The 136,585-nt window shown below is 40.8% G+C and overlaps 3 protein-coding genes across 3 annotated transcripts; 2 read left to right on the top strand and 1 right to left on the bottom strand.

Moving 5' to 3' along the window:
* The first annotated feature begins 254 nt into the window (after positions 1-254).
* On the top strand, positions 255-7,163 carry LOC103062840 (la-related protein 6-like). Its single transcript, XM_007421757.3, has 3 exons — positions 255-1,699; positions 2,843-3,056; positions 5,568-7,163. Exons 1-3 carry the CDS (start codon positions 1,557-1,559, stop codon positions 6,642-6,644), a joined length of 1,434 nt encoding a protein of 477 aa, XP_007421819.1. The 5' UTR covers positions 255-1,556; the 3' UTR covers positions 6,645-7,163.
* A 44,452-nt stretch (positions 7,164-51,615) lies between these two features.
* Positions 51,616-52,599, bottom strand: RPRML (reprimo like). The gene has a single exon (XM_088143252.1). It carries the CDS (start codon positions 52,067-52,069, stop codon positions 51,734-51,736), a length of 336 nt encoding a protein of 111 aa, XP_087999378.1. The 5' UTR covers positions 52,070-52,599; the 3' UTR covers positions 51,616-51,733.
* A 4,084-nt stretch (positions 52,600-56,683) lies between these two features.
* Positions 56,684-117,364, top strand: ITGB3 (integrin subunit beta 3). Its single transcript, XM_007421746.3, has 15 exons — positions 56,684-57,336; positions 68,878-68,963; positions 83,019-83,208; positions 84,226-84,478; positions 86,245-86,416; positions 87,202-87,363; positions 89,080-89,175; positions 89,489-89,578; positions 92,501-92,635; positions 95,329-95,755; positions 99,603-99,831; positions 106,793-106,893; positions 110,855-110,974; positions 113,612-113,778; positions 114,468-117,364. The coding sequence occupies exons 1-15, from the start codon at positions 57,270-57,272 to the stop codon at positions 114,534-114,536; spliced, it is 2,364 nt and encodes a 787-aa protein (XP_007421808.1). The 5' UTR covers positions 56,684-57,269; the 3' UTR covers positions 114,537-117,364.
* The last annotated feature ends 19,221 nt before the right edge of the window (positions 117,365-136,585 follow it).

The following is a 136,585-nucleotide window of genomic DNA, read 5'->3' on the forward strand; positions in this document are numbered from 1 at the left end:
TCTGATAAGGGCATGCCGAACACAAACACCAGACTTTTATCATATGATCACTTGAACTGCAGACTTAGTGCAGTTAACTCAGTAGCTTCACCTGATGCTAACTCCTATTCAAAGACAAAAAGGGATATGTAGGACAGAGTTTGATGTGTGGTCTCTTTCGGCATGGGTATCTAAGTCCTGCATGCAATGTGTAAACAAAGCAAAAATCAAAATTTGTCTTTTCAAATATCTTGGGGGCAGGCAGAGTTAAGAAACTGTCCTGTGCTTAAAGGAAAACAAGTTAATCTAGTTTCTAAAGATACTGAGTTTACACATCATCCTGAAACACTTTGCTTAATCAGGGTTGTTGAATAAAATATTATTGGCTAGATGCCCAGCACACATTAAGCTCAGAACTATGCTAAAGAAACCCCAACAGTTATGGCCAGTTCATGAAACACACTAAACACATCAAGCAATCTCCATGATGTGTGAACCAAAACAAGATTGTTTTCTAGTCACAATGTTTTTGTATAATATGCTCAGTTAATTCAGAATATATATTCAGAAAATCACAGTGACTAAGCCTCAATCAACCACATTTTATTAGCTTTGTTGACACCTCCCATTCTGTATTCTCTGATGCAGCTTTAACCCTTATGATGGAGATGGAGTTCAGCTGCAGGATTTTCTTTGCTCCTTCCTTTTCTTCTCCGGTGCTTTAATTTTCAAACAGCACCACCTGATGTTTCTTTTCTGAAACCTTTTCTTCTCTTAAGACCTGTCCTCCAACAGCTTAGTATCTTCTCCTCTGTCTTTGCTTTCTTTCTCCATTTTTTTTTCAAGCTTAGTTTTGTAAAAGGCCAACAAGCATTATGTGGAGTGAATAGTGAGTGGGCATTTTTCAAGCCCAGGTGAGCTAATGGAGCCTGGTTACAACTATTGTAGCTGCAACAGTGAGATCAGGTGATGGGGTTGGTTGGAAAATGTTCTTCAGATAGCCCGTTTCCTTCTAGAATTTATTTCTTGAGAACTAGATTAGAAGATGTTCATTATTTCTATTTTTCCTGTGATAAAATGACTTATATTTTTCCCCTCGCCAGTTTTTTGGTATGGATAGGGCAGAGGGATATGCTGAAAAAAGAATGCTTGTTGTTCTACTCCAACCTTGATTGGGGAAACAGGCAGAAGTATGAAGTTGCAACAAGGGAACCTTGAACGGATAATCTGTCTCTGTACCTGGGTGCAAAAGAACAGAAATACAAGTTCTAAACATGTTGGATATTGCTGCAATAATTCCTTAATGAAAAGCTAATTTGGCTTGATACTTGTTTATTTGTGGATTTCTTCTAAGTCTTGCTACCCATTGAATCTTAAGAGGCTGTTTCACTAGGTGCTCCTTTTAAGCTTCCTAGGGTGTCTGTAGCTGGGTTAATTCATATGCTAAGCCATAATGTGCTTTGTCTGGACTAGGCTTAGTTTGCAACAAAGGGTGGTCAAAGAAACCTTGGCTTTCTATAAGGCTTCTCTTGTGTTCTCTTCACAGATGAAGCAGTCTGTCTTAGTGCAGTCCTACTATGGCGTTGAGGTTCGATTCCCAGCTGAAGTGCAGCATTCCAGTTCCAGTCCAGGGCCCCCCGTTTTCTCCTCTCCCTTTCTTTTCCCAAGATCCAAGCAGGTCTTTCCTGAACCAAGAGGAGCTAGTGGATGCTTTGGATGGGTGAGCAATACTTCCAGCTTATTTCTGTGGATGCAATCTTCTCTGACCATATTGAATTGCTAGCCATAAATAGGTGGCTGTTTTATTTAAGAAAAAAAGAAAAGGATGGGAGTAGATGGGTTGGACTTATCAAGTGGTGAAGTATCCTCCATATGGCAAGAGAAGCATTCCCAGTTGAGGAAACCAGCCCTTTATTTCAATCTTCCCCAGCCTGGCATCCTTCAAAAGTTTTGGGACTACAGCTCCCGAAATTCCTAGTCAATGTCCAACAGATATAAACTGTTTTCTTGGGTTTTGGCTGAGTCTGTATGATTCTAGCCATTGTGTATAAACCATGATTTATGGTTTGTGTCAATACAATCAATTATGGTTTAACCATTGTTAAGCAAATAAAAGTTTAGCATGATATCTGAATCTAATCTTACTATGTTTATCACTGATGCTGGATAGCCTTCACTTCATCACTAAGGAAGGACAAGTTTTAATTATGTATTTTGTTACATAGCTTCAGTAACATAATCCAGGTTTTTCTGACCAGAGTGTTCTCAATAAATTGTAATCATAAATAGCTGAATTCAATTTCAAGGAGAATGCTTTAGTACCATCTTAAAATGCTATTTAAATTTAAAGGCGTTTTTCATAGCAAATGCGTATTTGCTGGACCCTTTCCTGAGTATTCAGTTTATGTGTGTGCATGAAGAAGAGAAGGTCTGAAGATGGTATAGGATAGTACCCCCTTTTCCAGTCTTTTAACCTGATTCTAGCCACAGCTTGCAAATGTTGGTCAATTTTGTCAGGGTATGGTCAGTGCTGTATATTGTCAGCCAGTAGAAGATCACAGAGCTTTGCTGGTCTTTCAGAAACTCCCTGCATTTCTGTGCTCAGTTCAGATGAAGAACACAACATACTATGCCATAAGCTATGGTTTGCAAGCCACAATGACTACATTTGCACAGCATTAAACTGAAGCAAGTCAGATCAAATTATGGCACGGTTCCATGTGTTAACCTAGCCATACTGTACAAAAGGAGCAAGTAGCAGACAAGCAATAAAATTCTGTCCACATTTGACCTAAGTTACTGTATTTTTAGGACACTGGCTTTAATTTTTTGCATGTCGTTTTTTTTCCTTATCTTTGGGTAGGAGTCCGTATGACCTGAATGATCTTCTCAGCCCAGAACTCTTTGAGAGCAGCAATTGCTCTATGCCAGATTCATTACTGGTCCGAAGAATCGTGTCACAAGTTGAGTTCTACCTTTCAGATGAGAATTTGTCCAAAGATGCTTTCCTCCTGAAGCATGTGCAAAAGAACAAGCTGGGATTTGTGAGCATTAAACTTCTGACATCTTTCAAAAAGGTGGGCAAAAGCTTTTTAAAAAATGATTCTTTATGCTTGTCTATAAAGAGATGTCAAGTCTGTTCTTGGATCCAAGGATCTGAACGTCTTTGCTTTCTGGCCATGCTTCTCCAACCTGATGCCCTGCCATATCTGGAATGACAACTCCCAGAATCGGGGGAAAAAATAAGAAGATAAGGTGTCTTTTAGAAGATAGATAACAATTGTTATAGTTTAAATGAAAGAAAGGTGGTCACTCTTTTTAAAGCTCTGAAATAGCCTACTTTTCCAAATGTACTTAGATGAATGATTCTAAATGTTAGAGCTTCTGAGAGCTAATAGTCCCCCCCCCGCTCTTCTCCTTACCTTTTGTATAATTTCTTTCAAATTGAATAAATAAAAATCAACAATTCAAGTTCAGTTAATGCAATTGGTAATTTGGTATGTTTTCTTGATCTTTATTCTAGAAATGCAGCAGCCATTGCCTAGTGCATTTGCTGTCTAGAATAGACAATATAATTACAATTTGGAACTAAAAAGCCACAAGATGTGTCACTAGCCTAGCTGGCTTCAGAAGAAGACTTTGTTAGCAAATTTATGGAAGAAGATGATCTAGCAGTTGCTTTGGGGGTATAATTGCTAAATGGAATCTCCACGTTCAAGGCATTGTACCTCTAAGTCCTTGTTCCTGGTGAGCAAATAGCCAGGAGGGGGCAACTATATCTGTGCTATGCTTGTATGCCTCCTAAATGCATCAATTTGTTGACTGCTGGCAGTGATATGGTAGATTAATTGGACCTTGAAGGCCATTCTTCTTAACTTTTTAGCTGCAGCTTCACACGGCTGTCCTGTTGAATTAGGAGCAACTATTAATGTTTCTATTATATTCTATATAATAAATTCATATAATTTATAAAACCACTTCCTGATGAACTGCAGTCGCATCCCTGATCTGGCTTTCACCAGGTATGTTGGGTTACATGCCCCATCATCTCCAACTCAGAATTATTTCATGGTGGTAGTTGGGGAGGATGGTGGAGGTTGTACTTCAACATATCTGGGTGGCACAGGATATGAAAAGGCTGAAATAAAGTATGAAATTTTCAGTGTTTTTTAAAAATCATCTATATAAGGAATTCATGATCTTGCTTTCCTGTATCTTTTAGAAACAACATCCAAGCCATCATGATGGTTTTGCAAAGCTTGATATGACCCAAGGTCCGACCAGTGAAATAAAATAAATGGTTCTTTTGAGTGTCATTCATACACCATTGAATATCTGCAGCTTGTTTTCACAAGTTTCTTTTCTAGTACGTGTAGAGTTGGGAGATCCAGTTAGGATGTGTCCCTAGATTTGCATAATTACTCCTTATTTGAGATGTAACCTTAAAGTGTGATGTTGATATCCGAGACATCAAGGGTTTTTTTTTAATCAAAAGGCTTGTTTTTAAAAAAATGTCAGCTCCACTAGGTAGAGCAGACCAAGAAATCAGTTCCACAGGAAGATTAAAACTACTTTTATTGAGATTGGCTATAATAACCAACTTTATATTCCTTCCTTTTACTTCTAACAGTCTTAATCTTGAGTTCATTTAAATAAAGTTGCAGGATTTGATTTCTCTTCATTTCTTCTTTGTCCCATCACACAGATTTCTTCAAGGCTTTAACAAGCCTCTTTTGTAAATCCAGTAGGAAAAAATTATCCAGGTCTTTCCTTGGTTTGTCATTTGTATTTAACTTTTACATTTTAAAACTTTAGCCAGTTTCCTTTGTAGATCCAGTGAAACATTCTTTTCTAAGTCATTCTCTTGGCCTGTCAGTTGTACATCCACTTTCGATACCATCTTTATCTTGTCAGATAAGATTTGTTCTACATCTGTCATTTCTTCAAGAACATCTTTTGGATATAGTCTATCCATCGAAGCAGACATTATTACTGACATTGTTGATATTGTGGCTGCTATTTTCTGATTCCATTCTTTAAAGTTGGTTTATTTGATCAAGGTTAAAACAAGATGTGTTGTTACTTCTGGTAATCCTTTATGGACTTTCTGCTGATACCAGGACTAAAAAGATGATGTTTTATGGATTTGTTTATAGATTTGTTTATAGATAAGATATGGGATGAAAAATGTAACCTTAGAGGGGGTGAAGAGTCACTAAATTTGTTTATACTTGTTTTTATATGTTTCTTTCCTCTTTCTTTTTTATGTTCTTTTCTTTTTCTTCTCTTTTTTCTTGCACTTTTTACTCTATTCTCTTTAAGTTTGTATTAGATTTTACTATTATAATAAAAATTCTGAAATATATATATTGGCTACAGTAACAGAATCTTACAAGTCTGATTGTGCTATATCTCCTCCTCCCTATTATAATTCAGTGAATTAGGGAGATCTGAACTACTTCTGAATGTTATCTGGATGTTCTGAACTTAAAAAATGTTTTATCCCTTGTCAAGAGAGCTTGCATATCTCTGTCAAGGTCATCTTCTTACTCTCTACTGATATTTCCCTTTTTTAAAAAAATAACTAGGTGAAATATTTAACCAGGGATTGGCGAGTGACCCTTTATGCTCTGCAGTTCTCGGAGTTGTTGGAAGTCAATGAGGAAGGGACCAAGGTGAGGAGGAGGAACCCTATCCCAGAGTATTTGGTGAACATCCCTCCAAGCAAGATGCTCCTGGCCTGGAATGTCCTTCCATATGAAGAAACCAGCCCTACTTCACTCCTATTCCAAGCAACCTTTCTGGATACAATCACAAAGCTGTTTGGGCCTTTTGGTGACATTACCTCCATACGCATTCTCAGGCCTGGCAAAAAGCTCCCCTCAGACATGAAGAAGTATTCCTCTTGGTATCCTGAGCTTTTGACCAGGTGTTGTGCATTGGTGGAATATGAGAGCCTAGAGAGTGCCCGAAGGGCTTTTGAAGAGCTTGGCCGCAACCAGGTCTCTTCTCCTGGGGAAGCCATCAAAGTGGTCAGCCTCTGTAGACGAGGTTCCAAAAAGAAGAATGTGGCCAGTCAAGAAGATAGTGAGGAGATTGAAGAGATACCAAAACCTTTTAGAAAGTGGACCAACATGTTGTCAGAAGGCCTTCAGCACACCCTTGAAGATTCCTTCTTCTACAGTTCATCCACAGAGTCAGACAGTACCCCAGTTTCTACTCCTATCCTCCCTCGGAATTTCTTCTCTGCTCCAGTCTGGCCTACGACTAAGCTCTGCAACTCAGCAGGCCAGGCCTTCAAACCAAATTTCTTCAGCATACCATATGCAGGCCCTCTTCAACTGCACAAACCATTGGCGTGGCCACTGTGCCCCTCACCTCTTTCTGCACCAAAGTTGGGCACATCAGAATTACAGAAGCCCTCTGACTCCTGCTGGGGCAACGGAGTAGGTCCAGAAACCTTGTGGACACCAAAGAGGCGTGGGCCAGCCTGTAATCAACTGCTCTCACAGAAACCAGAGCCCTTGATCTCACTGGCTACTTCCAAGAGGATCTGTGAATCTCTAGGGGTCCGTCCTAAAGTGATTCGCCTTCCTCAAGGGCCTGATGGCACCAGGGGTTTCTACAATACCATAGGGAGAGGGAAATTTCTCTTACGACACTGAACTGTGATCTCTTGGGAGGGGGAGCAATCTTTAGACATGGTAATTGGGCACCTGGAACATTTCTGGGATGGGTTCAACTCCAAGGAATCCAGAAGCCTAGCCTCTTGGAATATGAAGGCTCTGGAGAATAATGGGAGAAAGATAGCTTACACGGTGTAAAACTGCCTTGTATGAATTGGCATGCAGATTTTTTTCATCTCCCTGATTTGCCTTTCTAGGCTTTCTCTTTTTCCCTTCCTCATCTCCTCCAAAGATACTTCCAACTTACACTGCTTGCAATATTTACCTGCCTTTCCAACCAAATCGCAAGATTTCGTTGGTCTCTTGTCTGTCCTCCCCCGCTTTCTTTTTTCCGTTCCTTTTTGGAACTTGACCTTTTGCATTGATGTATTACCAATGGATAAGGTGTCTGAATGAAAATTACAGTAAAGTTGTGCATAAATTAGACGTTGAATGCTTGCCTTGTAATGCTGTGAGAAACTGATAAAGGGCCTGCTGTTTAAGAGCAGTCAATAAAAAGTGGTGACATTTCAAAGATCTTTTACCTGTCCGGCTCCTTTGCTATTCCTGTCTTTTCTGCACAAAGCTGTGGACGAGGACAAAGAACCAAGAGCAGCCGGGGTCACAAGCTGCCTCCCTGCTCCTTGGACCACCATCTGGTCAAGCAAAGGCAGCCTGCGCACATGCAGCTGGACAGGTTCGCCAAACAGCTGTGGGCTTCGGGATCATTCGCATTCAGGGCGTTGGGCACCGCAGCATATCCCATGGCGGCGGCGGCGGCTCCTCTGGCCCGTGTCTCAGTTTCTAGTGTTCATTTTAAAATAAAGCGAAATCCCATTGTTTTGACACGATGTACAATTCAACACAGCAAAGAGGAAATGCTGCTTTGTGCAGGGCATAGTTTAGCCCATGGAATTTGCTCCCTTCAGTTTAGACAACATTCAGAGGGTGTTAGAATGAAAACCATCGGTGGTTGTTACCTGACAGTTATTGGTTAAACTACAAGTATGGGAGGAAACGTGCTACTCGGTACCTGTTTCTTGGAAGGGAGAGTGCTGTGCGTGCCCGACTTGTGGGCTTGTCATTGCATCTCATTGACCATGTATGAACAGGCCCTTAGACTATATGGGCTTTTGACCTCCTCCAGTGAGGCCCCTTTTTTATGGTGGGCAAGAGAGGGTGCAGGGATTTAATTTCTCACAAAGTATCCTTGTCAGCACAAAAATGTTAAATTGGGTGACACAGTCCTTTCTGATACTTAACGTTAGTAGGAAAGTGGAGTGAAAAAGTTACATGTTTATCCCACGGCGTTCAGCTTACTCAGATGGCTCTTCCCATTTCTCCGAGAATGAGAAGTTGAAGGATACAGGCCTTTCCTTGGCTGTGGTCGTTTCATTGGAAGGAGGTTTTTGGAGGTTCATTGGCTTTTTCGGATACTCTGTTTGCCTACAAACGTACAGATGGAACATACACACAGGCCAATAACTTGGTAACTCCAAGAGACCCCCGAATTCAGGGCCCCACATCACAGTTTGCAGGAATGTGGAATTTAGGTCTCTACGGTGGGCATAAGCATTGTACTAAGCTATCATGGAGATTTAACTTTGTAGTTTAGTGCAATGTGTGGATTCAGGCACTAGAGTTTGGTCAACAGAACTTAGTTAATTGTGGCTTAAAGTCTGAATCTCCAGTGTTGTGCACCCACACTATCTCAAAATCGTCTCCTTGAAAAAGGCTCATATCGGTTTCCTGATTGCAGCCAATTTTGCTCAATCACTTGAGGTGGCAGTGTGAATCTTCCCCAACCACCACCTGGCCATTATATGCAAATTCCACAATAGATAAATCCACCCTTTTTGCTGTGAATTATTAAATAACATGTCCCTAATATTGAATATGCAATCTTAGAAATACAAAAGAATTCTTTGGGGAAAGGGGCCTAGTGAACAGGACAGAGAAGAAAGCTTTTAACCTTTCAGTTCCCTGCTATTGTCAGAAAGAAAGGCCTTCCTCTGGAGTTCGAACCGCATTGGGAGAAAAGCTTGATGTTTTATGGGGGGGAAAAGACCGAGAAGAGTGATATATTTGGGGATTTGCTGCCTCCCTCTCCTGAAGTGAAATTTTATTCCTCCAAATAACAGCAGTTGCATGCTTGCAACTGCCTGTGTGTTACTTGATTTCACTTATAGTCTGTCTTTCCTTCCTTTGCTCCAAACAGTGTAGGTTGTACTCCTCCTTTTCCCCACAGCAACCCCCCCCCCGCCCCAGTAAGGTTAGGTGGACACAGAGACTGCTCCAAATCACCCAGTACATTTCCATGGCTGAAGGAGGACTAGAACCTGGGTCTCCTCACTCCTATTCCAACACCTTAACTGCACTAGTCTAAATCCTTGCAACAAACATACCTGTTATAGTAGCTGAATCCAAAGAAGTGTAATAACCTTTTGCTGGTATTATGGACTGTAGCACTTCTTTCTTCCTTCCTCACAGTATGTGAGGCACTTCCTTCTGCTCTGTTGTGTCCTCAAATATAGCAGAATAATACTGGTATACCATCTCCAGGCATGTGGGTATTAATTCATCCAAACTGCAGTTAGTATGTGTTTTTAAAAAAATGTTTATTTAATAATGAGGCAGCAACTTTTGATACTCGAAGCTAAGTAAGTGATTGTAGTGCATCAGATGAGGTCCATTTCTTTCTCCTTCCAACCTCAGCTTCCCACTTGTATCTCTGCGACTCACAAAACCAACTGATCTCCTTGAAGGAAGGGTGTCATAGACACAGTTGAATTTTAATCAGCATTTGCATGCCATAGCTTATTTTACATCTTTCATATCAAGCTAGGAAATGTTTTATATTTACACACATACATACAGGTAGTCCTTGTTTAGCGAGTGCCTCAGATAATGATGGTTCACAATTATGATGATGAAAAAGTAACTGTGCCTATGCCTGCATTTACCACAACAAAAGCCTTCAGTGTGCAACTGATTAAGGTCTGGTCAGTTTCAGGCAGCAGTTGTAGCTGGCCAGAGGACTCTAATCAACTAATGTCACAGAGCTCAGCTGATTAATTTGCAGTTAGCACTTTTTAGGGACAGCTTGTTTAAGCAATCTCTCCGCCCTGTGAGGGGGCAAAAAAAAAAGGGGGGGTCAGACACAGGACACTGTACAGAGAACTTCATCTGAATGAGACAGCAGCAGCCAGCAATCTTCACAGCATCTCTCGCTATCAGTTATGTAGTTTGCTTAGGGACCACATTGCTGGAACCAACTGCAGTCACTCAATGAGGTCTGCCTGTACACACACAAATGCTTGTATTGACATTTAAGACAGTTGAGCAAAAGGACAGCCATTCTTGATATGCCATATTTTCTCACCTCCTTTTCAAGGGTGATACAACCAATAGTGACTGAAGATATCAAGTGAGTTATTTTGTCTTGTTTCCTGTAGTATTTCTTGTAACCTGTAATTTTATCATACATAAACCCTGAATTTAGGGCCCAAACCCCAGCACAGAATTTCTTTCATATTGCCAGTTTGGTCCTAACATAGCATATGACCCAAAGGCAGTATCTGCACGAAACCCCCCAGTCTTAAATTAGCCAACCATAGTTTAGGGTGAACTCAACTCCTGAGTTCGTTTATAGCTCAGTAGGTTATGTGAACCTTGACTGGGTTATTTCTGTTAACAGAGCAGTATGTTGTGTGAACACAGCCAAGTCTGTTCCAGTCGCTGTATAGAAGTATCCTTTGTCATCTAGAGCATTAGTTTGCTTATTTAAGCAAACATACAATGTACAGTTCTTGACCCCAGCAGACAAAGGCGTCCTGGCACATCTTGAGCAACATGTGGTTGGGTTGTTTTGGTACACCTGTAAAGGAGGTTCTATATCCCCAGATTATGGTGTAAATCTGCAGTAATATCCCCGCCATCCATCAGAAAGCTCTAATTATTATTTGCAGCTAAGCTGAAGCCAATAATTAATTGCTTCCACTGCCCACCGTCCAGTGTTGTTATTCCTGCTTCATAGAGTGCCTCTCCATAAAGTTGCTCAGAGGCTGCTTCCTCCTCCAAGCTTCACAGGTCTAGTTTTATTTAATCACATCTTGAGCTATTTTGAGCTAATCAGTTCTCAACAACCTCCTACATGTTCTTCCCCTTTCCTAGATGCCCGGCATAGGCCGGCTGTGCATTAATCTTACCAACTACCAACTTACCAACATTAAACTTACCAGTATTCCAGAGGAATATTTTCTGGAGCGATGAACAACTTATAAAGTATCCATGGCATGGCTTCACTTGCAGAAAACGAAAGCCTGTACTGTAATACCTCACGTCCATAAGTTTCCCTAGCCTAAGAGCAGTTAGGTTGAAGGCAAGTAGCTCAAAGTATGCCTTTGAATGGTCATTTCATTTATAGGAGCTGGATCAGCACCTGTTAGTAAGCCGCAAGTTCTGTGCTCCTCTGTTATGATCTTCTCTGGTTGAGTGCTGAAGCTATGGGCTGAGATCTTCTTAATTTTCTACTTAGCTGTAAATGGCAAAAATGGGTGTAGAACCTTAAATTGGCTTCACAGTAGGCCATGAAATAGGCAACTTGGTGCCTTCCGTACAATGTGAATTGCAGCTCTCATAATACTTTGCTATTGGAAATACTGGCTAAAGCTCTACTACAAAGGTATCAGGGTTTCTATTCTAGTGCTAAGTACACTAGTAGTAAACTTGATCATGCTAACTCTAAAATCATTACAAGTTAGAGCCAGAGGTCAGGTCAAAAGAGCTAAAACATCTGTGCATCCATTTCCAGCCTTGGCTTTAAAAATGTTACGTTTTATAGATTATATATCATCCCCATCCACCAAATTATTTCCTTCATGGTGTAGAATAGAGGAAGGATCATCTGGTGTCCTACTTTTCCATCTCTGTTCCACTGCCGTTATGTAGAAAAAAAGGGTTAAAAATGGAATAATCAAAGGCTACTCCCTTTAGGACTATCCATGCTAATTAAACTGCAGGATTGTTTCCAGTGGCTCTGAAAATTTCTCTGCTCTTTTGAGATAGCTATATAGTTAATGGAAATTCTTGCCTGTTGCTCCTGTTCCTCTTTCTCCCTGCCTTTTCTGCCCCATTTTTACCAGTTAACTTGATATTTGCTGACATTTAATATATAAACACCAAACACTGTTCTTGCTAGCTGTTCTGAGCAGTATGCATGCTTGCTCTGATTTAAATAGAGGGATTGACTGAGAGTATGCTGGAGGCAAACTAAATTGGAAATTACCCACAGTAATTTCCCAATAATTCCACCAGCTGACATCAGGCGTTGATGCTAGAATGGGAACTCATATTCTGAGTATGGCTACTATATTATTCTACTTACACGCTGCTATAGTTTACAGACTGTGTGACATAATTAAACAAAACACAAAATAAGATATACTTTATGGCTTAGCGCAATGTGCAAATACAGCCCACTGTGATTTATTCAACAAATAATACTAAAGAAGCCACAAGTTAGGCAGTGTTTCTCAACCTTGGCAACTTTAAGATGTGTGGACTTCAACTCCCAGAATTCCCCAGCTGGCTGGGGAATTCTGGGGGTTGAAGACCACATATCTTAAAATTGCCAAGGTTGAGAAACACTGAGTTAGAGTGATGTTTGAACTGGATCATTTGCTACAGTATATAGAGTCATTATGCTCTCTCTTCGGTCATGAAGGATGTCTTCATTTACTATCAACTTTTCATACTCTTAATCCTGGAATGCTCATGTTTTCAGTTTGAGCTCCTGTTGCTATAGACCAGTGATTCTCAACCTTTTTGAAGCTGCCGCCCCCCTAAGGAGCGGAACATTTTTCAGCGCCATCCTTTGTGAAAATCCTGTAATTTAGGGTATGGGGAGGGGAGGGGGAGTTACTGAATTATAAAAGGCAAAAATTTTAAGTAATTTTTTTCAGTAGACTCACACACCAAATTTGTTCGATTTAACTCGATACTTTTGCCCTGGAAGGTAATTGCATTTCTTTTATTAAAATTGAAATGACTAATGCAAAAAAAATGCTTAAATGCTCTTTCTCAAAATTAATAATTCACGACCGCGATAAAGAACTAATAAGCGCACTTACCTAGCCGACTGGCCAAATAAACAATGAAAGTAAATCGAAACTGAGGGGAAAAAACAGAAATGAAGCAAACGAAAAGCAACTCAAGAAACACGGGTCAAATCAAACATTCATATTGAAAGGACGCTCAACGCACGCACTGCGATTAATCGCGCGGGAAGACAGCTGACGCATGCGCTGTGCTGGTTGGGATCGGAGAAGAATCGTAGTGTCAAGTTCTTCAAGATCAGCCTACCTAGAATACAAATTCGTCTCACCATTCTTAGAAGTGCGTGAGGGCAGCCGTCGCGTAAGTTCGTTTTATTGCTGGTACAAATGGTGTAAACCGGATAATTGATTTAATAATTTTTGGGGGGAGTTTTAAAATTAAGTTCGAATGCCAAAACATGCTCATCGCCCCTCTACCGCCCAAAACATGCCCACCGCCCCCCTACCGCCCAAAACAAGTTCACCGCCCCTCAGCATCCTCCCACCGCCCCCTGGGGGGTGGTACCACCCCCGTTGAGAACCAATGCTATAGACTTTCTGTAAGTTGATATAGTCTTCTCCGTAACTGCTGTTGATCTATTCTGAAACAGTCCAGGAGAATGCCCCTGTTTGTGCCTTTATGTGGTTGAGCACTGAAGCTCAGATCCATCCAACTCCATCAGAAATTTTAGGATTTAGAGAAAGAAGCTCCAGTGTGAAAGATAACAAACTTAAAATTTCCATTAGGAAAAAGAAGTGCTCTCAAAAATCTATGTGAGACATGATTTAGCCAAGCGGAGGCAATTTATTATATTCTCTCTGAGCTTAGATAATGTGGATCAGATCTCAACCTCTCTGAAATAAAGATGAGGAAACGTATAGGGGAGGAAGAGGAAAACACTGTTCCAAGATGATAAATCTGAGGCAGGCTTCGCTATTTTTAGAATGCCGCACACTTGAAATGAAATTATAGCAATTAAAATCACGATTTCCTATTTCCAACTTGCAGTCATGCATGATGACAGGTAGAGGATGTACATGAGACAGGGAGGGGGCGCATATGCACATCCCCCCCCTTCTCTCTTGCCCCATGATTGCGAAACCTCCTCTTTGATGACTGGCCTATTCTGAAAAAGAAGGCTAAAAATAAGGAGCGACAGTTATAATTAGTATTTTCCTTTTTTTGAAAAAGGTATCATTTGTGTTTGTGCAAATAAATGTCTTTGAAAAATCTAAGGGAGTTGGCTGAAAATATGGGAGATCTGATGTCAGATCTATGCATGGATGGAAACGTTTGGCTTATTGCATTTCAGAGCCCACCCCACCATTAGGCAGAGTGAAGCAGTGATGAGCATAGAACAGCCCTCAAGTGTTGGTGGGTGGCCTCTCTCTTTGCCAGGATTGAAAGAAGTTGAGCTGCCTGTCCAGCTGAAATAGGATTCAGCTGCTGCTATACATGGATGAAAGGGGTGGGGAATAATTTTGGATGTATGCTGTGGGCTGGCATGGTAGCTTTGCATACATTGGCTCTTCCAGGAAAAAGGTGCCAATGCAGCCACTGGCATCTCTATTTTAAAAAGCACCAGGTGGTAGGAGTGTGACAGTTTTGAGCCCTTGGAAACTGCTGCCAATAAGTCCGCCAGTCTGGCCCAGAGGGGTCAATATCATGCCCCGATTCAGGATCAGGCAGGATCTGATGCTCAGATGAGATCATGCACTAAAAAAGTCAAGCCCTGCATGGAAAAGCTTCCGCTTGATTGTTTATATATTTTGCCAAAGAGTTTCCTATTTGGCAACATTAACACGCATCATCAAAATAAGATTTCTAGCTCAGATATTATTGCAAAGCTTGTGGTATAAATTGGGAAGGGGAATAATTTAGAACATTACTGCTAGAATTTTATAAGGGTTCCCTAGTAACAGATGTTTATGATAGACTGACACAATGAGGCCCAACCTTCTAATCTGTGTGGCTGGGGCATTTTAGCCCTCCTACAAAGGGCTTCTGCATTCAGCCCAGCCTTAGGAAAACTGGAATGGGAAAGTGCTTTGGCTCCTGGCCAAAGCACAGAATTACAGAATTTAACAAACTTTGTGCCAGTTCTGAAACACAACCAATAGCTGTAATTATATAGTCTTGCCTGCAGGTAAAATTTAGATGAGATGTGCTTTTATGAACCAATAAAGTTCTATCTGTAGATATAAAAAAATATTAGGAAAAGGATCTATAGGAAAATTAAGGAAAGGAAACTGTACCCCTGGGATCCATGATCTGCAATTTGGCTTTCTGAGTAGCAAACCTTCTTCTTCTTTTAGCACAACTCCAGTATGCAGGAAACAGTTACTGTTCATTGAATGATACCAAAGAACAAGCTAAATGAACAAGAATATACACATATATCTAACATTACAAATATTCTGTAATGCCCATCCCTTCCTTTCCTGTTGTTTAGAACCACCAGGGTGAATCTGAAGCTTGTACTCTCAGATTTGCTGTGATGCCAAATTTTGGGGAGTTTTGAAATCTATATCCAGCAGTGTGATACAGAACAGGTTTCAGCTGCAAAAATGTGGGGTGCACTTTTTTGCAAACAGGAGTAGGGGGATTGCAGAGCTTTCTCTTTGTCGATCCTAGGTCATAGGTGGGCTATTCAGATACAGCTACTTCAAAGATATCTTGTATTGAGCAGAACAGAAACACTACTTATTTATTCATTTATATTTCAAATTTAGTCACCACCCATCTCACTCAAGGAGCAACACTGGGCAGTTTACAATAAAACAAGAATAAAATACAATAAAAACAATGTACATAAATAAATAATGTATTCCAAGGAATTGATGGTAGATGAAAGTTATTAACTTACAGGAGCGTCTTCAGGATGCCAGCCACCTCCAGGGTTGGTTACCCCTCCTCAATCCCCATGCAAGTTGGCAAAGCCAGGTCTTCACCCCTTTCCGGAAGGCCAGGAGAGTGGGGGCCTGCTTCACCTTTGAGGGGAGAACGTTCCATAGGGCAGGGGCAATGGCAGAGAAAGCTCTCCTCCTGGGCCCTGCCAATTGACATTCTTTCATAGTCGGGGTCCGTAACATACCTTCTCTACCTGACTGGGTGGGACAGGTCAATGTAATGGGGATGAGATGGTCCCTTGGGTAACCTGGTCCAGGTATTAGTATTCTGTTCCACCAAAGTCATGGTCCACAATGAGGCAACAGGATCAGTTAGAGTGCTTAAGTGAAAAAAGTACAAGTGGGACATTACACCCTATCGTCTGTTTCCCTAGTTCATGGCCATGCCCTGTCAAAAACAAAAATTCTCCCTAGCCCTACATCTGGTACAAAGTTTTTCCTGCCATTTATCTTTAGGAGACAGCTAAAATAATACATTAAAAACAGCTCCTCTCATATCAACAAACCCATACCCTACCCCCATCACCATAGACATCAAGTGCATACCATATTACATGAAAAATCTTCATGTAGTGCACCCAACCCTTCTTTTCCTTCATGGGCAACCATGATTCCTTCAGAGTTCTACACAGAGTTTCTCTCCAATAACTGTATACATGATGGCCCACTATCCACCCCTCCCACCAGGATATATTTTTTATTAGATTCACACAACAATTGCAAATATTTCCAGAGAACAACAATACACTCCGCTTAACCAAGGTACTTACTGATGACGTCCAGGGATAAGATCTTTGTTTTCAGCACAAATAAAAAATAGTTGCAGTGAGAATGGTTGGAGAGAGGTTATCTGGGCTTCTTATGGGATATTACTAGGCAGACCTCCTTGCTCCTTCTGCTTCCCTCCCCCATTCTGAACGTTATCCTCAGTTTCATAGAATGTGAAGAATAATTGAAAGCTACCTTGTTGGGAAAGGTTTATTCATTCATTCATTCATTTATCTATATCGATTTATATGGCTGCCCAATTCACCAGTGCAACTCTGCTTGGCCTGATCTAAAATTTCCTAGAGGTTAAATGTAACTAATTACTCTTACTAGAATGATAGACACAGTCTAATTTTCTCAGTTGTACCTCTGTATAAATGGGATTACACAGGACGGACATTTTGGGGGAGGGAGGGAGAAGCTGAATTCCCTTTATTCGGGCCTCTGAACATGGGATCATTGTAGTAGACGCTTCAGGGGGCACTCTTGTGCCATACCACAAACTAGAAGTTTGTCACATTCTACTGAGTACCACTTCAAACTGATCTTTGTAAGCCTGAGAATTAAAATCCTCTTCTTCCTCCTTCTTGGTTGAACTTGAAAGGAGGCAGCCTATCTCCACTTATCTAGGAATAAGCTTTGCTGAACTCAATAGGGCTTAGTTCTGAATAGATACGTATAGGACTGTGCTGCCTATTATCATTTTTCTCAGAGCTCTGCAAGCTATGTAGTTTCTTTTAATGATAAGGACCAGAAAGCAAGAAACAGACTGCATTTTTCTCAAAGCTCCATCCCAATGCTTTTTCCTGTGATAAGGATTACATGTAGGTTGCCCGTTGCTCAAGGGAAGGAGGAGGAGGTTATTTTCTTTACGGGCAGTTGCCACAGATTTTTTGTTCATAGAACGCCAGACAATTGGCCTGGATGTAAGTACATTTATTGATCTATCTGTCTCTTGGTGGAACTAGCATTTAATTTTTCTGCAGACAGGGATGTCTGCAGGATGAGGTAAAAAAAGCAGACTGCTGATTACATCATTGTGACGGCCATTTTGACTTTTTTGAACATAACCTGCCAATACCATGCAGACTAAAAGTGCATCCCATGCATGTTTCTGAATTCAGTTCCAGCACCTTAGGATCTGCTGGTGGATGGGGCAACCCAGAAGTGATTAAAAACAAAATTATTTTTATATAATGAACTCGAAGTTGAGAGAAGAGTTCATTTATTCTTTCACTCTTTGCCCCATTCTGTTAACAACACGGGAACATGATTCATATGACTGCAGATAATTTAGTAGGTATGTGCAGGATAGGTCTGTTAGTAACTGAATTTTATATTTTGATGTGTTTTAGTAATTTAGTAAGCCACTTTACACTTATTTGTAAAGAAAAACACTTAAGTAACAGCTTTGTTCTACTCATTCTACTAGACTTACCATCAGGTTGGTGACTCTAGGTTTGCTCCCCAGCTTGTTTTGAATATACATATATAAATGCACACATACCTTAAAAATAGTGATTTAAGATGCCCTCCTCGCTGGGCATTTGCTCCCTGATGACTTATGCCATCTCCATAGCATCACCCAGCCAATGGTGAAAAAAATGACAAAATGTGCATTGTGACATCACAGTCAAAATCTGGCTTCTCATTCTAGCATCCCAACTCCGAACACAACTATGTAAGTCACATGGTCTGCGTCATGATGCCACAATGCACTTTCCACCACTTTTCCCCCACTTTCCCTCTTGCAGATGCTGAAGCATGGAGACAATACAAAGTTGTTATTATTTTGGCAGAGGGCTGGTGAGATGATTTGAGAAGATGCTGTAAATTGCCACCGGGACAATGACCCCTGCTTTAATGCTAGTGCTAGCAATACATACTGTCTGTTCTGAATCATGGAAGAATGCACTAAATCATTCAAACCATATATTTATTACTGGGACTAATAAAAGAGCAAATGGAGAAGGTGGAAGGGTTGAAATTGTATTTTTTTCTGTTTTTAGTTACTGTAAGATAGCTAGCTAGCTAGATTAGATAGATAGATGTAGATGATAGATGGATGATAGAGATGGATGGATGGATGGATGGATGGATGGATGGATAGATAGATAGATAGATAGATAGATAGATAGATAGATAGATAGATAGATAGAGGATGCTTATATGCCCATACTTATACGTACCAAATACCAAACACAAAATGCACCTCAAACATTCTGAATACTTGAATGTAACATTATTGACGATGATATATGAAATAATTTTATAACCTGATCTTAAAGAATGTAAGCTTGTAATTTTTTTCCTCTTTTGTTTTTTGCCTTATTTTAATTTATGCCCTAACGGCTGGATCGAGTTCATCTTGAGCATCTATAGCTGTTTGTGTTCTACAAAATGCCTGCTGTTTGCCAAAAATAAGAAAAAAATTGCATAGTGTTGTGACTATTGCAATTTTTTTTTTCAGGTTTCCAAAGCAGGCTGTCTGAGCTGCAATGGTATTATCGCAAATGAATGTACAGTGCCACCCACAAGCCTCTCACATCTGTAACAATCTTGTCCATATTTTGTGAGGATGTGGGAAGAAGAGAAAGCCTAAATACAATGCCCTTGCCTGTGTGCTCTGTGGTTTCTCCCCTTCCCAAAAGGGATGTGAATTTATTTAGTAGTTACTTCAACAATGTAAGTATTCAAGGTTAGAGATGGTAGAGATTTTTTTTAAGGGACATTTTGAAGTGAAACTGAACTAATTCATACTTCCCAACTTACTATGTGGAACAGAATAGTTATGTTTCTAGCTGTGCTCTGAATTGCATGATACAGTTCTCATTTCCAAAGTGCACACCAAAATAGGTATATTTGGAAAAATGGTATATGAAAATAAATGCAAATATACTTCCTTTTTTCACTTGCAGAACTATACAAAATTTGATGCAGCTACGTACAGTCTGGACTGATTGATTCATTGATTGCTACTGAACAGGAAATAAGTCTCCTGAATAGCATGTTATAGTAAGAACTACTATATACATACTGTACCTAAAACAATCTAATAGTATTGGCAAAAACCTGCATATAACAATAAACATGTTTTAATTACTCTTGGAAAGTGACTTCTTAAAAATCTCTATCATCTCTATCTCTATCTCTATCTCTATCTCTATCTCTATCTCTATCTCTATCTCTATCTCTATTATTTTTATCTTTTTCTTCACCCAAAAAAGGCCCTCAGCTCAGTTTTCATACAGTCAGTAAAGAGACAGCCCCTGCCTAAAGCTTATACTATAAAAGACATGGCACAGAAAGAAAAAGGGAATAAAGAGAAATAAGGAAAAGGGAAATCCTTGCACACTTCTTCAGGTGAAACTCCAGTTCCAAAATAATGTTAGCTGGACTTTTCAAGGAGAGTTGAGCCTCACAGGGCTGATCTTTCAACAAGACTGATGAACTGACTCTGTTTCTTACTTTCTTTTAATAAGCCTGATAGTTGAAGGAGAAGGAGTTGGTATTTTAGTTGAAAGGGAACATGACTGAGTTCTTGGGTTTTCAACAAAAAATCAGAGATCACAACAGACATGATAAGAGGAGTTGACTATGTTAGTTGATAAGTTAGTTATAAGCCAATAATCAGAAGGAATCTGGTAGCTCGCCATCCATGGTAGCTAAAATGGTGTCAAAGGGAGGTTGCCAGTGGATTTCAGTCTTCCTAGGAAGTCTGTGGCATCTCTTATGTAGTTAGAAGTGCATGTGGCATAAAATCTGAGTATAGAGTCCATGAAACCTGTTATTCCAAATGTGATGGTTCCAACACTTGAGACAATGGGAATTTGTGTATTTTGGGAATTAGGTAGAAGATGCCTGGTTGGGACTCTTGGGTGTCTCTATGTAAATATGGTCTTGCATGCCCTTGGGAAATTCTTTCACCAGATTTTGTAGTCCTTTAGGATATGTTGCTGTGAGATTTGAGATAGATGTTAGTAGAATGTAGCATTGCTTCTTAGCCTCCTTGACATAATCCACCTTATTCATAATGACAACTGTTCCTCCTTTATCACCATATTAGATCATTGTGTTGTTGTTCTTGAGGCCTTGGATGGCATCTCATTCTGCCCTGAGCTTGTTGCATAAGGGAAGCTTTTAAATTGATGATTGTGGGTGATATGAGGGTGTCCATGTGGTATTTTAAATTGTATTTGGGGTGTGGTGTGATCTGTAATTGTGTGTTGTCCTAAGATGTGTTGGGTTGATGATGGCTACATGTCTGTGTCCTGTTTGTTGTCTTGGAAGTATTCTTTAAGTCACAAGTTGTAAAAAAAATGTTTCATGATCCCCATAGAATCGTATATTTTGTCTGAGTTTAGTGGGGCAAAAGGATAATCCTTGCATGAGAATGGACTTTTCTGCTTGGCTAAGTATGTGGCTGGATAGGTTCACAATATTGTGAGGGGTCTATGGAGCCCTCCCATTATGGTGAGTGGATGTTTGTGGAAGTTTGGACAAATTTCTTTTACTTCAAGGAGATAAATTCTGTAGCGTAGGTTTGTTGTCGTGTCTTGGTGAAGTCCTGTTGCTGTTTGGGTTATAAGGTAGAATGGCACTGATGATTAGCTTTTGTTTGTTTAAAAGATGCTTAGATAGTTAGGAGTTTCTTGGAGAGAGTTTAGCATGCGCTTTGGCTGCACTGTAATCTGCGCAATATGTAGACTATAGTGGGTTCTTCACTTTCAATGCTTTAGGAGTGATGTTGTTTGCATTTGGGTTGAAGGAGGATGTCTGTTTGTATCTGTGCCAGTTTCATAGCAAGTTTAATGGATTTACACTCCATCTGGCTGAACTTGGAGCTTCTCATTTTAAGCAAACATTGTAGAAAAAGAGCCTTGTTAGTCTATGGTAGCTGAAAATTAGAAGGAGTCTGGTAACAGTTTTTGAGACTAACAAACTTTATCAAAAGGCATACAGCACATCACAATAGAGAAACTCTTGTTGTATATCTTGATTCATTGTAAAATTTCAGGAGTGAGAAACCTGTAATCTCTAGATGTTGCTAGACTCCAGTTTCTATCATCTCCAGCTAACATAGACAATGATTAGAAATTATATGAGTTATAACTAAGCTACAACTATATGGGTTATAACTGTGAAATGCTAGAGTGTATGGTCTCTCCCATTATAGAACTAGTAATTTTGCCCAGTTTTGACAGACCAGAGATTGCAGCACCCTGGAGAGCTCTCCATTAGCCTGGGAGTAGGGAAACCTATATGTGCCACTTCCTCCAAGACTTCACAGTTAACTAGTAAAAGAGAAAACCTTAAAGGGGAACACCAGCTGTGCTGCTTGTGCATGGTGCACAAGATTTAAGTAGTCAGTATAATCATGGGAGAACTGGAGTGATATGGCCTATTGCTCTATTTCAGCCTGCAACTCCACAATTGCATTCTGAACCAACTGAAGCTTTCATGATGTCTTCAAGGACATTAAAGTAATTATCTCTGGAGGTTAATGATGCATGATGAATAGTGGGAAGAGAAGAGGGCAGGCCACATCTGGTTTATCCAGTGAACTTGGCAAAAAATATTCCTGGCCGTTGGCATCAGTAGAGAATCAAGCACCAAATCCAGATCAGAAGCAACTCCTACATTACATACTTGATCAGCAGAAATAAGGAACCCCTCTCTAGAACTGCCAATATTCCCAGTTCTGTTGCCAGATTCGCTAATTGTCAACAGCTCTGAGCAAAACTGGATATGACATTAAAATACATGACTGCATGGAATGCATCTCCATTACTTTTTTCCATTTAAATAACCATTTGAGAAGGACCTGATCAGAACTGTGCCATGTGGGAAAGGGGTGTTCAGAGTTTCTGCTTCTCCATAGGCCAGATGAAAAATGTCCCAAAGCTGTGATTAGTCCCTACGGGACTAAGCTGGTAGCATGAGCAGACCGAGTATCCAGGAGCAATTTTCATCAGAACCACACTGGGATGGAAAGAATCAACCCCCCACCTCTGCATCATTGTCTCAGTCCTTTCCCCATGATGATTATTTTAAACAATCAGGATTTCTTGTTAACTTATGGGCTCTCACTCTGCCCACTAAAGAAATCGTGCACAGAAACATTATAGTTCCTACTCTAAACTGGATATAAGCGGAATATTATTAGTGAACTGAAGATAAACAGATTGCTCTGGTAATATGTGAGAGGCTAAACCAAGTATAAAATGAGAAATGTAAAACTGAGAGAGTGTACCATAACCTTCTTTAAAGAAGCTCACATGTTTTTCACTGTTGTAAGACGCTATTTATGATGATTAACAGCGGTCACTGTGGCCCCATCATTTCCCTTCATTAATGCATCAGGCATTCAGGAACAGATAAGAGAAGAAGGCTGGCAATCAATCAATCTTTGTAACACTATTTCATTAGCCTATGGCTTTAGTAAACAGAGGGAGTTAATTAACAATGGTAACACTGAATGAATAAGAACACAAATGGACCAGATTCCAAATCACTTTTGATTTTATGACAAAGACATCAGGTAGCCATCATGTGACAAGTTCCTGTCCTAGAAATTCTGCTTAGACTGCAGTTTTATTACATCCAGCACATCTTCCTGCCATTTCCTGAATTCTGTTTACTTTTGCCTTTTTTTTGCCTTCCCCCCTTCTTGACACCTTTCCTCAGTTTCTCCCCTGCTGATACACCTGCTGATGTTTTACAAAAATTCCTTAGCTGTTGCCTGTAATGTTGATGGAAAACAGTACAGTTTTGCTCTCAATGGTCTGGCTATTATCTTCATAACACCAGACTAGTTTGGATGGACCATTATTCTGGGGTTCTTGGAGACAGGAAAAAAAGTCAGCTGTAACAAAAGCATGGTGGGATGATCTCTACCCCACCTCCAGTGCTTATAGGATGCTGGATTCTGAATAATTTTGAGGTTCAGAAAATGACAGCTGAGTCACCAAGCCTGGAGTTCCTTCACTGCAACTGTTATTCTCTTCAGAGGCTATGGTGACATAAAGTTTAGGAAAAAACAGAAGTTATTTCTGAGACGCCACTGATAAAGCTTTGATCCTGCTATTAGGTTTGTATAAATCCATCTAAATCCAATCCATGTCAAGATTCCAGTTAGGAATGGATTCCATTCCTCCCATTTTTAACTCTTCTTGTCATGAGTGCATGGCCTCTTCCTGTACCTTTTAGAAATGCAACAATCCAACATGCTTTTCTAACATGATTCCAGAATTGGTCCTAATAGACTTTTATTCCCAAATATATTTACCCAGGCACTTCAGTCATTTTTAGAGGTCCTCCTGTCTGGTGAAGTCAGGCAAGTGGCAACAAGGGAACTCGTCTTCTCCACTGGGTGTGTATGTGTGAGGTATTTGTAGAATATCCTCACCAGGAAAGCCCACCTTCTGCCCAAGTTAATGGGTGGTGGTGGTAGGTTTTTCTCTTCTCCCATGTATGTTCATCATTGTATTGGGATAGTGGCTTTCCTATATTTTAATCCTGTGTAGTCCATTCTAATCCTTTGCTGTTTTAAATCACCTTTTCATTTAAATTGTCTTCAATTACCCAGAGAACTATGAATGTTAAACTTATACAGGTAGTTCTCGAGTTACGACCACTCATTCAGTGACTGTTCAAAATTACAATGGTGCTGAATGAGGGGGACTTATGACCAGTCCACGAAGTTGTGGCCATCACAGCATCCCCACAGTCACGTGATCATGATCTGAGTGCTTGGGCTCCCACCTTGTGGTTATAACATTGCAGCAAGCTGTGGCCCCTGATTGTCATTTGCAACCTTCCCTGCCAGCTTCCCACAAGCAAAGTCAATGGGGAAGCTGTCAGGGAAGGTTGCAAATTGTTTCCATAAGTCATTCCCACTGCTCTTTCTCCTGAGGAGCCTGCTATGGAGTAGCCGACCTGCAGCACCTCCCTGCCCACCCTCCTTGGTGCCCGCCCACCTGGCTGCACCCCTGCCATGCTGCAGCACCCCCCTTCCCTGTCTGCCTGCACTTGCGCAGTGCCGGAGCACCTCACCAGTCTGCCCGCACTCCCCAGCTCCCATCCACAGCCCCTGCTGGTCCCCCTAGCAGTCCCTAGCACCCTCCATGGCACCTGCACACATCCCCGCTCTCCTTACCTGGGACTCCTGCCTCTTCCCGCTTAACAACCCGCATGGTCCTGGGGTTATGAGGGCAACTGAGACTGCCAGGATTGCTGTTGCTAAGTGATGCAGTCACATGATGGCGCACTTTACAACCACATTGCTTAGCGACAGCAATCCTGGTCCCAGTTGCCGTCATAACCCAAGACTATCTGTAATTAAATATAATGTCAATGTATTCAATAAGTAATGTGGCATACAGCTTTCTCTAATGCACATTTTAAAAACATTTTTGAGTAGGCAGCAAGGAATGCTAGTGGATCAATTCTTGGCCATCCATGACATGACAAAGTCTGTATGGATAGATCATGCCATTTTGCTCTCAGATAAATCCCTGGTGGTTTTCTTTTACATCCTTATGTCTAATGAGAAACTGAAAATCCATCACTATATAAGACCTTGAATTCACTCATAATTCTGAAAGAAATTGGAATAGATGCAACTTTTTCCAGACTTGAATTTTGATGTGAAAAGAAACTAGTAGCTGCTTATTGGGGGACGGGGGAGGGGGTCAAAGATAGTTAACCTGAAAGAAAAGATGAAAAGACTATTTTCAGCTAAAAATATTTTCATGTCAACTATCTTTCTTTTGGCTGTTAAGTTCACTGTGTTCTTTAATACAACCTTCTCCAATGCAATGCCCTCCAGATGTTGGATTCCCCAAATTTCCAGCCAGCACATCCTTTGGAAGGTATCATGGTGGGGAAGGTATCAGCATAGTCTTTCCACTTTAGCCATGTGGTTAAACAGCTGTCTACTGAGTGGGTGAAGGAACAAGAATCAGCTCAGGACATGAGGATATCCCTCCCATTCCATGGACTGGGGCTTCATCTTTCCTTAATCCTCTGATTCAGATATTGTCCTCCAGTACACCTGGATGGCCAGTTAGCTTAGTGGGTACAGTATATACTTTACGACATACAGCCCTCTCTCTTCAGCATCTTTCTGCCACATCTATCCTGCCTGAGGCATCTGGCTCACTCTGCCTAATGATAAGGATAGTTCTGCTGGAATGTTGGCTGGAAAAATATTTCATCAATTTGCAGAAAAGTTGTCTTTTAAGGAACAGCTTGTCTTTCCTATTTTTAATTTGTGGGTTTGCAGAAGTCACAACACTGAGTGTTATTCATCTTGGAAAGATTAAAATGCTTCAGCTTTTATTACTAGTTTCATGTTTAGACTGCTTCAAAGATTTTGCTTTGTTGTTTTTTGTTCAAGAAACTATAGAGTGATAGCTTTTAAATCAATCTCAACTTTTTGTTGTACAATGAAGTTGGGTGGGCATCTTGATTCAGTGTGGAAAGGGAAACTTCTGGGTTGAAGGGTTGATGGTAATTGCTCTGGCATCATTTTCACCCACTTTGCACAATCATGCACATATGTGCACAGAGCAAAAGCACCTCTACCCAAAAAGCAAACATTTAATCGAATAAAGATTTTTTAAAAATACATATACATTTTGAAAAGCAAATGGTGCAAGAAGTACAGTGATCAATGTGACAATTTCCAAGGCTTTTAGACCAGAATAAACCAGCCTTTCCAACCTGGAGAATGTCCAGGGACTTTGGGAGCTGAAGATCAATCCATTTGGAGAGAGCACAAGGCTGGGGAAAGCTGGAATAACCCCTCAGTTTTTGTAAACAAAGAAACTAGGAAACAGTGACCAACAGCAGTGCAAAAAATTGACTCTTCCTTCACCTTTTCTCTTCCTGTTTTGGATGAGAATGCCCTAGATTGTGAAAAACAGGTTTGTTTCATTAAAACGGAAAACAAAAACCAAAAAACTCTGTCCTCTTCCTCCAGAAAGACCAGATTCATTTTTTAAACAACTTTGTCCTGCCCTCTTAAAGTGAGAGGCCTCTGAAGTCACACGCTTTGGAAGTGAGAGTACTTTTCGGCTGAGTCCAAAGTGTAGGAAGGAGGAATGTTTGGGTGGGAAGATCATTAGTTTCAAGCTCAGCTAGAAACAACACATGACAGATCCTCCCTGAAGAGATGTCGAAAACTGAGAGTCAATTGTGAAAGTAGTCATTTGGCAAGCAAGCAAGTCCACAGATTTGACGTCTTTAAGGTTCCAAGAACAGCCACAAACAAAGATGACATATGCCTGCTTAGAAAGTCGCCCACAGTGCAGTAGGCAGCTGAATTAAACATGAAGAAGATATCAAAAGTCTTTTTTAAAACACCCCCACCCCCATCTGTTGAGCCGACAGTACTATTTCTGCAAATAGATTAAAGCTGGGGAGTGAATATTTTAATGTTTAGAGGACCACTTGAGTTATTCTGGGCTGACTTCAGTTCTGTTGCTTGAAGACAATTGTTCTTTCAAGCTGCAATCCTCTAGAAGTCAGTCTTTGGGGATTCAGTGGAAGTTACTGCAAAATGGAAATGTGGAGGAAAGTGCTTTAGGTTCTCAAAGTGCTTTGCGTGATTGTTGTATGTTTAAAAAGCCAACTGGATAAGTTGCAAATCAATCCATACTGACTGTAATATAATTTTCTCACAATTTTTGGAGCAGGAGGAGAACGAGGGTGACATTTAGTCCTGGTTCAGTAAGTCACTTACAGGCCTACATATTCTATGCACTATTGCTGTTATGACTTTTCTCTTATTTTCATATTACGCTTTCCATTGCTACCTGCATATTCACAAGTGTGCAAATCTGTTGTGATGGTTTGGAAAATTGGTCAAGCACTTTAAAAGGGGAGTAGGGAACCCATCTATCTTGATAAAAGGACTAACATACAGACTGAGGGAGTCTAGCAGAAGACAATAGTGAATCAACCCCAAAAAAAGGTCAGAAAGAAAAGGTCAGGTGTATGAATACACCCTGATTTCCAGAAACAGACTGATTCCTAGGCTCAGCAAGAAGAATGACCCCAATGAAAGCGGGAGAACCAGTCAGAAGAAAGAAAGAGTGCCTGTGTAAATATGTTGTGCCTGAAAAAGGGATGTTCCTTTTGGAAGATTTAGGAAAGGAGGAAGCCCAAAGACTACAAAAGTCATGGAACAGGGGAGAAGGATCTGTCTGCAACGCGCATTCAACCTAGGTTGCCAATCTCTAGTCCTCTAGCCCAGATGAGAACTTAAGGATGCTTTCAAGCTTTCTAAGGTCACCCTTATCAGATGGACTGATAGCTATAGACTGAGGTCAAGAGGGATAGGGAACACATAAATAGTTGCTAATATAATACCTACTACATATAACCCTTTCCTATTAATATTCTTCTTTGCTTTCTTTTCTGCTATTAACCAGCAATTAAGGAATGTTACAGAAATATGATAAAACTCAAACCTGGTTTCCAAGAATACCATTCTCTATAAAGCTCACAAATAACTTGCTGAAGGAAACCGCTCAGGAGTTTTCCAAATGGGGTTAGATCTTGCTGTTCTGTCCACACTGGTGGCTTGAAAAAGCCATGTAAGTGAAGAAGAGGAAGGTAAATTTGGTAATCATTTTACATTTCTGAGCAATAATTCTTTTTATCATCAACCTTAAAAAAATTGACTTGTGCTATTGGTATTATGCTAAGTAAAAATAAACTATTAAAATGTTTGGGGTATTTTATATTAGCGGTACTTTAGATCCAAAGACTTTAATCAGTCAGTGCTCAGCCTCAGTAGAGATTCAAAGAGCTTAGGACAGCCTTCCTGAACACAGGGCAGGGGTGTCCATGGGGGAAGGGGAGTTAAAAAAGTCAAAATGATGGCCACAAAGCCCTGCCACTTTTTCAGTGGACATCACCACATTAAAAAAAAAGGGTGTATGTGCTTTGATTGTGTGGTTGTGGCTGCCATTCTGACTTTTACCCCCACTGTAGATGCCTCTGATCCAGGGCCTCCTAGATACATTGCATTATAACTCCTATATTTCCCAGAAAGCATAGTTGTTAGCCACATTGATTGGGAATGATGGCAGTTGTAGTTAACCCATGTGGAGAGTACAACCTTGCAGAACACCAGCTTAGAGGTTTCTGGAAGCAGGGAAATGGGAATTTAAACTGTATGTTTGATGATGTTCATCCTGGCCCTCATTGTTCTCTGCTTGGTCAGAATATGAGTAGAGCAATGAATGAATCTTACTTTGCAGCTATATTGTTTGGAATAGCACCACCTATTCCACCAGTACAAGTGTTGGTAGTAATGATGCGTGAGCACCAGAAAAGGAAGAGACAGACACCAGGGCATGTGGGTAAGAGATCATCTTTAAGAGATCATCTTTGGATGCCCAAAAAAGCCCCCATTCAAAATAAAGGGACAATTAACTCCTCTGTGCTTTTACTTTTTTTGTCTGTTTTGAATTTTGGTTTGGTTTGGTTACAAAGGAAGAGTGAGGTGGATGCTATTTACCTCATCAAGGTGTGGAGAAGACACAACTTGCCTCAAAAAAGACTTTGATATTGGGAATTTATGCCCCAACTGAGGATAAAGTACTATTCTATAAAGGACTTATGGAGAGACTAATAGGTCTCTTATGAAAATTGGTGTTTGATGGGGGATTGGAATGGAGTGGTCTCCCCACAATTGAATAGAACTTCTGAGAAAAACATTAAAATTATTCAATATCAAATTTACATTATGTTATAATCTTAAAGATAAGTTTTATTAAACGATGTACTGTTGGTATATGTCACCAGAGAAATTGTCTAGAATGTATAAAGGCACTTCAAATTTATGTTGAAAATGTGAACAACAAGAAGGGACATGCTATCATTCTTGGTGGACATGTAAGAAAGCTAGAAAATTTTGGATTCAAATACACACACTGATTCACAGGATTTTAAAGATTATGTACAATTGAGACCAGAAGTATTTCTTTTGGGACTGATGGACAAACAGTTGGAAAAAAGTCATGCAACTCTGTTTTTGTATATGATAACTGTAGCAAAATAATTGTATGCACAAAGATGGAAAGATTGGGCATTACCCACAATGGAGGAATGGTTGGTGAAGATGTATCAATCTGCTGTGATGGCTAAATTGACTTCTTTGATCAGAGAAAAGACAATATCTACAATTATAGCAGAGTGGAAACTCCTTATGGACTTTTTGCATCAAACAGAAAAGAATCAACTTATGATTTATGGTTTTGATGATTAGATAGGATAGATCACAGGAAGAAGAGAGTCATGTTGTAGAGTAAGAGGTAAGTTTATAACTGTATTTATAACTGCTGTAAAAAATATCGGAAACCACTTCTTTGTATGTTTTTCCTTTCTTTTCTATTTTTTAAAACTTTTTTTTTCCTTTCTTGCATTTTTAGCTTCCTCTTTGATTTCTTTCTTTTTCTTTTCTTTTTCTTACTTTGTATTAGTTTGTATTAGTTTTTATCTATCTATCTATCTATCTATCTATCTATCTATCTATCTATCTATCTATCTATCTATCTATCTATAAAGAGAGAGAGAGAAGACACAACTTGTCTCATCAAAGCATTTCACATTGCCTTGCAATCTCAATCTATACATCCAGTTGCCCAAAGAGGCTTCTGCACACGAGCCAGGCATGTACAGAAGTCTTTTCAGTGCTCCCCAAAGTTATTAGAAGTGCTGGTTGAGGCAATGGAGAAGGCAAAGTGACTCAAAGTAATATGCCTGCTTTGCTTTTAGAAGTAGCGCAGATCCTTCACCTGAAACTTTGGGGAATGAAAACCATCCTTTGCAGAGACCTATTTGTGACATTGCCTCTGTCCCTAAAGTGATGCTTATACAGCCAGACAGAAAGCCTGGGCAGGAACAGGGGTGGCTGAAGCAGGGGATTCAGAGTGGGTGTCTCCTCTTATTTTTTTCCAATTATCTGGAAGAACAAGCATGGCTAATTGAGGTCTAATTACATTCCTCCTGTTACATCAGCTGTCTCATCCCATTAGATCTGCCATTTGAGACTCAGGGTGGTGGGTACATAGCAGAGACTCTTGTTCTACCCTCCGCCCCTAAAGAAAATCTGGATTTAACTCCATGGTTGCCACATTCCTACTGGTTTAATTGAAAGCTGACATTTTAGTCTTTTGTACTTTTTTGAATTGCCTTGGAGACTATATTTCTCCAGAGGTATCTTTCCTCTACAAAGCAGTGAGACAAACAAGATGCTGTCATCCCATTTATCCCTCTGTAATTCTTAGGATCTCACGCATTCAAAAATTCAAAGATAGGAGGCTTTTATTTATGCTACCTATAACTCGTTTTTATAGCTTCGGTTCAGGTAGAAAATCATCAGTGAAACATTTCTCGTGGCAGCATCTCCACTTCAGGAGAGTAATCCTTTAATATTTTTTGCCTCTTTGTAGCTGACAGTACCGTATTTAGGTATTTGACAGAAAAATATATTTTGCTGATATTGTAATGTTGGGAAGGGAGAACAAATTCTATTTTCTATACAAGTGAAGGAATCCTGTCAACCTCTTTTGCACCTGGTTATATAATTTTCTCACTTCGATCTAAGTTGATTCATTTTGAAAGATTTTATACCACCAGCTCCAACAAGTACAAGTCCTGTTGCAAGAATGAGAAAGTTTGGACAAAAGTGTGTGCGTGTGAGTGCCTTTGAGTCATTGTTGACGCCTGGTGTCCGACTGGATGAGTCCCTGCAGTTTTCCTGGTAAAAAATTCAGAAGTGGCTTGCCATTACCTGCTTCCTAGGGCTGAGAGAGAGTGGCTGGCCCACCCAGCTGGCTTTGTGCCTAAGGCAGGACTAGAACTTACGGTCTCCCGCTTTCTAGCCTGATGTCTTAACCCAGTGTTGTCCAAACCTGGCCACTTTAAGATGAGTGGACTTCAACTCCCAGAATTCTCCAGCCACCATGGGAATTCTGGGAGTTGAATCCATGCATCTAAGTTGCCAAGGTTGAGAAACACTGACCTATTGCAACACTCACTCTTGCAAATGATAATTTTTTTTTTAATTCATCACCCTCATTCCCATTTTCACTTGATCCTCCTTTTTTTATCTACTTTCTGTTCTTCCCTTTCTCATCCTGTTCCTTCTTTCCTTTTCTTTTGTTGCATGTGAGTGTGTACGTATATAGATTATATGAGCATATCTATTATTTTGTCCAAATGTGTGTGTGTTATGTATCATCCAATCTTTTATTTTGTCCAAAGTCAATGATTATTTAATTGTACTAGTTTTGATTTACTCCTCTACTCTCATTCATTTATCCCTTCTGCAGATCATTCATTAACTTTCTTTTTTAACTTTGCAAAAGTTTGAATAACAGGTATGTGTGTCTGTTATTTTCTTGTGTTTTCTTTTTTGTCCTTCTAAGCATTCTCACCCACCTCCGTCCTATTTTGGCCTCGCCATTATGTGTGTTGTTATATTAGAGAAAGTCAAGAGGGAGGCTGAAGACAGGGAAGATGGGAACAGGGCACAGTCAAATTGTGGTGGCCAAGGATTCCCAGTAGTTTTGAGAATATTATAAAAGTTATCTGAAATATTTATTTATTTGTTAGATTGCCTCTCCCCTCCCCCTCCTGCCAAGGCTCTGGTGTTTACAGTAATAAAACATAGGAAATAAAATATTCACGGTAAGTCATTAAAATTACATAATGATAAAAATCATGAAACTCTAAGACTGTAATACATTTATCCCTCCTAGTTATTATGCATCACTTGCAGGGCTTTCGGAAAGACTCTGTTTTCATTCATTTCTAGAGGTCCAAAACTGTAGGGATGAAGTTCAAATGGGAGGCTACTACAAAGTATAAGGATAGGTAGCCTTTGTTTAGCGACTACCTTATTTAGTGACTGTTCACAGTTATGACAGTGATGAAAAAGTAACTTTGTGAGCAGTCCTCACATTTACAACCTTTGCAGGTCTATAAAGCAAAGGAAAACTGAAATAAGATTATAAAATCGTGATATTTCATTTAGTGATTGTTTTGCTTAACAATAGAGTTGCTGGTCCCAGTTGTGTGCACTAATTGAGGACTACCTGTATTGCAGGGGAAAAGCAGCATATGAGCCTCTGTGGCATGTATCTCTCAGAAATGGAGGACTACCAGCAGTTTCTCCCAGGTCAAATGAATTGGATGGGTCAATTCTGGTTGAAGAAAGCAGACTGCTCCACCTTGAAGAGCTGACACATTGCAAGACATTGTCTCAGTCACTGCAGAGGACTCTGCTCATGAAGAATCAACAGATTGGTGAATCTGAGTAACTTCATCAGCAAAGTGCTGCTCAGATTGGTCATAGCAGCCAGATGGGAGAACTACCTGCTGTCTGTTTAGGGCGTTGGCTACCTTAAACAAGGCTGCTGGCCTGAAGCCTGCTAATGTAGTAAGAGAGAGATAATGGTGCTTCACCTCTCTTATCATCATGGTGTAGGCTTGAACCTGAGCTTGGTCAGGCTCTCTTTTTGTCAAACTCAACTGGTGCTCTAGGTGTTGCTTCTCTCACTGCAAAGAGTCCTTTGTTAAGCCAAGGTGCCACCTAGGATCAACATACAGAAAGAAGCCACACAGGAGCAATCTTGTCAAGGGCCCAGGTTGCTTCCTGTTGTCAGTGGGCAACCAAGCACTCAACTGAACTTCCCATAAGTTTACAGATAAACAAACTGGTCCCATAATTCACCTGGGATGGACCATTGCTGTTGGTCCAGTCTCCCCATGAAAGTCACAGGTGGCAGTCAGTCACAAGTGGAGTCCACTGGAATTGGGCAGCCAAATAAATAAATAAATAAATAAATAAATAAATAAATCTGGACCAGGAAGTGCTTGGACTAGGGCAAAGGTTGATAATAATGCATTATTGCAATAATAGGCAGACCACTATAGAACTGCTGCAAGGCAAAAGAGAGGTCTGTGTTTGACTGCCTATATGGGTTGAATCTGAAATTACTTGAGATATGCCCATGGTTACCATGGAGCCTATGAATTCCCAAGGATTTCTCAGCCAGGGCCCCAGGGCATGGAGACTGAAGTTAACTAAGACTAAAAATTGAGGCAGCTCCAAAACCAGCCCAGAGACCATCAAGCAGCTTGGGAGGCATCCTGCCAGGCAATAGGGCAGCTGGTACACCAGAAGATCCCTAGCTTGTCTCTCTGGCCTTGCCTATAGGTATTCACACCCCACTGCCTCAGGAGTAGAGACCCTAGTCACTAATAGAGAATCTTTAAAGATCAGTGCCACCACCCTGTCACTGAGGTTGATAAAAGACTTGAAATCCAGGATAGCAGATCTCTGAGAGGGTGAAGTCACCATCCTCACCCAACCGGATCATGGTAACACACTCTAAATCTGCACATTCATCTACCACCAAATCATAAATGAATGAAATCTTGTTACTTACACACCTGGTGTTGGCCATAAACAGCTTGAGGCCAGATATGCCAGCAATCTAACCACTGAGACAGAGGTATGGGTAAACTAAGCCAGAAGGGGAGATCAGAACAAGATTGCCTGTCTCCCTCCCCACTGTAACAGTGAATTTGGTGTGACTCTATCTCTCATTCATCTTTGCCTGCAATATCCAAATTCCCAGCCAGACTTGCATTCACATAGTTACAATCTCACAATCATCTCCGCCAGCACCCCTGACCCCCTGCCAACACAACATAAGTCAGGTGTCAGAGATTTGGCAATGCCACCCCCACTGGGACCTTCAGTCAATCAACACATGAATTCAGAGTGGCCAGACCCAAAAGACCATGGAACTTGAAAAAACCTCCCCCAATGTCTGTGCCATTTGGTAAGTTTCATCACCTCATGATAGTCTAACTTTCCTGCAGATTTTGATCTGTACTGAGAAGAAAAACAAAACGAAGTTATAAGTACGGTACTGTAAAATGAATGAAACATTCCACTGAGTTGAGTGGTGAATATATTCTGGTAAATATATAGACATTTCCATGCATGTTTCTTGGCATTGGTCCAGGAATGGTTCCCATTGTCTCCTTCAGGGATGTTTGCTTGCTGTTCCAGTCAAGCCTACAGCCTGGCTGTTCCCTAAGGTTCTCCATCCAAGTACTAGCTAGGTCTAACCGTGCTTGGCTTTCAAGCCTAAAAAAGGGTCATAGATATATTTAAATGTTATATTTTCCACATATAGTTAACGGGAAGTGGATTCATCCCCACAAGGAAGGAGTTGGGACAGGTTACTGCTCAGGGTGGTCCAAGATGTGAGGTGGGGCTATTTCAAGAGCTGAAAATCCAACTAGAAAGTAGGACTAGTCCTATAAGGCTGTTCTATAAACTGGAGATATCTCCCTTGTGCTGGAGAGGCTATAGCAAATTTTTAAAAAAATGTTCTTGGTATCACATGGGAATTTGCTGTTTAAAAAAACTGGTTCTGGAACAAGACATCTTGTATCATCTTGATGTAACAGGTCAAACTATTCTAGGTAATTATGCTTGAAATACTTATTCAACCCCCTCAAGGGCATGACATTTGAGAACTGATTATGAAACTTTAATATTTTAAAATATAGTTATTCTCCTTTAGATTAAATTTACAGTGAGCTGGTGTATTTCTACCCTTAAACAACATCCTATGAATTGTAATTGCTATGGTAATGATGAACCAAACTAGATTACCATGGTAACTGGCTTTTAAACATTTGCACCTGAATAATAAAAATAATATACATTTTGTCCTTTATATTCAGTCCTCAGCCATTTTGTAACTACCTCTCGTTATGGCCTAGAATTTTACAACAGAGATGGGCAAATTTCTAATTAAGACCAAAAGTCTTGTGGGAATTGGTGGGCAGGATTGAACAATGCATCTGTTACGTACCTATGGTAAATTATAGTTTATAATCATGCTTGACTATATGCTATAGGATGATCAAATTCTTATACATACAGTATCTTGTAGTTCTTCCACCTCCAAAGGATAGCTCAGTAGTATTACTGAAGGTGGGTGCCTGAGACTGCTTACTGAATTAATGGCAGAAATATTTAAAGTGGGAACATCCTTTATCTGATGGTCTAGATTACTGCAATATGCTCCAAATGGGGCTGCCCTTGAAGACTATCCAGAAGCTGCAGCTGGTCCAGAATGCAGTGGCATGTGCAGTTCTGGTCACCCCATGGTTTGCCTGAGTTACACTGGTATTACATGAGCTGCACTGGCTCCCAGTTGTTTTCTGGGTGCAATTCAAGGTGCTGGTTATCACCTTCGAAGCCCAACATGGCACAGGGCCAGGTTATTTGTGGGACCGCCTCTTCCCAAGAGAATCTGCCCATCCCACTAGGTCATATAGGGTGGGCATGCTCCAGGTCCCTTCTCTTAACTGTTGTCACCTGATAGGACCTTGGAGGCATGCCTTCTCTGTAGCCATCCCAGCCCTTTGCAATAGCCTCCCACCTGAAATTTGAGGGGTCCCTACCTGTTTAGCCTTCCGGAGGACCATGAAGACCTCACTATTTCCCCAGACTTTAGGCTAAGATGGGGTGGAGACAGGAGATGAATAGTTTGGTTTGTCTGGCACCTGGTGGGAAAGGTTATTCCATTGTTTTTATTGGTTGTTGTGAGCCACCTAGGGTCACTATGTGAGATAGGTGGCTGGATAAGTTCGATAGATACATAGATAGATAGGTAGATAGATAGATAGATAGATAGATAGATAGATAGATAGATAGATAGATAGATAGATAGATAGAGTTCAATTTTGAACTACTACAGAGCCACTAAGACAGTCTTTCCCAACTTGATGACATCAAGATAGGTCTACTATATCTCCTATAATTCCCAGCCAACCTGATGGAAATTATGGACATTATAATTCAGCAAATTTAGAGAGTGCCAAGTTAGGAAAAGCTACATAAAGGGTTACTCTGTGGATCTGGCAATTACTCATCTTCATGCCATTGGGAGGAAAAAACCAAGCCTAGAATTAATGGATAATTTACAACTTTGGCATGTTAAGTGCTGGCTACTCTGGAACCTCTGGAACAAGGTTCCCCTGAAATCTGGATGGCCCCGCTCTGCTGTTGTTTAGAAGAGCCGTGAAGATCTGCTTTTCACCCAGGCCTTTGGTGAGGGAGAGTGAGACCCCTTGCTTCATTGCGTTTGCTGTCTTTTATCTTAGTCTGGGAGGGAATGAAGCTGGGGTTGCTGTCTGTATTTGGGAAAAGCAGCTGCAGTCAGGCAGAAACACTTCCCACCCCCACTTCCCCAAGGCTAAGCTTATGCTTTCTCTCAAAGGGCCATAAAAGTTTACAGCCCCAGAAATGTGAGAGAAGATGGGCTCATTCATTCATTCATTCATCCATTCATCCATTCATCCATTCATCCCTGCCTCCCCTCACAGTTTATTCACAGGCATCCACACGTGGCATTCCGTGTGTCTGGCTAACGGAGCCACACCCTGGCATTTTTAGGAACATGCCAACATCCATAGGCAGCTTCACCCCACCCAGGCCCTTAGCCTACAAAAGTATGGGTGTGTAGAAGAAGAAGGATAAGAAGACACCAAGCAGTGGAGGAAGCAGGAAGCAACATCTGATAATTTATTTATTTGTTTGTTTGTTTGTTTGTTGTATTTGTACAGCTGCCCATCTCACATAAAGTAAAGGTTGTCAAGAAGGATGATTGACAACCTATTTCAGGAAGCAAGAGAGCTATTAGTCAACTGCCAGGACCACAAGCTATGTTAACAGCCCATTGTGGTGTGATCCTTAGAGCTTGGCCTGGAGCTTGGTAGGAACCAGAAGAGGAGCAACCACACTGGGCCAGCACCTAACCCCAACAAGTGCAAGAACCTTTGGAGGGAGGTGAAGGGTGTATGCCACTTTACAAACGTTAAGACTTTTATTTGTTATAAGGACTAACCATCAAAGATTCATGTGGCTACATCAACTTGCAAAGCCTAGGAGGATGGAACGAACCCAGGGCAACAGGAAAGATGTGTGCTACGATAAAGTATTTTGTACAGTTATCTTCTATGCTGTAGTGTGTCCAGTCCTTGGAAAACATTATCTTTTACTGATTTTTATTGTAATTTCTTTGTGTGATTGTTGCAAGCTGCCCATTGAATCAAGTGGCATACAAGTTTAATAAATTATTATTGTTGGTTGCATAGTCAGCCAACTGTTCAGATTGGATTTGGCATTTTTATCCATCTATCGAGTCCTTCCCAAGGACCTGGGATAGGCAGATGTTGTTGTTTGATGGTGTTAGTGTCCTCACAGGATATAAGCTGTTCCAAGTAAAGCTGCCTTTTGCAATGGACTGATGGTGATTTTGTCAATGCCGATGGTGTTTGAGTGGTGCTCCAGATGTTTTGGGATTGCACCCAAGGTGCCTATTACTACTGGTATTATCTTTGCTTTCTTTTGCCATAGTTGTTCTACTTCTATTTGCAGGTCTTTGTATCTTGTGATTTTCTCCAGTTCTTTCTCTTCTCTTCTCTTCTGCTGTCTCCAGGTATTGCACTGTCCACTATCCAGACTTCTTTGTCTTTCCTATCAACAGTTGTTAAGTCTGGGCTGTTGTGTGGCAGGTGCTTGTCTGTTTGAATTCCAAAGTCCCAGAGCACTTTAGCTTCTTCATTTTCTATTACTTGGTCTGTTTTGTGGCCCCACCAGTTCTTGCTTGCAGGCAGATGGTATTTCTTGCAGATATTCCAATGCACCATTGTTGCTACTTTGTTGTTGTTGTTGTTATTATTATTATTATTATATATAATTATAATATTATATTATAATTAATATATATAAATATTATTATTATTATGTCTATATGTCTATGTCTATGTTTATCAATCTATCATATGGATGTCCCCAAGAGAAGACACAGAGGCAGTTGCCCCAGATGATTCATAATACCCAAATTCCCAACTTGCATTAAAAAAAAAAGCAGTCTCCAATCTTCCTAGAAAATAAAATACAAAGCAAAATGTGCAGTCACTATTCCACATATTTTGCAAAAAGGGGTTGTCCTGTTTTTTTAGTGTTTTTAGCCAGTGAATAAACAACATCAGCAATGACTGTAAAAGAATATTCCCTGGAGGTAAATAAAAGCTGTCCCATGAAAAATAGTTGAGCAGCCCTGTGTAGCAGTGACTATCCCAAAACAACAAGATGGCCTTTGTGATTTTGTTTTGTTTTCTGCTCAGATCTTACTCTTAAAAGTGGGTGAATTTTCTGAATTTTGAAACCCTGCAAAATCAGCCTGCTGTGGATGCAATAGCCTTTCCCTGCCATAAACACATTGCAAAAAGAAGAGGGACCAAGCAGTTGAGATTCAATTCACACCAGGGGTGTCCACTTTTGGGGGTCAAAGAAGTCAAGGTGGTGGCCACAACCATGGGATTGAAACCCCACCTTTTTTACACACATCACAATGGAAGAGAGGGTGGGGCTTGATCACATCATTGCAGCCACTGCCTTGATTTTATTGATCCGTTCCCCACAGACTCCCCTTGTTTGCATATTGGTTTGGGCTCGGTTTGGGTGTGTGGGCTTCAACAGGTACCCATGCAGCCTGAGAGTTATGTCAGCCCTGCAAGATAAGGTAACCCAGGATTACTAGACCCATTGGGAGGGGAGACAACCCAGGAGAGTACTTCTGTTATTGTTATCTTGTCTTCTGGTGTGTTGTGTTGTGGAGGGGGAGGAGTTGAGGTGATTATGATAGCAATGCCATTTATTAGGGAGTAGAGAAGTTTCTGATCTATCTATCTATCTATCTATCTATCTATCTATCTATCTATCTATCTATCTATCTATCTATCTATCTATCTATCATCCATCTCTATCCACCCATCCATCCATCCATCCATCCATCCATCCATCCATCCATCCATCCATCCATATCTATCTGTCTACCTACCTACCTACCTACCTGAAACTTCTCCACTCCTTAATAAATGGAATTGCCATTACAAGAGCAATATATATCCACAACGGTAATCAAGGCCGTGTGTTGTCTTGGCTCACTTCCAGAATGAAACTTCTCCCTCTCTCTTAAAGCCATCCTTGTGCTAAGATAATTTAACATGTGACTGCTCCAAAATTAGTATCTTCTTATATATTATTTAAAAACTTTTATTGTGAATACATCTGAGTCTCTCTGTGCTGTCTAGAGAGCAGAGCACAGCGGTAAACTGCCAGCTTGACAAGCGGTGTTACATAGTCAGAGGAAACCTAGGAAAGTATTTATTTATTAAATTTCTCTCACACATTTTCTCATGAGTTACCTGTTCCTGGAACTGCCTTTTCATTGACCAAGAGTCCTTTTTCTAATCAGGACATTTTGTAATCCACTTCATCTAGCCCCCGATGATACGATATCAGAGGGTATCCAACACGATTTCAAGACTTGAACAGCTTCCTTGGATTTCCACCCCTGAGGATTTTAGCCACGTGTGGCTGACCTCAAAAAGCTTAACAGGATCAGACCTGGATGGGAGACCACCAGGAACTCCCAGAAGCACAGGCATGACTGGGAAGTTAAAAAAAAAAAAAAAAAAACAAGGGAAGAAGGTCATGGCAAACCACTTGCATACTGTTGCCAAGACAACCGCATGGAGATTTCCATGCTGAACTCAGAGGAATTTTACTCTTTTTTTAAAAAAAGTAATATATTCAGAAATATTGAAGTAACCTTTGTTCTTTGGAAATACCTAGTAATGTTGAAAAAAATTGAAGTATCTATAACTTATTTTTTAGTATCTTTTATTTTTTAAAATAAGTATATATACCCATAGAAATACAATTTCGAAATGTAAGTGTATTCGTTATATAACCCTGAAAAGTATATTGTTATTCAAACAATAATTATATGCTTCTTATTTGAATTTATTTTAAAATGTTCTAAATGTTTATTACAAACAGAGCCATATGCTGGGCTGAGCTATAGGTGATGTACATCTGTTCATTTTTGCCTGTTTAAGAGAATTTGGTGTACAAAAAATTGGAAAAAAGAAAAACACAGAAAACATTTAATTTTCAGAAAAAGCTGAGATAAAGTGGGAGGTGGGAAACAAGGCTTAAAATAATCATGTTGACACATGAAATGTTGCTTAATCCATTTCATTTTCTGAATCTGAAATAATATTACAGTGCTATCGGTAATTTCAACTACTTCTGAATCTGTATTTTTATCACTTATGTTTTCATGGACTTTTGAAATCTAGGTTTACTTCTATGGAAATAAGCTTTTCTACTCTTTCACATATTTCTGGATTTGATATTCTGTCGTTCCAAATGCAAACTGGTTCTTTCACAGTTTAAGCATTTTAAGTATCATTTTAGAATTAAATATTGGAAAATATCTTTTAAAAAATCAGAATCCCTTTCTCATAAGGCTTTGAAAAAAGGAAAACAACTCATGTTTTTCATGTTAGTTTTCCCTACACACACACAGATTTTTTTTGACATGTACAGCTATAGAGGGAAGTTACTGTCTGGATCTATGTTTTACCCATTGAAAAATAAGGGGTAGAACTGACATACTAACTTCTCAAGGTAAGTCATGATTTTGGAAAACTTGTTGCCAAGCCGCTAGGTCTTCAAAGTACTAGAAATAGTAGAGCTGTTATCAGGACTTGGTTATCAAATGACCAGTCTGCATGGCCAAGACTGAGCTAGAAGGAGCAATGATCTCTCACTTTCCATTTTCTTATTTTAGGCCATGGGTTGCTTTTTGTCACAAATCATGGGAAGCATGTTATGAAATTTATGAGAGTGGTAGTGTTGCCAACTCCTCCTTTTTAACCCGGCTGTACTGTGTCATGAAATATAAACTTAAGGACACTATGCAATTTTGTGGGTCCCTCCTCAGGAATAATTCCTACAAATTATAAGTGGCTCTTCTTCCACATCATATTTAATGGGGGAAGGAGGCAATGTATCATGGAAACTCCAAAATGGGTCTATTTATTCCATCAAGCAAACTTCAGGGGGGTTAAATTCAGCGTTAAGGAGACCCAGTCTTGGATAGAGCTGAACTAACTCCCACTTATCACATATATCCTGGGAACTGTCCTGAACTTGAGACAAAATCCTAGAGTGGTCCTATAAAAATAACTCTCTAGGCCAGTGTTTCTCAACCTTGGCAACTTTAAGAGGTGTGGACTTCAGCTCTCAGAATTCTCCAGCCAGCATGACTGGCTGGGGAATTCTGGGAGTTGAAGTCCACACCTCTTAAAGTTGTCAAGGTTGAGAAAGACAGCTCTAGGCACTCTCTCAATGGCCATTTTGGTTTTCACCTCCCTTGCAGCCACGTGGGGGAAGGGTGAAAAAGGTCAGAGGTGGGTAAGAGCCTCTGAATCCATCTGGACAGCACTGACCCAAATTGCACCACAGTGACTTTTTTCTTAATTTAATTTACTTCGGCTTGAAAGAAGAGAGGAAAGGGAAATGGGGAGGAAAGTGGTAGCCAGTGCATGATGTTGAGTCCACTGACCGGGAAAGAGGGTAATGGGACCATTTATATCTGTATGCCCATGTACAGTTTTATCACCTGTCACTATTTTGCTGTGCAATATCCTTCTCTTCATTTATGTTCTGCCGTTAAAGCAACCATCTCTTCCTCTTTGCCAGCCAATCTCTCCCTATGCCGCCTGCTTCAGACTTGTTTACTGAAAATAACTCTTCTCTGAAGGAGCTAATTAATCACTCATTAACTCTCATCAGGGCTTGTCTGTATCCATGCCCTTAGTTCTGCAAACATGGCACCCAGTGGATTTTTCAGCCAATGAGAAAGGGATGGTAAGAAAAGGAAGAAGGGGGAGGTTAGGATTTACCTCTGAAAGACCTCTCCGTCACAGTATAATTCAAATGAGCAAATATGACCAATATCAAAACAGACTGAGCTATATGATTGATTGATTGATTGGTTGATTGACTGATTATGCATCACCCAGTTGTTGTTGCCTTTTAGCAAACACATAGATTTTCTCCATGATGATCTGTCCCTAACCTGGTCCTTCAAGTCTTCCAATGGTGCCCCTATGGCTAACCACCTTGCTGCTTTGTTGTTGTTGTTCAGTCGTTAAGTCGTGTCCGACTCTTCGTGACCCCATGAACCATATCGCGCCAGGCTTTCCTGTCCTTCACTGCCTCCCTGAGTTTGCTCAGTTTCATGCTCATTGCTTCAGTGATGCTATCTAACCATCTCATCCTCTGCCGTCCTCTTCTCCTTTTGCTTTCAATCTTTCACCTTGCTGCTGGTCATCCTCTTTCTTCTCTTTCCTTCCACTTTTCCCAGCATTAGAGCCTTCTCCAGAGACCTAGGTCTTTGCATAATGTGTCTGAAGTAGCATAATCTCAGCCTGGTCATTTGTGCCTCCAGTGAGAACTTTGGGTTGATTTGTTTGATGGTCCATTTGTTTGGAGCTATATTAACAACAATTTTATTTATTCCTTTATTTGCTACACAGACACAGTTCAAAAGCAAATAACCACTTTTTTTTTGTATTAACTGTATGAATCCACTCCATGACATTCCAGTAACAATGCATGTTTAATTGCATATTAAACAAAGAAGCAGGAGTGTGTTCTTTTCTTATTGGAAGCATTGCAGGGGTCTCTTTGAAATGATCAAATATTGTGTTGTTTTCCCAAAGGGCATTCATTGTGTGTTTTTAAAACTGCTTCCAGGAAAGCTTGCTGCTTCTCCTCATCATCAAATGTCAATCATCCACCATCTGATGCTGTTTTTATGTTTTGGACTATAATTCCCATCATCCCAGCTAGCACAGCCAATAGCCATTCCAGCTCTAAACAAAAGGGAGTTGTAGTCCAAGACTTCTAGAGGGCAAAAGTGATATGGGATTCCTATTTCTCAAGGGCTGATCTGAAGTTGCAGAATTCTACTCTTCTTCTCAGGGTCTCCAAGAAAAAAACTAGAATTTCAGAATCAGAGGGAAGAACCAGAAGGTAGGATAAGATGACTATTTTCTGCTTGACCTGAAAGGCCTTACCATTCACACATGCAAACACAGACAGCTGTGAATCAAATCATTGGTCCAGTTAGCCTAGCCACTGACTGAAAACCGCTCTCCAGGAATTACTTGGAGATACCAGGGATTGATCTCAGGGCCTTCTGCACATGAAGCTGGTACTGTACTAATGACTACAGCCTTGGGTTTATCAAACTACATTCTTGAGACACCAGAAAATAACCAGGTTGGCCAAAATATTGTCTTTTTACACTCGGCATCATTTGGTGGGCCCAAATCCCACCAGGATCAGCTCCTTGCTATCACCTTCCAGCTCCGAGGATTTGCCTCCTGTTTTTTCAGTTCAGGCTCTGACAAGACATGGTAGGATGGCCAACCCAGGCTTCTGTTGTTTTTTTTTAATGCCATGGTAAGGCAACAGTTGTTTACTTGCATGGTGATGATGATGATGATGATGATGATGATGATGATGATCTTTTACTTGAGCAGCCTTGGATAATATATATGAACCTTGGTTTTTGTTGTGGGATTTGATGCTTTGCCTTATTTAATAAAATGGTCATGGGTGCATATGCCACATGTTGCGGTTTCCTGTGACCACATTTTCATTGTGTTAGAGCTGCAGTCTTGCCTGCATCTCTGATGTTGCCACCACAATGGTTATTTTTCCAACTCTTTGGGTAAATGTAAAAAGATCTGAAACACAGAGTGTTCTGATACCTCTGGAATTCTGAAGACTTTGTTCATTTGCAACTTATTTGGCCAAAGCTAGCCTCGGGCTCCTTCTTGAAGGAGCCTATCTGATGCCCTTCCAAATGAGTTACCTTCATTAAGCCATCTAGGCTTCAGTTGTATGCCTGTTTTCTGCTGACCTTGATGATCGCTTTCTCGCTGTCAGAAGGATTTTGTGGGAGAGGGGAACCAATTATACTAATCTGCCTTTGCTGATAAATACGAGAGACTTGTCCCTCTCCTCCATTTGGTGCAAATTTTAGTTCACGAACTGTGAGGAATTTAGCACTAGGTGTCCACAAGTTGCTATTTTTTTTCATGACTTGCTCACCTTTTTCTTTCAGGGAGTTTTTGGCCCTTTCTGTCCTATCTCACAGAATAGCAATCAGTTCTGAAAATATTGCATTTGGTTTGAAGACTCCCTGCTTCTGCACGTCTGCCAGGGCCAAAATAACTATGTAATGAATGAGGTGACTGTTTCCTGGTGGTTTTAGATTGTGTTCCAACTGAAAAAACAGTTTTGTTCTAACTAAAAAGAGGTTTTTGAAAAGGTAGGGAGGAGAAGAGATGTTTAATCCTTCTCCACATGAAGCCACAGACATCTCTGACTGTAATCCTGTCCCTCAGCTCAGGCATGGGAAACATTTAGCAGCAGTAAAATTTGTTCCTGCGAAGGGCCACCTGCCACCTCTTTTCCTTCCTCCCCACCACTTCATCCTGTTGGTTTCTGGGGCAAGGCGACAGAAGGAAAATGAACCTGAACCATGCTTTTCCCCTTAGGGGAAGCGAAGTGCAAGTCAGTGTTTTGGAAATGCTGGAAGATAATGTCTTGGGTTGGCTTCTCATTTCTTCCTTGGAGCTGGGCATTCAGGAAAAGAGGGGGCCTCAGAGGAGAGAGGTTGGGGAGGGAGCAAAGGTTTCCCATCCCATCAAAACATGATTTTTCTGCCCATTCTTCATGTAGGGATAACTTTCTTGGAATACTGAAGGCTGTAGTATTTGTATGGCATATTCAGGGATGCATATCTAGCAGCTGAGGAGCTGGGCAACGTAGTTGTGGAAGCAGAAGAATCTAGCCCAGAGAAAAAAGGAGACGGATATAGTACCTGTCCCCATGCACTAAGGGTTGCCAAGGAGTGTCTGTCTCTGTGCATTCAAATTAGCTCCATGCATTCCAATTATCAGTATCAAGCTGAAGGCACTAAGGAGGCTACTTAGGCATCACCAAAAATATGAAACAAAGAGTGAGGAATAGATTTGCATAAATGCTGCATATATTTATGTTTATGTATACATTCAGGTCAGGAAAAAAACACCATGGCTTAAACAGAAAGAATGTGCTTCTTACTATAGTGAAGAACACTGTGGCCAGATAACCTATGCCCTTATACAATCTACTGTCCAGATGGAAATTATAGATAAGGCATTTTCAGATCCTGCTCTCCCTTCTTAGGGTTCATGATCTTTGAGTCAGAAGAGGGGATCTTGATAGGCAGACTTCATCGAAACTGAGGAATTGCACGTTTTTACAAAGTGATTGAAGTGCTGATAGCACATCATTCAGAAGCTTTGCCCTCTTATGAACTTAACCATCTTCCTTGGAAGTCCCAGCAGTGCTTGTTTCTGTCTGGACTGAGACATTTCTGTCTAAATGCAACTAATAGCGAAGGTGTAGGTTTGATGGGGAAGGAGGCTATTTAGCTCCTGATAATACTTGAGAGGAGTAGATAGTTTAATGGTGAGAAACTCTATCATCTTCCTGGTCAGGAAGAAGTTTTGAAAGGAAATAAGAATTTAGAACTTTTGCCTCGGCTGAGGCCCTAACCTGAATTAAACGACATGCTCCGTCCAGAAGCTGACAGTGACCTACTCACAGAGAACTGAGGAATCGCCATTCTACTTTTATAAGATTGTATAGCTATAAAATACTTTAAAAGCAGATGAAACCATAGCAAAACAAGTAGACCTTGGGTAGTTAAAGGATACTGTAAATGCTAAACTTTGTGGGTCAACAAGGGAATGAGTGCAGAACGCTCTGGTGCATTGTTTAGCAAAACAATTCAGCCACAGTAATACAGCTGAAATGTTCAAATGAATGATGAGAACCTTTAAGATACACAAGATGCATAAATATAGTTATTTTTCATGAATTGCTGAATATATATACACATATATCACCACAGATCTCTAGGTATCCTTTATGCAGATTCTCCTGGCTACGGTTAAATTTTTTCAAGTTTTTTCCCATTGTTTTAAAGAGTTTTGTTTCTTCAATTATACACCGTTGTGAATGTTTGCTATAGAAAGAGCTATATCGAATAATATAAATAAACTGTAGATTCTAACTGAACTGATCATGTTTTAACATGCGTTACCCCGTATCTCTCTCTCAGCAGAAGCATTGCAAAGTTGCAGAAATTACAATATAAAATAAAATAAATGATGAAATATGTTGGAGATGCATAATTCATACAGATGGACAAATTTTAACTTTTCTTGGCATGAAATTTGGATTACAGAGTTCTCCTAGAGACAAGTGAATGAAACTGATGTGAAAAGCCTCATGTGTTTTATGGAAAGACAGTGCAAATTTGGCTACTGAATTCTCTCTGGTGGCTCTTTCCTTCCTTTTCAAATTGCAAATGCAACATGACAAGCCTGAATTTGTAATCCCTGCTGTTAACTAGCTAAGAATTACAGATGTCCTCTTGCATTTATTACCCTGTCATCTATTACCTCCAGTTCAGTTCTATAGTAATATCTTTTTCTTGTTTAATGAAAAAAAGACCCCTAAATAGAAAAACATTCCTCTTAATATTTGAATATTGTCCTTTCTTATTGTGGAAATTAACCTCTTGACAATCCCTAAGCATATTTCTAATCTCTTTTTCTTCATTTACACGTAAGATCTTCTATAAACATCACGATATAACATCACTATTTGCTATGACCAGAAAAGAAACCCTGGGGTCTAATTTACTGCTTTCATTAGAGGCAAGCACTTTTTTTCCAGGGCAGAGGAATTATTAACATTTGGATACATTGGCTACTTTGGGTTCTCCCTTTATTTGAACCATCTCTTCTATCCCCCAAATCTTCTGATATTGAAAGCAAAATTAGATGTTACATTAAGCCACACTTATTAGATGTGCATTAAAATGGCCATTTTTATTATGAAGAAAAGGCAAGCTTGCCCAATTCTCAATCACAGCTATATTCCCAATAAGCATGATGGCGTTGGGCTAATTTCTCACTGAATCTGGCCTGTTCTCAGTCGTGTCTTGGAGTCACAAAAATACTTGGGAGGATATTTTCCATGGAAAAGCTAGATCAGGCTCTATGTATGTTTCTTCCCTACAACAAGGCCTCTTAAGCATCCTTTTTAAATGTACTAAGGCAGTCTTCTCTGCTTGTGGTTCAGACACATCCAGGGTGTCTGCAGGGATGTCAAAAAAGTTGAGATAGTAGCTACAATCATGTAGTTAAAGCACCACTCCTTTTTATGTGGGTAGCAAGTTTCTACACATCAGCTTCTAACATATTGACCAAATGAGGAGCTCCTGGTTTACAGTCAGTGGTAAAATTAAATAACTTGACTGGCTCCTATGGAACCCTCATTCTTAGACTGGAGTGCACAATGTAAATCTTCACAGCCACATGTAGCTTCCCAAAATCTGGATACAGACACTCTACAAATGGGCACCAATTGTAATCATTTAGGCAATGGGAGGGAGACATTATTAAATTTTGGAAAAAGCTAAATATGATTTGGTTTGTAGCTGGATTGGAGGCCATCAGGAAAACCCCTGGCTGTACGCTCATCTGGGAAGTGAAAAATCAGCCCTGAAGAAGAGAATAGCAAACTCTTTCCAAATTGTTACCAAGAACGTTACATGGATCTGTTCATAAAATCACCAAGAATCAAGCTTGACTCAAGGGAGTCATACAAAATATTTTGATTTGTTAATGTCAGGCCTAGCCCAAAGAACTCCAAGAGACAATGCAAAATCAGTTCAGCTATGTTTATTAGCTACAACGTATAGCAAGAATCTTCCCAGACTGAAACCCCAGCTCCCAAGCCAGCCAGCCACAACACCATGAATTCCTCAGGGAGGTGCCAGCCTCATCCTCTTGTAGTTCCCGCACCCTTGCGGTGAACTAAGAAAACACTTATCTCCCTGAGCCTGGCCTTCATAATTCCATTCCATCACAGTTAACATTCAATTTTAATTCAGATTGAATTTAGATTATATCAATTTTAGTTTTTCTACTGCCCCGTCCAGTTTCTGGCCCATGGCACGTCACTTGAGACAAGTGCAGACCTCAGCTATCCAAACTGCTGGCCATCACTTTATCTTGAGGCTCTTGGATCCTCAGTTTATCTGTATGCTGAATAAAGAATGGCGTCCTGCTAATTCTTTGGGGCAGAAAGAAGCACCTTGAAGATACTGGTGCTTCTGTTCCTTAGCCCTAAATGGAAAATATTTGAGATTAAATTTGTCAACTTGCATGATAGGTTTGTAGTGTTCACTCCACACATTTACCCATTGTGCCCAGGTGCCTCCAAGATAGACAGTAGAACCTGGGATCTGAGCAATGCTGATAATGGATTAGGGCAAGTGTTTGCAACTTGTCTGAGGTGAGGCCAGGACAAAATAGTAGATGGGAATCAACACAATTTAATTTACTTTAAGTACAAACTGTTAATATGCTTCATAAGTTTGCTTCTTATGCATAGCTTCTGCCTTTGAAAAAAATTCTGCCATCTGAAATTACAGTTCAAAAGCAATCTTTGATGAAGTTCATGGGCTAGACTGAATTTTTTTAGGGGCCCTAGTACTTCAGGTTCTTCACCCTGGTTAGAAGTTAGAGGAGTAGCATGCAAGAGCCTGGATAGGGGAAATAGGACTTGCCTGACTGGGAATAGCTTAGCTTTAACCAGTGAACTTGGGATGTTGCTAATATCAACATCTCCTAATTAACTAGAGTTCTGGCCACTCACCTTGAAGATCCCAAGAATGAGCTTAACAATTCCAGTTAGGCCATGAGATTTATGCAACCATACTTGAGATGGCTAACCTGGGAAGAGATCCTAGTCAGAAGATATCTTGAGGTAGGGTGAGGGAGGTTAAGACTCACGATAATGCTGGGAAAGAAAGTTATTTTCTCCAAATAGAAGACAAGTCCACTCAGTTTCATGGACTGATTATGCACCCATTATTTTTCTTCCCAAGAGCAGTACTGAGGTTTCACAGTCAATCCGTCAGATAGTTAAGACTGAGATTTGCCTTATAACACAATCCTATACATGTCTACTTAGAGATAAGTCTCATGAACTGTAATGTATGTATTTAAGAATTCAAAGTAAACGTTTTCTTAGGATGGATGAGTGTTATAAGAATGTTGAAATTCATTGTATGTATGTAAAATAAAAACAGTGTCTCAAAACAATGTCCAATCAGACAAGTAAGACAATACTACAATTTAAAACAAATACAGGACAATGTAAGGGTCCAGCTGATTGTATAATAAAATGGATTTAAATAGATTTTTGAAAAAGGAAATAGAAACACTCAAATTTCCTCTTAAAAAGGGAATTCCAAGGATATAGGACCACCACTAAAAGGCCCTCTTTCTTATGTACACCAACCTAACTGATCTTAATACTGGGATTGTAATCAGTTTGTTATCATAGCTGAATGAAGTTTTCAACCTGGATTTTTCACCTGTAAATCTTTACTCCAAGTTCACAAGATGAATTTGGACAGATAGCTCTTCCTTAGTCTACCCTTTACAAGGATTTGTAAGGCTACAGTGAACACATTCTTTCAAGCTTCTTGGACAAAGGGCAATATGCAAATGTAAAAAAATGTAAATGTAATGCTTTCACGTCTTAAGAAGCTTTGTGCAAGATAGAAGTCCAAAAGTACAATTTATGCATCAGTAGGTGCTCTTTCTTCAAAACATGTGCCACTTCTTCCGTTTAGAGGGATGTGAACATATATCTAATTGTAATTGCATGGTGTGTATCTCACAGTTCTGCAGCACCCTATTTCAGTTTGGCAAAGGCTTCGTTCCTTCACTCCTTTTTTCTCTACCACAACAATTATGTAACAGAAGAGCCACAACATCAATTAAGTTCTTTCCATCCAACAACCAAATGGATGGCAATATTTTAACTGGTAAAAAGAGACTAAGTTGCTTAATTTGCTATGTTCAATCGTATCCTGATTTTTAAACAATATTTTAAGATTAGCAAGGAAAGAGAATTTCAGTTTGTAGAAAATTTAGTAGACCATGTCTTTATCTGTTTATTTTGAGATACCTTTTCAGACCCTTTGAATCTCTGAGTATTGGCATGTTAACAGAACTATCTTCATGTTTCTTGCCACTTTAATTTTGGCATATCTTTTAAAAGAGCAGAGGAAAACCTTTTTTAAAAATTCACTAGGGCAATAAATGATAAATTTTTGCAAGGATGAAATACAAAAAAAACAGCAGTTTTTAAAAACACATTTTTTTTTTACTAAATATCCCCCCCCCCACCACTTTTTCCTTTTTTGCAAGGAACTAACATCACATTGCATCTGAAAAAGATCTTGTACCATGATAATACATATTTTTAAAAAAAAACATGCTTTGACTATGGATGCTTCCAAACATGCAATTCCTAGCATTATTGATCAAAGGCATTGTGCCTTTCTTTTTCTCATAGATTTTTGAGATAAGAAAAAAGAAGACAACGGTGGGTTACTTTTAAAAGAAAACAATATTTGAATCCTCCTATAATTTCCATAAATGAGATTGTATGTTGGCCCAGGAAAAGCTTTCCCTGAAAGCACCCATTGATTTTTGCTTTTTTTGAGTTACAGGGTGAAATTGAGCCTCTTCGTTCACACCTGAAAATTTCATCTAAATAACAGTATAGAAAAAACAACTTTACAAAACTCCCCCCAATCACATGAATATATGTGCACACACTGACAGAGACCAAAAAGGGCTGGTGGGGGGGGGGGTGGCAGGGAGGGAACCCCATGCCTGAGCTGAAGGCAAAATAAACATCACATTACTTATCACTTTGAGGGACTTAGGGTGTCTTTGTCTTGAACAGTCTTGACTTTAAAATAAGTATTTAGATATAAATGTCCAGCTCGTGTAACAAAAGCTTATGTCCAGTCACTGGTCTCCAAGGGAAACAACATAAAAGACTTGGACATCTTCACCTACTTCTTATCTTTGTACATAGAGTGTTCATGCAAACAATATGACATTTCTACAGGCAGAAATTTAACTTTGCACAAAACTTGCTACAAGAATATTTCTTTCTCCTCCTGTCTTACATTTGTAATACACACAGAAAATCTTTTACTTTCTCTCCATCTCCCTTCTCCCTCCCTCCCGCCCACCCACCCACCCCCTTTTTTGTAACTCCATCTAGCAACATGATACCATGGGCTCCCCTTCCTCCAGCCTCAACTATAGTGGCATCCTATACTTGCAACAAATGCTATTACTTGAGTCACCCACTGAGAAACGCTCCACAATCTTTGCTCAGTACAGTCCCATGATTGCAATGCCAACATCTTTGGATGGCCGGCGATCTTTGACCAAAAAGTTGATCATGCTCTCTGATTTGATGAGCAGGTTGCAGCCCAAAAAGAACACCCCAAAGATGACAGTCAATGAGAGGACACAAAGAACAGCAATCTGGACCACTCGGGTGATGAAGAGGTTCCTTTCATCTGGGAGCAGGACGGACGCCCCCCCATCGCTGGCCACCACTGTTCCTGTCCCATTGCAGCAGCCAATCAAAATGCCCAGATCTTGGGATCGATTGGAATATATCCCTTCTTCCACCAGTGTTTGGTTAAATAAGGTCCCATTCATTCTGTATTTCAATCCAGTGGAAGTTCCAGAAAGTGAGAACAATGAGCTTTTTTCCTGAGTGACCCTAAATGATACAAGGACTCCTCAGCAAGCAGCAAGGCTGTCTCCCCCTCCTTGATTTTCTTGCACAAAGGCACTGTCAGCACAAGAAGGTAGACAGCTGTAAAAGGGCAAGGAAACAGTTCCGCCAACACCACGCCATCCAATCTTTAAGAGAAACAGGGCAATTCCAAACGCCAGATTTGCAAGCAGCTGGGAGCCTTTACTGTCAAGCAGCCTGGGATCTCAGGAGATGCACGTTGCATTGTAAAGTCTCTAAGCAGCATGATAAAAACAACTTGCAGAAAAAAACTCCACCCCGAACTGGTCCTAAGCACCACCTTCATCCACCACTACAGGCAGAGAGCTGCCAGTTTGCTCACAGTCCTTCCCTATCCAGAAGAAAACCAGTACAAAGAGCTCATTTGCTGACATGATGCACCGGCATTACCAAACACATAGAACGCTTTTGTCCAAAGAGTGCTGTTAGATATTTGCCCGACCAGAACTACCTAGCTCTTGGGGTGCTGTATGTAAATCCATTCTTTCGCTGTATCTAATTCACTGGCTTATCAGACGCAACTCCAGTTGACAACTGTTCCCCCCCCCCCCCGAGATTAGCCAAAAATACCTCTCTTCCTTGCACTTCTAAAGGGAAAGACCCTGTATGGGTTTTGATCCTGAGAAGTTTCTTTCTCAGAATCAAAGTTGGGAGGGATCAAAGATCACCCAGTCCAGCCTCCTACCAGTCTTTCAAAAAATGTTTCATAGCCTGATCTAGTTCCAATATGCCTTATTGTTATAATCTCTACTGGACATTTGCAAGTGTTTTTCCTTGCTGTGGACTGGGAAGGGTGGGAGACTGATATGAGGACTCTTGCATCACAGGCCATCCTAAATGATAAGTACAGGTTGTAAAGAATCTACCCTAATTTCATATGCATCATAAAATGTGTTTTCCCCAAATAGTGCCTCTGTTTAGAATGAGGTTCACGTATGTCCCTAAGCTAGCACTACCTTTATAGGTAATCTTTCTTATTGTATGTACTTATTATGTTTATGGAAAGCCACCTAAGAATTCTCTGGGCAGCTTTGAGCCTGGAGGACACGACTATTAGTACTACTGATTAATATGACTAAATCAGAGCAGTATTCCTGTAGATATCAATAGCTGCTGAAGAGGAATCAGAGTGTGCTGTCATATTTATGTGCTGCTCTTGGGCTTCCCAGAGACAAGTGGGGCCATTATAGAAACAGAATGTTGGAGCAGACTGCCTGTGATCTGATTCAGGATCAACAGAGTTCTTACATTCTTAACAGCAGGGTTCCTCAACCTTGGCGACTTGAAGATGTGTGGACTTCAACTCCCAGAATTCCCCAGCCAGCATGGGTTGCTGGGGAATTGGCATGGCTGGCTGGGGAATGCCGGGAGTTGAAGTCCACACATCTTCAAGTCGCCAAGGTTGAGGAACCCTGCTTAACAGTATAAAACACACTTAAAATTCTCAATATCATAAAATAACGTGGGACATAAACATTTTTCGTATAAAAGATTCTTGGGAAAATAACAGCAATTACCAAATATGCAACACAGACAGTGTTTAGAAGAGTATATGTTGATGTTTTTAAAGCACTGAGGAAAAAATAACATTTTTCAGTTCCAAAGTACCTAGGATGAATGCTGCAGGAAAGCATCTTCTGGGAAAGGAATACTACAACCATGATGCCACCATTAAAAGGACTTTGTCTCTAATAGTTGAATGTCCCTCCCTTCACTTGCTGAGACATCTGGAACAGCTCCTCGGAAGGAGACCTCATGATTCTGTATTGTAAGTGGGAGAAAGTGATCTTTCAGGGTTGTTGAATACAGCTTCTGGGGATTAGTCGTATGGAATAATGATCCTGAAATTAAAAAAAGAAAAAAAGTCATAGACCAGCCTTCTCTCACCTGGTGGACTCCCGATGCATTGGACCAAATCTCATTCAATCCTCATTCCGCATGGACAAATTGTTGTGCTGGGTGATTATAATGGAAACTGTACTCCAATGGATCTAAGGCTGGTGTGGACACCCTTAGAATATACAGTTGAAAATTATGCTAAATAATGGGGAGGTGAGAATCCTGTTGGGATCATCAGGCAACACCTTAGCTTAACATTTTACGTGACGCTGAGGTCAAAAAGATGTTCTGAAGAAACAAATGCCCTCAAGGAAGGAGTCATATCCAAAATGCATAAACCTACAATAAATCTTTTTCTGTAACACCTCCCTTCCCCCCGAGTTCATATTATCAGTTGTCATTCTCATGCATATCTTTTTGTTTACGCAGATAAGAAATCTTGTTGCAAACGACTAAGATGCTACAAGAGTATAGACTGGTTGCGTAAAAAAGCTTTTACTGTTTGGATCTTGGTCCACTCTAAGCAAGACCTGCACCTCAGTGGTATGACTTTGGAATAGCTGCCAGAACGGTCAGCTTAGACATCGGATTAGGAAGTGTTAGAACAGCCCCATTCAATTCCACTTCCCTCGGTTGCATGTTTCGAAAATAGCCCGGAAAGTGGCTTTGCCTGAATACTGTATGTGGATTTTATTTTTGCACGCAAGAGGGCAGTAAGAGAACAGAGACTAAGTGAGATCAAGCAGGCTACATGTGAGTGAGAGAATCATCTGCATGCACATTCAAGAAGCAAAATTGCTTTTTAAAAATATGCCACATCAGGTAAGCAGCTGTTTTTGAAAATCCTTTCTCCAAGAGATTCCTGACATGTCCCCTCCCCATCCCATTCTGTCTCTTTTTTGATAGTGTATTGAGTGGACTTCGTTTAATTGTGTAAGTAGCAGCCAGCAGGTTTTCTTACATGCGTTCTGTTTCCTGGAGAAAAGCCATTCAAATAAACACGCTTGCAGACCAAAAACATTCAGGATATCATCCAGAAAATGATGAAATATTTACCACCCCACCCCCCTCGTGTAAGTTCCAAATTCAGTTTCCTCAGTTAATATCTAGTCCCTTTGCCCTGACTTGGAAAGTTGTGTGGAATGTCTGCTGAAATCTCAGAAGGATAGGGTAAGGGACCAGTTGTTTCCCATGTTTAACGAAACCAGAAGAAACCATTAATAAATTATATAATACGTTTAAAATTGGTTTGGTTTGTAAGATTTACACTGATAGTAGAATTCAGTTTTCCTCGAGGCCAAATCGGAACTGCAGGGTGCAATTTTTAAAGCATGATGCAATGTATATACAGCACCCTACATATCCTATGCTTTCTATAGAATTAAACTTTATCTAACCATACATCTCTGAATTTGTATGTTGATATTTCTTGGTGAGCTAAGAACAACAATTTCTTGGTGAGCTAGGGCAACAGTTGTTATACAAATTCTCTAACTGATAAATCAAAAGTTCTGGGAAGATTAGCCAAATATCAAAGTGGATATACAAAATGACCTTTAGAATCAGGTTCAAAGAAGAGCATTTCTGTAAATATTTATCCAAGCATTATATACTTCTAAGAGATTTTTACCCTTTATTTGGGGCCCAAGGTTGGAAAGAGCTAGCTACAATTAACCACTGCCATTCTCATTTTGTACTGTGAATGAATAATGGCAGAGAAAACCCTCCATATACAGATCCAGTCTTTTCAAGCTTAAGAGACTCCAGTGGGTGGTCTTCACCTCAGTCCTCTCCCCAAATTCTGCAGCCTTGGAGGCTTAATGTTTGCTTGTAGAGACCTCAGTCATCTGGTTCAGAAATCACCTAAGCTATCAGTTCCTTAACTTGGTTTATTGAATAAAGTGCAACTGGCTGAGTTCACACATTAAGCCAGAAATCATGATTTTACAGATCACAAAGCAAGGCCAAACAAACCACATTCAGATGGAGTGTGATATGTGCCCTAAGTGAGTGGATTGAACTGAAATATCTATGCATTCTGTCCTTTCCTTGCCCATGTCAAGACATCAGTCTTGCAGCATTTTTCCTATACCCCTTGGTCTGGATAGGCCCATCCTGGATTCCATTTAGAGTGTCACATAAGTTAGGGCTACTAGATCTGGGCCCCAAAATGCTAAACAGTGGCTAGATGGCAGCAAAGTGTCTTTGCTGCCATCTAATGGTCATCCCGGGGACCTGCTAGCTCTAAATATAGTTCCAGGAAGGCTGACATGCAGAGTCCAGCGGGACAATCAGTGAGTACCTGTGTCCTGAATGTTGTGTTTCGTCAGCAGTCCATTGACTTAAGGCTCTCCTCATAGCCAGTAGAGCAACCTTGCTTGCTCACCCTAGTATCTTCCAGGTGTTCTGGACCAGAACCTCCCTCATGCTGAGTCAGCATGGCCACATTTGCAGGGATTATGGGAGTTGTAATACAAGATGATGCCAAGGTCAAGTTATAGCTTGGTGGGTTACATGAACCACTGGAGCTACGTATTTTAGATATACAACCTGTTTATTATTTGTTTATTTATTTATTATAAGAGGGGTTATCTCTTCCTCCTCCCTGCTCCAAAGGACTGCAATTCCTATTTTCCGCATCAACCGCGACGATGATCAAGGAACCGATCCTCAAAAAAAAAAAAAAAAAAAAGGAAGCAAAGAAACAGTTTGCGGCTAGGAATTGGCGCCAGTTTGAATGGAATGGTTGCTGCTGTTTCTTTAAATGGGGTCTTCTGTCATTAAACTTAGAGAGGGTCGAGTAAATTAAAAGGATGGCGGCGGCGGGGGGCGGTCTTTCTCACGTAGCTTGATTCCACTAAGGAATTGGGCGCAAAGGGACTCGGGAGGCTCAGGGTTCATTCCGCCGTTTAAAAGAAAAAAAGGCGGCCGAGGAATGCAGGCACCGGGGGAGGAAATCGTTGCCAGGGAAAAAGGGGTGTACGGCAGGGGCTGGCAGAGGTCGTCTCCTCCCCCGCCGAGTGCCAAGGACCCTCCCTGGCTGGGAGGGGTAGAGAAAAGGATCCTACGGAGCTGCGACCTCGGCGACCGGCGGGGACACTCCGTGACTCCCATCTGACAGCTGTTTCCTCTCCCTGCCCCGTCTTCCCATCGCTCGGGGACAGGGCTTGCGAGAACTCGGCCGATCCTCGGGGCGGACGCTTCGGAAACAGGCTGCTCCGCTCCGCTCCCGCTCCGCAGTTTGGCCAAGCTGAGACCAGGATGGGCAAAGTTGCCTTCCCTTCGCTCCTGGTCTTCAGCCTGCTTCTGCTCGCCTCCGGAGTCTGCGGTAAGTCGGGAGCCCCCGCCGCTGCCCTGCGCCGTTCAGCTGCCGAGCGCCTTGGATGGGCGGCGGACTCTCGCCCCCCGCCCCGCCCTCGTTCCGAGACAGCGGGGAAGGTCCCTCTTCCTTCACGTTTGCTGGCTGCGGGAGGGAAGTGCGAAACTTCAGGAAAAACGGCCCCAGCGTCACTTTTTTTCCTGCTGCCCATGAAAGCTTGAGAGGTGCGGTGCAATGTCATGCTTTCATGCACGGGTACGCAGAAGAAAGCCTCTTTTGAGCTCAGTGGCTTTACGCCCAGGTCGGTGCGTGCACGCGATTGCTTTCCTGTACTGAAGGGGATGGGAATGTTTTAAGTTTCGAAACAAACGCCTGCCTCTCAAACGTGCATTTAAAATATAACAGGACAGGTTTGTTGGCGAGTAAAATCTCTCTCTGAATTGTGGTCCCCCCTGCCAACAATGTTGATAACATACCATAACCAGCTCAAATTTGAAGGCTGGGAAAGGACTCCCACCCTGGCTCCATCGCTCAAGCTAGGTTGCTCAGTTTCAGAGATATGGCAGGGTGGGGCACCATCAGCCTCTATATGAGGTTGCTAGTTTTGTTCTACATTGTTCTAATCCTAGCTTTATAACTGCTGGAGCTGCATTGTTTTATGGCTCTGGATAACTTTCCATTTTCCAAAGCTGATTTTTTTTTTTTTTTAGCCATGCAGGTAAAAAAAATATGGTTGGCCCGCCCAGACTTGGGCCTTAGTGGAGGAGAGTTATTAAGATTGCATTGTCTCCTCTCTTGCAGATAGAGATAGATAGAGAGATTGAGATAGATAGATACAGATACAGATATAGATATAAATATAGAGACAGATATGAAAGTAGTACATTCCAATCTAGAACAAGTATGGGTGTAATGTGACCATTGGGGGATGCGGTGGTGCAGCGGCTTAATGACACTGAAAGTTGCTGGCCAGAAATGGTCGACACTTCAGCGGCGTTAGCAGGGTGAGCTCGTTTCCTCCCCAGTTCCTGTAAACCCAACAGTTCGAAGACTCACGTGAGTAGATAAATGGGGACTCTCACTCTGGTGGGAAGAAAAATGCTGGCGGTGCCTTGCAAAAAGGAGTCAGGAGCAGTTGCCGGTAAGCGCGAAAAACCGCGCGCGCCCGAAAAGGGCGCAAAGCAACGGAAACCCCGCCTCCTGCGCTCGCCAGCTGGGCTCTGCTCTAGGAAGGAGGCCATGGCAAACCACTTCCGAAACACCTTGCCTTGAAAACTGCAAAGGACTCATCCAAGCAGTCACTGCAGAGTCGGTAACGACTGAGTGCAGATTAAAAAAAAAAAAATGTGACCATTAAGTTCCATTAGTTTTATTCAAAAGATGTTGGGGTTTAGTCTTCTCCAGAATAACAACCAGCAGAATCAACTGCAGTTGGTTAGGTTCACACAACAACTGAGGCCAAAACCATGCTATGCACACCATCAAGTTTCTGGGACTAGAAATAGAAATCCCAGTGGTCTGTACTGCTTGCCAGAAATGTAGTCTACATCCTAACCTCCCAAATTCTTCTTGTGTTCAGATTTCAATCCAAGCCATCAATTTTGTCTACCTATTCACTTCCCTTCCAATTCACTTTCCAGGTTGGTGCTACATCAATCACTGAAATGAGCAAAAGGGAAGGGATATAATGTCATCGCCTTTGGGAAAATTAAACACACTTGTGTATATACAGTCACAGACAGCAGCCAGGGAGGAGAGATTTCCATTCTTCCCCTCTCTCTGCTTGCCATGTATTTAGTTAGTGTGTTTCTAAATGCCCACAGTCAGTGGTCAAATAAAATAATAAAACCAGGAACATTATACAGAGAAAAAAGTGGTAACACAATAGATAATATCACAAAAAAACAGATGCAAAACAAGAGTGTTTTTCATCTCTTCCCTAGCCCATACCTGGGGAAGCTTAACGTTGTTTTTAGCTGTTGTAGTTTTCAAGTACAGGCAGTCCCCGGGTTAAGAACAAGATCCATTCCTACGTCTGCATTAACTTGAATTTGTACGTAAGTCAGAACTTGTACTTACGGATTGCCTATTACTAAAAATGGCTGACGGCGTTCTCCTTCCTGGAGTCGAAAACTGCTGAAGCCATGCAACATTTTCATGAACTGCTGAAACCCGCTGAAATCAGACTGTATATTAAAAAAGTGTAGCTTCCGCAATTCATGAAAACATTGTGTGGCTTGGTTGGTGAAGACGATGGAACTTGCAGAGATAGCCAAATTAATGTTCTTGATCAGAGAAAAGACAATATCTACATTTATGGCTGACTGGAAACCCCTTATAGACTTTTTTACATGAAACGGGAAAAATGCACTTATGACTTGCGGTTTTGATTAGAAAAAAAATTGGATAATAGAAAAAAGTGAGGGTTTTTTTGTAATCATAAAGTGAGAGATCATTTTGTAATTATACTTGTATTTGCTGCAAAAAAAATCAGAAGCTTTTTCTTTCTATTTCTTTTTATTCTTTCTTTCTGCACTTTTGTTTTTTGTTTTTTCTTTCTCTCTTTGTTCTCTTTATTCTGTATTATTTCATGTTAGTTGTTATGTTCTCTTTAAATCTTTTAATCATACACACACACACACACACACACACACACATACTGCACCGCTTCAGCAGTTTGTCAACTCAAGGAAGGAGAATGCTGTCTGCCATTTTTAGTAATAGGCAGCCCATTTGTAAGTACGAATTGTCTGTAAGTCATATGTTCTTAACCCAGGGACTGCCTGTAATGTTTTCCTTCTTGTCCTATGGATATTATGATCTGGCATGTTTTACTAACCATTTCGTAGGTGATGCTGTCAAGGTTTGGAATCTATCCAGCTGCTGCTGGCACCTTCAGGCTGCTGCAAACGAGACCTCTTGGGTCTGGTTGCTGGGCACTGCTCCCTGTGGCTTCTGTGGCATGAAGTTGCTGGTGTTAGCCCTTCAAGGTAGTCCAGACAAGAAGTACAAACCATGAATTCTAACACTACCTTTTTTATAAAGTTACAGTGACAGAATCTTGCAAGTCTGAAAGCACCTCTCCCCTCCCTTGCTTTAACTCTCCAGAAAACTAGCGAGGAACCCTTCTGAGATGCTTTCTCCACCCACGTTCCTCCTTCGGACTCAGATTTCTCTTATCAGACTGTTGTCTAGGCTGTGGCTCTTCCTCCTGTCTCCCGAGGTTATTCTCACAGCCCATTACAGCAGGAGAGACCAACAGTTGGATTCCACATCAGCATTTGCCCATGTCATGCCTGTCCATCACTCTCCACTTGTCAGGACTTATGTGAGCCTCTGATTAATACACCTTTAGCGCTTTTTGGAAAGAGCATTGGACCTGTCTTTTAAACACGGGTCTAGTGCTCCTTTGAAAGAATGCTAGGCCTGTGCTCCCAGAAGATCAATCTAAATCAGGAAAGGAAGCTGGATTCTGCCAGCGGTATGCTATTAGTTATGTCACCGTTGGACTCATTTCAGGTCTTCTGTTGCTTCTGCCAACAAAGAGGTTTGCGTGGCCATTCTTTGAACTCCTTGTATTATTTTAATTATCCCTGAGGACATAGCTAGAGTGCTGCAACTTGTTGGGATGATCGTCTCAGAGTCAGTGAAATGCAGATGCAGCTCTTATAGCCCTCTCTCCTTCCATGAGAGTAAGGGGGAAGTGGGTATCGCTCCTTAGCTATTTGTTGACAGCACCACCATTCCCTTGCAGCACTAGTAGATGATGGAGCTAGCCTTTTATTGCTTGTTCCCTCCTGCTGCACCCCACATCCTCTCCACATCTGTTATTTGTGGGTCAGGCTATTTGTAAACACAGACTGAACATTCTTGCTATAGAAGATTGCTTTACCTATTCAGAAATAGCCTGGCTAATGGGTAAGAGACATGGAACAGGAGTTGCACCATGTCAAAATATTGATACAGCTCCTTTCTGCTTCACCCCATGTCCTTCCTTGGCACCTGCCAGTTGTTAATCAAATGGCTAAACCTGTCATTTGATGCATCCTTCCAAGTTTGCCTACCCCTATGTTAGGGAGAGTGATTGATATTTATTTTCCTGCAGGCAGGGATGCTTGGTGGGAGGGGAAATGAAACGAGTAGAATCTATTAATCCCTTACCCTAACAACTGGACTTGCAATAAGTATAGTTATTTAGCACTATTCAATGGCCTTGTTATGTGGCAACAGGGATTGGCAATAAGGGCAGCACAATTTATGCCAGCATATTTTTCTGCTGGCTCAAGGAGGCTCTAACTTGGTGATGTGGAAGAGACCAATGAGTGCATTTGAATTTTGACCAGTAGGGAATGAGAGAAGTTAGTTGGGAGACTGGTAGCTTGGTTTATATCTGAGTTAATCCAGTGTGAACTAAAGAAAGCTTACCTATCCTTTCCAGTAAGTTTTCAGGCTGGAACATAGTACAGAGAAGCACTGACCACGCTTGTGGATGATTTCTGATGGCATTGGGATGCGGGTGATGAGACCAAGATATCTTCTTGATATCTCAGCTGCTTTTAGTACCATTGAGCGGGGTCTTTGGAGATTAGGAGTAGGAGCCAGGAGTAGCGCTGTGGTGGCTTTCCTTTCTCTCAGGTCAGTTGGTGTTGGTGGTTTGAAGGGAGGGAGAGGCCAAACTTTTGGCCCTTCACTTGTGGGTGCCCTAGGGCTTGATACTCTCACCTCTCCTGTTTTAACATCTATCTCCAACTGCTGAGTGAGGTCATCAGCCAGCACAGTGTCCACTTCTTCAGTATGCTGATGATACTCAGCTGTACATCTCAGCCCTGAGCTGACCAGGTAATGCTGTTAATGTCATGTCCCAGTGCCTTGAGACTGTGAAGATCTAGGTGGGGAGAAACAGGCTTAAACTCAACCTTAACAAGATGGAATGGCTATGGATTTTTGGCTCTCTGAAGTTCAGGTTCTGCCATCTTTAGTTCTGGATGGTGTTGCATAGAACTGATGGGAATTGGGGATCTTCCTTGATTCTCCCCTCCTGTTTAAAAAAGCAGGTGACAGCTGTGGCCAGGAAAGCCTTTGCCCAGATTCATTTATTTGCACCAGTTGTGCCCCTCCATCCCTTCTCATAGTTACTCATACCTTAATCCCTTTCCATTGGGCTATTTCAATGCATTCTACAAGGGGATTGCCTTTGAAAACCACTTGGAATCTGTGTTTGGTCCAGAATGCAGCCTGATGGGCAGTTCTGGGTGTGTCTTGGTATACCCATGTGACCCTTCTGCTGCCTGAACTGCAACAGCTACTGGTGAACTTTTGGGTACAAATTGAGATGCAGGTGGTGACCTAAAAAGCCCTTCATGTGCTTTATACCTGGGGACCACCTTTCTCCCATTGTCTTTGTCCCCTGGCAGATCCAGCAGAGTGAGCATATTCCGGTTCCTGTCCTTGAAACAATGTAATCCAGGAAGCATGCCTTCTCTGGAGTGGCATCTGCCCTCTAGAATGGTATAACCCAGGAATTTGTGTTGCCCTGACCCTGTTATCCTTTAAGTGAGCCTTGAAGATCTGGCTCTTCCCCCAGGCCCTGGGATGAAATACCTTTTTCATTAGATGTTTTGCAGGATCAGGTTTGGTTTCTGTCCTTTTTATTCTGACCATCTTTTTTTTTTTAATTGGTTTATTTTTATTATAAGCTGCCTAGAGTTGGTTGAGTTGGACAGCTTTATAAATTTGATTAAATATATAAGCATCCCAGGTCCCTTGCACCAGCTCTCCCCTGGAGTAATAGTTTGTAATACAAAATAAACATATTTTCACTGTACTGATCACATCCCTTTTCTGTTTAATTGACTTCTGCTGGACAGGGAGCAGCTCACAGCGGGGTGATGTTGCTCTCTGTATTTTGTATATTTGCTATAAGTGCCTCATTAAGGTTTCTAGTTATTTCTGGTATGAAACTTCAATACTCTGCCTAGTTGCATATTTACCCAATGACTAGCAGAATGAGAAGACAGTGCACAAAAATATGTAAATAGATTCAAATGCCCTGCTTTCACATAACATAGAGACTGTTTGCAGCAACCTCCTACAAATACCAGAATGCCCATTGGATTTCCTGGATTGGAGTTCTGGGAACTGTAGTCAACACCTCTTCTGGACACCCAAGTAGAGCAGGCCAGTTTGAAGAATGCAGATTTTGTTATTTATTCATGAATAATATACAATACACTATGAGACTTTTGTTAACTGAGAATAACTGTCAAAATCCCTGCAATCACTGTATAAAAAGCTTAGAGGGTGCAACAAATAGGAATTTAAATAATAACATTATTGTCCTTCTTTAACAAGGAAAATCAGAAGCCCCCTAATTCTACTTCCAAAGAGATGTGTTAAAATTGCACTAGGTATTTCATTCTAGAAGGTATTATTGTAGCAGGGAAGAAAAGACCATGATGGTTCACAAAAGGTTGTTATCAGAAAACGTAAAATGAGAAAAGGAGTAGGAAATATTATGAACCACAAAATGATTACAAACAGCTGTACGGAATAAGTGTGGAGATTATCAGTTGATGCTACTCATGATCCATTGCACGATCATGAGTACAGTCAACAAGCAAACGATTAGAAGACTGCTTTTTGGTGGCAATTTCTCCATATGACTTGGGAAGTGGTTTTCTGTGGATGAATAGATTTTTGTCAACTCCTTATAGTAAGATTAGGATCCGACATCATTTAAATAAATGGATCAATTTGTTTTTCCCTTGATTCCAAGGAAATGTGGATTATACTCACATCACAAGTATACTGTATAGTCCTCATGGTTTTAGAGAAAGCAAGACCCTTGGCTGGCTATTTCTCTTCCGTTCGCTTTCTTGAGATATTCAGCTTTTTCCTCTATTATTATTATTTATTAGATTTAATATAGCTGTCTACTCCAGTGGACTCTGGGCGGCTTACAAAATAAAATAATAATGAAACCAACTAAAAATAAAGAGAAAATGAAACGAGAGAGCTCAGACTGAACACGAGCATTAAAGCCAAGCACAGCAGCTGCTCCACCCCCAAACACATTAAGCCCAGGCTTGGGACCAAGGCCAGGTTTAAAGAGCTTTCCAGAACCCTAGGGGAGAGGGCACAGACAGTATCTCTGCGGGATGCTGTTCCAGAGGGTGGGGTCCACGGCAGAGAAGACATGCTTGCTCGGTCCTGTAAGATGACAGCATTCCATAGAAGGGACCTGCAGTGCACCCACTCTGCCTGAACACACTGAGCATGCAGAAACAATGAGAGAGGCGGTCCTTCAGGTAACGAGGTCCTAGGCCATGAACGGTTTTAATAATAGAGAAAAAAAGATAACAATCAGCACCTTGAATTGCACCTGGAAGCTAACTGGCAGCCAATGCAGTTCACATAGCAGTGGTGACGCATGGGCACAACGAGAAGTGCCCATTACTGCTTGTGCTGCTGCATTTTGAACCAGCTGTAGTTTCCAGATGATCTTCAAGGGCAGCCCCATGTAGAGTACATTGCAGTAGTCTAATCACGAGGTGACCAGGGCGTGAGTGACTAACCTATATGTCCTCACTCTGATGCCTTATATATAAATGGTTTCCTGTCAGCAACCTTGCCATGTCAAAAGAAGCCCAGCCCCTGTTATCTTCTGATAAGGCAAAAAGACCCACCACCATTTATTTTCTCCCAAGCTATGGGCAAAGAGAGAGTCGGGGGTGGGGGCTGGGGGTGGGGAGAGGACTTTGCCGAAACTGATGACCAATGCTTTTGCCAACCCACAAAGACAAAAACATTCCAGGGAGAACAGGAGCTCCTATACACAAGCCCCCATAGAGTTAATAATAACCCAGGAAGGTTAATCAACAGTTTCTCAGAGCTTTTAGGAGCTACAAAAACCACAGCCTATGAATCAGCAAACCAGTGTGGTTATTAGAGGGGGTGTTCTAGCAAGGGAAGAGAAGAAATTATAGACCTGAAGAAGGGGCTACGGCAACTCTGGATGGAATGCTACCTTCCTCCCACTTGAAAGTAGACTGAAACTTATGTTGCTCGTCATTGTTGGCTGTGTCCGCTGGTGACAATAATGTGTTATACAGAAGTTCCTGGTAGGGCTATCAGAGGTGGACTGCAGTGATCCAGATAACCACTAAATGGGAGCAAAGGGGTGCAGAAAACTACCTCTTGCCTTCCATCTGCATTTTTTGCAGGCCTGATCTCTCTGATTCCCAGGGTCTGATTCCTGCTCAGAGAGACTCCGTTCTCCCTCTGTACGCTGGCGGTGCACCAGTTTTGAATTTGACCTCAGCATTGATGCTGCAGAAGTCACTGCAGTCACCCAGCAGGGCACACTTGTAGTGGGTGGCTGCTTCTGTTTTATTATGAATTTTTATTCAAGGAATTTTTACAGAATAAAGACATGTAAAAGAAAAGGGAAATGAAGGGAAGTAAAAAAAAAAAAAGTGGGGAGGCAAGAATAAAGAAAGAGAAAGGAGAGAAATAGGAAAAAAGAGAAGAAAGACAAAATATAAAGAAATTACTTCCCATCTTCTTTACAGCAGTTATAAATGCATTCAAATTTTATCTTCTCTCTCTAAAACAGTGTTTCTCAACCTTGGCAGCTTTCAGATGCGTGGACTTCAACTCCCAGAATTCCCTAGCCAGCATGGCTGGCTGGGGAATTCTGGGAGTTGAAGTCCACGCATCTGAAAGCTGCCAAGGTTGAGAAACACTGCTGTAAGGTTTGTAGGTGTGCTTCTTTGTGAAAATAGATGTTCTTTGCCGGGGGGTGGGATTGGGCTTCAAAAGATTTTCAAAGCAAATTCGTCTTCTCTTGTGAACTCTCTTTCGCTCTATCGGAAATAACATATAAAGACCCAAACTCAAATATGACAGTGTAAAAACTACGTGTGGTAAGGAAGTGGGATTTCTCTACCTAGACTTTGGCTATAGGAAAGAAGACTGATTAGAGGGTTTGGTCATGTTTTGTCTTGCTATTTTTATAGTAGGCTCTTTGGGTGGGGATGGGTCTGCTTCTAGCTCTGCAAATTTTCCAGTGTATCTCTCAGGTATTAGAGGAAGAACAGCCTGACGATGTGTGAAAGAAACGCAGTCAGCTTTTTCCAACATTATGCTGTGGTAGCAGATATAGAAGGTTATTTGTGGAGATTTTGTTAGATCCCGTTTTTCCTGTATTTGCCTCTCGGGAAATACCAGATACAAGAGCGTAGGCACCTAGAGTTCTTGAAAAATAAAGGGATTTTGTTATAGCTGTTGTCAGGCCGCCCAACACATGTCACTGCTTGAGGCAAAGAAGGCTGTTTTTACTACCACGCATTGTGCGAAAGCTGGCCACACTAGCAGGTCAGCCTCACTTCCACAGTGGCGAAGGACAGAGGGCACCCAAGGGCAGGAGGCTGGTTATAAATCAGAAACCAGTCGCATTTAAAACAGAAGCTGACAACCTCCAACCTCTTTTTTTCTTCTTTTTGCAGCAAATAAAGATCAGGGGGGAGGGGGGGTAGGAGAGAGAAACATTGGCATGCTAGGCTTTGTTTAGTTTTAACACCACCAAGCACTTAAAATTAAAATTTCCACCAAAAGGGAAAACCTGGAAATGCAGACCCCACTCACAGCCCAAAACAGGACCAGTTTGGGCTTCTTCTCCCAGCCAGTGTGCACAGCTCTGTATCCTGTCACGCATCTGCCATGGCATTACGGCCCGTATCCAGTTGCCTGAGGCAGCACCCTCAGTCTAGATGTTGTTTTCCATGAGGGTGTGGCAGGTCTCCAGAGTGACTTCACCATTCCCTTGATTTGGCCTTCATGCACAGAAGAAATGAACCCCCCCCCCTTCCATTCAGGTTTATACGGCCCAGGCTTTGGTAGCAGAGAATTATACAAGCACAGCTCATTTGTGATTTGGTTGTGTCCCCAGTGAGAGCCACTTTGGTCCCGTGTTTATGGCACTGGACTAGGAGTAGAGAACCAGGAGTCTTATTCCTGCCTTAGGTATGAAAGCCAACTGGGTGACGTCAGCCGATCACTCCTCTCAGCCCTAGGAAAAAGGCAATAACAACCTACTTTTGAAAATGCTGCCTAGAAAATTGCATAGACTTTTTCATGTAGTTGCCAGGAATCATAACTGATCCAAGGGCACCTGTATATGTATGTGTGTACATGTACATGTATGTTTATGTGTATCTATATCTATATCCTGTATGCACCTCTCTCTCTCTCTCTCTCTCTCTCTCTCTCTGTCACTATCTATGAATGACTAGTAATTGTGTACTTGGTGGCAACCATGGGTTTCATGCCTTGTCGTGTGTAAAATCATCTCACTTTATATTTAATGGATATTTTTTAAATAGGGGAGGTTAACTATGTTACTACATTGCATTTCTTTTGCATTGCTGTACAGATATTGCTGATAATCCCTTGAGGAATGCAGGGCAGTAGCTATTCTGCAGTCCTGTGTAAATCTTCAGAAAGCAATATTTAGCAATTTTGTTTTTAACCCCTAGGTATTTTTCCCAGATCTGTCTTGTAAAATTGAAACAGATACCAGGTATATAAGGAGCAGTGGAAGAAATTGCTGCCTGATCTGAGAATGTTATATAAATTCAAAAACTGGATATTTTAGTACTGGATCAGAAATTAATATTTGGGGCATATTTTTCTATTTGGTTCTTGGCAATTGAAGTTGTTGACCTATTACTGGTTTTGAGCTCTTGCCCGTATGTAATAAAAATTATTCTTAGAGGTATATCCTATATGGCTTCTTTTATGCCTAGAGGGATGTCACTGAGCAAAACAGGATTGTGCTTTCTTTCTTCTACCAAACATCCCCCTGCTTAAAAGTAATTGTATTAAATCGCTTCTTGTCTGAGAAAAAAAAGGTATACAATTTTTGACATGGGTCAGGTATGTGTGTTGAAATTCAAGAGTCAGCTCTGACTTCAGAAATTAATTCCACTTCCCAAAGAAGAAATCTGCTTAGAGAATAGAATTAGATATATTTTTGGATTTGTCATTTTGTCTTTTGAGCTGTAGGTTAGCAGATGCAAATCAGAAATTTGGAACTTTGGGTGTGAATAGTCACTTCCCCAATCCCCATCTGCTCAGCCTTACTTTAAAATCAAGTACTGTAAAGTTTGCCAAGTTTGTCTCACTGGATTCTGTCTGCTTATTCAGAGCCACAGACTGCTAATGGTCTGCATATTTCCTGTTTATGTTCTTTTAAATATGCAAAAGTATTACGAACCAAGAGCAGGCACAGTTAATAAAGAATAGATGTGGAGAACAAACGCCGTTTGGCATGTTGGCTGTGTACAAGCAAGATTTTTTTAATGTCCTTTGAAAACCATATGCCAAATGGTTGAAGTCGTAATTGGGACAGCCAATAGCAAAATTACCAGTAAATTTCAAAGACAGCCAAAACCGATGAAGAACTCTTTATGTCAGCTGCTTTGTTGTTACCAGGGGCCAGTGAAAATGCTTTTGAGGTCTATGGGTCAATTTTTGTCTGTTGTATTTCAGGTAACAATATCTGTGCTACACGAGGAGTGAACTCATGTCAACAGTGTCTGTCTGTAAATCCACGTTGTGCTTGGTGCTCCCAGGAGGTGAGTCAAAACCAAATCTATACTATATCATAATAAGCACTTGTCATGGAAGACTTAGAGGACACTTCAAATAGAAGTTTATTTTTTCTTGTACATAGAACAGAACAGATACAAGGGACTTTGAATTCTATCCTAGATGTTCTGATGCTACCAGTAACCAGGCAGGGTGTAGCTCTACTGCAGAATTCCCCAGCCATCATGCTGTGAGTTGAAGTCCACTCATCTTAAAGTTCCCATGTATGAAAAACACCGCTCTATGGCCTTTGCCTCAGATTCTTTTATGGAGGAAAAAGAAAGACCTCTGATAAAAATAAGAGTTTCAGACAGGTTGCTGCACAATAAAAAATCTTGTCTGGAAGCATGCTCAGATCCAACTATCTCTAGTGAAACCTGTTGACCAACTGTGTAGTAAACTGTCTATTTAAGAAATAGAGCAGTAGATAAAACCCACGGGAAGGAGAAGCCAGGTACAAACATTGGGCAGATTAAAATATTCAAATGGAGTTGGAGGGCTATCATGCAAAGCCTTGGGCAGCATTTCTAAGGACATGAAGCTGACATCTCAGAAAGCTTATTTTCCAGATGCTTAGAGACTGTGGAAAAAATGTACTTCTTTAATATTGGTTCTGTATCATCTATAATCAGGAGGCTCTTGCTCACAGTTATTCATGCTTTGGTCACCTCCCAAATGGACTACTGTAATGCGCTCTACATGGGGTGCCCCTTGTCAGCCTTACCAGGTGGACCAAACAGGAAACATGACCAGATGAGCTAATTCCTACTTTATTGTAAAGCTACATTAACAGAATCCTGAAAGTATAATTCTCCCCTTGTCTCCTTTACACCCTGAGAAATTAGGGAGTGTCTCTTCTGAGCCTCTTGCCCTGTCCACTATCCAGCTGTGGACTATGCTGTCTCTTATCTGACTGTTCCCTAGGCAGTGTCTCTGGGCCCAGTCTCCCAAGGTCATTCCCACATACCATTACAGCCCTTGAAGAGTATTCAGAAGCTTCAGCTAGTACAAAATGCAGCAGTGTGGGCAGTTATGGGTGCTCCTAGAGTGGCACATATTACAGTTCTCCTTGGCAAGCTGCATTGATTGCCAGTTTGCTTCTGGGTGCAATTCAAGGTGCTGGTTTTGACCTTTAAAGCCCTACATGGCATGGGGCCACAGTATTTGAGGGACTGCCTCTTCCAATTACATTTACCCATCCCATCAGGTCAGGCAGGAGGAGCATGTTGTGGGTCCTGTCTGCTAAGGAATTCCATGTGATGGGACCCAGGAGATGAGCTTTTTCTGCCATAGCAGCTGCACTTTGGAACATCATCCCCCCAAGGTGAGATTAGCCCCAACCCTGTTGGCCTTCTGGAGATGGCTTAAGATGTGGTTTTCCCAGGAGGCCTAGGGAGATTGCAAGATGGCTCTATTATGTTTGAATTTTTAAACACTCTCCCGTGTTGTATGCATGTTTCTTGTTTTTTATGGTTATTTTAAGATACGTTTTTACATTTTACTGTACACTGCCCAGAGTCACATTCGTGAGATGGGCAGCTATATAAATTTGAGAAATAAATAAATAAATAAATAAATTCACATGCCATCTTCCTTTCCATTTTAGCTCAGTTGGTATATATAGCGACATTAACACCTAACGTCAGCTGGTGCTTCTTTACTGTTAACGGATCTGGAATGTGCCATTTTACTAGCCTCTTTCTCTTGCTATTTTTTCACTGACAGCTAAAATGGCTAAAATATTATTTCAGCCATATTTAACCTATATTAATGTATTCGTGCAGTTGTGCATAGAAATTCTTGGTCTTTGTCCATTTACCAACCTTCTTCCTCTTCTGATTCAAGTATTTCCAGTCTAAAAACAAATCCAAAACACTTTCAGTTCGCCCCAAAGCAGCCAGATTTTATCTTCCTTTTCCTTACAATGTGGCCATGTAACCAGCTGCAGCGTTGACAGAATGTCACAGAATGTCTACACTGGAAAAAAAAAATACAACAAATCAGTTGCAATTGTCTTGTAGTTTGCAATAGAAGAATTATGGTTGGGTAATTCTAAAAAATACATGGTAGAGGAGAGGTAAATGCTAGATGTGAAGAAAAAAATCTGAAGAATGTGCTTCTTTTAAATCATGAAAACCCAATTAAAAGTGGAATCCTCTTAAAGTATTTGAAGAATGTTTTTCCATGGCGGTTAACTCCCAAGAAGCAAGGCCTTTTGGCTCTAGCCTGCCAGGAACAGGAGAAGATTTTGCAGGAGAAGCAAAGAGGCCCCCTACCCATTTCTCTACAGCCTTTTGATTATCTTCCCAGGATCTTTTCAGTTTAAAGAAGCCATGTCTTCTCATTTAAAGTTTCTTTATTGCTAGAATAATTGTAAAGTGCTTCACCAAGTAGCTCTATTTATGTTTTCCACCCAAGATTAAACACCGTGGAATAAAATCTCAGTGATATTTTACAGAGTTTGAAGAGCACCTGGCAGACATATCCCATTAGTGAGATATTAAAAAGAGTGATACACAGTGACCCCTAAAATGCATTCATTCCTTATGAAGGGCCAGAAAAACATAGGACATTTCAGAAGCCACTAGTGCATTCTGAAAAGCTATTTAGCAGTAACAGACTTCATTTATTTGGGCTCCAAGATCACTGCAGACGGAGACTGCAGCCATGAAATTAAAAAACGCTTGCTCCTTGGGAGGAAAGCTATGGCAAACCTAGATAGCATATTGAAAAGCAGAGACATCACCTTGCCGACAAAGATCCGCATAGTCAAAGCTATGGTTTTTCCAGTAGTAATGTATGGCTGTGAGAGCTGGACCATAAAGAAGGCTGAGCGCCGAAGAATTGATGCCTTTGAACTGTGGTGCTGGAGAAGACTCTTAAGAGTCCCCTGGACTGCTAGGAGGTCAAACCAGTCAATCTTAAAGGAAATCAACCCTGATTGCTCATTGGAAGGACTGATAATGAAGCTCAAGCTCAGATACTTTGGTCACCTAATGCGAAGAGAGATCTCTTTGGAGAAGACCCTGATGCTGGGAAAGATGGAAGGCAAAAGGAGAAGAGGACGCTAGAGGATGAGATGGTTAGATAGCATCACTGAAGCAATGAGCATGAAACTGAGCAAACTCAGGGAGGCAGTGAAGGACAGGAAGACCTGGCGTGATATGGTTCATGGGTCACGAAGAGCTGGACACAACTTAACAACTGAACAACAACAAAAATCATTTGGGGGTCAAACATTGCATTTCTCAGTAGTTCTTCATCACTGGAAAGTAATCAGGCAAACTTGGTACTCACCATACAATTTTCCTTCCTGCGAATATGTGCATTTTCTGGTTGTGTCCCCTGGTGTTAAGGCTTGATAGGTCACTGGATGATGCCCCAAATAAATGAAGAATTGCTCCCATAATCTTTGGAAAATCTTCAAAATTCTTTAAAGACAAGATGACACGGGGAAGATTTCTGAAGAGAGCAGTATCTGTGCTTGCTGATATACTGACAAAGGAAGGGGACACAGTCATTTTATCGAAAAAGGTAGAATTGGCAGATTGCGTACATCTGGAATGTATTGCTGTGTGTTCTGGAAACACAGCAATTTAATGCTAAAACTGTAGGCCTCTGAATGATAAATTTGAAAGCAAATTGCAATTTACTTGTGGAAGAAGGATGCCAATGTGTAAGCTAAATATGCAGGTTGTATATGTGAGGAGTATGTGGCATTATTAATTAGGAGTCTGGCTAAAGGCTAGGAATTTCCTAGGCCCAGGCCCAGCTCAGGCTGTCCTCTCTCAGACTTGAAGCAGATCTGAGTTTTTTTACCACAGGTTGGATCATTCTCTAAGTGCCTGTGTGAAGGAATTTGGAGGTGACCTTCAGGAAGTTATGAAAGAAACATTAAGGAGGACTTGGAGAAGTGATTTGAAGTCCAAAGACTGAAGCAAATGTGAGAAAGAAGCTCAAAATAATCTCGCCTTGATTTTGTTTAGTGTAAGATGGGACAGGGAAAAACTTAGACAGGCTTTCAAAATTCTGTTGTGATACCCTACAGCAGTGTTGTCCAAACTTGGCCACTTTAAGATGAGTGGACTTCAACTCCCAGAATTCCCCACCCATGCTGGCTGGGGAATTCTGGGAGTTGAAGTCCACTCATCTTAAAGTGGCCAAGTTTGGACAACACTGCCCTACAGCAATAAAGTAGCATTCCTGAAATCCCTGCAGCGTCTATTTCTTGACCTGGTCTACCGTGAAAGGCTGATAGTGTGTGAGCATTCAAGAGACTGGAAATATGACCTGAGATTAGCCATCTCTAATCTCTAAGGGTAGCAGAATGATAAACAAAGAGGGAACACAGAGTAAAACCTTAATTCTCTGTTTACATCCTGTTGCCCTCTTGTGGATAGTAGGTCAATAAGGTATTAAAAAATCAGAGCAATTGGATTCGCATCACCAACAGTTTTAGGATTTAAATTTCTTTCTCAGGTTTAGTAAGAAAAGAAGTAAAATCTGAAGCCTATCAGTTTTGTTTTGAAGTACCAGACTTACCTGGACTCTTTCCCTGATCACAGCATCCTCTAAATGCATAGCACAAATAGCATCCATGGCCACAATGTGGCATATCTCTATCTATCCATCTATCCATCTATCCATCTAACCATCTCTCTCTCTCTCTCATCATCATCATCATCATCTCCTCCTCACTGCCCTGTTGCTCCATTGCTGCAATGAGCAGGAACCAGGAATTGATGTTGTTGCCCTATATTCACACTCCTACCATTGCAAATGTGACCTCCAGGTGCATTTTCTGGCTGCAGTTTTAGATTATATTTTCCCCCTTATGTTCTTGAATGTTCCTGTCCATTTTGGCTGATGTGCACTACTTTGTTACAGGCTATGCGCAGCAGTTCATTGGCTTCCAGAGACAGGAATGCCACGTCAAGTTAATCAATGATTACCAGGATCTCTGAAGTCTTTTAGAACTTCCTTTAACAGGAATGCTATAATAGTGCGATGGTTATATGTTTGCCTTGTATGTAGAAGGTTGCTGGCTTGGAACCCAGCAGAAACATTTTTGTTTAATTATTACTTACCTTCCTTTAAATTAGCCACTCTTCTTTGGACTTTTGCTAAAGTAAGCCCAGTGATGCATTGTTTCATCATTTTTCCAGTCACTTGAGGTAGAATGGTTTTGGGAATCTCAGATGACTAAAAAAATAATGAAACAATGCATCACTGGTCTAATTTTTTTTTAAAAGCCGATGGAAAAATAGCTAGCTTAGGTAAAGAAAAACAGTAAAAGTTTCTGTCATGTTTTAAACCTGCAAACTTCTCTTTGCCAGGCAAGTGTTGTGACCATTGTGCTATTATAGCATTCCTGGTAAAGGAATCTAGAAGACATTAGAGACCAATAGAGCATTAAGAAAGGAATTCTTATTTTAAAGCTGGTTGTTGTATTTATATGTATGTGCATTTTGATGCTTTAATATTGTATACATAATTCAGTTTAACTTTATACATTTGTATGTGTGTTTAAATACACACTCTAAATTAGTATAGTTTAAAATCTTGCTGTCAGCATCCTAAAATGATAAATTTAACATTCTTATATTGAAGTTCTCTCTTATTTGTTTTTTCCTGGTAGCACAGTTTCTTGGGAAACTCTATCTTTCCTTAACTCAGTGGATCAGTTCATCATAAAAAAAATCAAACCTTTAACAACAGGTTGTGTGAAGATTTACTTTAAAACATAAGTTGCTCTGTTTATAGGTACATCAATAAAACCCTGCTTATTTACATAGGTCTTATAGCTTCTTACATCCTAAGTACATTTATTTTGTACATTTGTAGTTACCACCTTTTCCTTTCTTTTCCCTTTATCCAATTGTCAACTGCCTCCCTCTGAATTCCTTTCTCTCCAAGTCCTTTTAGCTTCATGCACCCCTTCCTTATAAGGAAGCATCCAGTGAATCCTTTATTTACTTTTAATAGAACGTTAAGTAGGGATGTACAAAATGGAACAGTCCAGGGAATGTTCCATTCCTCTTCCAGACCATACTGATCTGGCTGTTCTGGGATTGACCTGGCCATTTTCTGGAAGTTAATCTTTTGAAATAGAAGTGGTTCATGGTGATCCAGATCTATTGTTCCATATGAAAAGACCAGATTAAGTCTGAAACACCCCAACAATTCAGAGGGTTAACTTCTGGATAACCACTGGACTGACCCCTGGAGTTGGTTTGGTGTGATCCAGAAGAGGAAGAGAACATGTTAGGATTCCCCAGAAAATTCTGTTTCTAAATTGTTCAGTTTACTACATAGCCATAACCTATTATTTCATCACAGCCACCTATTTTACAATGCCATACCGAGGATCCTTCACTTTTTGACCTACTATAGTTTCTGGAAAGTTATCCAGCCAATGGCTCCTCAGACTGAAGCTCAGGATTGGCACCACTCACACTGAAGTGGCCATCCATCCTCACACCACATCCTCACATCACAGTTCAAAGGAAGATGTCCACTGCTTGAAGAAGAGGATTTGTTTTGCTCCAGGAATACAACCCTTGAGGTGATTGTCCACCTGCATGAGAAACAACCTTGTGAAAATCCTGCATATAATCCAGAAATACATTTTTCACAAAAGTCAAGTATTTTTTCTGCATCCAGGGATTAGGTAAAGTGGGGAGGGTATATATCAAGTTAAGAGATTAACTAAAAAAAAGGAGGGATCCTACATAGTACTTGTCTGATAAAATTGAAAAGTTTACCTCAGTTTTCTATCTCATGGTTTGGGTTCAATAGAGCTTGTGAGACATTCTTGCTGTTGCTTACATGAGGAGATATTTGTGGGTTTGTGATGGCTGGACCACAAGGCTCTATGCCAGAAATGCTTGCCAGTTTTCTATATAATATGTTGGAGAAGCTTTTTTAAGATTGGCTAGCTCAGGTCAATACGTCACCGCTTCTGCCTACTCCGCCAGCTGCCTCAGCTTTTCATCTTCTTAGACAGCAGCTATGGCTACAGAACTGTTTTACCTCTGAGAAAAGCTTCCAAAAATGGCAATATTTTTCCTGCTAGGCCCTGAGGCACTGTTTACTGAAGAGATGTAAGAATTAACAGGGCTGCTTCTTGCCAAAAGCCAGGCCCTTTGAGTGCAAAACATTTTAGCAAAGCAATTTCCTCACACGTTGTCTTAATTTAACAATGAGATTTTCCCCTCCATTGAGTCCTCTGTCCTCTTGCCTTGTTTTAGACTTGGACCCTTCCTTTTTCTGTACTTTTTCCTAATAAAACCACTCTGCTGAAAAATACGATTGCCAACTTTTTTAAAAGAAAAAATGAGATGATCAGGATTTTTTGCTCTCCTTTTCATTTTACAATGTACATTTTCTCCACTGTTAGAATAAAAACCAAAGACAGTAATGAAATTTGGAGACAACAATGAGATAATTTAATTTACAAGCTCCCAAGTCTAAATTCTGGAGACAGATGTCCTCCAAAATCTGTTTTCTGAAGTAGGTATATTAAGATGCTAAAAAAACAGGGAGTTTTGTCATCAGAACCTTGCCTCTTTTTCCAAAGGCCTCATTCACACTAGGACTGAATACAACAGATAAATTCTCTGTCTGGAAATCTTTCTAACCGTAACTGATCTGGGCAGGCTAAGTAATGAGAACAAGATCTGACAATAAATTCTGGAAATGAATTTGATGGGATCCCTGGGAACTCTCAATTTCCTTGCGAGCTTGTTCCTCAGTGGCAGACAAGCTTTCCTGAAAAATGGCTATTTAGCTTTGTTTGCAACACTCAGTTGCACAAGAGTGTTTCCAGATGAGGATTTTCCTGGGTGATTGCCTGCTCTTGCTCACAGGATTTTGCAGAGGAAGTTGACCATGTTGTTTTCCATTTGTAACTCTCCTGTATTTCCCTGGGACTTCTTCCATCTCCTTTTAACATTAAAAAAAAATGTTAAAAGGGAAAGAATGCAATAATATTCGGAGTCTTTTATCTGGAAGCACCCAAACCCCAACCATGTTCTGGTTGAATTCTCAGTTTATGCAGGGTTGTGGTAAAGTTCCACAGTGCACTGAGTAGTGGACCTTTATGACTAAGTTATGCAGAAAATCATCTCATGTGCTAAGGCATTTTGCAAGTGAGACATAGAAGTGCAAAGGAAGGAATATTCTAATATTTGAAAAACTTTGCTTAACCGAAGAATCAGATGGCAGTTGGAGAAATGCTCAAACTATAAACCTCAGAAGAGTTTCTCAGAAGTGCTCTGAGTGTGTTCCTCTAAAGAATATTTGAGTATTCATGATTATCTCTTTTCCTTGTCAATCAATATGTTTATTGTTTTGACCACTGGTCATAAAAAATTCTTTCCCGTATAAAAATAACATATTTATTGTTGGGAGTAAATGTCTTGAAAAGCAAACACGTTTGCAAATATTTCTGCAAAAACACATACATGGTGGTTGGATTCACAGATCATGCTAAGCTGTCATGTGATTTGCTTGATTTTGGGTTAAGGTGCTATGTGAATCCAATTACTTTGATTTACAAACCATGGTCTATGGCTGTGTGTGAAGTTTGGACCCATATAACTGTGGATTGTTAAAATAAACATATGCACAAACTATGATTTATGGCAATATGTGAATAGATGCAATAACTCAAAAATTGGACGTTGCTTTTAGTAGCATTTGGCTCTGAGCCTTTGGCATGATGACCAGTGTGAAACAGTATAGAACAAAACAGAATAATCCAGTTAATACTTTTGTGCAAGGAATCACTCAAATGCCAAAATCACATAAATATCTTTGTGGATACGTATATACAAAAGATAAAAGATCACATTTGTCTTTTTATCTCTTGTGCGGGAAGAAAAGCTGATACAGTAGAGTTACAGTTAGCAGAGACTTGGCTACAAATCAAAAGGCTGTGGGTCAAATCTTACTTCATCCATCACATTTCTAGGGTTGTTTCCAGAAGTCCAGGTCTGAGAGCTACTAATCAAAGGAGCACTGTGGAACTATTTCATCTTTTCCTCTTTAATGGGCTTTTTCTCATAAGAAAACAGACTGAAGAATTGGTGAAAAAACACAGGAGGATTACAAGGGAAAGACAAGATCATTCTTATGGTCTGTTTAATTCTGTATATGAGATACTGTGATTACATGGGGAAAAAAACCTTGTCTTGAAGTACTCAAGATGATCTAAAGCCACAGTTTTTCAACTGCTCTTCCTTTCATTGCTCCAAGCTATATACAGTAAAAATAATAAATATTCACCCATGTTAACTGTAAAAGAGTAAGCCTTACAATCATAATGTATGTGAAATGCTTTGAATGCTACAAAATGCTAAATAGTTTACTGTTATAAATCCATTCGTGCACTTAGGTTTCTTTTTTAGCCTCTGAGAATTGCAGCAGAATAACAGTAATTCAGTGACATCAGTGGAGCGATGAGACTGAAACTTTCACACTCTTCACTGGGGATGATGGGCTTTCTTAAAGCAAAAACCAATTTTTGTTTATTATTTATTCACAGACACAAGCACGCGCGCATACACACACACACACACACACACACACAGTGCTGCTGTGTTTGGGTGGATGGATTCCAAAAGTCTAAAGGCTGTGGATGGCACATTCATCCAGTTGTGACATATTCAACAACCACAGGTAACAACCTGCAGCTTAGCACAATGTGTGTCCCGAGACTCCTTTAAAACACTCCTCTAAGACCACCTTCAGTTCAGTTTCAATTCTATGTGTATTTTGGATATGCCTATGCGGAGCAGAGCCCATTATTGCTGGGAGATACGATCGTATGTTTGCAACACAACATTCATTTCCACTAACCTATATTTACAGTATCACATTTTAGGACAGAGATTCTTGAATGTTTTGGACAAATGGACTTCTCTGGAATTTTGAGATTAACCCATGGATGTTCTCATAAAATGGCTGCACTGAGGCAACTTGCCCATTCATAGATTTGCTGCCATGGGGAGCAAAGCACCAATTTACTATTTTTAGTCCTCCCCACTATCCCTATTTATTTTTGTAAAGGGATGGGGGGAGTGGAAACACTTGAAATAAAGCACTGGGTTGCGATCACTCAATATTTTAGACATAGCTTAAATGTTGTTTTTCCAGTCAGGAGACTGTAAACACAGGAAAAAAAGTGATCTTTGTAATTACATTCATAATTTATGTAAAATGTGTACTTCAGTGTGTTCTTTTAGAGATAGAATTCTTCAGAGGCAATATTTGGCCCATGGCCAGAAGTCTCAATCTTTATCCTAACACTGTCCTCAAGTTAAGCTTGATTCTCGGTGCTTCATGGACGCGTCCATGTAGTTTTCTTGGCCGTAATACAAAAGTGGTTTCCCACTGCTCTCTTCTGGGGTCTATTGCAGTTCCCCAGTCTATGGCCTAAGAGTCTCTGGAGGCCACCCACTGTAGTCGATTTTGAACCCATTCAAGGTCAGCCAGGTACCACCTGTGAGACCCTTTACCTTAAAGGTTTTAAAATACAAAACCAAGTGCTGCTTCCTATAAGAAAGGACAGACAGTCGGTACATCTGGAAAAGTAACCTTTTCTGAGTGAAGGGATATCTGGTGGTTGCCCAACCTCTGGGGAACAGTCATAGACAGGGCTAGGATACAAGTCACACTCAGCTCACATCCACACCATTGCCTGCATAAACTTAGGAGGAAGGATAAGAGTCTCTCCTTCCACCCTGCCAGCAATGTTGATGAAGATGCTGCAATTTTGCCTGGAGGGATCAGTGGGGGAAAAGGAGGAACATTCCCACCTCAAGTGCTCTGATTCAGTCTGGCTCATTCTTCATGCTTTGAGCTGGGAGAAACAGCTCCCTCAATTCCTAGCATATAAGTGAAAGCTGGGCAGGATAGAAATGAAGCTGGGCTTAGCAGAGCTACCAATTTGTACTTGCTATGCTAATGGACATTTTGTCCTTAGGATATCTACTTTAAAAACAACAACCACAGCCAACTCTTCGACCCAGAGAAACGATGCTCTGCTGCTGCAAATATACCAAGATGTTACTTCTTTAAAAACTAAGGATGGCGATTCAAAACTTATTTTAGTGTAAATCTATTCTTGGAAAAATAACATATAAAACCTGGATGATGTTTTACTTTTTTTCCCATGGAACCACAAAAATATCTCTAAGACTCAGGGTGATGCTGTATTTCCTTTCCATGTCCTCTGCCTTCTGCTTTCCTTTCCATGGTATCTGCCTGGCTACATGCTAGTGCTTATTCCTTTTTTGGTCCTCCTTGTGTGCTGGAGGAAATGATAAGTCTCTGGGGCGGGCATGTTTTGTTTTCCAGCCAGCTTTTTGGAATGGTGACTAAGCACTACAGCGTATAGGTTTAGGGGATTTTGCCTCCAAGAAAAGCTAAATTTCCTGGCAGTTTTTCAGAGGTTAATGGGGTGCAGCAAGTCAGTTTGGTTGGTGAAAGGCTGCCAACAAAGAAAAAAGAAAAAAAGAAAAACAAAAGTTACCACATGCTCATGATCCCTGTTTGGGAGTTTTGCCTTAGTAACTAGAGCTTGGAGACACATGTGGGGATGAAGACAGAATTTTACATCTGAATACATTTCAGCCAATCCTGTTTCACTTAAAAAAAAAAAAAAGCTTTTTTAATGATTTTATGCTTCCAGAAATGGCCATTTTTTAAACTCAAAATCTGGTTTTAATCAAATTAATGTGTGAATTATTTTCTAGAATAGGCTTTCCTATTGTGGTTATAAGATGAGGGAGGCAGGGAAAGTAAAAGACGGGACAGGAGATATAAACAATCAATCAATAAATTGATATATATCATTGTTGATTTATTATTGAATCTCTTGGCAGCTCATCTTATAAATGGCAGCTCAGCCCAGGTGGTAAGAAACCTGGGATGAAGAATTTCAAATCATTCCAAGAGAATCCATGTTAATGAACTCAATATTGATGATGGTTGGAAATTCCTCCTACAGTTTCCAAGATTCTTTATTTACCCCAAGTTCTGCAATGAAGATACCCCTTACCAAAGTCTGTTTAATTCTTGCTTCCCTGATCCTGCTCTACTGTGAGGGGCTGGACAATGGTATCCTCCAGATATGTTGGACTACAACTCCTATTATTCCTCACCCAACGTAGACAATGAGCAAAGTGGTGAAACACATCTGGAAAGTATAAGGTTGAGAGAAGCTGTTGTAGAACTTGATGCACAAATGAATGTAATTATTATGATACAAGTATTCCCAAGTATTATGACAGAAGCACTACAGTTTCAATTTTTCTGAAATAAGACAAATGATAGCATTTAAGCCACATGATATAAATAAATTTGGGGTTAAGTACAAAATAGCTATATTATGAAAACAGAAAAGATATGTATAACTGGACTACAACTCCTATTACTCCTCACCCAACGTAGACAATGAGCAAAGTGTAGTAAGATATGTATAACTGGACTACAACTCCTATTATTCCTCACCCAACGTAGACAGTGAGCACAGTAGAGCAGGATATGTATAACTATCTAAACTTCCATTCAAATGTTCTCCTTAGAGAAATGCTCTTAATTAAGGGTGAAATTAAACTGGTTGCCTTTACTTTCCAGTATAAACTATTGGGGCTTTATTTTAATAGGGCCTTTGAAAATTAGATCAGCACTTGAGTCCTTCCCGAGTTGGAAGGCTACAGGAATGGATGGAATATCCACAGAAATATGGCAAGCAACAGAAGAAGAATCAGTAAAGGTTCTCACTAAGCTATGCCAACAAATCTGGAGAATGACACAGTGGCTAGTAGATTGTAAGAACATAATCCACATTCCAATAAGAAAAAAAGGAGACTTAACAGAGTATGCAAACTATCCTACAAAATCCTTAATTTCACATGTTAGCAAAATAATGCTTAGGATCATCCAAAGCAGATTAGAGTCCTACATGAAAAAGAAGACTTAGCTCTCTAGAGAAGCTTCAGATGCTGGGAAAGGTGGAAAGAAAAAGAACACAACCAGCAATAAGGTGAATGGACTCAGTTACAGTGGCAAGGGGTACAACACTGGGACATCTGAAGGATCAAGTTAGGGGCAGATTGTCATGGAGAAAAATCTATCTATGTCAGTGTTGTCCAAACTTGGCCACTTTAAGATGAGTGGGCTTCAACTCCCAGAATTCCCCAGCCAGCCATGCTGGCTGGGGAATTCTGGGAGTTGAAGTCCACTCATCTTAAAGTGGCCAAGTTTGGACAACACTGATCTATGTGGTTGCTAAGGGGTAACACCGACTTGATGGCACATAATCAATTTTAATCCTTTGAAATTAAAATTGTATGCAGGATAATTTAACACTAAGTTAGTGATCAGTAGACATCAAAGATTTCTTTTTTGGAGATTTACCAATGTTAATAGAAACAAGGCAACCAGTTATACATATCTTTTCTGTTTTCATAATATAGCTATTTTGTACTTAACCCCAAATTTATTTATATCATGTGCCTTAAATGCTATCATTTGTCTTATTTCAGAAAAATTGAAACTGTAGTGCTTCTGTCATAATTTTCCGAGCTGGTTTATTGTGTTTATTTATTTGAATTATTTGTGGCCGATGTTTGTTGCTTTTTTGTACATTTGTAAGCATACACTTTTTAATGTTTTAAAATTACTTGCTTTTTTATTTATTTTTTTATTACAAAATGATGGTATACAAATACCAAAATTAGTAATTAAGCAAAGAATGATAGTTGGCTGTGAAAATTAGGCTTTCTGGTTGATAGTCTATGTAGTACTGTATTTGTTTTTCTGTGCTATCTGGAGATGGGCTATTGAGGAAGAAACATGCCTTTGGCACAAGCAGCCTGAATTTTCCACAGCAGAGCCATAATCTGAAATTAAGGGCAGAAATGGTGTGAGAATATAGTATGCAGAACACTACTCATTTTAGAAATTAATTTTTGGCAGCAACAACACTCCTCAGCTTTAAAAGCATACTTTTCTATTCATTCTCCCTCCGACAGGATATGCCAAAAAGTTTCTCTCGCTGTGATTTGATGGAAAATCTCCTTCAAAATGGCTGTGCAAATGATTATATAGAGTATCCGGTCAGCAAGACCTACATCCTGGAGGCCAGACCTCTCAGTGACAAAGGATCAGGCAGCGACATCACCCAAATGACCCCACAGAAGATTGAGCTCCACCTGCGGCCAGGTAAAGCCAGATACTCTCTGTGGTTTACCTACAGAAAACCTTTTGTCCAATCCTCACCACCTCTAGAGAAAGAGTAAGAAATAGAGAAGAAAGCATTTGCCTAAGAGTTTGGAGGCCTGCTTTGCTTGAACTGATAATGCTGCCAACATGGTCCAATAGTCTGGGACAACACATGACAGCTTCAGAGCTGTGTTGACTTGAGTATCAGCTGTCTATTTAGGATGGATATAGTAGACTTCTGGCAACAGTAGTCAACTTTTGAGAGCATACTGGAAATCTGAGGACATGTTGCAAAATGGCTGCCATACTGGGTATGTCTAGTCTTTAAACCTCCATTTACTACTGCCCCTTGGCTTTTTTTTGTTGAGCATGTGGGTTCATTTCCTGTCATACATTTGGCTGCAGCCACCCAGTATTTTTATTTTCCATGGATGCCTATAAGGCCTATCTGGTAACTAGAACTGTTCTTGGAAATAACTATTGCTGCCTCGTCTCGTTTTATGTGTTTTTTAACTGTTCGTAATTATGTACAGTATGTTTGGATATTGTAAACCACCTAAAATCTTCTGGAGCGGACAGCCGTAATAAATAATAATAATATTAATAATATTAATAATGATAATAATTTATTATGGATGATGATAATAATAATAATAATAATGGTAATAATATGATCTGGAAAGTTTGTACTGTTTCATGTCAGCTTACCATTTATTGATTTTTATTAAAATAACAAAACATTGGCTGAAGCAAGCAATCTGGCAGTCACCAAAAGAGATGTCTGCAGATATGTTTGTGCTTGGTCACCATGTTGCTTAGCCCTGATCTGGAATATTGATCCCATATGGCCAGAAATGTCAATCATGGGAAAGAGAATGGTGCTTGTTTGGATTACTTTATAATAGCATAGGCCTGTGGCAATGTGACTTAGTAAATCAAGCATTTGGAAAGGAGTCGGCTAGGCTGAAATCCTTTAGAAATCATGTCTCAGCCCTTATCCGCATTTTGCTATTTCAGATGATTCCCAAACGTTCTCAATACAAGTGCGCCAGGTGGAGGATTATCCTGTGGACATCTACTATCTAATGGATTTGTCTAATTCTATGAAGGATGACCTCCGTAATATCCAGAACTTAGGTACCAAGCTAGCCATGGAAATGCGCAGAGTGACCAGCAACCTGAGGATTGGTTTTGGAGCTTTTGTGGACAAACCCCTGTCCCCTTACATGTACATTTCTCCTCCAGAGGCCATCAAAAACCCATGCTATGAGTAAGTTCTCTAGCCAGAGGAAACACTGATGATTCTATTTTTGTTAAACAAACCTGTGTCCCTCAGCTGCAATTGGAGTTAGCTCCCATCACCTTCTGCCAACTTGGCCAAAGGTCAGAGATGATGGGTGTTGCAGTCTAGTAGCATCCCAAACACCTCAGATTTCCTGTCTCTAATGCAACATTTTATAATCTGGAGTTCTGAAGATTGCCAAATATGTATTCCTGTTCCCTCCTCATTTTAAATATGTGCAGATAGAACGAAATATTTCTTTCTCAATATCATGTAAAATCTAGAGAGTGGTGGGTGGAAATGTGAGCTTTATTTTGTTTTGTTTTATTTAATCAATTTGTATAGCTGCCCATCTGAACAAGTGACTCTGGGCAGTAAGCAATGCCAAGTAAAAATAAAAACAATTACAACCATAAATACAAAAATTGAAATGCATAGCAGCCAAGGAAAACACCACAATTAACACTAATACAGCTAGGAGGTGGGTCCCTTCACACACTCAGGGCCCCAGACCCAGGCCCAGACCCAGATCTTTAGGGCCTTATGAAAGGCCAGCAGGGTTGGGCCTATCCTAATCTCCAGAGGGAGAATGTTTCATAGGGTGGGCATAACAGCAGAAAAGGGACACCTTCTGAGCCCTGCCAACCAGCATTTCTTAGCCAATGGGACCCGAAGCATGTCCATCCTGCTGGGCCAGATCAGATGGATAGAAATAAACAGGTAGAGATGGTCCCTCAAGTAACCCGGTCCCAAGCCATGAAGGGCTTTAGAGATGATAACCAGCACCTTCAATTACACTAGAAGCATACTGGCAACCAATGCAGCTCACAAAGTTGTGATGTTACAGTAACCAGGGTCATTGACTACTTGTGCTGCTGCATTCTGCACCGGTTGAAGCTTTCAAATGCTCTTCAAGGGCAGCCTGATGTAGAGTGCATTGCAGTAGTCTTTCCTCCCCACTTCATTTTTTTTTTTTTTGAGCCATCTTTCATGAGCCTATTAATACTGGGCATGGTGGTATGTAATCCTCTTGTAGTTCTAATAGATATGAGTCTTTGGTGTGGAGGAGCAGGAAGGGAAACCACTTGTCTGGCAAAGACCATCCATCAACAGTATTGGTGTACTGCATTATACTTATAAGTATAGGCATCCATTGATGGCCACAATGATGAAAAAGAATGAACCATGTACCATGACATCATAATGGAAGCCCCACTCTTTCATACTTGCATCCCAATATTGTGATGTCATGAAGAATGTTTAATCACTTAGCCCCTCCCCCGGTTCATCCTTTTTTCATCATCATGGCTAACAGTGGATACCCATGCTTAGAAAAAAATAACCCAATCACTACAATCATGATTCACTAGTCCTAGGCATGCTACTCAATTCATTGCAGTTTACTTCCTACACATATAGGGCTGTGTTGCTAATCTTTTCTTCTCCAGAGTAAATAGTAGCTGGGTTCCTCCTTAGCTATTTCATCTACTTATTCTTGACTCTCATGGCAATGAACACTAATGTATCTAATGAGGGCACTGCCAAACTTCCATCTGCTGTTGGAAACTACTGTGAGAGAGGGAAAGAGTTGGGTTAAGGAGATTTTATCTGCAGCTCAGCTCAGGAGAAATTGATTGAGTTGTGTAGCTGGGAGGGAGTGAAACTTGAGGCCAATGGCTATGCTAATTTCTGTGGACTTCCCTGGGTTTTTAGTTTTCTATTCCCTTTCCTAAGCTTTATCTGTTGTCTTTTAGCTTGCCCCCACCAAATGACCACTGCCTGCCAATGTTTGGCTACAAGCATGTCCTAGCTCTCACAGATCAGGTCAAGCGTTTCAATGAGGAGGTGAAGAAGCAAAGCGTGTCTAAGAATCGAGATGCACCTGAAGGAGGATTTGATGCCATCATCCAAGCAATTGTCTGTGATGTAAGAGCCAGTCCCTATCATGATCAGCAGGTTTATGGGGACTGAGAAGAATTTCTCAACAGATCATGCATGTTTGGTGCCAGTTAAGTGTGTGAAAAAGTGTCAGTTGGATTTCCCATTGGGGGCATTCAAAAAGGCATGAGTTATTTTGTCTCCTGAACATCGATATGTTTATCAGAAGTCAACCATATTTAGGCTGTCACGTCTAGTAATTAAAGGGACAGGAGGAACATCCCCCAACCCAAGAGTCAGCCTGCCTGCCTTTAAAGATCTGGGTTCCCCCTGCCCCCCAAGTATTGAGTGTGGGAATGGGTGACCTGCTGGATGAGTTTTTCTTTCTTTCTTCCAGCACTTATGTGTATCCATTATTTTGCATTGTGGCTTTTTACATTTTGTTTTATTATATGATCCTTATTGGTTTTTACTATCAAATCTAACAATAATTTTTTAAAAAAGCCACGAGTCAGCCCCATGCATCACTTCTTTTCCACCATTATATATTCCAGCTTTAAAGAGTTAACTAATTTCCACTGATTTCTTTATGAGTTTCCCTTCCCTTCCCTTCCCTTCCCTTCCCTTCCCTTCCCTTCCCTTCCCTTCCCTTCCCTTCCCTTCCCTTCCCTTCCCTTCCCTTCCCTCTTTCTTTCTTTCTTTCTTTCTTTCTTTCTTTCTTTCTTTCTTTCTTTCTTTCTTTCTTTCTTTCTTTCTTTCTTTCTTTCTTTCTTTCTTTCTTTCTTTCTTTCTTTCTTTCTTTGGAGCATATTATGGAGACTGTTTTCTTACAGGACAAAATTGGCTGGAGACCTGATGCCTCCCACTTGTTGGTCTTCACTACAGATGCCAAGACACATATTGCTTTAGATGGGAGACTAGCTGGAATTGTAACACCTAATGATGGGGAATGCCACATGAACAGCAATAACATCTATGAAGCTTCCACCACACTGGTAAGGGTAACATTTCATAGCCACAGGATTGGGATTAATATCGCTACAAAAATCATTCCACTATAGCTGATGGTACATTTGGCTAGAATCCCATGAGCTTTAGGTTTACTTCCTCTATGCGATCCTGAATGGTTATAAATTAGCTTAGCCTTCCCCAAACTGGTGTCCTCCAGATAAGTTAGATTACAAATGCTGGAATTTTCAATCAGTATGGCTTTCTGTATACTAATCACTAGCACTATGAACAGCAACGTGACACCATGTTTGTCCATGTGCTTGCTCCTGTTAAATAATATGGCTTTTGTCATTTTTGCTTAACTTTCAACTGAATTATGTTCTTACTCAATACAGGTTTGTATAATGGAATTGAAAGAATAAAAAGGCTTATTCTGTCTTCACCATGGTTATATTGCTGTTCCTCTTTCATTAGCCACCCTAAAGTACTTGTCTCTGCAGCTTTTTTTGTCCTGGTGATGATAAAGAAGAATTGGTCCTAAGGAGTCAAATTTTGTCTTATTGGGTCTTGGGCTTTCCGAATGGCAACAGCATTACTGAAGACGAAAAGAAGGATAGCAGGAGAATGTAGAGGGCTTAGGGAGTCAGTGGGGCTTTGTAACATGGAAGAAAGGGACATGTAAATCCCAGAGTCCTCCCATTGCCTTTGACCCTCTTTTTTAAAATTTATTTTTATTGCTTGTTAATTAATAACAAAAGAAAAAAGAAAAAGAAAAAAAAGCAAAACACAGTCATAATAATAATGGAGATACATATATCATCAAAGGGAAAAAAACATAAAAAGTGCTTTACAAAAAAGTGAAAAAAGTACAACTAAGAAAAAAACGGAATATGATATGTCATTGTCATTATAACTAAACAGTTACAATTCTACATATACTTATCTAATGCAAATATTATTCAAGTACATATATATTTCTAATACGTTTATATGACTATCGTTTTTTTTCAGTCTACTGTATACTGCCTTTGACCTTCTTAGATTCTCTGTTCAGAGTGAGAGGGTGGCCCACTGCTGGCTTAGGCTCTCAGCAAATTCTGAACAATTATCCAGTCTGAAGTTTCTTTCTGGAGGATATGCTGTGCACAGAGACACGCTGCACTCTCAGAGATAATCCTGTAATTGAGACCAGACCATTCATTGTCCCATGGAGAAAGCAAGCTCTGCCCTAATTTGAACAGTGTTCTCAAGAGCAGTAATTTCCCCTGTCTGGAGTAAATTGCATTTATTCATTAATTTAGGAGAAAGTAAAGGGGGTGTACCTAAAAACGATGCTAGGATGTAGTCTTATTTACTTTCCGCCTCCAGTAATTCTTCCCAATGACTTTGCTCTGCGGCCCCTTCATCCACATAGCACCAGCCCAGATTCTCAGTCTTGGCCATAATAAAGGCTGACTGTAGATTGGGAAGAGGTCTTGAGATCTGGCTTTTTCATAGATAAGATTAATGGGAATATCTTCAGCTTTAGCATGATGGTAAGTTTAGTGTAAATGTCTTGAAGGTTTTGGCAGAAAGGTGAGATACACATGTTTTAATCAGATATGTCCCATGGAGACATATGTAAAATGTAAAATGTAAAATAACTAATAAGTGGCATATTTCTAGGTTCCACATATAGCTAATTCCCAGCTGTGACCTTTCCCTGTGCAGTGATATGCAAGCAGATTCTTCATTTGCCTCTTTCGCTTTTTCTTCCCAAGGATTACCCATCCCTTGGCCTGATGACAAATAAACTCTCACAGAAAAACATTAACTTGATTTTTGCAGTGACTGAGGACGTAGTGGGTCTCTACCAGGTAAGCGGACACATTGATCCTCATTTTGGTTAGGGAATATTGTGGGAATGGAAAGGTGAAACAAGAAAAAGGTTATCTAGATGCTGGGCTGCTGTTTTCTTTTCTGCTGTTCTTTATATAAAAAAATCTAAGAATGATACAAGAGATAGGAGGAGGGAGGGGGAGGGGGAGGGAGAGGAGGAGGAGTGGTGCTGGCTCCCTTTTAAAACTTTTCAAAAATAAAAAAAATCAGTATTATATAGAAAAATCTTATCCCAATTTTCTTAGCTTGTATTTGTCCATTTAAGGGAAATCTCTGCTATTTTCTTTTCAGAACTACAGTGAGCTGCTTCCAGGCACTACTGTAGGGACTTTGTCAAGGGACTCAAGTAATGTTTTGCAGCTCATTTTGGATTCCTATGGGGTGAGTCCACACACAGGAATCTGTAAAGGTTTCACTGTGTTAATGTCAGAATTTGTCCAACCACATAGGCACAAAAGGTAACTTCTGGAGATGCCAGAATACCACAACCAGGGTGTGGGGAGGGGGGCAGGTAAAAAAAAAAGTCTGTGGGGGAGCAGCACAACTGTGTGATTGAAACCCCACCTATTTAATGAGTATTGTATGTGGGACATACACGAAAAGGGATGTAGCTTTGATCACATGGTCAGAGATGCCATCTTGACTTTTTTGATCCCACCCAAAGATGTACCTGGCCATAGCTAAGTATTTAGAGCCACGGCCTATACTTCCCAGCCAACTGCCTGACTAATATTTGTCACATTCCAGAAGATACAATACACAGCCTTCTAATTTAGGGGTGGATGGAGCTGCAAATGGGGGCCAATTTTACGATGATAGAAATAAGCAATGCGAAAGCCTTGGAAATACTGGAAAATTACTCAGGAAGATAAATTTTAATAAGGCTCTAAAGATAAACAAATGAAAGAACTCTAGTGATTTTGTCTGGAATTTATATCCTTAGTTCAGTCATATTTTTAAAGAAAAGCCAGACAAAAGAACTGATAAATCATTGCACTTGAGTATTTTCTACATGGCCCTCCCATGCATTTTCTTTTCCTGTTGTGGCCTTCTTAAATTTATTTGCTAAAACAAAATTATGTCACCAATACATCTGATGTGGACAGTGAAGTCCTATTAAGGGCTTCTGAGCAGCTTTCCTTTAACTTAAAGCTTCCGGCATTGCCTTCTCTTGAGTTCAGCAGCAGGATGCCTATGCATCTATTTATGCAGATCTGGATATAAATACAGAAATGTAGACAGCATAAAGCCCCAGTTCCACACTAAAAGCCCCATAGCAAAGGTTTCTTCCGTACTCCCTATCTTTCTGTTAGCATTTAATCCATCTCCTGCTTTGGGGGGATGCCTTTGAGTCAGTCTTGACTCCTGGTGATTGCCTGGACAAGTCCCTGCAGTTTTCTTGGCAAGATTTCAGAAGTGACTTGCCCTTGCCTTCTTCCTAGGGCTGAGAGAGAGTGGCTGGCCCAAGTTCACCCAGCTGGCGCTGTGCCTAAAGCAGGACTGGAACTCACAATCTCCCAGTTTCTAGCCTGGTGCCTTAACCACTACCCCAAACTGGCTCTCTTGCTTTACACTGACTGACTCACTGAACTAAAGTATTCCTTTTAATAGCTATGATTCCTATCCTGAGAGGTCAGCTGAGAGATACTGAGTTACAGAAAGCCACATTAGGAGCTTCATGGCTGAGCAGTCTGAACCTTGATTTCATAGGCTCATAGAACTGGAAGGAGCCATTTAGGTAATTAATCCAATCCCTACTTAGTACAGGAATTCAAAGCATCCTCAGCAGATAGCTAGCTGTCCGCTTTAACACATCTAGTGAAGAGCAGTCCAGCACATCTTCGGGTAATTGGTTCCACTGCTGAACTGTTCTTATTGTTAGGAAGATTTTCCTTACATTCAGATGGAATCTGCACCCCCGGTAATACAAATCTGTTATTCAGTGTTCTATACTCTGGAATGATTTTTGGAGCAGATTTTTCAACAGCTTCTCCTGAAATCCTTTAAGGCAGTGTTGTCCAAACTTGGCCACTTTAAGATGAGTGGACTTCAACTCCCAGAATTCCCCAGCCAGCATGGGGCTGGGGAATTCTGGGAGTTGAAATCCACTCATCTTAAAGTGGCCAAGTTTGGACAACACTGCTTTAAGGTATTTAAGAGTGCTATCATATATCTCCTCAGCCTTCTCTTCTCAAGATGATACATTCCCATTTCCTTCCATCTCTCTTCATGAGACTTGGTTCGTAGACCTCTGATAATCCCTGTTGCTTTTCACTGAACCTGTTCTAGTTTGTCTGAATCATAGGGCTCTGCTACAAGCCATGATGGCATCAAAATGATAACATATGCATCATGACATCATTGAGCAAATGAGACAATAAAGTGATTTGTGTCAGTCGTGTTATTTCCTCTGATGCACGTATGTATCACATCATTTGCATTATAACATGACACTCATGCCATTTGCCTTTCCTTGCCCCATGCTACCTACTCATCCCCACGATCTAATCCCTCTTCAACTACTCAGAATGGAACACAGTATTAAAGGTCTGATTGTCATAGGGTAATGTGAAGTTATTGCTTCCCGTGATTTGGAAACACTCCTTGTGTTAATGCAGCCTTAAATTGCATTTGCCTTTTTTTGCAGCCACATCACACTGACTCATATTAGGTTTATAAAACTACTATTCCAAGATGTTTTTCACTGAGCCAAAATTGAGTAGCTCTACCTTTTCTTCACTACTTGTTAGCATTTTGCCATCTTCACAGGGCAGTTGTTGTCCTAATTCTTTTCTTGTGAGCATATCCAAGAAGCTGTTTTTGTTATTCTAAGCATCCTTTACTAGCATCACCTCCTGCTGAGCTTTAGTCTCCCCAAGACCATGACTACAGTTCTGGGCAAGCTAGATGTCCCCTTTCTTGTTCTCTGTTCTTTGCTGTACAGCTACATTGGCTTTTTCTACCGTACCCAATTTTTTCTCACTGGAATTGTTACTGCCTACTTTTACAAACTCCCATTCATATTTAATTGCTTTTCCCATTAGCTTCCCCTGACATGGAATGCTATTTATTTTTAATTTGATTCAAGCCTATTCACTCTACTGAACCACTCGTCCCAGCTGATCTACAACCACTGTCACTAACTTAGATAGAGAGAAGGAGGTACTGGAGCTATGATTTAAAAAAAAAATGAGTTGGAGTCTGACAGATTTCAAATTGGGAAGACTAGTTGGGTTTGTAGATGAGGTGCCACTCCACAACTGGATGGAGGCTGATTTTCTTTATCTTCATGTCCTTTCTCAGAAAATCCGTTCCAAGGTTGAACTAGAAGTCCGTAATCTCCCAGAGGAATTGTCCCTCTCATTTAATGCCACCTGCCTGGAGAATGAAGTCATTCCTGGAGTTAAGTCTTGTGTTGGACTCAAGATTGGAGATACAGTGAGTTATGGGGGCACCCTATTAAGGCAATAATAATTGGAATTAAAGGTTGGAATTAAAGCTACAATTAAGATGATGATTACCCACCACTTTTAAGAGGAATATCACACTCTACTACCAGTGCAGCAAACAAGCTATAGAGTTAAAGATTAATCCCACAATAGGTCTGAGAAGTATTTATTATAAGCTTCTGTTCCAAGGTGTTTTTTTTTTTAAAGGAACATTTCCTTGAATAGAAAATACATCTGTCCACTACCAAGCTGGGTTTTTCTCTCTATTTCTGGGTGGTCAATGTGAAAATGACCACTTGATATGAATCCTATTTTAACAAATGTCTTCTTGGAAAAGGGACCATCATTGTTTTAAAAAACTCAGCTATGACTCTGAACTAATTTTAATGAAATTTGGAAACCTACATTCCTGCAATGGATAGGTGGATTTTCTGGCCAAGAAGCTGTTCCTTTTTTTAATCTGCTTTCTGCATTGCAGCAAAAAACCTACACAAATTTCATTTTTTCAGTATCTGCATCCAGATGAGTAGGCAGCAAATGTACATCACTATAATGCAGTGTTGTCCAAACTTGGCCACTTTAAGATGAGTGGACTTCAACTCCCAGAATTCCCCAGCCAGCCATGCTGGCTGGGGAATTCTGGGAGTTGAAGTCCACTCATCTTAAAGTGGCCAAGTTTGGACAACACTGCTATAATGTACTGTTATAACAAGGAGCACCAGCCCAATACTTGCAGTCACACAAAGTGGCCAACCACAAGGGAGAAGCAAAACATAGAAATAAGTGCCAAGGAATCATGTATAAAAAGACCCCAATTATAGGACAGTACATTTTTTTTTACTATAACAGTTACAATAAACCTGTTTCCTTCTTTCTTTATGAACATCCTATTGGTAAAGAACCCAATAGCAATTTGAAATTTCTGAAGTTTTGCAAAGAGACACATAAGGCAACTTTTTTCAACCCGAGTTGTGAGATTTGAGAGGAGCACAATGAGATCCACAATACAGTTATTTCTGAAAAAGTTGTGCACAAAACAAACCTCAAATCTGGGCAGTTCAAAACATACTTTGTATGTTTATGGGTAGGGGGCTCATCCGCACATGCTCCTAACTGCAGCATAAAATGCAGGCCCAGGAACCATTTTTATGTAATGTTTCTTCAAGACATTGGCTTTCACTCCTCCCTAATCCTACTTTTTCCCACCAGCAGATGATGCTTGGAGGGATGGGAAAGGAAGCCATTGGATCCACCAAATGCTTTCTCTAGCTTGCCCCACAGTAAAACAGTAAGGATAGTCCTGTTCATCAGCACAATAGTGCTAGGCAATTGTGACAACAAATTTAGCACCACCATATTTTCCTGCCAGCTTTAGGACTTGCAGAGAGCGCTTTAACAAAGCCATCTTGCTGTACCCATAGCATGGCAGTGATAGGATGGCCCTCCTGCATAAAACAGTACTTTAGGATTGGCTTTTGCCTTGCTTTAGTTTGGATGAATTGGCATTTTTTAGGTAGACGACCCCTGACTTTGGGAAAATGGAATCTCTCTCTGCAGAATAACCCCTACTCAGACTCAAAGCGAAAATGAATCAGCATTTGTTGTTTGCATGGGCTACGTGTACCTTAAATTCCTAGGCATATTGTCTCCTCTTCTCAGAGGGAATGCACATTTTAAGAAGATTCTTCCTGTTGGAGAAGTTGAGTTATGCTAGAGAAGAAGACATTCGCTTGCGTCTGTAGCATCTTAGCCTCTCCTCTCTGTGGCTTCTCCTTTGGGAGACCAGTGAGACACAAGGCAAGCGAAAAAGATTGCTGTGGGTAGACAGTAAAGGGAAAATGCATTTCTGCACATTCAGAAATTCTGTACATTGTCTCTGTCTGAACTGTGCTAGATGAGGATGGCAAGAGCAGAAGGTGGCTATAGCAGAAGAAAAACCAAGATTTCATATTACCCAGCACACACTTATTTCCTAATTGCTATAGGAATGGGAACAAATCCAGCAATCAGTGGTTACTACAGGAATAGAAATACTTAACTTTTTTTTTTTTTTTGCTGTCCACTACATGACCCTTTGCAAAGATAGTTTTTTCACCATCTCAGCCTGACTTGTTTATGATCCTGGACCCTAATTCAGGAAAGAAAAAAAACAAGCAGTTGAAAATGGTTTGAGGAAGGAATATGGAGATGAGCATCAGCTGAACATTTTCTTTTCCTCCTCAAATTTTCCTCCTGAAATGGAGGAGTATATCTTCCCCTTTAGTCAAATGTATGAAGATATCTATACAATTTGCTTGGCAATAGTGTGGAATTGGTTTCTCGTTGCCTTCTTCTAGGATTTATTGTTGTTTTTTTTGTACGTCACTGTCCAGCCTACAGCCCTGGATTTCTTAGTGGCCTCTCATCCAAATACTACCCAGGTTTAACCCTGTACAGCTCAGCCAAGGCTGATACGTGCTATTGCCTGCTGTAGATGCACTAGTGTTACAAGGAAACTATGAAGCGTATCCCCATGCTGATTTCGCAACCAGTAACTATACAAAGAAAGAACCATACTGTATTCTGATTGGTTTTCTTTTTTTCCTCTCTGGGTGTGTGTACATCAAAACTGAATGGGACATATTTAGGATGTTCCCTTGACAGGGAATCTGAGTAGTTCTTCCTCCTAAACCCTCTTCCCAGGTAAGCTTCAGCATTGAAGCAAAGGTCCGTGGTTGCCTCAAGGACCCGAAGACGTTCACCATCAAGCCTGTGGGCTTTGAAGACAGCCTGACCGTTCAGTTGAACTTTGACTGTGACTGTGCTTGCCAAGATAATGCTGAACCTTACAGCAAGATCTGTAACAATGGGAATGGCACTTTTGAATGCGGGATGTGCCGCTGCCACCCAGGCCGGCTGGGCTCTCACTGCGAGTGCTCCGAGGAAGAATATGGCCCGTCCCAGCAGGATAACTGCAGCCCCAGTCAGGGGCAACCGCTTTGCAACCAGAGGGGAGAATGCATCTGCGGCCAATGTGTTTGCTATAGCAGCGACTTTGGCAAGATATCGGGCAAATACTGTGAATGCGACGACTTCTCCTGCGTCCGCTTCAAAGGGAAGCTGTGTTCAGGTGAGTGGTGTCAGCCTGAGGGGTTGGGATGGTCTTTTAAGAGCTGGACATACCTGCAGAGAGGAATGATTATTCCCAGTGTGCAACTCCCCCCTCCACCTCCACCTCCATTTCTTTTCTTTTTTTAATTAGAATGTTTAAATACCATAAAAGTATAGAAAATTAAAGGAAAGATAAGAAAAAGAAAATGAAGAGAAGAGAAGAGAAGAGAAGAGAAGAGAAGAGAAGAGAAGAGAAGAGAAGAGAAGAGAAGAGAAGAGAAGAGAAAATATCATGACTTCCACCCTTCTTTCTAATGTGTAGTTCATTGTTTCTCAACCTTGGCCACTTGAAGATGTGTGGACTTCATGGCTGGCTGGGGAATTCTGGGAGTTGAAGTTCACACATCGTCAAATGGCCAAGGTTGAAAAACACTGGTGTAGTTCCATCTTACTCTTTTCTCCCCCCCCCTTTTTTTTCCTTCTCACATCCATTCAAACAGGCAGGTTTTAGGAGAGGAAGGAAGGAAGGAAGGAAGGAAGGAAGGAAGGAAGGAAGGAAGGAAGGAAGGAAGGAAGGAAGGAAGGAAGGAAGGAAGGAAGGACTGTAAAGCCCATTTGATTAGAACGGACACTGAGACAAACATGCACATCTGTATACTATGTGAAGCTAGAGTGTTCTCAAAACATCTGCAAAAATGTGGCCTGTTCTTTAGAGATACGCTTTAGAAGCAATAAATGTAGCCAGGACCAGAGGCAAGGAGGTCAAAAGGGGGCAAATAACAAAAACCATGTTTCTCTATCACAATGCAACCTCCATGCCTTTTGTACGCACATCATGCCATCACACGCATGTATGTAGGGGAAAGACATTTTTAATATTTGGTACACCTCTCCAATACATAGGTCCATACATTTTTATTAAGGGACAACTACCTGTCACAGCATTCTCAACAGCCAGCATAACCAGCTGATAACAGCTGCTGAGAGGGATAATTCAGCAACATTTGGAGAGCCAAGGGTTCCTCATTTCTGGGGTATATTTCAGGTGTTTTATGGCATAATCATATATGGTTTGAAAAATAAGAGAAAGTGTTCTTTTTATTTCTCCGATTTTTTCTAGGCTGTGAGTAAGAGCAGGAATATAAATCTATTACAGATTATTCATTGTCCTTCTGGCTGAAAAATTAACTCAGATATTCAATGACCATTGGGTTTTTAAGCAGACAGATGCAAAGTGATTTATGTTTTGCCAGAGCAATTTGGAATAACTATATACACATATAATTTTTCATGAAATATCAAGCTTGTGCTTCACCCAAAACTGTTCAAGCAAGAAATGAAAAATTTGCTCCTTAAAAAAGAATTAAATCACAACCTTGGTATAGTATGAGTTACAAAAAGCATTTGTGTTTGTGTGAATGTGTCAAAAAGCAAGCTAAAACTTGCCACTTAGGAAAAAATAACAGTTAAGCATTGCTTCCTACAATACAACTGTTAACTTGGTGATCCAGATAGGATTCAATCTGGTTTCACAAAGGAGGAGCGAATTGTTAGGGGCCGCTCTCTGTATGGAACTCATGACTGTGTGTGTGACTCAGTGTTAAAGGAAACAATTGCTGTGATTTGATTCTGAGAAGTGGAGGAACTGAAAATGTTTGTTGTCCAGAACAACAACTCATTCCATACCATGGAAGTTTCTGTATGTGGTGTAAAATACAACTATTGTGCAGTGTGCGATTTCAGGATGTTTTTCAAACATTGATAAAACAAGCTGGCTAGGTACTTATCACACAACTTAGTCACTGTGCTTTCTTTAGAAACTTATTGTACCATTATTGTTCCGTTAAGCCTGTTCAGTGGCTATCAGAACAGTTAGAATTGGTCTGCGCTGCAAAGTCTCTGGTCCTAAACTTTCCACTGAATTGAGAAACATGCAGCCATGGCTTCTTCTGTTTAATAATAAATGACCTGGACACAACAGGAGGCCACAGTTTTTTACCCAGTAATCTCAGGGTTGCAACTTGGGACTACGAAAGGAAGGAAGGTCCTTGCTTTCCCCCCAAATCCTTCCTGAGTGCTACAGTGCCACACCACCATTTCTAATTTGCTCTGAGAAAGATGCTGAGGGGCACCGGTTGCCATAGAAATATGGCAAAAAAATGAATGTGGATTCTGAATAGGTTTGCCATATCTCCTTAGTGGCCCTGCTCTTACTGCACACTTCTAAGAGCAATGTGACATCCAGATGAAGATGTTCCTAGCATGGAGCTTGGGAAAAGACTTCCCCTGCCATATTACATTTCTTTGTGACAGAGGGCTTTAGTTAATATTGTGTATGAGAGCAAGTCCAGTGATGGCTTGCAAATCTAATTCTGAGAATATCTTTTGATAAAGTTATTGCCTCCTGGTTTATTCCATACAAGTAATTATTTCTTAGGTGTGTGACAAACTCACAACCAGTTCCCTAATACTGTATATATTTTCCTGGTGTTGCTAGAGATTTTTTTCCAGCCAGCTGCTCCTTCAGCTCTCTTTCCCCCATGATTCACTGGAATTTCTCATTAACCAGTCTTTGTTATCAATTGTCCTCTGCAGAGGGGGCTGCCGCGTCTCTCTCTCTCTCTCTCTCTCTCTCTCTCTCTCTCTCTCTCTCTCTCTCTCTCTCTCTTTCTTCAGGAGTTTGTATTGGAAGGGAGGCCAATAATGCAGAAAAAATACTTTCTCTGGTTATTTTTGTGGCAGCTTTTCATAGAGGCTTCTAACCTTTCCTCCCATTATAGCATACTGTAGTATGTTCCAACTCTAATGACTTCACTGCTTCAGTAGTTTCAAAGGGTCAATGCACAGCTAAACAAGAATTAAAGTGTATGCAAGGGCAGGCCCTAATATTTGGCAGCACTGAAGTAAACTATTAAGAATGTACCCTTTGTTGCCTTTAGCTTTCCTTATTGTAGAGCAGTGTTACTCAACCTCAGCAACTTAAGATGGCTGGCTGGGGAATTCTGGGAGTTGAAGTCCACACATCTTAAAGTTGCTAAGGTTGAGAAACATTGTCCTAGAGACACATTTTTGCACTATTTAAAATTGTTAACTTAATCATGGTTTTATCTCATCCTTTCTGGAGTGATATCAGAGCTGTTAAAACAAATGATTCTGTTGTATCATTACCGAAGTTACGGGTGGGTGGAAGTTGACAGAGTCAACAATATGGTGATCTGGCATATCTCAAACGAGATAGGCAAAAAGGTTCCCCCTTCACACATGAGTGATCTGGCTTTTCAACCTTTTTGTATTTTTGATTTTCCATTAATCATGCACACATACACAAACATACTGTATCCTGGGATATGACCCAGCTCTGTCCATATGTGTAAAATGAATGGAAGAGGAGTTGGCAAAGTCACAGAAATCCTTCTCCCCATCACTGGGAAATTTGTTTAGTCCTGCTGTGAACTTTGGAAGGGAACCCCACATACAGTACTTTGAAGCTAATCTTTGGCAGAAGCCTTGAGCTCTTTGGAGAAGATGGGGGGAAATTGTCTATCATAAAGTAATAAAAATAAGAAACTTTTACAAATAGTCCAACGAAAGTAGATTTTAAGCATTATCATAGTCTGAGCTTTTTATATACTCCAGCAAAATGTGACATATTTGCATCTCTGGTTATTAATATCTGTATGGCAGAAGATGGTCAGAAAATAAGAGCTGGTTCCCTAAAATCAGCCAGTGGTCTCCACAAAGTATGTTGGCTTATTATGTACTTGGTTTCCATGCATTTGGGGAGGGGGGTTGGAAAGGTAGAAGGGGATTGGTTCCTTTGATGCTAAAATAGAGATTCCCATTTTCTTATTCTTGTTGGCCTGTAGGACATGGGAAATGTGTCTGTGGAGACTGTGTGTGCAACCCTGACTGGACTGGAGCATATTGCAACTGTACAACCCGGACTGACACCTGCATGTCTAGCAATGGGCTGGTGTGCAGTGGGCAAGGGCGTGGATACTGCGCCTGTGGGAAATGCGTCTGTACTCAGCCTGGCTCTTTCGGAGACACCTGTGAGAAGTGCCCGACCTGCCCTGATGCCTGCACCATCAAAAAGTGAGTGCTAAACTCTGGTTTGGTTTCATGAGAAAGAAACCAGTTCTTAGGGTTTGAGCTTTAGGGTTTATCTCCATACCTGAATCTTGGGGTGATTACCTGATAACCCTAGGGAATAGTACCTGCATTCCTCAGGAAAGGAATTGATTTTTATTCAGGCTTGTTCCTCAAAAGTTCACTACCCTTGACCTCATTTCACGATTAGGTCTCCGAACTGTATTTCAAAAACTTTGCAACTTCAGACTTCTGACCAAGTGATCTTGGTCTCCTCAGCAGCCCACTGGGTGGGGAGGAAAGGACAGTAGGAAGGCTGCCTGTGGCATGCAGCCCACAGAAGGCGATCCCAAGAGAATGCTGCAGGTGAAACAAAGAGTTTTCTTAAGTTTGGCACAAGTTTGTTCTCAGATTCCAGTCCCAAGCTTTTAGATGTGCTATATTTTAATTGTTACGCTACTTCTTTCCAGCCTCAAGGTCTGAGATTTAGGATACTTAAAACTACTCATGGTCTGGGTTAGCAACTTCACAGCCAAATGTTGCTTTTCCAGACTCAATACATGCACAGTATAGTCAAACCTTCCTTGCTTTTTTCTCCACTGGCAAGTCAAACCCCGGAGGGGAAAGGTCCAGTGGTAGTGATGTAAGTGATGATGCAGAGCCAACAAAATTCTTTGAAGATTCAGATGACCGCATGTCTCACAGCTGCAAACATACACAGTGCCTAAATATTCTGTACTTGTTTCTCAGATTGGATTGCACAGTCCATACTCTGACGAGATGTGTATTAGAAACCTGTTTCTAATTTTAGTATATGAGCTGCAGAAGCAAGCACAGAAAATCTGTCTCTGATCATTTAGCAAAGCCCTTTCCAGAATCAGGGACACTGAAGGACCCTCCCCTCAGTAGCATCAGCATTTGATAAGGTCAAGTACTTTCCTAGGGTAACTTTTATAAGTTAAAATGGCAGTAGATAAATGAGGATTGCATCTGATTTTCAAGGATATATTGACACATGGGCATCTGTAGGAGCTTGCTGCTTTTGCCAAAGCAGTGTTGCACTGTTATGCTGCAAGCTCCGCCCTTTTCATACATGTGTGCAACATCACGGCATATGTACGAAAGGAGCAGGGTCTGCGTTGCAATGATGCCATGCTGCTTTCATTCTACACTCCTTGCCCTCTTGGTAAATGCTGCGATAGGGGCAAGTGGGGTAAAATGCATAATAGCAAGTGATGATCAATTGTGGAGGCTTTTAACTTTTCCCATAATGCAACTTAGGAAATAAAATACAGTGCTGACGTGGTTTCTAAAATCTGCATTTGAGGAAACTATGGTGCTTGTAAAATATTTCTCAAGGGTTGGAGAAGAAGGCACTGATCAGTGGTGGATCAACTTGCTCTAAAACTGACCTGCTCTGCTGAAAGATTGTGTTCTAGCCTTTCCCTAAATTTGTAGTATAAATGCCTAGAGTAAAGCTTACTGCCTGTCCTTGGCAGACCAACGGGAATAGAATTTGTAGGGTCATCCCTCCTACCTTTTTTAAACAATGACTGCTATTTCCCAATCTTTTGGGACTGGACGTGTTTACAAATGTCAGTGTAAGTGAACAGCAAGGACAAATTGGAGTGCACCTTGCTGAGTTTTTTATCTGCCTGAAATGGGATTAGACCATATTTCAGGAGCCTTCCAAAGTCTTAACAGAAAAATCAAATTCTTAACCTGTGATGACATTATTGGTGGCCAGTCAGGTAAGCTGTCTAAATCCTGACAGGGATGTTCATAAGTCAGTACCTCCTCCTTGTAGAGTTGACTGAAATGTCTTTCCCAGGTTTCTGGTAAAATATAGCAATACAGCTGTCTAACTGTTATCCATAACTCAGGTTTTCTATAGTCAGGGGCTAAAATAAGGCTGAGAGTTTTGTTCTGACTGCCTGAAAAAGTTGTGCCCAATTGTCTCTCATAATATCTCTTTCCTGGCACTGAAGCAATTTCTTATGTAACCTTTTTTTTTTTTTTTTTTTTTACTTAAAAGGATCCTGAGTAGATATTATTCTTGTGTTCATTCCATGTGCGTTATAGCTACGGTGACCATATTTTCTTGGAAAAAATAAAGGACAAACCTGAAAAAGGGGCAAATCTGAAAGAGGTTCATAAAGATAAAAATTTTTAATTATTTATGTTTGTAACTTTGCTTTACAAAGGAAAATCCAAGAGCAAAACCAAGAAAAACTTTACAAAAATGCATACTCTAATAAAAATATCTAAAATCAATATCCATACTATTAGTATAGGTAAATTTATTTTAAAAAGACAATTCAATTTCCATATTTTTCACATGAATGTGAAAGACTGTGCATTAAGTGGTACCGTTTGTACGTTAAAAGTTAAAAGACCAAAATAAAGGACAAAAGTGAGTTTTTGAACAATAAATACATCTAAAGGACAGCTTTCTGAAATAAAGGACTGCCCTTTATAATAAAAGACCTGTGGTCACTGTAATCATAGCTGACAAAAAGCTTTTTTTTTTTTTTTTGCTTTTCTGTTTTTGCTTCAGCACATTCAGAGTTGAACCCACCATTTAGAGTAATACTGATGCTAATTTGGACAAGCAATGTTAGGCTGAATAGGTTAACTGTTTTTGTAATTCTTGCGCTGTCTTGCCACATATGGAAATAGGAAGTTCTGCTGAAAGCAAAGAAAAATATGAAGTGGTGGAAGTGTCACGTAGTAATAAATTCCCAATTACTTTGTCCACGTGGAGGGACAACAGTCTCTTCCTGCTAGAAAAAAATTAAGATCTCAGCATTAACATGAGTCACAGGATTCAGACTTTCTAGTTTTTAAAGGGATCACTGAGGAAAACAGTGATCTGTATTTCCTTTGTCTTAAACTCTGCATATCCCTATTGTCACTCCCTACAGAGCTGTACCCCTTTTCTACAGAGTTCAATCTGTCTTTTATCTTTTTCGTTTCCATTTTCTATTTCTACTCCATCAAAGTCTTTACTATTCCTTCACCTTTTCTACTTGCTTATTTCTGGCTAGGCTTCTTTACTTTTTACTCCTGGGCTTTTTGGCTTCTGTTTATTCTGGTTAAACAATCTCTGCTTATTCTGCCTGTTCATCCCAGGGCCTGTGGCTATCAAGCTCCAACGTAGAAATCTTGTTTTCTCCCCTCCCCTCCCCCCACCCCACTGCCTGCCCAGGTCTGCTGTTTGATTGGCATCCGGGCTGTCCTGATAGTAGGGGAGGGGCTGGGAAGGGATGAGCACGGGCAGCCTGTCCCTCCTCAATCAGTCAATGATTTTGTTACTTTTATTGGCCAAAGTCCTTTTTTTTTTTTTTTTAGCATAACTAAAGTCAAATGATCAAGAATGATAAACTCTCAAAGTATTTCTGTGATGTTGCCCCTCATGTGATATAGTACCTTTCCTGGCTATAACTACAGGATCAGTGTGGTGCATCTCTAAGTCGTTTATATCCAGAAAGTTTAAATCCAGATGTTACGTGTGTCAGCTGTAACTCAAACAGAGCTTGGGTTGATTGCTGGACTTGTGGCTGCAGCAGTGCTTCAGTAGGCACACTGGTAACCTGCAGCTCTTGTGCTCATTCTCACCTTGTTTAGAATTGTCGGTTCAGGCTTCAGTGTCCTATGCATGCAGACCTCTATTCTGATTCTGCCTTCTCCAAGGAGTCCCCTGGTGCCTCCAGTGCCTTGCTACCATTCCTCCTGCCCTTTCATAGGACCTGAGTTTGCTGTACAACCAGCCAAATTATATGAGAAATGGAGTCTGATCACATCACCGGATCTTTACTGTGGGTTTTCCCATCCCTTAATTATGCTGCTGAATCAGAATCATTATCTTGTGGGCGGTTGTAGGCATGTATTGATTGCGTTGATGTCTGTCAACACTAGTGACTGTCTATCTCCTGGATGAATCTGAATACTCAGTATTTTCTGTTCTATTTCCTGTTCCGTGCCTAACTGCCCTATGTACTAGATTGCACTAGGCTATTACATGTTCTTTTTTCTTGATAGGAGACCATAATCCACATGCTGAATCACAGCTTTAATAATCATTGAATGTTGTCACTTGTTTATTCCTTTTGTTGTTGGTACAAAATCTTTGGAATGATTTTGTTGAGGTTACAACTTCTTAGTGCCTCTAATCCGTGAAGAATTTTGTTCTTGTTGTTCAAAGTGGGGAAGAGTTTTCAAAGACTAGATCAGAGCTTTTTCATTATCTATTTCTTCTGCTTCTTCCTATCCCTGCCCTTTTCTGCTCATTGTACTTATATGACCTTGAGGGTGACTCTAGCCAACATCTTATCTCAAGCTGATTAACAGGATTACAGACATATCACTTCCTGTTCCACGTGTCGCCTTCACTGCTTTTGTGCTTCAGTAAAAGAAGGATATAGTCATCCGTCAATCTCCTCAGGAAACCCTTTATTCAGACAAGCTTCAATGGTAGAGCAGGACATTTAAAAGTTAATACAATTCTCTAATAGACACTATGATTGGGAAGCCAAGACATTTCTCTCAGGTTACTATGGTAAATTTGGCAGCACAGAAACTGGGCAAGAGCATGCAGGTAATCCTCGCTTAAGAACCATAATTGGGTCCAGCAACTCCGTCACAAAGCGACATTGTCATTAAGTAAGAAGTCACATGACCATGACGGACTTACGACCTCACTTCCACACAGTTGTTACGCGAATCACCTGTGGTCATTAAGACAGACATCCTGTGACCGCAACTTGTGACTTCCTGCTGGCTTCTCCATTGATTCTGCTTGTTGGAAGCTGCCTATGAAGAGCACAAATGGTGTTCACATGACTGCAGGACACTGCAACAGTCATAAGCGTGAGGGCCGGTTGTAAAGTTACTTTTTCAGTGCTGTCCTAACTTTGAAGAGTCACTAAACAGGGCAGTTGTTAAACGAGGTCTACCTGTATGTTAATGGACATCTATTTTGCCATTTGCCCTTATTTATTTGAATCTTGGCAACCTGTAGTACCATACTGTTCAACTGCAGCACACAAGAGTTACCACTTTATTCTGATATTTGCATACTCATTTCAGGAATATGAATTGCTATCTTTGAGTAACAGAAGAGACATGGAAGGATAATCCTTTTCATTCTTTATTGCTATCTTTTTTTATTCCCAACCCTCTTTACAGCTAGGTTTCCCCAGCCCAGATCTTTTCATTATATTTGTTATCATTCTCATTCTCCTTTAATTTATCCCCTATTGTGTCTTCCACAAGCTCATCTATTTTGTTACTAGTGTTTATGGGTTGCTCAAAAATTGAGATAACAATATTAGTAAATAGGGTTTAGCCACAAGATCTGAGCCCAGCTAAGGGTTATCATTCTCCTCTGCCGTTCTTCATTCTTCAGGCATGATGGCTCTTCACTATCTCAGTCCAATACTGCAAATTGTTGAAGGATAAGAAAATTGCAACTCACTTGTCAGTCTTAATGCAACAGCCGTTCCTCTTTTCTGAGTTGTTCAGAACATCTGGCTCTGAAGTCTTCCTGCGCTGCAGATCTTCTTTGACCTGTTTTTGCTTTTGGTCTTAACTTTGTTGCCATTCTTGATGTGGTCATTACTTGCATTTCCCATCTTCATTTCAGTACGCTGCTTCTCTCCCAGGTTTTGCAGTAATAAAAGTAAATAGATGCTATCTATTTCACCAGAAAAAAAGCATTAAAATCCGGCAGATAAGTCAAGTGTGGCAGGAACTCTACTGTATTTTAACTACTATAGTTACTGTGTTTTAACAGTGCACAGACTTGAATTGCTTCCTCTTCAGATTCTGAATTCCTTGTTCAAGACTCAGTATTCTTGACAGGCTCACAAATTTGAAATGGCTAGAATCCTTTCTGAACTAAAGACTAGATTAAAACCATATGCAATAGAAGATCTACCAACTGCAATTCACAACATTCAAAGCATGCATGTATATGTGATGGTGATGATGGTGATGATGATGATGATGATGATGGTGATATCAACCTGCTGCAGGTTGAAGGCCTCTTCATTGAAGGCTATGGATAGTAATCTATCACACTTGTTCAGTGTAGATTGGTAGACAGATGTTTTTTGACTTCCCAGACTAGGCCTGAGAGCTAGTGACTGGCCCAAAGTCACCCAGGTGATTTACATGCCTAAGGAAGGACTAAAACCTTGGTCTCCCCATTCCTCTTAAGCTTTATCTTCATATCCTAGCGAATCAATGGATATTTGGTTGCTCTGTTCAAGGTTATGGTAGGAGCTGCAGGTGAAATATACTGATATCTCAAGTCTGGGAGCTGCTGGTTCTTCTCTCACCATTCCTAACCACTAAAAAGAGGAAATGCATTACAAGAAAAGATAACAAAAGTGAGCAAAGAATTGCTGCTATTATTATTATTGCCTATTCATCCAATGGATATCACAATCTTTCAACTGGGTATTTTCCAATGATTTGGGTTCTAACCAAGAGCCTAGGAATCATGGAGGAACAACAACAACAATAGTAATTTGAACTTATACATATGATGCACATTTAGAAATAATAACTGTAACTGAACGGTACCTATAACAACATCTAACCATAATGAGAAAGAAGAAAATGTGACCTGTGTGCCTACTTAATCTGCTGTGCAAATGCTATTGGTGTATGGATACACTGGTTCCACCTGTCCACTCAGAAAGCTTTAACCAGCTTTGATTGGATACCCCTTCAGATAAAGGGTGCATGCTAATAAAGGGCTATAAAATAAAATGCATGGCCATCTAGTCATATGCAGCCAGGGAACTAACAGGTAACAGAGTAAAACATTGTAGGGTTGTGAGAAGGGGAGTAGACATAGGCTGAATGGAGGGAAGGCATTGCATTCCTGGCTTTATAGGGCTGGGAGATGGCGGCCATCGTCACAACTACTTCCTTATTCTGGATCTTTTCTTCTGCACAGGGAGTGTGTGGAATGCAAGAAGTTTGAGAGGGGAATCCTGATAGAGCAAGACACCTGCAACCGCAACTGCCGAGATGAGATTGAGTTGGTACAGGAGCTTGGTATGTAAGAAATATGGCGTTTTCTGCAAGAATTGTCCTTCTTGTTTTCTTCTATCTTCCCCTCCTCTTCTTCTTCCTCCTTTTTCTGACTCAGAAACTTTCCAGCTGATACAGTTGCTAAGGTAAGGGAAGGCACTCTTACCATTGAGAATATTTAGATCTCCAGTGACAAAGCCAAGTCTAAGCTGTGAATACTGCCTGCTTGGGATAACACAGTGTTGAACGCAGATTCAGTACCGTTGACCTGAACAGATAAACCGTGCACATGCAGGACAGCATGTCTTATCAGGGTTATACTTCAGTCTAAGTCTAATTCCATTTCCAAATCACAGGGTATCAGTCTTCGCTCCTTGCAATCTGGACTGGAAACAGCTAATCTCAGAGCATTTATCATTATGGAAAATTAAGGTTTTAACACAAGAATTCCAGCAAGAACTCTTCTTTCAAATGAGACACCTATAAATAGACAAACTATGGCAGCAGAGCTCTGTTTGTTTCCCTATGGTTTTTAAAAACGTAATAAGGAAGGAGGCATGGCTTTTTCATGAAGGAGGGACAGCTTGCATGGGTACCTTGTTTTTGGTAACTACTATTTCTTTTATTAATATTAGAAACAGCTCTCACTGGACAGCTCTTCTTACCTTGTTTATAATTAAGGAAAAATAGAGCTTGGTGATGTCAGCATACTTAGGACATTTCACATCAAATCCCCATATAGATGTTAAAAAGCATCAGGAATAAAAAAGATTTGTAATGATCTTATAGCTTCTTATCTTCTGGCCTTATAGCTAATATAAGAGTCATTATTCCATCAACTCCCACCTCCCAGAACCTATCCAGAAAGATAACGTAGTACGTAATATCAGAGATCACTGAAAAACCCAGGACACTCAACAGGATTAATTAAAAAAAAATATTATAAAGCTGTCTCTGTGATAATTTGTGACTCTGGGTAGCATACAAAATATTAAAAAAAACACACACACACAATGAAAACCCACCCAAACCAACCCAATCAGAAACATAAGCAACACCTAATTGAGGCTAACTATAAAAATATGCACACACATCACAGAAGGGGTTCATCTACCATCCTGGCCCAAAGGCACAGGAGAGCCAGGTCTTTACAGAAGCTCTACAGAAGGCCAACAGAGTTGGGACTATCAGAACCTTGGGGGAAGCTCATTCCAAAGATCCGGTGCAGCAACAGAGAAGGCATGCCTCCTAGGTCTCATCAGGTGGCACTGTTTCAGAGAGGGAGCCTGGAGCATGCCCACCCTGTGCAACCTCATGAGATGTGCAGAGTTGACTTGGGAGAGGTGGTTTGACAATTTATTTGATGGATTGATTGATTGATTGATTGATTGATTGGCTGCCTGATTCCTAAAGCAACTTTATCTGACAGATGCCTAGAACAGTCCTCACAGTGGCTTTGCAGGTGCTCCCTAGGCCCTCCCTAACCAGGAACAAGTGGATCACCTTAAATAAGGTTATCAGCCAGTAATATGTGGACATAATAAGAGTAAAGAAATACACAAATGAGTAAATGTAATGGTATGTGGGAATGACCTTGGGAGATGGGAGGAAAATATGCTGCTTAGGGAATGATCACATAAGAGGGGAGGTAGCCCGCAGCTGTGTAAGAAAGAAACTCAGAAAGGAACCTCCCTAACTTATCAGGCTGTAAAAGAGACGGCAGGAGATTTGTACTTTCAGATTTGCAAGGATCTGTTAACATAGCCTTACAATAAAGTAGAATTAGCTCATCTGGTTGTGTTTCCTGTCTGGTCTACCTGGGAAGGCTGACATCAGTCCTAGACCGCCATTCTTGCTCATTCCAACAAGCAAGTAAGGCCTCAGACAAACCATGCACCAGGACTTCAGAGACAATCCCAAGTTCCCTGTGAAACCAGATAGAGTCCATCAAGTACTTGGCCAGACTGATCCTTCCTCCATGCAAGAATTTTGGGTCATCAGTAATCTCAGTGAGGTCCATGGTGACCATGAACTCTTAAGCCACTTCTGATTCTGTGCCTAAGGAAGTTCCCCAAGTGCCTAACTGAAGTCCTCCAAGATATAAGCCAAGGGAATACCACTGACAATCCATGGCATCCAGCAGCTTAGTAGGGAAGCAGTTACATAGCAGGGAGACTGGTACAGTGGCAGCAATCCCACCTGATCTCTGTGATTCAACATCACAAACAGGGTCTCACATCTAGTTATTTGAGGAGCAGTGTCCTAAAAGCCAGAAGAACTTCCTGGATGACCAAGGCCATTCTCCTACCCGTGCCCTGGGTTAATAGCTATAATGGTACGTGGGGATGACCATGGGAGACAGGGCAAAGAGACACAGCCAAGAGAATGGTCAGATAAAAGGCAACATAGCCCACAGCAGGAATATGGACGAGGCAAGAGGCTCAGAGGGGACCTTCCCTAGTTTCATGGTCTGTTAGGGAGATAGGTGGAGAGGGGGAGGGATGTACTTTCAGACTTGCAAGATTCTGTTAATGTAACTTTACAATAAAGTAGAATTAGCTCATCTGGCTGTGTTTCCTGCATGGTCTGCCTCACAAGGCTGACAATGGCTGATGCCATACCCAAAACCAGGTGGGCACATTTCAGAGAGGAGCATCTCACCACCACCACCCCCCCATGCCTAGTGGACCTTGGTAGTACACCCCAAGTTGGCTCTCTTCCGTGATCAAGTTGTAAATGAGGTAGGCCTTATTACAGGCCAACTTGGCATTAAAGAGCAGCAGCCAGAAACCAGAACCACCTAAGATCCAATGACTGGGTAGCAGGTCAGAGACCAGGAGGCTGGAACATGGAACTGGCACCCAACCAAACACATTTTTTATTATCTTCCAACAAAAACATCTTTTGTTGGAAGATAATAAAGACAACCCCAGCAACTTCTGTGCCAAAATCCAGCCTGAAACCAGCTGGTAATGGATCCAGATAAATGGCCTAGTCCACAAGAAAATGCTTGAAAAGTCTACTAAAAAATAAAGTATTACAAATTAGCTAATAAAGATTAAAATAAAAGGAGGCTGTTTCATAAAGTAAATTTACAGGCATTTTAACTGCCTGTTGGAAGCAGCCAGTCAGTCCCCTTCAGCTAGATGTAATTAGTCAAGAAAGGTTTTAAAAGGCAGGAATTAATTAGCCCATAGTGCTAACACCCAAGAATAAAATAAATCATCCCACAAAAGATGAGATGATTATGTTCTGGGTACATTCTTGGATTAAACAAATAATGCTGTGACATTTTGCTTGTGGCAGATACAAATGATTTCTTTTTCTTCAAATACGTCACTGCATGCTTATATTATTATAATATAGTATAATTTATTATATTATATTATAATAATGCCTTAATAATGTCCTGTGTATCTAGCCAGAGCAAGGCCAGAATTACTGAGAAAATGCTGTTTGAAAATATTATACAGAAGAAAGGCTGTTGGTGAAGCATTCACAGTTATTGTTGCTGGAAAGTAGACAGTGTAACGAGTTCTTGCTTGTACTGTGTATTTCCTGTGAAATTTGCTCTACTTGGGCTCTAGCCATCTCCCAACCTCTTTCATTTTTAGTCTGCTTCTTGGAAAACCAGAAAGCTATCCTAGCTTTGCAGAACAGAAGAGGAAACTCAGGCTGATCATATTAAGCCAGCTTCATATTTTGCAGTGAAACTGGAACTTTGATGTTAGCACCAATCGTGCCAATCATTCCAAGAGTGCTCAGGAATACATTGGATTTAATTGGCCTATAGGTGAAGCATCATAATGGCCACTGAACTACCCCTGGCAAAGCTGTCTTTACACAGATGTTGAGATTTATCAGAGTTACCCTGTTTTTTAACACCCCTAATTTGAATGCTGGTGACATCTCTAGTCCTAAATGCTAAGGATTTTTTGAATAGTGGCATGGAACTAAATGCTCTTTCCTTTGCCCTCTTGTGCAGGAGGCAAGGGGAAAGACGCTGTGAACTGTACATACAAGGATGAGAATGACTGCGTGGTATACTTCCAGTACTACGAGGACTCCAGTGGCAAATCTATCCTCTATGTTATTGAGGAACCAGGTGAGGGCCAAGGGCCACTGAAATAAGGCTTTATTTTGGGAGACCTTTATTTTGAGTGACCTTTATTTTGGATAGACTTTGCAGGATGAGACATGCCAGAACTCAGGCTGGTATTCCACTTTACTTTTGAGCGTATGAGAGATGATCGTGATTTTTGTGACAAGTGAAGTTCCTTGATTCATGCTCAGAGGTACTTTATTTGAGAGTAAATATATGGCTATGGAGAAACCCAGATTCTAGCTAAGGCATGGGATGAAAGACCTTGGTTTCCAGTGTTGAAAATACTTTTAAAACAAATTCTGGACATAGCTATGCAAGCTCAATGTGAACACAAAAACTGAAAGTGATTCATATTATAATAAATAAGAGTTGGTTGGTATCCTACCTCCCCTCTTCTAGCCCCAACTTTTACCAGACCCCATCCCCACTTTCACTGGAGGAGAGACTTCAGAGACTTTTAGGGATGAAAAAGAAAGTCACTGCTCTTTAGATGGGCAGTTACTTCTTTATCAAATGAATTTTCCCCCTCCTTTTTCCTTCAAAAGGTGAGGAGGGAAGATCCTTGCCATCTCATTAGAAATTAGTAACCCACAATCACCCCTGTTCAGATTATTTTTTTGGAAAAGCACACAACGATGTGGAAGCAGGATAGGAATGGTTTATGAATTAACATATGCAGAACAAGAAGATCAGAAAGAGACAGATTCAGTCATCCTTAATTGTGGCCAAGAATTCAGAAACATTGCTAGACGTTATTGGAAGGTCCTGAAGGGCATATTCCCCCTAGCCTAGGACAGCAAAGCGGGTTAGCAGCAGTGAAGCAACCTCATTTTCCAACCTGAACTCACACTGGAAAGAATTTGAATTATCAGATCTTTTAACAAAATTTACCTGACCAATATGTTTGATTTAAATAATTCATAAAGATTGCAGGATTCTGTATTTCTTGTCATAACATTAATTTAGTTCGACATGAATACAGTTCTGACTAAAGGGCAGTGATTCAGTCTGGCATCTTTCAGTTCAGAATTAAAATCATCATTTGTCATTCACAGATGGAAAGGTTTTTTTTTTTAGCAGGCTGCTGGATTTGTCTGCTTTGATATTTGACTTAAGTGACGAAACACGGATCCTGTCTCTACTTGCTGAGAGATAAACAAATAGGACCACAGACACTGACTGTCATAAACCCCAATATGACAAGATCTCTTTCCGCGTGTTTAGGAGCATGAAGGGGCATCTGGAAACCTTGCAAGAGTCTGTTCTAAACCCAAAGACGGTGATAAATCTCTTATTAGTTGCCAAAAGCACGCAAGAAGTGATACACCCTTGCCACGGGGTATTAACTTGGCTGGTGACTCAATCTGCACTTAGAAGATTGACACCAACTGAGTCTCAGGCTGATTTTGAAGGAGCTTAGCTAGACCTCATTGAACAGCAATTTGAATCCAGCTAATGCATGGTGGGAAACCACAAAAGTTGCCACACTTCCTATCATAGCCTGGGGCTGTTAAGCCCTCTTTTCCCTTTAAAAGAATATTAAAAACACAGTGATGTAGTTAGGGGGGTAGGAGATATCTCACAAACTAGAAACATTTCTGGAAATCATATGATGAAAGCAATTGATTTGTCAAAACAAGTTTGATAGGATGCAACAGTCTGTTGGGACCTGCAGCCTTCCTGGGTCAGGATCCCCATTGCCTTCATAATTGAAAGTAAATGATTGCCCTAACTGTGCCTTAAAATCTCCCAGGAAGTAGGTTCTGCTGTCTTTTTGGACATCTTTTTGTTGTTGTTGTATTGATCTGGCTTCAGGAAGATTTTGCTAATATCAGACTGGAATTTGATTGGATATTTCTTCCAACTATGTTTTGGAGATCAGATCAAAGATATGCTCCTTCTAAGTCAAACTCTTCCAAAATGGTCCCTCTAGGCCAGTGTTGTCCAAACTTGGCCACTTTAAGATGAGTGGACTTCAACTCCCAGAATTCCCCAGCCAGCCATGCTGGCTGGGGAATTCTGGGAGTTGAAGTCCACTCATTTTAAAGTGGCCAAGTTTGGACAACACTGCTCTAGGCCGAGTGGCAGATGGATCTAGGATAACATTTTGTAAAAAAAGATGTTAGAACTGATACACTTAAATTATGCACCTGATAGTGGCTAAATCCTGAATAATTAGGCAGATTCTGCTGAGATGTACAATTATTTGAAAGCCACTGATGGGTTATTTATTCATATTGGCCATCACTTGTCATGAAGGGAGGTCTGACATGTATACGAGCAGTACTATAAGCTGAGTGCTAAGGCTGTCTACAAATGATTAATTTCTGCAACATAACATCCCTCTTTCCCACAATAACAATTCTGGATCAGGTATTCATGGCATAGAATTAAAGAAAAGTACCCCAAGAAGATGCTTGCAGAACAACTCTTCTGGGTGTTTCAGACTAGCGATATGCTGATAAATCCAACAGTAATCATTGGTTGCTTCTCCTTAGTAGAGATTTCCTTTGGCACAATAGCTTGATCAAATGCATGGATGTATGTCTTTAGATAAACTAAAGTTAAGAATTCAATGGCCAGAATGGTGGATCAGAGCTTCACAGTTCTGTTTTATGATGCGAGTGTTTCTTACAGATTGTCCCAAGGGACCTGATGTCTTGGTAGTTATCCTTTCAGTAACTGGAGCCATCTTACTTATTGGCTTGGCTGCTTTGCTCATCTGGAAACTGCTTATTACCATCCACGACCGACGAGAATTTGCCAAGTTTGAAGAAGAACGGGCCAGGGCTAGATGGGACACGGTGAGAAATATCAGAATGGTGTGATGCAGCGTTTTTCAACCTTGACAACTTTAAGCAAGGCTGGCTGAGGAATTCTGGAAATTGAAGTCTACATGTCTTGAAGTTGCTAAGGTTGAGAAACACTGGTGTGATGGGACAGAGAGCAAATATTTGGCTTTTATCCTTAGAGGAGTGAGTTTTGTAATGACCTATTTTTTATCTCCCTGCCATAGCAGCCTACTGTTGACTTTGAATCAGCCATACTGCAATATAGTTTTATACCACCTCTAGGCTGTGCTGTTAGCATTCTCCCAATAGTATGTTGTTTAAAAAAACCCTGATATCGGAATGTCATTGCAGCAGCATTTGCTACCTTCTCCTCTGCTTTATTGGCTAATAGTTGTTGAGATGCGGCTGAAAAAAAACCCCTGTGGAGCAATATCTTTTTCTACATCTTCCTAGGAGATATGCAGTTTCACCATAAGTTGCACTATCTGCCTGTTGCAGCTTCTTAAATAATCCTGAGGTTGTGGCATTTGGGAGGAGTAGGAATCCTCTCACCCTATTAAAGAATCCTAGCTTGAGTTACTAGGATGACTTGGCAACTGTTAAACTAGTTTGGGACATAGACACATGCGTCACCAGCAGCCTATTCATTAGTAGGTACAATTATTTTTCTTGATGTTTTTACACTCAGTTTTGTCTTTTAGGCCAACAATCCCCTGTACAAAGGAGCTACCTCCACCTTCACCAACATTACGTACCGGGGGAATTCGTGAGACTACAGCCTTCTGAGGTCTTCTCCACTCATGTTTACAGAAGTCTCTGTTGTGTGTGAGAGAGATTTTTTTCGAAAAAACGAAAAACAAAACAGCCATTGCTCAAGAGCCTTCACTGTTCTGCTGTCAAAAGAGAATATCTGCACTGTGATTCTTCCAAGATTCTCTTTTTACCTCAGCTTGTCCACAGCTACAGCTTGGACCCACATACTGAAGAAGAAAGCAGGACTTACTCTTCAGTAGGAACAGCACTGCATAAATCCAGGGTTCATAGGACATTCTAGTTGAATAAAATTAGGGGTCATGGTTACTGAGCTTTATAATCTAACTCGATGTTAACTAGTGAAATTTGGGAGAGAGGGGCTTTGAAAGAAGTTCCCTGATTCAGGATACCTGAATTCATTGCAAGCTGAACTCAAAGTCCTTCATCCAGGCTGAGTTTCAAGTGGTTCAGCTAGTTGCTGCTGCTGTTGCTACTGCCCCTTTCCAAACATACAAGACAGTGTCTGGGTTGGCCAAGGAAGTGGCTTACTATAGGTCCTTCATTATCCTTTGCACACTGCTGTCTAGCATGGCTGGTGCAAGGATCCAGGGGAGATACTTTCTCCAGGAATCCTTGCTCCTAGTAGAGATGATAAAGCGGAGGGGATCACAGGGAAGGGGGTTCACCCTGAGGCTTAGGAACCTGCCCAGTCTTATTTTGCTGCCAATGCAGTTGTGAACCTGAATTTCCAGATGAACTCAGAAATAAGACATGTTATACTGGGGGCTTAAAGAAAAATACATCTTCAAATCCAGAGTTTTACATACTGCCTCAGAGTTCCAATATTCATAGACTGTATCTTTTGTTATACTTATCCTAAGATTAGGAGATCATAAATTCCTTGCTTTTGATTTTTAGAAGGAAAGAGTTGCTAGTGGGTATATGTGGTTTGCTTTCTCTGGTGAAGAAAGAAAAGGCCCTCAGCATTAATTCCTTTTGTACACTGACTTCACATATTTCAAGGCCTCTGGCTCAGATTAAGTCCCTCCTAGATAATATTTCACATAACATTAGTGTCTTGGTTGGGTTCACACATGACAACACACTCTAATGTAGAATGGTTGTTTTTGGCTTAGCATGATGTATGAATCCATTCACTGTGTCAGTATTATATGTAAACTGGGCCACTGTAACTTAGTCTGTGCTGTAGAAATAGCACGGGACAGGGAGTTGAACTAGAAGACTTCCAAAGTGCCTTTCAAATCTTACAGTCTATGATTCTAGTCAACAAACCGTAATTTTAAAATCCTTTCTGCAATGTGTGGACCTCAGCTCCCGAATACATGGCTGCATAGCTACTTGATCTTGGGGTAGGTTTGGGATACGAGACGTAGCTCAGTCTTAGAACATATGCTTTGCATACTAGAGGTCCCATGTTTAATCCCTAGCATGTCAATCTGGAAATCTGTTGTCCAACAAGAGTGAGCCCTTTGAATATTGCTGCCTACAAGTACAGTCCAAGGCAGCTACATAGATTCATATTATGCACCATGTATAGCCAGAATCTCCTCATCAGTAAGGGGTATACGTCAGTTAGTTTGCCACTAGCTTAACAGTGCTTCACCTGCAGGTGGGCTCTTCTCAGCTCCTGCTTTTCACTCAGGGAATCAACACTCACCTAGGTGAGTGTCCTAGATGACCTCAAAACTCCCCCTAGAACAGTTGTGGCAAACCTTCTGGGCTTGGCGTGTCAAAAATTCGGAAAATGCCTGACTTGACTCTGCTGGCGTGTCACACATGCACATGCCCCAAACAAAAGACAAACAATTCCTTACATATTCATTTATTTAAAAAAAAAAAGCCCAATCATGTGTGGTGCTATGTATTATATAAAGAAATGTGATTACCAAAATGAAATACAAGTAAAACAAACTCAGTTTCTTTGGTAACTCAAACAGGGAGAATAGTTGTTGGGTGTTGGTGAACGCTGGCGTGTCACCCAAAACGTCATGGCGACTCACCTTTGACATGCATGTCATAGGTTCGCCATCACTGCCCTAGAACAACCCTCAAGTTTTTTGAAGCGGGGGGACATGCTGAAGCAACCTGGCTGAATCCTTGGGGCCTTTGCTTTCATAGAGTCCCTAACTTAGGTAAAAAGAGTCCCTTACCTGCCTTAACATGGAAGGTGTCTTGGCAAGATCAGGTATTGTCATACCTGACTTTCAAATGCCACTTGTGGCTGTTTCCCTCTAAAGAATCATGGTCATATCTGAAGTTGGGATTAGAATAATGTGAATGTTCCTTTCCTCTCTCTTCTGTTTTCTGCCACACATCAGCACCTTCGCTGCTCTAACGCTTCCCATAAATATACACAGTATCCATGCATCTCTCTAGCACCCTCCCATGAGAAATATCTGCTTCTGTAATTAAGAAAATGAGATTTCATACTGCTATGAAATAAGTATTGGAAACAAATCCATGACTAGAAATAGTAGGCCCTCTTAAAGGGACTTTCTTTGGAATGGCAATTTGCACTGAACCAACTTTGAGGTATACCTTTTATGTCACACAGATCTCCCCCAGCAATTTGTCTGGTCCCCTGATCCCAAAGTCAATGTATCCTCATTTCCAAAGTTGTTGAATCCTAACTGGGTTTGTTCAAAAAAGGAAAGACGCCAAAAAGCTTATTTCCTTTTACGAACGAACACAGTACTCTTTCCTGAGCTGAGATCAGAATGAAAGGCAGAATTATTTTGAGTAGGTTTGGTTAAAAGCAAGGCCAATGTGGCAATTTGTATAGGTAACGCAGTGCCTATGGCACATGTAAATAAACAGTCTCAGCTCACTAATGTATTTGACTGGTCTGATTAATTCATCTCAATTTTATTTTTATTGTATTTGTTTTTACTTTATTGTAGAATGATAGAAGTTCTTTTTTAGTTCGGTTAAACTATAAAAACTATATAAAATCATAGGGAAAAAATTCTTAAACAATATAAACACTGACATAGAGAATGGTACAGCACATTCTGTATAAAATCATCATTAAGAGCAGCAATTAGAACTAAAGTATTTTAGTTAGAACCAAACTCCCAAGTGGTACCATCACCAAAAAAGCCCTTTCTCTGGTAGCCATTCAGGAGGAATTTGAATGACCTCCCCTGCTGAACATTTCAGGGTCCAGGTAGGACAATATCAGAGGAGGTGCTCCTTTGGGTAACCTGTCCTCAAGCCATTTAGGTGTCACAGACTGTACCCATATTTTAAATTAGGCCTGGAATTGGTCTGGTAGCTTGTACAGAGAGCCAGTTTGGTCTAGTGGTTCAGGCACCAGGCTAGAAAACAGGAGACGGTGAGTTCTAGTCCTGCCTTAGGCATGAAAGCCGGTTGGGTGACTTTGGGCCAGTCCCTCTCTCTCAGCCCAACTCACCTCGCAGGGTTGTTGTTGTGGGGAAAATAGGAAGAGGAAGGAATAATAGGTATGTCTGCCACATTGAGTTATTTATAAAAATAATCAAGGTGGGATAAAAAATTTTTTAAAAATCTAAAAGAGCTGACCTAATACTATTGATTTGGCCAGTCCCAATGAATAATCTATCTATCTGCCTACTATGAAGTAGCTGAACATTTCCAATCATTTTCCAAAGGAGCCATTTGTCTGATTCATTACAGCGATCCAAATGGGAGGTTATCTGTAAAGGAATTTAGGGCTGACCTTGGGGAAGGTGTGAGAGCCATGGCGGGGGGGGGGCAGGGGAGCAGGGAACAAGCTGTTAAGGAAGGACTTGGACAAGTCTAAAGACTGAAGGAAGCTTGAGAAAGAAACTCTAAATCCACCTTGATTTTGTTAAGTATAAGATGTCACAGAGAGAAATTTGAACAGGCTTTCAAGATTCTCTTATAACCTACAACAACAAAGCAGCATTTCTGGAATCCCTGTGGTGTCTGTTTCTTGATCTGGCCTACCTCGAAGTGCTGACATCAATCTTGAAAGCCAAGTTTCTTTCTATTCCATCTTATACTAAAAAAAAAAAATCAATTTCATCTTCTCTCTCAGGCTTCCTTCTACATCTGGACTTGTTCAAGCCCACTTTAATATCATGCTCCTTTCCTTCCCCCTGCCCCAGGCAGCACTCTCACGCTTTCCCCAACGTGAGCTCTAAATGTCTTTACATTACCAGAGCATGGATCTCTATTATAGAGCTACCTTTGCCCAAGTAAGACTGTCAGCTTAAACAGTCACCAAGGCCTCTTGAATTTCCAGTGCTAGTGCTGCTTTAGCACCCTGCACGTAACCCCTTCCAGAGCAGAATGAACACTACTGAGCTGGGCAGATAAGCCACCCCCGTGCAACATCTCGGCCTTGTCTGGACTGGGTCTCAATTTAGCCTTCTTCCAATCCATTTTCCTGCCCTGGCACTAGAAACACTGACTGCCTTTGCCTGTGTTGGAGGAGAGAGAGAGAGATAAAGCCTGAACCCACATATCTCATAACCTTTTGTGTACATGTTGAAAAGTATAGGAGATACAGCCTTGAAGTACCTCACTGAGTAGTACAGTACTCCTCCACATCACCTGAAATTGGCTATCCAAGTAGAAGAGGACTTCCCAGTTTAGACAGCCTGTCCAGAAGAAGTCAATAATATTGGAAGTCATTGAAAGATTAAAAAAAAAAAGGATCACATCCCATCAAACAACCAAAGCAGTGTGTCTTACAGTTCTCAGATCTGGGCTGCAAAATCCCAGATGACCTTGAAATGGCAGCAGAAACGTCTGCCAGAGTTGTCCTGAACCTGGAATGAAATGGATAAAAAAAACCAGTTTCATCCAAATTTGACTAAAACTGATAAGCAATTATTCGCTCAACCTTGCCCAGGTAGGAGACGCTAATAAGTCAGGCAAATTGGCTGCGGGATGCCTTCCAAATGCACTTGATGGGGATGCTCCTCATCCCCAACCAGCATAGAAATAGATGGGAATTGTAATCTAACACATGTGGAAGGCATCAGGTTAGGAAGTTGAAAACCATTGTTTAAAACAATTAGAGTTAATTTCTTGAGGGTTGACTCCCTATAGCAGTTTATAAAAGAATGAATAATGTTTTCTGTACAAATAATGATGTCTTTTTTTCCTTCTTCTCATAATACTAGAGCTTGGGCTTATTCAGCAATTTCATACACTGGGAAATTCATTTATGGCATATATTTATAGAATCTGTTACATGAAATAGTGAGAGCCCCTAGCTGGAATTAGAAAATAATTCCATGTTATTGCTTATATGGAAGAGCTAGCCAGCTGCAGAAAGAGAGGGGGCTCCTGTGCATGTAACAGCTGTCTAGGAGAAGGAATTTTAGGAAATGTAGTTTTTTTCTTCCCTCCCTCCTTGATAAGATGCCCCAACCAAATCTTCTCCTTCGTCCAATGATTAAAGGTGGCGGGAGCATCTTGTCAATTTTTGTATGTCTTGCTTTGTCTTCCCTATAGCAACAATGCTATATGGTAATATAAAACTGGAAAGCAATCTGAACTGATAGCTATCAAGGAAAAGAAATATCCACTTCCACAGAACACACAACCCACCTTCTTCGTGGCAGTCTCAACACTGCCACAGAAAGTGGGTAAAGATCAGCGTGAAGCTTAGCTCACTTCTTACAGGAGTCTGGCTACCTTGTTTTTCATTAGCCTTTCAGATGCCATCAGTGCTCTGTGTTGGCAAACACCATTAGCTGGTAGCCCTTAGCTGAAGGAGGAGAGAGTTTCAAAAATCTAGTATTGGGTGGACAGTGACATCTAGGGGCCCTTTGTGGGAGTACATCAAAAGGATATACAGCTACCGCAGCAAATGGGAAATGCCAAAACTAGAGCAGATGCCTTCAACACCATAGTTATACCAGCAATGATCTACGGCTGGAAAGTGCAAAACCTAAGAAAATTGGAAGTGGAGCAGCTCTGAGTAATATGAAATGCAGTGGAGAGATGAGTGCTAACGAACTTGCTCAGAGATCAGATTCAGGATGTAGAAATGTGCTGCAAGACCAATTTTAAACAGAAATACAAGTGGGTAGGCTATACTGTACACATGCATGCAGTAAATGGGCCCCACATATGACATTCTGGTTGTCCTATGACTTTGGATGCCCACATCCATGCCCTCTGAGCTGGAGATGAAAAAGGGAAAACCTTGGTCACAGCTGGAACATTATAGCATTGAACCACACACAATACAAGCATCTGTTGGTTTTGTTTTGGGCATTCAAATGAATATAATGATTGAAGAACTGAAGTACATAGAGCATCCAACTATATTTGCAGCGTTTTCCCCAACCTACTGCCTTCATGTAAGTTGGAACTTCAACTTCCATCGTTCCCAGACTTGTTAGTTGGGAATGATGACTGTTGCAGTCTCAGCATATATGTAAGGTCCTAAATTAGAGAAGGCTGACATCGTGTTTTCTGCTACATAACTGTACTACAGATGGGGAGAGGGGGCAGTTTGCAGGAGGAGACCCAAATCACCCTTGCAGAGATGCAATGCAAGCAAAAACATATTCTGTTTTCTGACTCAGTCTCTTAAAGGATATGTTACAGTTATTCACACATCCACATGACAAGCATATTACTCCACTTATCCTTTACTGAAATTTAGTCACAGGCACAGTAACTGTAATTGCAAGAAATCTATCTAGTCAAATGTTCCATTGGGTTGCAGCCTCCAAAATCAATCAACATGACATTGATTCTTGGTTAATTAAATGCTAGGAGCTGCCTTGCCAGTTCATGTTAACTACTACAAAGATCCTGAGAGATGTTGAAAATGGGAACAATGTATTAAATGACAATTCCAGGCTAGCTGTGACAGTTTTGCTTGTACTGGTGCAGTGCTTTTTCATTTGCTTAATGGTCCACTGAGTGTCTTTGGTTGGAACTGGCACGTGTCTTAATGTGCGGGGTCTAGCAACAATGCTGGCCTTGTCAGACAGCAGAGAAAGGCCTACTTGGTCCCTTTGTACTGTTTTGTTTCTCAGGATGACAATTGGCATCTTGGCAGAGACCTGCACCTTTGGAGGGGGGGGGCAAGTTGTTTTCTACAATGCGATCTTTGTTTGGATCACCAGCTGCTCTGTGACATCATCAGGCTGGAACTTCTCAGACAACAATTCCAGGCAGTGGCGGAAGACCCTGGCATAGGGAAGAGATGACTCTTCAATTCACCTGAGAATCATTTCCCCCTGTACTAACAACTGAAGCCCTCCCCCTAGTAGATCTAAAACTTCAGCTGTTTATGTGGTTCAGCTGAAAAAAATGGAAGTCCTGAACCTTTGTCCTTCTTCATGTTTGTGATTCTAGCTGCCCCTTCTCCCTGCCTGGCTACTTCATCCCAGGTCCTCTGGCATTGCCAACAGTACTGCTGGTCCCTACAGCGTCATAAGTGAGTCATACAGGGAAGGGGTTAGAAAAAGAGCAAAGCGCTCTTAAGCATCTTTTCATGTTGTTTTGCCTCACCTGGAGGGCATAGCTCTGAATGGCTGGGTGTTAGCATTATTTCTTTTCCTCTTCCAGCAAGGATCTTTATGCAACCTTCTGGACATTAGCACCTGTGCTCATATGGAAAGAGCGACCCTCACTTGCAATTCCTGAAAAATGGAGAGCAATCTTAGCAGGTAATCTAAATTTTTCCCAGATGATTCACACTCTTAAATGAGTTTACCAGTTCAAGATTGGAGTCACCTGACAGCTGATCTGAATAACTAACTACAGAGGCATTGTTCTCTACATTGCTTGCCACTGTCCCTATCATTTTTTTCATTGCCTGAAAGTTGCTGATTATCCAGAAGTTATTCCTCATGGGGACAGTTGCTAGGAAGATGTTCTTAAGCCCATCCTCCTTCATCTTTAAAAGATCGGTGCCAAGTGAAGCAAGTTCTTCTGCCCATCTGTAGAGCACTCTGGTGGAAAGTAATATGAGAGAAATGCTGCTGATGCTTCTGATGGCCAGTTCCACTCACTTGTCACATAGACAGGAGTAATAGCAGCTGACAACTGTGTCACCTCCCACAAATCCACTACAAGGATTTTGCATGTTCCTGTCACACTCAGGAACAGACAATAGTTGGTCTTGGGCCTAATGGAGCTGGTCCATTCAGTCTTCATAAAGCTGTCAATTATATCAAGGGCGCTGTTGCAAATCTAGAAAATCTTGTGGAAATATAAGTGTTGATTAGTTAGGGGAGATGGAAAGGCTTCATCCCACTCTGAACAGAGATGTAAAAAGGAGTATGTTGAAGGGAATTTTAAGGGAAACCATCTGGACAATTGTAGGACAGATGCTCATCTCTTCTGACAATTTTCCCTCTGCAGAGAGACCTCCAATTTAGTTGGTGAAAATTATCTCAGAAGATTATATCCTCTTTCTCCCATTTCTGAGGAGAGTTTAGACCATGACCTGAAGCTAACTTCACCCTGATTCCTCCTTGACCTCTTGGGGAGAAAGGACCAGAATATCATATTCCATGAACTACAGGATTTCTAAGCAGATAATCCAGAAGTGGACAAAAAGTGGCATTCTGTATGTCTTTATAAAAGGGCAGGTGGATCAAAATCTCATTTTCCTTAGGTGTTGGGAGGGCTAAGAGGGGGAGAGGAGGGGAAACTGATTACACATGCATCATGATGTCATAACACAAATGATGTGACTTACATACTTGTGTCAAATATCGTAACACGAATAATAGTCATTTCACTTCTGTGGGGATGTGATGATGTACATATGATGATGCTCATTGTGGCTTCTATTGGACACCTATGCCTCTTCTGGAGTTCCCCTTCCTGCTTTTTTAATATTAATATGGTGGACTTAAAAGCTTGACCAGGACTTCCTGGGTTCCCAGCCTCTGACCTAATAAAGGAAAGTAATATGCATTCTATTGCCATGAATTTAAGAAAGATGACGGTGATCTCTGTGTTATCATTCCCCATATGCCACATCCAGCTAGTAACATTACTTCCTGGTCTCAGGAGGACAAGAATAAACCTGAGGTAGGAGAATGTCCATGTGAAGAGCTCCCTCGTCTTTTGTAGCATAACTAATTCACCTTTTCCCAGCCTATAAAAAGGGGCAAGGCTTTGTGCAGACATGGCCACCATCTTTACTTTCTCGGACCCCCTCCCCCATACATCCTTGTCGCTAAGTGCTTGGATTTGGTATGGTTCATATTTTTTCTCTCTCTCTCTGCAACATTTAAGATAAAACTTAATAATATCCATAATTTGGAAGGTGTTGTAAGACCTTGCTACTTACAGAACTGCCATTCCCACACCATCTGCCCTGCCCCCTTAATCAGCTCAGAGCACCGTTTGTGGTTCTGCCATGGAGATATTTGACATCTACAGTTAATGCTGCCTTCTCAGTTCAGGACCTATATTTTGGAACAAAACCCAGGCCTTTAATTATAGTTTTAGCTGTTTTCATATTTAACATTTTAAATTGCAAATGTATTGTTCTCTTGCTTTATTAATATTTAGGTTTGCTTTAATTGTTTCTTTCTTTTTAAATTCTTGTAAGCCACCTTGAGCTGTCAAAAGTATGGGCAGCATACAAATATTCTAAAGGAATGAATAAATAATCTAATTTAAGACAACTGAAGCATCCTATGCATTTCTAAACCAGTTTTTTTCACCAATTCATTTATTTGTACCTATTTATTTGCATTTCCTATCAAGAGATGTCTATACTGTTGCCTAGTTATTGTGTTTTCCTCTGTACCTGTGCTGTGCTTACTTTCTCATAGCAGATCTAAAGATGAGATTGTGCAGGCTGAAAACATCACCCCCAAGGGCCCAGATGAACAACCTGGTAACAGCCCAATCCGAATAACAATTGAGCAGGCTGAAGAGGTAATCAGTCTCCAAGACCCTAATGAACAAGTTGAAGAAAATGAAAACCAAAATCCAAATGAGCCACTTGACGACAGCACAACTCAAGAGCTAGCTGGGCAAGTTGAAGAGAGCCAACCTCAAGAACTAAGTGAGCTGGGTGAAGAGAGCCAACCTCAAGAACTGAGTGAGCTGGGTGAAGAGAGCCAACCTCAAGAACTGAGTGAGCTGGGTGAAGAGAGCCAACCTCAAGAACTGAGTGAGCTGGGTGAAGAGAGCCAACCTCAAGAACTGAGTGAGCTGGGTGAAGAGAGCCAACCTCAAGAACTGAGCGAGCAGGGTGAAGAGAGCCAACCTCAAGAACTGAGTGAAGCAGGAGAAGAGAACCAACTTCAGGAACTGAGTGAGCAGGGTGAAGAGAGCCAACTTCAAGAACTGAGTGAAACAGGTGAAAAGAACCAGCTTCAAGAACTGAGTGAGCCAGGTGAAGAGGGCAAACCCCCAGAAATAAGTGAACTAGATGAAGGTAGCAAAGTACAAGATTTAAAGACTTTGGCTGCGGAACCAATAACAATACAAGAACAGATAGTCTCTGATGAACAGCCAGCCCCACCCTCCATTACTGATAATCAAATTATTTCTATAACAGAAGGACAGGATAAACAGGGCAGCTCACCTGCTCCAGAATCCAAATTGGATAAGTAAGTAATCCCCTGGCATTGCAGCATTAAGATTTTAGCCTTAATATCTGGTTGCTAACATTGGAGGAAAGGCATTGGTGGCTGCATATCAGCATGCTGGTGGGAAAATCTAACTGATCAATAACGAAACAGATTTTATCATTATAACAGAAGGGAGATTTATTTAAGGAAATACCTGATAGGAATAGGCAAACCCTAGCACTTAGCTAACTATACCTTACCAGGAGGAGAACCAGAAAGCAGAAGCTCTGTGCATGTGTGCCTGAGAACAAAGCCAGAAGGAAGTGGCCTGAGATTAGCAATGTCACAGACAGGCAGAGGGACAAATAAAAAGCAGACACTTCTTTAACTCTCTGTCTTTACCTCATGGGCCCTAGTGCTCAGTAGGATAGTCAGTGCAATAACTAAGATGATTCCCCTCTTGCCACTCTGGGCCATGTTCTCATTGGAGAATGATGACCTGTTTGCACTTTCAGGTTTTTTTCCAGGATGAATGGATAGACAGACAGACAGACGTGATTTATATCCTACCTCTTCTCTAGAACAGTGTTCCTCAATCTCAGCAACTTTAAGATGTATGGACTTCAACTCCCAGAATTCCCCAGCCAACCACACTCCAGAAGCTCTAGAACAGTGTTGTCCAAACTTGGCCACTTTAAGATGAGTGGACTTCAACTCCCAGAATTCCCCAGCCAGCCATGGGAGTTGAAGTCCACTCATCTTAAAGTGGCCAAGTTTGGACAACACTGCTCTAGAAGCTCTGTGGAGTACAGTAGGTTGGCTGAGAGAAAGTGACTGCCCAAAGTACTGAATGAATTTCCACAGCTGATGGAGAACTTGAACTCAGGTTTCCAGTCCAACATTTTAACTAATTCATCCAAAATGTTCATAACCTTATTTAGAATTATTTCATTAAGTATCCATCTCAATTGTTTTCTGGTAATAATACTGTATAGTAAAGATTGACTTTTTTTTTCAAGAATGTATTTAACCTGGTTCCTGAATTAATTCATTTGTCTAATGCACTGAAGCAATTCAGCAAAAGTCCTGTATTCACACAACACACTAAACCACCAAAATAAAACCACCTGACCAAGCTTAACACTAACCAGGTTTACCACATGGAAATGTAGCAACTGGGTTTGCAACTGTCCTATGAAGTATGTTTTATGCTTCTAAGGCAATGTTTCTCAACCTTGGCAAGTTTAAGATATGTGGACTTCAACTCCCAGAGCTGAAGCATGTTTTATGCCTCTAAGGCAGTGTTTTATGCCTCATTATGCCCAAGCTGGCTGGGGAACTCTGAGAGTTGAAGTCCACATATCTTAAAATCACTAAAGTTGAGAAACATTGCTTTAAGGCATAAGGTTGAACTCCAACCCATACTTGTCATAGCCAGTGGAGGGAGTGAGAGATGTCATTTAACATTTGAAGGGCCTCATATTGCCTATCTCTGGCTTAAGGAAATTTATTGAATGATATCTTTTCTTCTTTCTCCTCCCTCCAGAAGCCAGGCAGAGTATTACTCTTTCATTTTTTAAAAAAGCTCAGTCCTAAAATGCAGCTTTATTTGAAAGCCTGCACTGGATATATATAAACCATACATAAACCTCTTTCTCAGCTGTATGGAGTGAAGAATTCACCTTTAACATTGGATGATATTAAATAATTAGAACATTTACAGCATTTTGAAGAGAATAGCACAATAACTTGAAGAAAGAACATTTTAAAGTATAACGTGCTTGTTTAATATACTGTATTTAGATTTCTCTTTATATATTTTCTATGCATATTACTGCTCCCTCTGAAAAATTATTTGTTCCTCTCTTACGGTAGTACTCAACTTGAGGAGGTTGAAGACAGCAAAACCCAAGATATACAGAAGATTGAGAAAAATAAGATTTATGTGCAAAAAGCTAAGGAGAAGGAGCATTTTCAACCCACCACTGCAGCTTCACCATTAAAAACCAAAAAGAAACTTGTTAGTACTAAAAGTGAAGCTTGTAGCCCTATTCCCAGGAGCTACTTTCACCCTAGCAAGTAAGCAAACAAACGAATTTTGAGTTAAGATGGCTTCCTAGTGAAGCCCAGAAATCAAAAGGAATCTGGTAGCATGTTTTCAAACTAACCAATTTTATTAACAGGCATATGCTTTCAAGAGCACAACTCACTTCATCAGATGCAATGGAAGGGGTTGATAGAGAATTTAAATTGGGATAAGGGGGGAAGGGAGGGGAAGATAGGGTGGTTATGCAGAGGCAGATTACATGTGAGACGGGTTGCAAGCATCTTGCCAATTAACAATGGTGATGTTTGAAATGTATTGAGTTTGTTGAGACCTTCAGGGATAGACTGAAACCTTTTGTTGTACGTGAGTTCAGCAATCAATAGTGCTGGCAAAGTTTCATTTTTCCAAGATGGCTACTTTGAGATTTATAACGGAGTGTCCTGGGAGGTTAAAATGCACTGATATTTTGTTCTTGTTTTGAGTCCTGATATCAAAGATGTGTCCATTAATTATTTTGCACAAAGTTTGGCCTATTTGTCCTACCTAGAATCCAGAGGGGCATTGCTAGCAGATATTATACTGTAGGAAGAGCACATGAATGTGCCTCTATGTTGTGTGGGAAGTTCTGGGGGTCTGTGATGGTGCTACTGTTGTAAATGTTGGGGCAAAGTGATCACAAGAGTTTATTGCAGGGGCTAGTTCCCATGTTAGCATCCTTAGTATATAGTTTCTTATTCATTGTGAAAATCTGCTTCAGGTTGGGTGGTTTATTCACTGATTTGATTTGATTTATATGGCTTGCCATTTCACAACAGCAATTCTGGGCAGCCCACATTTAAAAACAGTACAAAACATAATATAAAACACAGCTGTAGAGAGTAAGGCAAATTATCCTGACGGAGACAGGAAGGAACTGTTAATAGTAATGTGAGCCACCTGCTATCTCTTGCATTAATAGGACTTTTGGCCTCAATTTATAAAACCCGTTTCCCCCTTTCCCATCTCTGAACATGCAGCATATTGATCCATATCATGCATTTAACAAAATTGTCTGGTACCGTGGGATCCTTGTTAGTTTTGGTGCAAAAGACCAAACACCTCTGCCTGCCTTTGTCATAAAACTAGAGTCAAATTGCTAGACACATTCAACGATGTGATGTATTTGAAAGTAGAGGTTCTTGTTGACAAATTGGCATAGAAATGAAAATTAACCAAGGGCAGGTCACATTTTTTATAGACAGGAACTTGAAAAACATCATCAGAGGGTGTCAGGAGAATGTCACAGGAGGAGGGGGATGGGTTTTTTTCCCCACCCTTTTTGGAGTTTTGGGAAAGGCAAAATAGCTTCATTAAACTTAAGGTCCTCTTTTAGGATGTATTGTTACAAAAGAATACATCTGAACAATACATCTATTGTTACCACTGAAAATTAACATCCTTTGGCATCATGATCTTGGGAGATCATATGTGTCTTGTGGACTGCAGGTTGCACATCTCAATATATACAAACACCTAAAAATGGATGCCCTCCAGATGTTAAGGGTGCTGGGCAAAATGCCCTCTAAAACGTTTACCTCTGAGAGGAGGAATTTCTCCCCCGTCTACTGGTCCTGACCAATCCCTGACTCCCATAGGTTGCAATCTTCAAGTAAACCTTTAGGAGCACTTTGTTTTAGCTTCTGCAGATTCCCTTAGAGACTTCAGGGTCACAATTCAGCACCTTCTTCATCTCTAGCCTCCAGACATGTAGCTCTGCTTTTATGTCCACCTAGAATCTCTGCTTCTTGAGTTAATGCAGGGGAGGGGAGGCATTGCCTGAGTGAACAGGGGAATGTCCATTTATTACAAGCCTGCTGGAGATTAAATCATGGCTAGGTCCAATTGCCCAGCATTCATAATTAGGACTGCCTCTATAGTGTATTCTGAGTCTTGGCAGCTCCCCAGTTAACCCTTGGTCTGAAATATCCATTCATTTTCTGAGCTAGCTATTTCCATACTTTATTGGAGTTATTCTTGAAAGAGTCCAATTTATTGGAGAACAAAATGGACAAAGGTCATGATCTAATGGATTTCCTTCTTTTATTTCCTATAGACCAGTGACCCCCAAAATAAACCTGCCCAGAACATCTGATAAAGCAATTCAGGTGAGAATCATGATCTCTACAATAAGATTATGTAGGTCCATACATCATCAATACATAGCATATGCTATGAGGACTGTTGTGCTATAGCAATGAATGGCATCATAATGTCCTCACAGTTCAAGAAATCAAACCAGATAGATCAGTGCAGTCAATAAAGAGAAAAATACATGATTCTGTAATATCACTGAAGGCTCACAGAATGCCAACTGAAATCACCACGCTGAACTTTAGGGCAATTTTAGGTGAAAGTAAAAAGAACCTTCAACAAAGTAAGAGCTGTTTTGGTTTAATCCTTACCTTAATATGCTTGCAGAAACATTCAGGTTCGCATAAACACTGAGGATGTTGAAAGAGCCATCCTAGATTTAGTCTCATGTAACATTCTCACAGTAATCAGCCAGAAGTCTCCAGGAAGCATCTAAGCAATAACCTTCTTTTGCTTGTGTTCCCTGCAAGCAATATTGAAAGTATTTTGCATAAATGACCTGGATGTCTGAATGTGTTGAAGCATCAACAGGTACATGAACAAGTTTATTCACATGTACAAACACACCTTATATTGTTTGTACTATGAATAGGTTTATAGGAAAACATCCGTTTATTAGCCATACTTCTGTGACATCAACCTATTTCAAGCCTTTACTTAGGTTATACCTCAGATAGTAATTTAAGATTCTGTGGTACATAAGCATGACTATGGCTGTTAAATACTAGATATTTTATTTCTTTCTAAGTCTATGCATGCTTCAAAACTGATTTGGAAGAGTGTTTTGGAATGTGCAGGGACATAAGCATAGCACCTCTTTAAAGCAGCCACATTTTTTTCAGTTTTTTATGGAAGCCTGAAAAAAGACACAGGTGCTTTACTAAGTAGTCTTAAAGATGCAGCTACTTTAATGAGTTGGCTCATTAAAATATATTATTATATCTTTTTTTAAAAAATAGATATTTTTATAATTTTTCTTTCCAAAAAATTAACTTTTTTTATAGTGTACTTTTTTCTGGCTTTTTGGGGGAGAGAAATGTTTTTGGCTGGTGTGGGTCTTCCGGGCTGTGTGGCCGTGTTCTGGAAGTTTTGTTTCCTAACGTTTCGCCAGCACCTGTGACCGGCATCTTCAGAGTGCAGGAGCACAGACAGGAGCAGTTCTCTCTGTGCCCAGGGTGATGTGACCCTTTTTGTGGATATTTATAGAGATCTGAGGGGGAAGGGGGGATTGGGGATGTGGGGGGGGGGGTTGGGTTACTGAGTGGCTGCTTGTTTTGGTGTCAGAATCTATGTGTATCTTCCTGGGGATTAGGCAGGGTTTTTTCTTCTATTGGATTGTTAACGAGGGGCTGCTGGGGGTGATTAGCAAGTTCATTGTGTGAACTGTTCACATGTCCTGGTGGTTGAGCTGAGTTCGTTGACCTTTTGCAGGCTGTATTTTTCAGGATTGGTAGCCAGGTTTTGTTGATTTTTAGACTCTCCTCTTTTTTATTGAAACTGTGCTGGTGTTTGTGAATCTCAATGGCTTCCCGGTATAGCCTGGTATAGTGGCTGTTGGTGTTGTCCAATATCTCTGTGTTTCAACAAACACAGAAATCAACAAATCAACAAAACCTGGCTACCAATCCTGAAAAATACAGCCTGCAAAAGGTCAACGAACTCAGCTCAACCACCAGGACATGTGAACAGTTCACACAATGAACTTGCTAATCACCCCCAGCAGCCCCTCGTTAACAATCCAATAGAAGAAAAAACCCTTCCTAATCCCCAGGAAGATACACACAGATGCTGACACCAAAACAAGCAGCCACTCAGTAACCCAACCCCCCCACACCCCCAATCCCCCCTTTCCCCCCTCAGATCTCTATAAATACCCACAAAAAGGGTCACATCACCCTGGGCACAGAGAGAACTGCTCCTGTCTGTGCTCCTGCACTCTGAAGATGCCGGTCAAAGGTGCTGGCGAAACGTTAGGAAACAAAACTTCAAGACCATGGCCACACAGCCCGGAAGACCCACACCAGCCATCCTATGCCGGCCGTGAAAGCCTTCGACAATACACATAAATGTTTTTATTTGGGGAATGATAAATGTATGCAGACTGACTAACACTGCTAGTTTTCATGCTACTGTGAGTTCTGGTGGGAATACCCAAATTTATTTCTAGTGGAATTCATAGTGGAATTTTACATCCCTTTTGGTGAGCAAGATTGTAGTGGCATTCTCTGCCTTTCTGATCTATAGAGATTCATTGGTCCGTATAGTCTCCATGTGCATTTAGTCACTCATCCTGTTTCTGCAAAGTCCTGTGTCCTTAAGATGAAAAAATGCAAGTTTGTACAGTGTTTTTCTAACTTGACAACTTTAAGAAGTGTGGACCAACTCCCAGAATTGCTGGCTGTGGAATTCTGGGAATTGAAGTCCACATATCTTAAAGTTGGCAAGTTTGAAAAACACTGGTCTAGGGAATACCCGTGTTCAAGTCTACCCTCAACCATGGATGCTCCCTGGGTGACTTTGGAGCAGCGTTCTCTCTCAGCCCAACTGACCTTGCAGGATTGTTCTGAGAAAAAAGGCAAGGAGGGAGTGTTATGTATACTGTGTTGAGCTCCTGAACAAAAGGAAAGATAAATATCTAAGAAATAAATAACGCAATAATTTCCTCACTCCCAATTCACACAATGATCATGGGGAAGATCGTGTTCTAAAGACTATGAAATGAAATTGCAGAGTTCTTCACATGTTAAACAATGGGATACATTTCAGTATTATTTATCACCTTGGAACTGATATTTATGTTGAACTGGACAGTGTAATAAGATGCTCATGCGACGCCTGCCGCTGCTTAAGAAGCCAGCCCCTCCGAAAGTCATCACCCCCAGAACAAAGCCATCAACCAAAGATAAAGATACTCAGGTGAGAGCTATCTCATCCCTGTCTGAAGTGGTTCTCTTCCTAAAACAACTCCCTGGATAAATGATCCTCACTCCAAACAGCTTCCCACACATTGCTTTTCTAACCCCAATAGGTGTTTTTCTATTACAAGTGAACCAAAACCTGCAACTGGTTCTGCTCCCCGAAAAAAGAAGTTAAGTTTTCATGAACTTTTTTTTATCACAGGGGACCTTAAAGTCTTCCAGCTCTTTGCCCACTGCCTGCTTTGCTCTGAGTCCTCCTTTCATCCTCCGATTACAAGCAGGAGAAAAATAACAATGGGGAAAGAGTGAGGCTCAGCCTTCCATTACTTGAGGGGGCCAAGGGATTGTGCTTGTGTGCTGATGTTGCCTTGGAAAAGCAGGATGAAGATTCCCAATCTAAAGAACTGTTTTCTATCACAGCCTCTTTCATGGGCAAATGCTTTTGCAGAAATGGTTAGCAGGCTGTCCAACCCTGGCCCCTAATTTCATGTTTCAGTTTAATTAATGTATCACTTTTAGCAGTCTGTGATTGCTTACTGATGGACGGGTTTACTCTTAAACTGTTCCATCTCATTTACCTTTTTTTTTCTATCCGTAAGTTTCAGCAGGTATTTTGACAAGGCCTTATGGCTAGGTTAACACATTGGATCAAGACAGGTTGCTCTAGCCACAGTTCGTTAAATAGCGATGAATGGCTTGGTTCCTACATATATTGGTAAACCATGGTTTACGGCTCAGCCTTAGAACCATGGCACTATTACTTGTTGAAACCAGTTGAAGCAAACCATTGTTTGGATGGGGGTGTGAATCCAGCCATTTTGTGTATGTATGCATCAACTTTTGAAGATTTAATTCCAAACGTTGGATGCCATGCTTTAACTGGAACCAGTTCCTGCCAGGTGCCAGCAAAAGTTCTCCTTTATTATTATAATATATGTCTTGACTGTGTATGAAGAAGCATATGCATCATCACAGTCCTGTTGTCCTCATTACCAGATTTCCCCTTCCTTTGAGACACTGTTGAAGAAACCACTTACTTCTGGGACAAAGAAGAAAAAAGAGAGTAAGACAGTTGCCAAACTGTCTTCAAACAAAGTTTCTTCAAAGAAAGCTTCTTCAGGCAAGACTCACCCATCTACCTCACGCAAAAAGAGTAGCAGTTTTGCTGGCGGGTAGGAATGCTTACTACTTGTAATGGGCCAACTGAATCATTCCTTCCTCCTTCCAGGGTCTGCTCCTTTTTCTGCTTCAGATTTTTGCTTGATAGAAGGAGGAACATTTGAATACTGAGATGTGGGGAGTAAATGTAATGTGTGTGGGGTTTGTTTGCTTTTTAAATTCTGTGGAAAGTCTTCTTTTAAAGATCTTTTGCAGTTTCATTGATGGGTGTGGTGTATATTTAATGCTTCATTTCTTTTTAAAACGTTCTGCTTGGCAGTTTTCCTTCCCTTCTCAAACGTTTTCTCCATAATTAATTTTGCAAAAACAGTGTTGTACAAGATTTGTGATGCAATCAGGGAGGAGGAACTCAAATCCAATTCAGTGCCCTTTCCCTTTCCTTGCAATTGTAATTGCTCCTATACCACTTCTGGTAATCCTGGGGAGTTTAACCAACTACAGTGGTACCTTGGTTCACGAATGCTTCTGTTCACGACCAATTCAGGTCATGAACAGCTCCGTTGGCAAAATTTTGCCTCCGTTCGCGAACTCCGCATCGGGTGACGAACAGGATCTGCGGCCATTTTCCCTGCCGTGACACGTGGTCGCGGCTTCCTGTAGGGAGGGGGACTCTCCCTCCAAGCAATAACCGCCTCCCCACCTGCCTTCCTGTCCTCCACACCAGAAGTCGCGTTGAGCAAGGTTAGCGTTCTCTCTCTTCGTGCTGTATTTTGTGTCATATTTTTGCGGTTTAAAAAACAAACATATGATTCAGAACGGATTAACCGTAATTACATTGAACCTTATGGGGAAATTTGATTCGGGACATGACCAAAAATTGGGTCGCGACCAAATTCAGAGGAGTCAGAACGGATTAACCGTATTTACATTGAACCTTATGGGGAAATTTGATTCGGGTCACAACCAATTCGGGTTGTGACCAGAGTCACGGAACGAATTAAGTTCATGAACCGAGGTATCACTGTACATGGTTAAAGTGGATTGCAGGATTACTCATTGTGTTAGTCAGACATCTTTAGGCACATAACATAAAATCTCCTCTAATCATACAAGGCACAGATTGCAGGCATTGGCTGGATTTTTGCATCAAGCTAAGCCATGATTTGCTGAACCTACAAATATTGGGGGGAAAGGGCCAAATTGGTTGGATTCATAGAACTTGTTAAACCAAGAACCAAACCAAGTTTTGACTTACCACCAACTATAAAGCCAACCTTTATTAATTCTGGCACAATAGCTGTTCTGGGCCTGTTGTTCAAAGTTCTACATATAAGGGCTTGAATGACGAACCTTAAGTGACAGCTCAGTAATCATCATTTCTATTCTCTCTGCAGCAATGTCTCACAAACTTCCGTGCCGACGAAAAAGGGCAAGTGAGTGGCCTCTGGCTTATGCTTCATTCCACCCCTTTTTATCTTCCTCCTCTATGCTCTTTCTACTCTCCCCTTCTGACTTTCCTCAGTGTGTGGGCTCATATGATCTGTCATTTCCGCTCCTGGAATTTGCCCATAATGAATTGTGCCTGTGTGTGCCAATAGCTCTCAAGATCAAAAGTACAAAACTGTGGATGGGCAGGAAAGAAATGATGAGATATACCTAGTGGATAAGGAAGGAAAAACAACTTCCTGGTGTCTGCATGTGGTGCAAACAAGGATGGCTTGCAAGGATAAAGCAGTATTGAGAGGTGTATTAATGTTGTTTATCCCCAAACATGACAGTTACCTATGTATGAGCATAGTGGGGGGACATGAATGCTGAGGCGTTGAGCATATGAATCCAGAGGAGGGGGCAAGGGGGCAAGTGTCAAAGCATTGTGATGCAAACTCCATCCCTTATCTACTTGTGTGCAATGTTGCAATGCAAGTAAAAAGGGCAGAGTTTGGATTGTGACTTAATGACCTACATTTGTTACTTTGGGGTCATTGTGGTCAGGAACTGACACTAACAGCTCAGAAAGTGATGCACTGCAGAAAATCTCTTGGCGATCCCCCATCTCCACATAATAAGGAAGACTAGTCCAGAAGACCCTATTTCTCTTTTATGGCCCGAGTTCTATAGAAAGGTCTTCACCCAGAAATTAGACTTGCCCTACTGTTGACTGCTTTCCAGAAGCTTTTAAAGACCAAACTCATCCAGAGGGCCTTTGGTATCTTGCCTTCTGGTTATTACAGAAATAATTTTCGTTATTTATTGTTTATCATTACTGTGGCATTTTAACTTAAATTTATTTAATTCATAATTCAGTCACAGTGGGTATTTCATTATATGTTGCAACCTGTCAGGAATTTTTGTGAAAAATGGCAGTACATTAGATGAAGAGAGAGATAGAGACAGAGAGAGACAAACCCAGCAAATGGATGGTTTTCTTAACTAGAAGCCAAGTATGGGAACTGTTAGAGTTGAGGAAATAGGTACAATCTCAAGTTCATTTGCTACTACTGGTACACTTAACGACTATTCGTTCAGCGACCGTTCAAAGTTATGGCAGTACTGAACAAATGGTACTTATGCCTGGCCCCCAAAGTTATAGCTGTTGCAGTGCCCTCATCGTCATGTGATCAAAATCAGGGTGCTTGGCAGCCCACAACCACAGGGGCTCTTCAACACCCCCCACCCGCCTATCTCCCCCCCATCTCTGCCCTTTTGGCTGCCCTGCACAGCAACACTCCTCAGCAGTGGTTGCAGCGCTGGGGCTGAAGTAGAGGCCTGGGGGGCAGGGGGGAGATAGCTGGGCAGGAGATAGGTGGGTGGAGGGCGTTGAAGGGGAAGCAGAGGAGGCAGTCCCTTACCTTACCAAAGCTCAGCACTGGGAGGAACCAAGCCAGGAATGGCTTGGATCGGGGTGGGTCTTTGCCGAACAACTAGTGGGATTTGGTTAATGATGGCAATGGAGACTGCTGGGATTGCCATTGCTAAGCAATGCAGTCACATGATGTCTTGCTTTACAACTGCATAGCTTAGCTATGGAAATTCTGGTCCCAATTACTGTTGTAAGTCAAGGTCTGCCTGTTGTGACTTGCTTCTACATCTGAAGGATTTTAAGTCTGATCTAGGAGATACCAGCCTGGAGGTCAAAGTCAAGCAGAAGTCATAATGATAATCAGATTTCTATCCATGTTTTGGCAGGAAGTCTAATGTTATCTACAATGTCCACATAACTGTATATGACAGGTGGAGAGACATTAATTCACAGTATCTGAAGGAAACAGCATGGGAAGGTAATTCACGTGGTCTGGCCTTGTCTCAGTGAAAGA

Source organism: Python bivittatus, unplaced genomic scaffold (genome assembly GCF_059951505.1).
Source record: "Python bivittatus isolate LINGU-HERP-01145 unplaced genomic scaffold, Pbiv_v1 ctg000410_np1212, whole genome shotgun sequence".
Taxonomy (NCBI): Eukaryota; Metazoa; Chordata; class Lepidosauria; order Squamata; family Pythonidae; genus Python; species Python bivittatus.

Coding starts and splice junctions, on each gene's coding strand:
- LOC103062840 (XM_007421757.3), top strand. CDS start 1,557: ATGGCGTTGAGGTTCGATTCCCAGCTGAAGTGCAGCATTCCAGTTCCA. Junction 1,700..2,842: donor CTAGTGGATGCTTTGGATGG/GTGAGCAATACT, acceptor ATCTTTGGGTAG/GAGTCCGTATGACCTGAATG. Junction 3,057..5,567: donor TTCTGACATCTTTCAAAAAG/GTGGGCAAAAGC, acceptor AAAAATAACTAG/GTGAAATATTTAACCAGGGA.
- RPRML (XM_088143252.1), bottom strand. CDS start 52,069: ATGAATGGGACCTTATTTAACCAAACACTGGTGGAAGAAGGGATATAT.
- ITGB3 (XM_007421746.3), top strand. CDS start 57,270: ATGGGCAAAGTTGCCTTCCCTTCGCTCCTGGTCTTCAGCCTGCTTCTG. Junction 83,209..84,225: donor TGAGCTCCACCTGCGGCCAG/GTAAAGCCAGAT, acceptor TTGCTATTTCAG/ATGATTCCCAAACGTTCTCA. Junction 113,779..114,467: donor CCAGGGCTAGATGGGACACG/GTGAGAAATATC, acceptor TTTGTCTTTTAG/GCCAACAATCCCCTGTACAA.